We start from the raw sequence: 144,179 nt of genomic DNA on the forward strand, positions 1-144,179 counted from the left end.
TATCAAATTTCAATAATAATGATCTTTCAAACTTCTTATTTGCAATTTTTTTCCTTACATATTGTATTTTCTAAAGTTGTAATATCATGTAACTTTAGTTCATTCTAGATGGGTGGTTTCAATCTAGTGATGTAAGATTGAACTAAACGGCATATTGACAATCCAAGTACTCTTGTAGCTAGTGCTTTCTTTTGACGTGTAAAATCATCCACCTTCCTTTTTTGTTACAATGATGTGAGTTATGTAAAAAATATTCTTTTTTGATACCTTGGAATCATTTAAAGAATTCGTCTTTAAATTTATTTCAATTTATTGAATATCATAAATTTTCCCATCACATGTACTAGTTATATGCATCTCCCTCTAATTGCATGGATGCATATTTGATTTATTTCATCATCATTAGAAATCCCATAGATTTCAAATATTATTTTTCTTTGTTAAATGAGGCCACACCTTGTTTTTCATTCCCATCGAATTTTGACAATTCAAGCTTTGTTGTTGGTGAATATGCAAAGATTAGGTCATTGTATGGTGGGAATTCACTATAATCATCATGCAATGAGAAGGTATATTTGTTTGTGGGTTTGGTGTGTTAAGCAAGCTTGAAGTTATATTTATTTGTGAGATTGATAAAGATGGACTCAAAGGGTTTGAAGCATCTAAATAATTTTATTGTGGACTAGCTGTGTTTTGAAACTTGACAAGGTTTTATTATAAGATTCTCTTATTTAGTGAATCATACTTGTAATTTGGCATAATTTTCATCGACTAGGCTCCTTAGTTTTTCTTGATCTTCTTGTACGATATTGTGATTTCAACCAATCCATATGTTAATAACACATGCTTCTCTCTTAACTCCTAAAGCACATTATATTTTTCATCACTTCACTTTTGCTACTCTCGCATTTTGACCAACCTTATATTGATATTGCTCATAGACATTTTCTTAGTCATGAGGGGGGTTTATATATATATATATATATATATGGATATGGTTTTTGAAGAAGTTCAATAGAATAAAATTCAAACAAAGATAGATAAAAAAACCCCAATGCGACAATCAATATATATATATATATTAAAGTTGTTTTATTTTAAATATATCTTTAAAATATATATATTTATAAGCTAACTTATAAAAAGTGAATTCATATAGACAATCATACAATCATATACACACAATTTGTTGGGAAAACAATGCTAGTAGTAATTAGGGTTTGATTTCTTCTTCTTGCTAATTACTTGTGAATTATGCTGACTTCTTTTACTTCTTTATTATATTATGTTTCATCAAGCAATTACCAATTTATATGTATATGAAGATCACAAGAACAAGAGACACAAGATGTCGGCGGACAGCCAAGGAAAAACCCCTATGGTGTGTTAGGCGATCTTGAAGTTATATTTATTTGTGAGATTGATAAAGATGGACTCAAAGGGTTTGAAGCATCTAAAGAATTTTATTGTGGACTAGTTGTGTTTTGAAACTTGACAATGTTTTATTATAAGATGCTCTTATTTAGTGAATCATACTTGTAATTTAGCATAATTTTCATCGACTAGGCTCCTTAGTTTCTCTTGATCTTCTTGTACGATATTGTGATTTCAACCAATCCATATGTTAACAACGCATGCTTCTCTCTTAACTCCTAAAGCACATTATATTTTTCATCACTTCACTTTTGCTACTCTCGCATTTTGACCAACCTTGTATTGATATCGCTCATAGACATTTTCTTAGTCATGAGGGGGTTATATATATATATATATATATATATATGGTTTTTGAAGAAGTTCAATAAAATAAAATTTAAACAAAGATAGATAAAAAAACCCAATGCGACAATATATATATATATATATATATATTAAAGTTGGTTTATTTTAAATATACCTTTAAAAGTATATATTTATAAGCTAACTTATAAAAAGTGAATTCATATAGACAATCATATACACACAATTGCGGGCACCCACTTGATTTGTTGAGAAAACAATTCTAGTAGTAATTAGGGTTTGATTTCTTCTTCTTGCTAATTACTTGTGAATTATGTTGACTTCTTTTACTTCTTTATTATATTATGTTTCATCAAGAAATTACCAATTTATGTGTATATGAAGATCGCAAGAACAAGAGACACAAGATGTAGGTGGACAGCCAAGGAAAAACCCCTATGAGGGGAAAACCCAGTCAAAACTCTTCCTTCAATAGATTCAAAGACAAGATAAGATAGTCCAAAACTCTTTGACCTAGACACAGACTTCCCCCAATCACCAAGTCGGCCCTTCCTTCTTCTCCAAGTGATAGTCTTCTAGTAGCAACTTCGACCTAGAGTTTCAACCTTGCAGCAGCAGAATTTCGACCTCCACATCAGCAAAACTTTGACCTGCAGTAGAATTAAGAATTTTGACCCCAACAATAGCCCAGTACCTTCGCACATGTGAGAGAAAAATAGCCCAAAACTTCGATTTTGTCTTCCCTTGCAATCTTCTCCTTCTCTAGCAACTTCGCACTTTTTTTTCCTCTTTCTTGTGTATCGAACTTGTTGAGTGAGTGATGCAAATGGATCGAACTTCCTCTCTATATATAGCCTCTTTTGTGGGTCGAATTTCCCTAATGTAGGCTGACTTCATCGGGATAGGACCGACTTGGTGTGGAGGTGTCAAATGACCTATTTGACTCAAAAATAATTCTTTTTACACAATACAAAAGCCCAAGAAGGGTCTAATAAAATTGGCAATGACTCTATTATCTCAATATAAAACCTAGAAGCCTACAATAGAGCCTTTGACCTAAAAATGATGACCCAAGCATGAAACCCATGCTTTAATAAGTCATTTTTATTAATAAAATTTTCTTTTGATAAATAAATTACATTATACAATTATGAAGACTGAACCTAGTTACATTCTTCAACACTCCCTCTTAATTAGGGAGGTATTCATACATATATATACAAGTACATGGAAGATCTCAAAAACACATGAACTACGAAGAGTTTAGGCACACTCAGTGCCACAGACTAGATACCTGACCAGGGTTATCTATCTGGGTGGGACTAAGATGGACTAAAGTTTTCAGCCAGTCTAGGTACCATTAGGCTTACTAACTAACCATCAACCCAAGGATCTAGGTGTGTATCTAAGGTCAGAGCTCCAAGACCAACACCACCCTCCCTCTTCGGATCAGGACATCAAACACACATAGGCTAGCTAGATGTCCTCCCAAGCATCCGCCATTAGATGCTTCATCTCTCCTTATCAACCAAATCTGCAATGTCAACCAATCCAAGCATGCTTCTAAAATACTCAAACTTCTTATTCGGAAGAGACTTCGTCAGCACATCAGCTACATGTTCATCTGTCGAAATATATTGTAGCTTTACGACCCCATCTTGTACCAAACTCCTAATGTAGTGGTACTTGTTGTTGATATGCTTCGTCCTTGCATGGAATACAAGGTCTTCAGACATCTTGATGTTGCTTTGATTATCACAATTTATTATAGTAGGATCCAGAGGCTTTTTGAATAAATTTGTCAAGAGTTTTCTTAACCAAACAACTTCCTTTCCTACTTCACATGCAACAATGTATTCGGCTTCGGCACTACTTAACACAACAGGATCGTGTTTCCTACTCATCCATGAAATCATTGCAGACCCTAAGCTGAAACATCCACCGGTAGTACTTCCATTAGTCTCACTGCCACCCCAATCTAAACTAGTAAAACATGTCAACTTAACTTCCTTTCCATCATACTTTAGGCAGTGATGTATAGTGCCACAGAGATATCTAAGAATATGCTTAGCAACTATCCAATGGTCATGACGAGCCTCCAACTGAAATTGACTAATAGTATTTACAGCAAAACATATATCAGGTCTTGTATTTACCAGGTACATTAGAGAGCCCACCAACTTACGATAGTTAGTGGGATCGACAAGACTGGAGTCGGAGCTTCTCAACTTCTTGAGAGTAGTGACCATGGGAGTAGTCATAGACTTGGAATCCATCATACCGAATTTCTGTAAAATATTGATTATATATTTTCCTTGACCCAAATATATTTCTCCACGTTTCTTTGAAACTTCCAAACCCAAGTAATAATGCGTAAGTCCCAAATCTTTCATTTCGAATTCAGTTGCCAACATCTTCTTGCATTCTTGTATTATGTGCTCCACACCTGTAATAAACAAATCATCTACATAAAGTAGTATAATGATTGGTTCATTGTTCACTACCTTGATGTAGAGATTTGGATCTGCAGAACTTTTGACGAACCCAATTCTTAAGAGATATGCATCCATCCTTGCATGCCATGCCCTAGGAGCTTGCTTTAAACCATATAGAGCTTTCTTAAGTCTGCAAACATGTGGGCATTGTTATTTATTTCAAAGCCTTCTGGTTGTTCAATGTATACTTCTTCATCAATGGTCCCATTCAAAAATGTTGTTTTTACGTCCATTTGATGAATATTCCATCCCATTGTAGCAGCTAGTGAAACCAAAGATCTTATAGTAGTATATCTAGCAGTAGGTGCAAAGGTTTCTTCATAGTCTATACCTTCCTTTTGAGAGAAGCCCCTTGTAGCAAATCTAGCTTTGAATTTATCTATACTTCCATAAATAGCATGTTTGATTTTGTAAATCCATTTTGAAGTGACAACTAATTTGTCATTTGGCCTAGGAACGACTTCCCAGACTCCATTCTTCATGATGGATTGATATTCTTCTTGCACCGCCTTCTTCCATTCTTCTTGATTAGCAACTTCTTCAAATGTAGGCAGTTCAGCTTCTATTGTCATGTATGTTTCATATCTTGAATATCTTTTTGGTCTTTTGCTTTCTCTAAAAGTTCCTTTAGCAGCTCCATGTCCTTTGGCATCTTCAAGAGTAGCTTTTAACCAATTTTGCCTCTTCCTTGTTTCGGGTATGATCATAGGTTGAATTAGCTCACTTGGTCCTTCATCTTCTTCTTCTTGGTTTGGAGTTGTCTTATCATGATGTTCTTCTTCTTCAAATAGTGGTGTATCTTTGTCATTAGAATCAATTGGAATATCCTTGGATCTTTTGTAGGCATGATTCTCATTGAATATAACATCCCTGCTTACTTCAATTTGTCTTCCTTTCTTAATGTAGATTCTATATGCCTTTGAAGAAAGATTGTAGCTAATGAAGATCTGTTTACTGCTTGTATAATCTAGTTTCTTTTGCTTGTCCTTTGGAACATGGATGTATGCAGGACACCCAAAGATTCGAAGATGGTCCACACATGGCTTCTTCCCTATGAATGCTTCTTCAGGTGTCATATTCTCAAGGATTCTATGAAGACTTCTATTTTGTATATATACTATTGTCATAGCTGCTTCACCCCATAGAAACTTTGGAAGGTCTTGATCAAATATCATATGTCATATACATTCTTCAATTGTTCTATTTTTCCTTTCTACAACTCCAATTTGTTCGAGATTGTAGGGAATAATGAGCTCCCTCCTAATACCTGCTTATTTACAATATGCAACCAATTATTTTGAACTGTATTCCACACCATTGTCGAATCTCAAGGTCTTTATCTTTCTTTCGATTAAGGTCTCCACTTCAGATCTAAACTCCTTGAACTTTTCAAATACTTCATCATTTGTCTTGAGAAGCTAGAGCCATGTCTTTCTAGAGTGATCATCAATGAAAGTCACATAATAAATATGGCCTCCAAGTAATTTGTTAGATATAGGCCCACACACATTAGAATGAATGAGGTCTTCATCCTTTGTCTTGAGAAGCTAGAGCCATGTCTTTCTAGAGTGATCATCAATGAAGGTCACATAATAAAGATGGCCTCCAAGTAATTTGTTAGATATAGGCCCACACACATCGGAATGAATGAGGTCTAATATTTCTTTAGACCTTGTATCATTGCTTGTGAAAGGCTTCCTTGTATTCTTTCCCAAAGCACATCCCTTACATACTCCTTCATGATCTTCCTTGATGTTAGGGATGCCATTTACCATTTGATTGAGAGAGGGAATGATCTTATAGTGTATATGCCCATATCTTCTATGCCATAGTTCGATAGGATTGATTTCCATGTGAACTAGGGCTTGAGGAGATGGTGTTATAACTCTATATAGTCTTCCTTCACGAACTCTAATAACCTTCGCCTTTTCAATGCTTGAATCCTTTCCCCAAACCAAGACTTTACCATCTGCAAAGGCAACCATATCTCCTTTATCTTCTAAACAATAAATTGAAAGTAAATTCTTTTTCAAACCTATAACATAGAATATATTACTGAGGTGTAGCTTTGCTCCATTTTCCAGCTTCAAAGACGTAGATCCAAGGCCCTTAACTGCATAATTGTTGTTGTCTCCTAACTCCACTACATGAGATGATTGTTCCTCTGATAGAGTATAAAGTTGTCCGCTTTCTCTTGTCATATGTCTTGATGCTCCACTATCAATGATCCATGCATTGTCATCATCAAGAGTACCTGTAAGTACAGCCAAGAACCCTTTTCTTTTGACTTTCGTAGATAAGTTGTAGATGATCCTTTCAATCCAACTTCTTGCAATTCTTATGATATTGAACCCCATCTTCAAGTAACTTGTTGTAGAGGGAGTAGCCTTCTTTTTCAAGCCAACAAAGTGATCTCCAACCTCTTTCGACCGTCACTCTAATATCGTGTTGAGAAATCAATGCTAGTAGTAAGTAGGGTTTGATTTCTTCTTCTTGATAATTACTTGTGAACTATGTTGGCTTCTTTTACTTCTTTATTATATTATGTTTCATCACGAAATTACCAATTTATGTGTATATGAAGATCACAAGAACAAGAGACACAAGATGTAGGCGGACAACCAGGGAAAAACCCCCATGAGGGGAAAACCCAGTCAGAACTCTTCCTTCAGTAGATTCAAAGACAAGATGAGATAGTCCAAGACTCTTTGACATAGACACAGACTTCCCCCAGTCACCAAGTCAGCCCTTCCTTCTTCTCCAAGTGATAGTCTTCCAATAGTTGCTTCGACCTAGAGTTTTGACCTTACAGCAGCAGAATTTCGACCTCCCCAGCAGCAGAACTTCGACCCCAACAACAAAACTTCGACCTACAATATAATTCAGAATTTCAACCCCAGCAATAGCCCAGTAACTTCACACGTGTGAGAGAAAAATAGCCCAAAACTTCGATTTTGTCCTCCCTTGCAATTTTCTTCCTTCTCCAGCAACTTCGCACTTTGCCTCTCTTTCTTGTGTATCGAACTTGTTGAGTGAATGATGAAAATGGATTGAATTGTCTCTCTACATATAGCCTCTTCTGTGAGTCGAATTGCCCTAGTGTAGGCCGACTTCATCATGATAGGGCCACCTTGGTGTGGAGGTGTCAAATGACCTACTTGACTCAAAAATAATTCTTTTTACATGATACAAAAGCCCAAGAAGGGTCTAATAAAATTGACAATGACTCTATTGATTCAATATAAAACCTAGAAGCCTACAATGGATTCTTTGACCTAAAAAATGATGACCCAAGCATGAAACCCATGCTTTAATAAGTCATTTTTATTAATAATCAAATTTATTTTGATAAATAAATTACATTATATAATTAATGAAGACCGAACCTAGTTACATTCTCAACATGATTTAATATGACACCCACTCAATTTAATACACTAACATATGATTGCAAGGAAGCATATGTAGATGATAGAATAGGGCTAGCAGTGATGTGCACGGAGAAATAACATTGGTGGTGGTATATGGCGAGACATGCTAAAATTGTGTTGCTAGTATGTTTCCTCTATATGCCCTTGTCAATGTGCTTTTGTCGACATTGGTGTGTATGTCGAAACAGGGGTGGTGGTGGTATATTGCAGAAGCACATTAACAAGGGCATACAAAGGAAACATACTGGCAATGTCACAACACAATTTCAGCATGATTATGATTTGTTTTGCTGGTGGCTATGTCTTGTATGAAAGCAACATTTTCAAACTATGTGGATGTACAAACAAGTACAACGTGAGGTTGAGAGCTAGACTCTAATACTAGATTATGCACAATATATTTAAGTGCATATGATTATTACAGTGAGGAGGGGGAGCGGCTCAATATAGCCTAAGGTGGTTGTTCAAAGAGTCATGACCCTTCTTTAGTCATGACCCTTCTTTAGCCATGACCTTCTAATATTATTATTTATATATTTAGATTTATTATTTATTATTTATTTTATATATCTAAATTTACTCTATTATTGACCCTAACTCTATTAGAGACCCTACAACTCCATTTTTGGCCCGGTTAACTACAATTAAGGGAAAGTTGGTCTTCTATTGGTTGTGCATGCACTTGGAACCACACTTAGAGCACATGACTTCTCTCTATGAAAAGGTTATTTATTTGTATTCAAGTAAAGCAACAATCAACAAGTGAGTTCAAATTGGCTTTCTAGTCACTTAGTCTATTTGAATGTTAATTTATTCTCTTTTCTCTCTTTCTACTTGCAGTAATTACTGTAGCATTTTATCATAACTAGATCTTGTACTTGTGCTTAAAATCTAACGCTAGCCAACGACATTTTATGGGGGCAACATGTTCTTTCTAATCATCTTTGGAAGAGAAATAATATGAAAAAACTAAAACAATAACATAAACATTTTCATGTAACACATTATAATGGCGGTACAACTTATTCCTTTCCTCGATCAATGACACATTGTCATTCTCTTTGAGCTCTTCATGGTAAGTGAAGGAAGGCTTTGACGCACTTCTATTACTTAAAAGGTATGGATGGAAAAAAAAAAAAGAGAACCATATTGACGATGCGAGATGGTGTATAATGACTTTAATATGGAGTTGTCGCTGCAAACAAAAATATGCTCATGACAAGAGACCAAATGCTAATTCACATAAATAGTTTGGACATGACAACATCCAACAGATTTAGCATTAGAATACCTTCAGCTTGTTTGAAATTTCATATGATGCTCTTCGAAAGAATTTACTTTCTTATAACAGCAGAAAGGAAAACTATTGTTTGGACGTGTCCTAAGTTCAGCAAATCCTTGACGTGATTAAGGAGCTATAGAGAATTGTGTACTTGTGAAAGTTTTGAAGCTGCAGCAAGGCCACTCAATATGGCACCTTCAACATCTGGAGCAACACAAAAGTCACCACAAACAGCAAAACGCTTGTTATCTAACCACAGACATTTGTCATCTTTTGCACTGATCGTTGTGGGTAAGGCACTGCCCCTGCAATCAAAATATGAAATCAGAAAAGCCAGATTAATTTCTTTGAGCTTGATAAGCTTGTGGCTGAAATATTAAGTCAAACATCTCCTTATTATCCTCTATCTATGAAGCATCCTTAAATGTCTATTCATGATGACTAGGATAGACCAAAATTTATAGGTTGACATTTAAACCAGTTATCAAATAGAAGAGAATGGAGGTTGCAATCATGTAACCCAAAATCTCACCATCTATGAGCTTTCATAAAAAATGGAGAAGGCATATGTGGAACTGTTTTCTGGAATTCACTGAATAAGTCTCTTCTCACCATGTTCAATACATCATCTGAAGGCTTCTTTAAGCCTGTTTGACTTATGATATGGTTGGCATATTCAGCTGTAGAATGCAGAACCCAGCACTCACTGTCGAAAGTAACTTAAATTGTGTCAGTCAGCCAATCATAAGCACACAGTGTTAGCAAATACGGAGAGCTCCCAAAGTTTTAAGGAGCATATTCCACAAGACAATGTATGTAGTTAAACAGGAACCAACACCTAAATATTCTTTGATAATAAGATCTGTGGTACTGAAGGCATACATTTGACTGCCAATAAAATACCAATAATCACAGTTGTCCACACCTGCCATTATTGGAACGTCCTGGTTTTCTGCTATCACAGGATGCCCAGCTTAAGATCTTTGAGCCTCTTACATTATAGCCATTTACAGAAATCTGGAAAAAGGTCAAGTGCAATTAAGTTTATGAGTGCATTATATAGTATTAAATAAAACACCCAGCAACTAACAATATGAAATAAGTTACTGCAAGCATCTAGTTATCTGCTCAGAGGGCAGGGAATGAAACTACTTTCCATAATCAGCAAGTGCAATCTCACAAGACTCGAATCCTCACCATTGTAAGAGGTTGTGAAAAAGCCAGCATAAGAGCAAAACACGAACTCGCCAAAACTGTTTGCAGCTTTTGTACTAATTCTGGTAATTCAGCACTGTCTGGAAAGCCAACAAAACAAAGTCTCTTATCATGTTGTTTCCATCCATATTCTATAGATACCAGAGGAGTTTGCAAGTCAAAACCAATGTGACAACCCAAGGCTAGACTTTACTTTTTGTTAGGTACCTCAGACCTTAATGATTTGGACCTGGATAGTTACATGGCTCCATGACCTTTCGATGATATGATGCTTTACGCTATGTGATGATTATTAACTGTTTTATGAGTTATGTTCTTTATGTGATTTTTATACCAAGTGATGATTTTTATGTGCTTAATGAGTTATGATGTTTATGACACCTTAATATCAAGAGATGATTTCTCTGTGCCTAATGAATTATGACATTTATGATGTTTAATACCAAGTGATGTTTATCATCTAATTAATGGATTAGGAGATTATCATATGTGGATATACTGGTGGGAATAATCTGATGTAGTCAAAACAATGCATTAGAGGAAATTTCAGCCTAAAAGTGGCCTCCTATGGAAAAATAATAAAATAAGAGTTATGAATTTTGGAGGGAAAAGAAGAAAACTATCTTTTTAATTGTAATTTTGGCTTATCTCCTTATAAGTTTACTCAAATTTCAAGTGTAGACACTCATTGGATGCGAAATTAAATTCCACATCCAATGAGTACCCATTATGCATATTTTTTAGAAGAACCACATCGATAAAAATTCAACAAGCTTTTTTAATGTCTCTACAATTTTTATCGATGTGGGTCTTCTCAGAAGTATGCATTGTTACCACTCAAACTAGCAAGGGTCCCAAGAAGGGATCCTATAGAGCAACTGCTAGGTCAAGGGCAACAATGGAGCGATAGCCCACTGTCACCTCAACTAAGGCTCCGTGCTCTTTATGGACTTTCATAGATGAGAGGAGACCTGGTATAAGGGGAATTACAGTAATGAATATGTGGAAGGATAAAGGGTGATTCCCAAGGCCCATTCACAGGAGAGACTCAATGATATGGATTTCTTGCTTAAAAAGCAAGTTCAAAGGCTCTCTAGGAAAGCATAAGAGGGCTCTCGAGGCTAAAGTTTGGAAATATCTCTTGTAAAGATGATTCCTAGGTCTAGAAATCCTTATGGAGAATTCGTCTTTGTGTGATCTTTGTGCAATTAGAGTTGTAAGGTTGTGGGACCACATGGGACCAAGTGGACCCAGAATTAGGTCAAGGAATTGGAGTTGATCAACCGAGGGGCCTGACCTAATTATGAAAGGGAAGAGGATCAAAGGACAAATCTTCTTAGAATTGAATGCAATGATCCAAATGAGGACACTAGCCAAAGGAAACCTAGGGCAAGAAATGATCCTTGAGCTGGGGCTTGATATATCTCAAGATCCCATTGTAGAAATTTCTTAAAATTTGGAGGGCCTCTAGAAAAAATCCTAGCGCAATTATGGACAAGAGATCGAACTTTTTTTATGGCTACAATGAGAGAAAAATGATGCCCTAGGTGACCTATGGAGACTAGGCCTAGAAAGAGGAGAGGTGAGAGAAATATTCGTTAAAGGTGACCACCTATGGAAGGATTAGTGCTTTATCCTTTGGAAGAGATGGAATCACGGAGAATTTATTGTTTGGAAGAGGTTTACCCAATCAAGGAGGCCTTCAAGCAACTTCGCATGGCATTAGGAAATGAGAGCAGCTACTCGAGAACTTTATACTTTGATTAGTGATAATTGATGACTTATCAAGATGTATTTGACAATCTCTAGGAACATTCCCATTCATGCATGGCCCATTCAATGATGCAACGCTACAAAAGATCAAAATTTCCAGAATTTCACATAGAAAAGCAATATAATTTCATACTTGTATAGCGAAAATCCCAGCAACATTTCATGTGACAAAGTTAATAACAACAATAAGCATGAAAAGATTACTTACATGTACAAATGAGTATATCCAATCATCAAATTATGCCAATAATGAAGCTCCAAGACGAGAAATAGATCCAAACATCAAAATTCATCCATGTAATCCAAACTTGTCCTCCAAAAGAGAATGTGAAATTCTCAAGTAGCTACTAAATCCCAATCCAAGTGATGATGATGAAAATGAATCATCTCACTTCTATTTATACAATCACTAATGAGTTCAATTTTCTTAATTTGGCCTAATTGAGCCCCAAATAATAAAATAATGTGCAATAATAACATCCCTTGGTGACAAGCCCACCAAGATAGCTCAATAACATAATAATAAGCCTCTCAAGAGGGTCGAATGATCAATAAAGTGAGTCGTTGGGCCTTTGAGGAGGCCTAATGAAGTCCTGAGTGTGCCATGATGTGAGAATGGACCTCAAACATAGTGGACAAGGGGTTGGCCCCTTGTTTTCCAAGCAAATCCCTGTGGTGCCCCCAAGTGGGTGTGAAGGGCACAAGGACATCCTCATGGGTCTCCAAGTGGATCGAAAATGTCTGTAAATCATCCGTGGGGACTAAGATGATGACATAAGCCCTCATCTGGACCTCGGAACATCTGCCAAGTGTATGTTGCAAGTGTAGAGCCAACTGGGCATGGTGAACCAAGTGCATCATCCTCATCCAAAAAGGTGGAACACGAGCAATCAATGAGTGGTGTTGGGGAGCCATGAAGTACTCTCTACTATGGTGGAGGCCCATGGCTCTCAACGCTTACCCTATAAGTGCCAACGTGGCCCTCTGGAGGGCTAGGACCCCGTATAGGGAGATCAAGCCCCAAATGGAGACCCATCTGCAATCTTGCGTAAGATCCAATGCATCTTCTTGCCCTCCAATACAACAAATCATTAGCATAATCAAGTAAAAGAACTTACAAGTCATAGCATCAATGGGGCACTTCATGGTGGCATGCCCTTCCATAGCGGGCTTTTAGCATGTACAAGTGTCTCCAAGCTCAATAAGGGGGTTAATCAAGGACCCTTTTAGGTGGTTTCAACTTTTAAAGTGGGTGACATGTCCATGGTACATCCCTCAAGTGGTAGGTGGCAAATGATATAGTAATGGAACAGAGTGGAGATCAAGGGAATCATCCATACAACATGTCATGGTACAAGGGAAATTATAATAAGGGACGCCCACACTTGGCTATATGAGTGTAGGAGGGAGAAAATCGTGGTACATGAGTTACCCCGACCTTTGTTTTTCCACCCTTCTTCATATGCCTTTTGTCTTTGATTGATTTTTCTTCATAACTGCTCGAGGCTTCAAGGGATGAGAACATGTTGTGTAATATATAGCAGTGGATACCTCCTTAAGGTGAGGCAGCGCATCACCCACCAGGTGTTGGGACAATCATGGGTCGCTAAATGATGGAGGGGGCTTATCTAGGACCCATAGGAACCAAGGTGATGGTCATCGATAAGAGGTAGAGCTCCTGTTTGGCTTTTGCCCACGTGCTAAATTTGTATGTCTCGACCATCTTTTGCATTTTGTGGTACATTTCCTGTTGAGAGTGGCCAAATTATGCTTCTCTTTTCTTTTTAGCTGCATCAACCTCTGGGCATTATTCCAAGCTCGACCCAAGGTGTGGACAAGGGGAGGAGGAGGCTAACCCTATGTGGACCTACTGGACACATGTGGACCCGGATGGGAAAGGAGATGAATAGGGTTATAATGAGTGGAAGGAGGCTGATGTATATGGTGTCGGGAGGCTAGACACACAACCAAAATCAGAATTTCCCATCTAGTGCCAACCCTAAAGCTAATGGTCAGTAAAGGAAATACCACGGGACTAGGATACAAGGCTAACCACAAAATCGGGCAATGTACACAAGATTACATACCTAACCCATTCTTTCCGCCGAATCCCCCCACCAATCCATGCCCAAAAGTGCCCATGACAAGTAAGGAAGATTACTTGACTATACCAATGAAAATTCATACCTTCGAGGTCGAGAGGCCCACTGTCAAACATACAATCATAACAAGTGGGTGAGGGACCACATGGATGGCTCAAGTGGAAGAGATAATGGCACATTGAGCTATCTAGTGGCTGCAAGGGGCTGTTGGCTGCCAACTGAGGACCATCTAGGAGAAAAAAAATCTCCTATATACACTACCCACGGGTGATGGGTAACATGCATAATGGGTACTCATTCGATGTGGAATTTAATTTTGCATCCAACAAGTGTCTAAACTTGAAATTTGAGTAGACCTATAAAGAGATAAGCTAAAAATACAATTAAAAAAAGTATTTTTTCTTCTTTTCCCTCCAAAATATATACATGTACCTCTTTTTAAACTTAAAGGATTTTGATTGGTTTACATATTATGACATGAAAATTTCATGGGTACTTTTAGGCTGAAATTTCCACTAATGAAAGGAGAAATGCACCTTGGGAAAGGGATCATGTCTCAATGAGGATGGCTATACTATCCTAACCTACGCTAGAGCTAAGGAAAGCCTAGTGAAGGGGAAAGTTGTGAAAATGACCTCTGTTACTGCTAATCTATACTTAAAATGATAAAATCCCTAATTCACAAGGTGCAACTCAAGGGAAATTGTTAGGACGGTCACCACTATCACCTTAGTAGCATATTCTCTTCACTTTAGGCTAGCTCTCCTCTCACTCAAGAGGGGTCTCCCTAGTAGGATTATTAAGACCAAGCAATAAGACAGAAGGTGAAATTGAAAGCATCCTTAGTAAAATAAAGTTTTGGGGGTTGGGGGCTTTTGAAATCAATGATGCAAAGAAATAGAGATTAGTGCGAAATTCAACAAGGGCAACAAAATTAAGGTGAATCAAATGATTTATGAAGTCAAGAGAAACCCTTTTAAGACTTGGCTTATTTCTTTTAGATTAGAACCAAGAGGAAGAGTAATCCATCACCCAATCAAGATCAACAATGAATATCAACATCTACAAGAAGGGAACCTTAAAGAAAAACCTTCAATAACAAGATTAGCTATGATTTGACGAATTTACTTAATCATTCTGCTAGGGATCCACAAGAAGAACAAAGCATGGCATCAAATAATCTTCAAACCAACAAAAGAAGGAAAAAAATCTAAAACATCTTCCTTCCAAGTGGTAGTCGTACCCCTCAAATGGATTGATCATGAAGCCTTGTAGAAGGCTTGAGAATTTCACCATGAATCATTATGCACTGCATAATTACCAAGAATTAACAACAATCATCCAAAAAGAAAGAATCATTTTCACAATCATATGCTCCATAAAAGATATGTCAATTAAGCTCCGAAAATCCAACCATGAATGATAATGAGAAAGGGCATCTCTTTACTAAAAAGTGATGCTCACCTTCCTTTACAATAAAATAATTTTATCCCATGTGAGATCCTCAAATTTAGCCTATGGAGGAGTAAAACACAATTTCCTCCAACTAATTAGTCAAATTCCAAATAAAAAATAAGGTGGTCAAGTCACATGTACAATGATCAAGGTTAAACAACACCCAAAGAGAGGCACATCTCCTCCAAAGAAGGCACCATGTGGCGCTGAAGTGCAACATCTAGCCTCCAAGGGGTGATCTTCAAGGTGAACGTTCCCATATATCAAGAACAAACTCCTTCAAAAGGGGGCAACCCCTACAAAATCAGCTCCAATGACATGTGAAAGTGAGCCCTTTCTCATCAAATGTGCAAGCAAGCACTCTCAAGCCCCTTCCAAGTGGACACATGGCTTTTGAACGTAAAAGAGGCTCAACAAGTGACGAATATAACCCCCAAAGTGGACACCCTCGGCTAAATCAGCCATATGATGCCAAAAGTAAAGTCAACAAGGTGCAGTTAACCTCCCCATAACATGTCAAATCACCTTCTCAAGTCATCGGAGAGACAAGTAAGACCACATGTGCCAAAGTAAGACGCCCCCTCCCCCGCCGCATGTAGTCTCAAAGGTGGATGTCCCTCCAAAGTGAGTAAATAAGATAACTCCAAAATCTAAGACATGCAATGACATGAAAAGCCCTGGTACATGACCTGGTGGACCTTAAGAATTTGGGCTATTTTATTTTTTTTAATTCTTACTTTTACTTCAACGAATTTTATTTTTCGATTGAGATTCGTCGAATTTGGTTTGAATTCAGCGAACCCTATGACATAGCCCTCAAGATCAAGTGAGATTATCATCATAGGTTAAATACCCAGAAAAGTATCATAGTGGACCATTTAATGCAAAAGGCACATAAGTACTTCACACAAGCATTGTCTTCAAATCACTTTCTAGCAAATTATTTGTAAACAAGTTACCACACTTAGATATGGGAAAGTTGTCCAAAGGCCCTATTAGGTGCTCCTTCCCTAAGGGGAGGCACAATTCCTAGGCCGACCCACCAATCAATAGGTGCATGTGAAAAGTGGTCATGGAATGGGGCAACTCCATGGAATAATGCCACAGTCTTGGTACCAAATTATGGAGTTTCAACATGGTTAGTGAATAATGTGAAGGTGGAGTAATTGTAGGACCTGAATTACCCCTTTACTCATAATATTTTTACCACCCCTCTAGTGCTCCTTCTACTTTAATGGTTTTATGTTCTTTACATAGCATAGGTTGGGTTACAAGCTTCAATAGATGCATCAATTACCTATTATAGATGTAGTGCTTCATTGGTCATCAAGGTTGGGACATTCAAAGTTTCTTTTATTTGGATAGATCATGATATGCAAGAAACTGGGTGAGGCTACGCTTTTTTCTATGCACTACAATATTGTTGAGATACCTGAGATTGGATATGACTTGATGACGGGATTCTTGCGATGATTACATGATGCAGTTGGAATTTCTCAAGATACTTGAGATTGGATATGACTTGATGACAGGATTCTTGCAATGATTACATGATGCAGTTGGAATTTCTCCCTAGCTGAGAGGGAGTGTTAATTTGGCAGCTCAGTGACAAATTCCAACCATGGGACGAGATTCCTCTTTTCAAGAGGACCAATTTTGACTATTGAAGCGCTCAATTTGGACAAGAGAAAGTGTATTTTTGAATTAAAAGCCCACATGTGCATATTTGATCAGGTCATCCCTAAAGCAAATTGGACACCCTTGGAAAGCTATAAATACAAGTGACCTCAACCTCATTTAGACAATCATCTTTGATCATTCTTCTATTTCCTTTCTTGTTTTTGGCTCACACAGGTCTGAGGCAAGCCCACAGAGGAATGGGTTCACTCGAAGGTGAAATTGCAAGCTCTGAAGCTCACATCTTTGTTTTAGGGTTTGGGTCTCAGCCGCAAGCACGTCACGGAGAAATCATGACTACAGCCGCACACTGGCCGGCTCATCTGTGCAATTGAAGCCTTTCAGCCGCGCACACAACACGTCCTCCCTGCAGCTGGAAACTAGGGTTTGGTTTTATCAGTTGACCGCGGATTTCGCTTGTTGACCGTATAGTTCGGCAATTGACTGCAGAGAGTAACAGTTGATTGTAGGCTTTTGAAGCGGGTTTTGATTATTAGCATTGTTGGGTTCATCTCATGAATGTTGTTTAGCTAATATTGTTGGATAGGATTACGGTTGATGATATGGATTATTGTACTCCCTCTTTTGTTGAATCATTCAATGACAATCTAATAAGAAGAATTTGAAAGGGTTTCCCATAGTGGGTTTTTCCCTGGTCTCCGACCAATCCCCGTATCTCTATGTGTGAATGATTTTCTTCTATTTGTTCCTTTATGTTCTACTACATTGATGATGATATTACTCTTTCTATATAGTTGCATATGTTATTGAATAATGATGTAAATTTGAATAATGTTATGATGTTGTGAGGTGAAGTTAATATGGAAATAATGAAATGCAATTATCAAAGCAAAGTACAATATAGCCCTAAGAAAAATTAACATGGTATCAAAGCTGAGCTGAAGAAAAGTCATTGAAGGTCACCCCTATGAAGACACCATTGAAGGAAGCAAGAGAAGATTGTGGAGACCTAAAAGAATACTAGTGTTTGAAGGGAACCCTAGGCAATTTGTGCATTAGGGATTGATGGAAATTATAAGGTTAGGGTTTGGAAAAAACCCTGGATTATGACAAAGGTTTGAGACATGCACTCTAGAAACGCTAGCATGATCAGCATGAAGATGTTCAAGCACTTGTGACAGATTTGAAGTAGCCCTAGATGGGATAGTCTCTATTAGGCCTGATTATTGTTGAAGTTGATGAATAGAATGAAGGCATCAATGTTATGGTCAATGGACAGTCATGACTCTTGAAGGCTGAGGGAGATGATCACCTCTCATTGAAGATAAGTACTTTTAGATTTATGTTACCTCTTTGTCATTCTATTCCTGTTTAGGGTTATTGTTTTGATTATTACTTATACTTCCTACATGTATATTTGAGTATTTGAATACTTCTAACCTCCTGATGAGTTGTGATAAGTGAATCCTTCTTGAGGATCATGGCTAGTGCAGGAAGAGAATAACTAGCGCTAAAAAGGAAAAGAGGCACTTGATGAAAAGTTGACAAAGTACTACAATTGCCTATGTCAAATAAGAAGGTGCAAAGGTATTTGAATACTACAAGGTATGTATGATGCTTCATTTCAGCTGCAATATTGGATAGCAAGGTAAGCCCTAAGGTATGATGAGAATATCACCTTCACAAATGGCTCATGCATATGAAAGTTTGATTCATGGTACTTATGATGAGATGGTGCACTTAGTATTGGACAAGTATCTTACATCCTGTTGAGTTATGGTAAAGCTACTTAGAAACATTGATTTTTGATATATTGGTATACTTGATATTTGGCAAAGCATCTCACATCTTAGACATGATGGATTTCATAAGAAGGCTAGCTCATTATTTTTGACATATGGTAGCTTGATTCGATTATTAATGATTGTGATAAGCATGATAACCATAATGATAGAAGTGTAACAATAAGATTGATATCCAAGATCTTCTTGTCGACCTTGGTTAGCCTAGTAATTATGTCATATGGAAAAATTGGATGCCCTAACTTAATGGTTAATGATAAAGAAGTTATGTAGTGATTATAATCTTTGAAGTATGATACACTTGTCAGCTGCCCTAATCATATGACTCTAACCCTTGATGAAAATTTGATGTCATGTTCATATGAGATGATGAAGTAGCTGATACTGACATGTTATGACCATGATGAATATATGTGTTAGAACCTAATATAGCTTGATTTTATGATCTGACAATTCTACTGATGCATGACAGTATTATAGATAGGTTGATGACTTGAATAATAGTGGCTAAAGAGTTTGCTCATTGAGAGGGAGAAACTCTCCATAAGATCCCTACACCTATTATCATTTGCATTTTCTTTATTGTTGAAGTAATATTTTCAAACATGAATAGACTAATATCTGGTGTTGTTAGTCTACAACAAGTTCTGGTCTGAAAAGAGAGGGTTTCCCTTAGTCTAAGCTCCAACCACATGGAAGCAAGCTTATCAGTGCGGTTATAGGCCTCCAACTGCACAGAAGAAGGTCTATGGGTGCGATTGTGCCTGTAGGTCACAAAATTTGGAACCTCATGCAGTGCACCTGGAGTATGACAGTCCTACAGATATGGAGCAGACATTAGAAAGTTCTATGAGCAGGGAAGTTTGAACATTTGACCTGATATAGAGAATATGAATGTGTTGACTGAATGTGTGTTTTCAAGGGACCGGAATATGCACATTAGTATGATATTTAGATTTGCTCATTGAAGCTAGTACATGACAGATGATTTGCCTTAATGACAGTGCTATGTGAGCATAGTAACTTTCAGTGACTAATATTGGTATTCAACAATGATTTTGTATTGGCTTCGTTGTCTTTGGCACAATGGTTGAAGTATAAACAGTTTTGATTCAATATGAAGTAATTTCACAATGAATGGATGGAACTTGTATGGCTCATTCTTGGTATATGCATGACTTGTCCTTGATGTATCCATTCATATTTAGTGTTAGAAATGTTTCATGCTATGATCATAAGGATGGTTTGATAAAGTTAGATTGGATAATGCTTTGTAAATAAAAGGTTGTTGTAACTTGGTATTTGGATGTGAGCTCTACCTAACATTGGCAAAAACTTTTATGATTTTGATATTGGTTTTGGTTTGGCATCTAAGGCTTGACAAGATGGCTTAGTTTATTTGATCGCACAATATTTATTTGTGTAAGGTTGAGCATATCGGTTTGGTCAAGTGTTATGTTTGCAGAAAGCATTGTATGAAGCAAGCTCCCTGAACTTGGTATGTCCACATTGACAGTTATCTGGTGAAGTTGGGAAGATGTGCCAATCTAAACCTCTACTTCAAAAATGGTCCAAGGTATGACTTTAGTTTTGGTTTTATATGTTGATGATCTATTCTTGACAGGTAATGGGCCTCTGATGATCAAAGTAAGAGGAAGATCACCTCTGAAGTTCGAAATGAAGAATCATGGCATGATGAATTACATTCTAAAGTTGGGAAAAGAAAATCTATATTGTGAAGCTATTAAAAAAACATAAATGTGAATCCTTGGACACTTTGATTGAATTTCAAGAAGTTAAGGAGATATATATGTGTGTGTGTGTGTGTGTTCTAATATAATATTTAATTTGATGTCCTACACGACTAGGAGATTACTGCTATTGCGACATGATGATTAAGCTAATACCATATATGAGCATGATGATATGTTTCTGATCTACAAAGAGCAAAACTGATCGAGAACACTGATCCAACTCTTCCCCCCTGTTTGAGCTCCCAGGGTGAGGAATTGAGATGAAGGGCTCCTGGGGTTGAAGGATCTCTGGACAATTGATCTGATAATCACCCTATGAGTGACCTCAGTTAAAGATTTATTGAAAAAAGGTATTACAGAGTCATGTGCTGGTGTGTGTGTCTATGTTATTTAAGCAACGGATCAATCAAATTGCAAATACACAGACACTAAAATGGAAAGATAGTAGAGAAATACAGTAAGCAAATACAAGGACACAAGAAATTAATAAGGAGATCACCCTATTTGACCGAGTCAGTCATGAATCGGTCAACCCGGCCGGTTCCACAATAACTCGGCCGAGTCAATGAATGCAGCCTGTAACCCCAAAAAAATGCGATTTTTCATTTTTTTTTTAATTTTTAACTGTTAGCTGAGTGTTGGGGACTCCAAGGTGTTTTCTAAATTAGTTAAATGCTATTTGGGGTCCATTCCCCTCTCCTAGTATTGATATGCTATTCAAATTTCATGGTAATGTTAAATTCTTAAAGTAAAAGGATGAACATGATCCTTTTACTTAAATTTTTAACATTACCATGAAATCACTGAGGATGTTTGAGAGTGGTTCCGACCTCATTGGATTTCATATGGAGAAAGTAGAATTTTAGATTTCATTCAAAATCCAGCAGACTTATCAGTTTTTTAGGATTTCAGGATTGGAGGATTGCAATGTTTCCATTGAATTTTGTCATGTATTAGGGTATGGAACTCGTATTTAATCAAGAGCACCAATCCCTCTATGTACCTTGATGTTAGTGACATTGGTTGTTGAACTCCTCTGGGATTCGCTCCCAAACCAGGAGCTTCTAAAAATGTCGCTCCTGCTCCCGTTTTCGCTCTCGCTCCCCACTTTAGCTCCTGCTCCCAAGTAACACTGAGCCAGATGACATTGGCAACTTTAGCAGTAGCCAGTAGTACTGGTCACAGACTTTTGTTGTAGAGGCCGTTTATAGCCTCCTTGGTTATGTGTTTTTGTTTTGATCTCTATATCATCATCGTGTATGTATTGGACAGTGCACTGGGTGCCATTTTGATATAATTGATATATTCATGAGCCTACTTTGATCATATGTTGTCTTCTATCTATATTCTAATGTTGTGTGTTTGGAAACATGAATGAAAATCTTTAAAATTATGTATTTTTAGAAAAAATAAATATTTAATGTATTTTTTACAACGACCGAGTCATTGAAATCAAGTCAACCGAGTCGGAGTCGGAGTCGGAGTTGACCCTCGGCCGAGTCGGAGGCGAAGTCGGAGTTTTAAAACATTGGTTTTAAGCAAAGAATTACAATGCAGGAGCTAAATATAAGTCTCCTGAAACAGATTTGCTTGGCAGGGTGGTTCTTGGATTCCCCAAGCCACTGGAGTGCACAAACACTTCTACCTACCAGCTCTGTGACCTTCTGGTCTATAGTGGAAAGAGCCCAATGTGGTGCTCAGTCCAGACAGATCCTCTCTGGGATGGCTCGGATCTCTCAAGCCTCTGGTGCTCAACGTTGCCTTTGGTCAGCTCAGCCCTTTGTCCTCTTTCTGCTTTTGCTTCACTGTCTTCTTCTCTGTGTTCCGTCCTCTTCTCGGGATTCTAGTCTCTCTGTCTCTCGGGGTTCTCTGTCCCCCTCTGTCTTCTTCTCTGTCTGTGTCTTCTTTCTCTGTTCATGGCTTTTAGGCCATTCGTTCCCATGCTTGTTCGGTTCCTCTTCAGCCTCCGTCGAATTGCCTTCTGTAACGTGCCACAGGGAGTGGCCACATGTCCTCCTGTAACGTGCTAGCCTGCTTCGTCGGTTCAATTCTTCGGTTACATTTGTGGAATGAGTCTTCCTCCGTCGTGGCGATCAAACGGACTTCAAATCCTTCTAAGTCGCGTCTTAATCCTTTGTCGATTCCGCTTCCTCCATCGGGCACGATCTCAGTCGTCTGATCTGGATCCTCTAGATCCAACGTCGTTCACTCATTTCGCGCGGTTGACTTGCTCGACCGTTAGCATGCGATGAACGGTGGTTTTCTCTCTCCTCCGCTCGCCATGCATCGATTGCCGAGTGGGATCGCTCCGCTTTCATCCAAAACCGCTTACCGTTTGAGGGCGCCCCGATCAATACCGTCGGCTTCGGAGCGGGTCCCGCCTTTAGCTTTTATCCCTTTTCGCCTTTTTCCCTATGATTCTCTGGCTCCCCACGCGACCGAGTGCTCGGGGCTTCCCCATCTCGAGCATTTTTGCCCAGCGATGCGCATCAAAAATCCACCTCCGTTTCCTAATCCGGACCTCCCAGGGTCTAATTCAGCCTCTCGCGCAGTCTCCATGGGCCCCGTTCAGCGCACTTTGACCGAGGTCCTCGTCGTTCCACGTTGGCTGCCATTGCCACTAGTTCAAGGTGTTTTTTATCGTTGTTTTGGAATTTTTGATGTTTGTCTTGACCTGATACAGTCATGGTTCTTTTGACAGTTCTTCATGGTTCCAATTCGGATCACGGCCTTCCCACTGAAAAAGCGTTTGGACCACCAAAAGTTGGTTTTCAAGCATCGACTGAGTGAGGATATTGTTTTCTCACTTCCCCAATCTCAATCCACTTTGCACTGCTTGGTTTTGAACCTTTGAGCCCAACTCTGAGGTACTCCACATCTTCCCTGCGCGTCGTCCTCACCTTCCTGTCCAACACTGTGTCTTCCTACAATTCATTAAGATATTTAGGTAGCAGGTCATCTATAGAAGGCAATTGACTCTACTCTTCAGAGTCCTCAATCATTGAAAGTCCAAACACTATCAAGCAATCTGCATTACAACTGAGTAGATGTGCATGTAAGCTGGTAGATCAAGGTGAAAAGCATTTTCACCAACCTTCTCAAGTATCCTAAAGGGTCATACCTGATAGGCTTTAGCTTTTTACCTTCACCTTGCATTTTGTCCTTGCTGATATACAGCGAGACTTGGTCACCAACTTGAAAACTATGCTCCATCCGATGCTTATCATGCCTAGCCTTGTACTTGGCTTGGCTCTTTTCCAGCTGTTCCTATACTGTCTGGTGGATCTCCTAGATCTGTTCAATGAACCTAGTTGCCCTGTCCACATCACTGTGTCCATCAACCATGGTATCTTTACCAAAGACAAAATCCAAAGGAGACCTTGGTGTGAAACCAAAACAGGTCTCAAAAGGAGATCTCTGTGTAGAAGAATGTTTTGCTCTGTTGTAAGCATGCTGCACATAACACAAGTGTTCATCCCAAAGCTTAGGATGTTTGCTACAATATCCTCTCAGTAACTGGATCACTGTCCTGTTAACTACTTATGTCTGGCCATCTGTTTGTGGATGAAAAGTTGTGCTTTTCTTCAATTTGGTGTCCATCAGTTCCCACATAATCGACCAAAACTTCCCCACAAATCGAGTGTCTCAATCAGATACAATGGAAGTGGGTAATCCAAAATGAACCCATGCATGTTCAAAGAACAGTTTTGCAGTCTGTTCAGCCGTAATCTGTTTATTACAAGATATCAAAATACACATTTTGCTAAACCTATCCACAACAACATATAGATAATCATGACCTTTCCTAGATTTAGGCAGTCCTCCAACAAAATCCATGGAAACACTTTCCCAAGGGTGAGAAGGAACTGGCAATGGAGTGTACAAGCCTAGTTTTCTAATGTTGGGCTTGCTTTTAGCACACATAGCACACCCTCTTACATACCTAGAAACTGTATCATTCATTTTCGGCCAATAACAAAACCTTTGCAGCTGTGCAACTATTTTACTTACCCCAAAGTGACCTGATATCAGAGAAGTGTGTGCTTCCCTAATTATCTTTACTCTTTCAGTTTGTGGAATGCAGAGTTTCCCACAATGATATAAGAGTCGGTCCTTCATATGATAGTCCAATTCTTCTACTCTTTTGCCTTGACTCAAAGTTGCATATACATCTTTAAAGTCCATATCCTGAGCATATTGTTCAATGTAACTTTCATGTAGTACAGAATTATACTTAAGTATGGTAGATGCATTTATAATGGGTCTAGATAACATGTCTGCAACCTTGTTATGTATGCCATTTTTATATCTGATGACTAAATGAAACTGTTGTAGAAAACCCATCCATCTGTAATGTCTTGATTGCTGCAATTTAGTTTGGGAGTGCAAATATTGAAGTGGTTGATGATCAGTATGTATTACTGTCTCTTTGCCCATTAAGTAATGTTTCCATTTTTTCACACTCTGAACTAATGCATACAATTCTTTATCATATGTAGGATAGTTAACTACCGCAGGATTAAAAGGCTCAGAATGATACATATGTGTTTACCGTGTTGTGTCAACACTGTTCCCATGGCATAGTCACTGGCATCAGTTTGGATCTCAAATGGTCTTTGTAGATCTGGCAGCGCTAGTACAGGTGTTGTACTAATCTTTTCTTTCAAGGTGTCGAAGGCTTTCTGATGTTTGCCTCCCCACTGAAACACCTTATTCAACCCTGTTAAAGCATGTAAGGGAGCTACAATTGAGGAAAAGTTAGAAATGAACTTCCTCCAATATTGTGATGCTCCTAAGAAGCTTCTCACTTCTGTAGCAGACTTGGGTTTAGGCCACTTTACAATGACTGCCACTTTAGAGGGATCTATTTTCAATTCACCTCCCCCTACTATATGACCCAAGTAGTTTGGAGATGTTTTGCCAAATTCACATTTTGAGAGTTTAACATAAAGTTTTCCTCTTTTCAAAACATTTAGTGCCTGCTTAACACGCTTTAAATGTTCTTCCCACGTTTTACTAAAAATCAGAATGTCATTCAGGTACACAATAACAAAATCATCAAGAAAAGGTCTGAGTACATCATTCATTAATCTCATGAAAGTAGCAGGAGCATTGGTCAAGCCAAAAGGCATAATCAGCCATTCATACAATCTCTGCTTTGTTTTGAAAGCAGTCTTCCATGCATCTTGCTCTGCAACTCTGAACTGATGGTATCCACTGTGCAAATCCAGCTTGGTGAAATAAACAGCGTCCTTTAATTGATCTAAAAGATCATCTATGCGAGGAAGGGGATAACGATTTTTTATTGTTATCTTATTCAGTGCTCGGTAATCAATGTACATTCTCCACGAGCCATCTTTCTTTCTCACCAAAACGATTGGTGACCCACATGGTGATGTGTTAGGCCTGATGAACCCTTTCTTGAGCAACTCCTACACCTGCTTCTTGATTTTAACATTCTCTAAAGCAGACAACCTGTACATCCCAATGTTAGGCACTGGAACATCTTGCTGCAAAATAATATCATGTACTATTCCCTTTTTGGGTGGCAGACCTTTAGGTTCTTGAAATAAGACATCATACTCTAAAACAACCCTTTCTATATCAACTTGTTGTTCAGCATTACAACCCTCAAATACATTGGTTTTATCAAGTTTCTTTTCCTTCACAACCATTAGTAAGAATTGTTTGCATGAATTTATCATTCTTTTCATCTGCCCTGAGTTTATGAGAGAATAATTATTCTTGAGCTTATGAGCTCTTACAAAGTATTCGATTCCATCTTTAACAAGTAGATACTTGTTCTCAGCTCTATAGAAGATAGCCTTTCTATCATACAAGTAAGGACTTCCTAAAACAATTCCACATATATCCAAAGGAATTATGTCTAACTCAACCTCATCTACAAATGCTGACCCAAAGAAAACTTGAGTTTGCACTGTCTAGTCACTTGTAGTTGTGCTTTATCATTCAACCATCCTAACGGGTGTGGTTCCTTGTGAGGTGTAGTTGTTAATCCCAATTTCTTTACAATTGCTTCAGAAATTAGATTTACTTGTGAGCCACTATCAAACAAAGTATCAATCTTTTGATTTTTGGAAATAACTCGAATATGGAAAAGCTCATGTCTTTTTCTCTCATTTTCTTCATCAGTAACAGATTGAGCAGAATTACTAGTAGATGCTTCAGAATTCTTACCTTTTATACCTGTGGCTACAATAGTTGTTTCATCTCCTGAGTCTAACCCCAAATCTTTCTGAATAGCTACAGCAGTCTTCTTCTTCTTGCCCTCAGACTTCTTAGGTCTCAGCTCTGGATGCAGAATCCAACAATGCTCATCATCATGCCCATCCTTTTTACAGTGAGTGCATGAAGCTTTGCTTTTCTGTGCAGTGTTAGCCTTCCTTGCTTTCCACTTCTGCTTTCTTTTCTCCTTGTTCTTGCTTGCAGTGGGTTGGGATGGTCCCCCAACTTCTGGATTTCCATTCTTTCCTCTAGCTTTTAGATGAGTAGCTTGTACAGATACCTCATCTATACTAGTGGGATTAAACATGAGGATGGTATGCCTCATATAGCTGTGTAGACCACCAATGTACTTCTGTGGGGCCAGACCCTCAATTCATAGAAAGTTTCCTAGCTATAAAGTCTATGGTAGAAGAAATGTATAGGGACTTTAGAAAGCATAAGGTTGAAGATTCATCGGGTTCTAAACAAGATAAAGAAGAAGATGAGTCTCACTTCCATGACCACTCCAAAGGAAAAGGGAAAGAGGAAAGTTTTCTCACACCTCCTAATAGCCCTGTGCATAATAAGAAAGCATCTTTGATCAAGCTAGATGTTAAATTTGATTTGCCTATATATGATGGAGAGCTAAATGCTGAAAAGTTGGACAATTGGATTAGACAAATTGATGTGTATTGCAGGGTACAGAACATAGACTCAGACAAGAGTAAAATTCAGCTGGCAAGCCTATGCCTAGGAGGCACTGCCTTGGTTTGGTGGGAAGGCAGAACCCAAACACCTATCTCCAACCTTTTTAAATAAGATCAAGAATTCAAGTATGAAAAAGTGATATAATTCAACATGATCAAAGACACCATTGCTTCAATGCTAGCCCTTGTGATCCTAGATTACTCAAAGGAATTCCAAGTGTTTTCTTTCGCTTTGGAAAAAACAATGGCCAACGTCTTGTTGCAAAAGAATGAGTAAAACATGAAAGAAACAATTGCATTTATGAGCAAGGCACTTAGGAATTCAAAGTTAAAGCATACCACAATGGAGAAGAAAGCCTATTCTCGTGCAATCTTAAAACACTTTAGGCCTGATATGTGATATTCCAAGATCATTGCATATGTCCCTCATGCTTTCATGAAGGATATATTCACTCAATAGGATTGTTTGGGTATTTGTTGTAAGTGGATATCCAGAATCCAAGAGTACGATATGGAAATCAAGCCTACTAAGTTGGTGAAGGGCTAAGGTCTTGCTTGACTATCAACTAAGGGGAATAAGAAGACATTGAAAATCAATAAGAAACCCCTAAAATAGTATCTATAGTTCTATATGATCTAGAGAGACGTGAGTGGTATGTGAACATAATTTGTTACCTAAGAAATCTAATTTGTCTAAACCACCTTGTAGATTATAAGAGAAGGGCCCTAAGAATGAAAGAATCAAAATATTGTATGATCAAAGGTGGCACTGGTTTGAAGAATCCTAATGGCTTGATTCTGAAATGTGTGGATAATAAAGAGGCCCAAAAATTAATGGAAGCTTTACATATAGGATTTTGTGGTAGACATTATGTGGCCTGCACCCCAACTCATAAAATTTTAAGGGCGGGATATTATTAGCACCATATTTAAAGATGTCCATAAGTTTGTTAGATCTTTCTAGTAGTGCCAACTATTCACTGGAAAACAACATCTCACACCCTTACCTTTGGAAGCAATTGTAGAAGAGGCACACTTCCAACAATGGGGCATAGATTTCATTGGAGAATTCAAAGAAAACTCAAGCAACAAATTCGAGTGGACCCTCACAATGTTGACAATGTAGCAAGCAAGGTCTTCTGGCTTGTGCCTTAGCCAATGAACACCTTGAATTGTCCTCATGATTTAGACTTCAGTTAGAATGAGTTATTTTCATTTTACTGGAATAATCATCAAGTTAGCATGTGTAGAGTTGGAGCTTCAATTAAGTGGAGTTTTCATCAGTTTGACTATAGAACGACATGGCAATTAGAAGTTTAGTTAAAGCGAGTTAGTCTTTAGTCTTGATTGAAGGAAGGGCGAGTTAAGAACTCCAATGTTGATTGAAGAGAGAAAGAGTGTCACTCTCAGTTAACTTGTTAATAAGAACTCGAGTTCTAAATTTGAACTGGGTCTCCTTGTATGCTCGAATTGGGTCTATGAAGAGGAGGATGAAGACACAGGAAAATGCAATTGTTTTGTGCACAAAAGTCTGTGTGACAAGACAAAAGCTCACGAGTTTGTTAGAGAGACTTGTTTATGGAGAGCAAAGGAATTGTTTCCTAAGAAATAAGAGGAACAAATGCGCTAGGATTTAAAAGTTGGTAGTGCATAGAGAAAAGGAGTTGGGTTCTGAAATAGGGCTACCAAGTGCACAAGGAATGGGGATTTTCCCTATAAAATAGGAGTTTATTTGCGCTAGAGAACAGGGGCTCATGTGCACTAGGAAATAGGGACCTAGTGCGCAAGGATTAAGAAGCCTCTAGTGCACAAAGATCAAGAAGAAGAGAGTAGGTTTTGCAAAGCAAGTCAAGGAGACAGCATAGGAACAATTGTGTGCTAGAAGGGTCGAGATCAAGCAGAATCAAGGCCAACCAAGATCAATTGTATCAGCTGAGATTTGAGAGAGAAGAAGAACACTTTCTCAAAGATACATATTGCTTTATAATAGATCCAAGTTTTCAAGAACAATCAATAAATAGCCACATCAAGAAAGAAAGTTTTCCATGTTGGGTTTCCTAAGAAAAGTGTGTCAATTGTATGATGTGTTTTTATCTCTCTGTTTTTATTCTGCTGCTTCTAAGTTGTTAAGAAATTCTATATCTTGGTGAAAGTAAACTAGTTTTCAGTTTTCAAATATTCATCTAAGTAGTTGCAGAGATTCATGGAACTTTAAAATGGTATCAAAGCAGAGATCAATATAGAGATCAGCACCAAATTGACTAGTTAGTGGACAGCGTAGATCAAGCAAAGGGCTTGCGCTAGAGTTTGAAGAGTAGAGAAGAGCAGTTCTTTTAGTAGTAGTACGGCATTCCTAGGACTAAGGTCAAACCACAGTTTAGAGGGAACCACAAATTTCTTTGCATGGAAGGAGCAGATATCAGTGGTTTTGGAAGATAATGGGGTGCTAGAGTTTGTGAAGAAACAAATAATGCCACCTATAGATGCCCAACAGTTGGCCCTCTTGCCACACAATCTAGTAGGGGTCCTAGGAGGGTTACCTAATGGACAACTAATAAACCAAGTGACAATAATGGGACAAAGTCCCACTATCACGTCAGTTAGTGTCCCCTGCTCTTTACAATGTTTTACTAATAGGAGGAGTGTTGGTGTGGAGGAAATCACTTGTAATGATGGGATCAATGATCAGGTATAAAGTGATTCCCAAGGCCCATTCAAGGAGAGGCTCAATTAAAGGCTCAGTGCTTCAAGAAAAGCGAAACTCTCCAAGAAAGACCTATGAGGAAGACCTAGACCAAGGGTTGGAGATATTCAATAATGATGAGTATGCATAAGGTAAAGACTTCCAATATGAAATAGGACCTCTCTAGAAGTGTTACAAGATTATTTGTTACTTGAAAGAGGAATTTCACTTTACTATAGAGACCTAGAAAGAGGCATATGCAAGACCTAGGGTTTATGAATGATCGTGGGAGAAGTTCCTCCACTGTGCTCACTAGGTCAAGATGGGTAAGGAAGAGGGTCTAGGATGATCAATTCTTTTAAATTCTATGTGCAAGTGACCCTCAATAAGACCACCATCAACCCAAGACATTCAAGATGGGCTTTCAAAGATGCAACTAGGGCTTGAGTTTTTTTGCAAACCAACTACGAGAATTGTTCCAAACTTGGTGGATCACTAAAGGAGACACTAGCGTATATTCTTGTCCAATTGCTTTTGCAAGGCACCTCCTCTAATGTAATTCGCAGGCAGCCCTAGTTAGTTGTCTAGAAGAGGGGTCGAAAATTTTTGGAGAGAGAAAAAGAAAGGTGAGAAGAAGGTGACCACCAATTTTCCCTATATCAGTGCCTAATTCGTGGGGTTGTGGATTCTATGATGATTCGGAATTTGGCCAAAATCGTCTTCAATGAGTCCAAAAAGTGATGCCCTAGAAACCACTCTTCAACATTTACCCACCCAAGATCTATGGATTTTCATGTAAGAAAAACAAATTTCAATCCACTAGGAGCATTCATCTACTTGTTATGCAATGAGTAACATGTGCAATCAACAATCTAACCTTCTTTACAATGATTTTCAATAAATTAGGGCACAAAAGGACTAGCTAGTTGCAATAATTCCACACATTAGACATTATTTCAAGAAACATCTTCAATAAATAGCGCACTTACAAGATAACAAAAGATATATCCAATTATATATCAAGAAGCAGCTCCAATAAATTAGGGCACAAAAGGACTAGCTAGTTGCAATAATTCCACACATTAGACATTATTTCAAGAAAGATCTTCAATAAATAGCACTTACAAGATAACAAAAGATATATCCAATTATAGATCAAGAAGCAGCTCTTTTAGCATCCAAATATATCAAAATACATCAAGAAATCTCCAATAGACATAAGGAAAAGTGTGAAATTCTTCAAGAGAATAGATCCAAGTGTGATGATGATGGTTTCTCAAAATGGGAGATATCTCTATTTATATGATCCTCTAATAGTTCGAATTAGCCTAAGATGCCCCTAACATTATTTTAATGTGCAAAATAACATATCCTTGGTGACAATCCGAGCAAGTAGATCATAAAGTGAAGAATAAGCCATCCAAAATGAGTCGAAATGATGAAAACATGGTGTAGACTCTTCAAGATGCCATAATGAGAGTGAGGGCTCCATGAATGATAGACAAGGGGGTGGCCCCTTGATCTCCAAGTAAGACATGATGTGGTGCTCCAAAGTGGCTCTGGGGCAGAAGTAATGGTCCCATGGGTCTCCTAATGAAAAATAAGCTTGTAGAATACTCCAAATGAGGGCACGAAAGATGGTGCTTTCCCTCCCATGTCTCAAGGATAAGACAAAGCTCCTATGGGCCTCAGGTCAACTGCCAAACCCTGTATAGGCTACTAAGCCGACTGGGTGCATTGTTGGTCCAAGCGCATCATCTCGCATATAATGTGGGACAATGAACAAGCTGTTGATGGAGTTGAGGAAACCTATGGCATAAGATAATGCTTTGTCACCTGATGGAAACCCATGGCTTTCAATGTTTCCCCTATAAGTTTTAATATGATCCTCTGGTAGGATTGGGCACCAATTAAGTTGCCTAGCCGACGATGAAACCACTTTCCAATCCTGTATAAGATCCAATGTGTCTCTTCACCTTCAAGTAAAAAAATTCATTAGGTACCCCCTTTTAAGGTGAGGCAACTCATTGCCCACCAGGGGTTGGGACAATCATGGGTTCCTTAATGTGGAGGGGGCTCATCTAGAGCCCATAGGAACCAGGGTGATGCCCATGAATGAGGGGTAGATCTCATGTTTGGCTTTTTCTCACATGCTAAATTCGTATGTCCCGGCCATATTTTGCATTTTGTGGTACATTTCCTGTTGTAAGTGGCTAAATTATGCTTTTTCCTTTCTTTTTAGTTGCATCAACCTCCGGGCATTATTCTGGCACGACCCAAAGTGTGGACAAGGGGAGGGCTGGTTAACCCTATGTGGACCCATTGGCCACATGTGGACCCATATGGGAAAAATGATGAATGGGTTAAAATGAGCAGAGGGGAGTGATGTATATGGTGTCAGGAAGTGGGACCACACAACCAAAATCGAGATTTCCCATGTAGTGCCAGCCCTAAATCTAATGGCCAATAAAAGAGATCCCACGAGACTAGGATACAAGGCTAACTACCAAATTGGGCAGAGGAGACAAGAGTACAAACCTAACCCACTCTTTCCGTCGAATCCCCCACCAATCCATGCCCAAAAGTGTCCATGATAAGTAAACAAAATTACTCAACTAAACCAATGAAAAGCCATACCTTTGGGGTCAGGAGGCCCACCTTCAAGTATGCAATCATAACAGATGGGCGAGGGACCATAAGGTTGGCTCAAGTGGTGGAGAAAATGGCACATCGAGCTATCTAGTGGCTACAAGGGGTTGTTGGCTGTCAGCTGAGGACCATCTTGGAGAAAAAAAATTCTGTTAGGAATATCACCCACAAAGTGGTGGGTAACAGGCCTCATACATTAATTGACTAACTTCTAAGTATGCTAATGTAGGGAAGTTAGGTTAAGGCCCTAACGGTGCCCCTAGTCTAGGAAGATAAAACCTAACTCAACTTGCTACCAAGAATCTTGTGTCGAGGTATATTGTTGAGTATGTGTTATATTCTTTGCACGACTAGCCCCAAGATGATAGGGCAAACCCAAGGATTGGGGCCAAGCCCATAGATGGTGGGTGAACCAGCCCGTGGATTTGCACATGGCTTTTTGTGCATGGTTTTGGGCACGATGGTTTTTCCCATGGTATTTTCTAGATCCGGTCAAGAAAACTATGGTTATGTTATAATCCAAGGTTAATGGATTAGGGGTTTATGAATTCTTCAGCATGTATATAATGTATTGTAACATTGAAAGGAAGATAATGAAAATTCAATCTAGTTTTCTTGGTTTTGGGTTCCAGGAGAAAAATATCTGTGTATATTTTTTTGTTCTCGCCATTACATATTTTCTGTTTTTTTTTAAGAATTCTTTTGCAGGTAATTTCTATAGAGGGTTAAAACCTTCATTTGATATCAGAGCAGTTTTGGCTTCAAGGGGACACCTTTATGGCTGAGGAGTTTTGCTTGGGCCTTTGGTAGACCTTGTTACAATGGGAGATTTGCAGGATCAATTCTTGTGGTGAAAGAAGATGGTGAATAGTGGGAAGATAAAGATCGAGAAATTCAATAGATAGAGTTTTGAGTTGTGGAAGCTCAAGATGGAGGATCTATTGGTGGATAAAAATCAGTGGATTGTGGTGGATCCAGGTACTAAACTAATGGCAATGTCGACAGAAGATTGGACCAAGTTGGATTGGAAGCCAAAGAGCACAATATGGTTGTGTGTCTCAAATTCAGTATCACTGAATATTTCAAGAGAAACTATAGAAAAGGCTTTATGGGACAAGTTAGGGGCTTTGTATCAATCTAAATCCCTGGTGAACAAATTTCTCCTACGAAAAAAGTTGTATAACCTAAGGATGAGGGATGGAGACTCGGTGACAGAGCACCTGAATGCAATATTGTGGTAAGTCAGCTATTATCTATTGATATTAAAATTTCAGACGAAGATAAGTGCATCAGTTTGTTGTGTTCTCTACTAGACTTGTGAGATAATCTGGTTATTGCCATAGGTAGCAATACAACTACCTTGAAATTTGATGAAATTGTCTCAGCCTTATTGTCGGAGGAGATGAGACCGAAAAATATGGAGAGCCAGAATGGAGATGCCTTGTCTATAAGAGGACAATCCCACAACAAAAATAGAAATAAGTCTTCAAGTGCGAGATCAAAATCTAGAGGGAGATCTAATTCTCCAGGGAAATTTGTAAAGGTATGCTGGAAATGTGAAAAAGAAGGGCACTACAAAAAGGATTATAGATCTAAAACTCCAGGCAAAGGAAATGGACTTGATGATGCTCCTCCTTCTATAGAGGTGAAAACCACCTCAAATGAAGGTGGGGATGTGTACTTGGCTTCTTCTTCAAGTACAAACGTAGATCATGAGGCATGGTTGATTGACTCGGGTGCATCTTTCCACATGACTCCTCATAGGGAGTGGTTATGCGAATACGAGAAGTATGATGGTGGTGATGTCTTCCTAGGTGACGACAGGAAGACCAAAATCATAGGACGAGGAAAAGTCAAGCTAAAGCTAATAGGTGGAAGGATTAGAACACTTCTTGGTGTTTTGCACATTCCTGGATTGGTCATAAATCTAATATTTGTAAGAAAGATCGATGATGCAGGTGTAAAGACAGTGTTCGAGAAAGATACCTGCAAGATGGTTCGAGGAGCACTGGTATTGATGAGGGAAGTTTGGATCGAAACTATGTACAAGCTTCTGGGCAATATTATTATTGATGGATGCAACAGTTATATCATTCCTGAAAGCGAAGTAGAAAATCTTGTAGTCTCTGGTGAAAAGACTATGTTATGGCATCAAAGACTAGGACATATTGGAGAAAAGGGCCTTCATATACTACATGGTAATGGTATGGTAAAAGGTATGTCTAATTGCTCTCTAGATTTTGATTTTTGTGAACATTGTGTATATGGGAAGCAGAATCAGGTGAGTTTTCTCTCTAGTGCTAAGAGGTCAAAAGGAATATTAGAGCTTGTGCACAGTGATGTGTTTGGACCTGTGTCGGTTCTATCACTGGCTAAATTTGTGTACTATGTCTCGTTTATATATGACTTCTCGAGGAATACATGGATATATTTCCTCAGGAAGAAATAAAAAGTCTTTGATAAGTTTAAAGAATTGAAGGTTCTAGTGGAAAATCAGACAAAGAAGAAGATCAAGGTGTTGAGGATAGATAATGGTTGAGAGTTCTGCAAGAAGGAATTCAAAGAGTTCTATAAGATGTGTGGTATAGCAGGGCAGAAGACTACTCCATACACACGTCAACAAAATGGAGTTGCAGAAAGAATGAACAGGACGTTGATGGAAAAGGCAAGGAGCATGCTCAATGGTGTTGGATTAGGGCAAGAATTCTAGGCACAAGCAATGGATATTGCATGTTACCTATTTAATAGATCACCTTCATCAGCATTGGAGGATAAGACTCCACATGGGGTATGGACTGGTAAGTAACCCTCTCTCTCACATCTCAGGGTATTTGGCTGTGATAAATATGTAGATGTTCCAAAGGAGAAAAGAACTAAGTTGGATAGTAAATCTAAGATGTGCATCTTATTGGGTATAAATATGGTTTAAAACTAAGTCACCTGACACGGGGATTCGGGACACGTAGGATTCGGGATTCGTGGTGTCGGATTCGGGACACGCTGACCCCCGGAACAGGACACGTTAGGACACGTTATATTTATTTTATTAAATATATATATATATATATATATATATATATATATATATATATATATATATATATATATATATATATATATTAAAAATTAGTTATTAGCATATTTCTTACACAAATTTTAATTAATGATACAAATTTATTGATTTCAAACATAGATCTTCATCTATAGCTATTAGCATGCATAGTACATACAAAATTCAAATAAATGTCAGTGGTACTGGTCACATAAATGATAAATCTATTCAAAATTTAAATCATGATTCATAATTCATAACTGAAAGACAACTTACAACTACAAGATAGTAAGATAAACACACTGACAACTGTAGTTTTCTCATTAAGTCATCAAATCAAAATCTGTTACATAGGTAGTGTTGGTGCAATGCCAATGGCAAATAGAAATAGAAAATATAAAACAACTATAGGTATACAAGCCTCAAGGCATCAATCAGCATCAGAATCAGCATCACTGTCCCCATCATCATGGTCCCCACTGCTCTCCTCTGCATCCTCCTCCTCCCCTGTATCCATAGTCGCCTCTGCATCTACTGGTATGGAGGTTGACCCCTCTAAGTCATCAAAACTAATAGGGTCTAGCACTGGATCACCGAGATCCATGTTGGCCAATGCCAACTCAACAGTGGTGTCCAGACCCATATCATCAGGAAAGAAATCCCACATCTTTGTCTTTCCCCTCAACCACTCTTCCCTCTGCCTGTAAATAAGACGAAGGTTGGTGTGCACATACACCATTGTCTCTGCCCTGGACTGCTCAAGCCTGCTCTTCTTCACAGTATGCAAATTCCCATATGTGCTCCAATTCCTCTCGCAACAAGAGGATGAAGTCACCTGAGAGAGGAGCCTCATGGCTAACTGCTGAAGAGGAGGGCTTGTTGCCCCATGATTTGCCAACCAAGAGTAGGGCTTCTTAAGCCCCCTGTCCCTAATCACATCATAACCTCCAAATCGACCAGTGCCAGTGGAAAACTCTGCAAAGGCATCCTCCACCTCAGCAAGCAATGCACTATCCTGATAAATCCGCTTCAATGCCTCTTTCCTCCCCTGTGAGATTTCACCATCCATGTGAGGAGGGAATCTGCGGGAAGGTTTACCATTCAGCCACTCATGGCTGTAGTATTTGGGGTTCAATGAGTGAGACAAACAATGTAAAGGTGTACAATTCTTGTCCCATCTGCGGACAAGAATATCATGTATGGTATCGCAGAAGGCCTCTGGTGATGTCTCATACTGGGGGCACTCACTCTGTAGAATAATGCTCCTCACAGACTCAATCATGGAATCCCATCCCTCATAAACCTCTCCTAGGATGGGTTTGTCTGTATCTGCAACTCGAAGCAAAGAGATGATAGGGTCCATGATCCGAATAATTAGATCTACCCTCTCCCACCAAGCATCATCTAGTACTGTGTCCTTCACTCTTTTAGAGGTTGCCTGATCTGTCTTTCTCCAAAAAGACCAAAACTCAGAAATAACCATGGACCCAAGAGCAGTCTTGACCTCCCTCAACCTCTTCAACATCATGAATGAAGATGCAAACCGTGTATCAGCAATCTTCAACAATGAAAGATTGCTATACTCCTTGTAGATAGTGAGGGCATTTGTATGATTTTGCACAAAGTTACGGATATGTCTTGCATCCTCAATAATGCTTCCAATCCAAAGCACATCAGAAGCAATGGATTTCAGTGCTAAGTTCAATGAATGGACAATGCAAGGTGTCCAAAACACTTGTGGATATTTAGCTTCCACAATCATGCCAGCCGCCTTGCAAACAGGTGCATTATCTGTAATGATTTGCACACAAGAATCAACACCTACCTCTTCAACAACTCTAATAAATAACTCACCCATAAATTGTGCATCCTTGTATTCGCCAAGTGTATCCACTGCTTTCAGGAAAACTGGACCATTCAAGGAAGACACCATGAAGTTGATGATTGGGTGTCGTGCTGGATCTGTCCATCCATCAGAAACAATGCTAACCCCAGATGTTGGCCATGATGCCATAATAGGCTCGAGCATTTTTTGCACCTCTTTTTTTGCCTTCGTCAACAATGTGGTTCTCAGCGTCTCTGACCCAGGAGGCACATACCCTGCTGGAGCCCCTTGAGTTAGAGCTCGGCACATCTCAACAAATAAAGGTGAACGTGCAACATTAAATGATATGAAGTTTTGATAGAAGAAGAAGGCAATGGTGAGATCAAGCTCTTCCCGTCTCTCTTTTTGGAAATCCTGTCCATTGGACCAAGTGATCTTCTTTTTAATGCTTGTCCCCCAGTAGAAGTAGAACTCTCAAATGGAAATTTGGTGGTGGCTTTCCTCAAGAATGGAAGGGGGTCTTCATTCTTGCCCTTGGGTGCTTTTGATTTTGAAGCCAGTGCCACATGTTCCATACCAACATTGGCCTCCTTTTCCAATTCTTTTCTCTTTTGTGAAGTAATAACTTTACAAGATCCAATCCCACAACCAGGTATAGCCAACAAATGTGATTTCACACGGTAATATGTGCTTTTGAAAGAAATGTTACAAAAGTTGCATTTCCATTGCACATTGCCTCCTCCCTTTCCCTTGTTGTTTGGCCCATCCTCTCTTGTGACATATTTCCACAATGGATATTTTTCATTGTCTTTAAGTCCTCTTCCCTCAACATTACTTGCAGCGGACTCTGATGATATTGGGGGAGGAAGAGCATCTCTACCCATGACATTCTTGCCCTTCCTTGCTGCCTTTGATTGAGCCATGTTACCTCAACCTGTAAAAAAAATGAACAAACTGCTGTAAAAATTTAAATGAACAAACTGCTGTAAAAATGAACAAACTGCTGTATTACAAAACTATTTACCTAAATTTATATACATATATATAACTTGTTATATTTGAGTGGACTGGGATTTGACTGAGTTATGGGCATGCTTAGCTTAGTTCATTGATGACAGCCTACAACCACAGGTTATTTACTTATCTATATATGGACTAAATTACTAATACGTTCTTTTCCTAATGTGCAGACATAATACTCATCACTACCTACAATTTTTTGAAGCTGTAAGACATGCCATTAATGTAAACAACTTCAATATGTTCAGTTCATGGTTTTTCAAACAGTGCGGCAGTACCTTATGACTATACTTCTTCATGATTAGGAGTTGTGCAAGGCTTGACCTTGGAATCACTATTGTATTGAAATTTAAACTGTTTAAATTTGTTCATGGTGGGCACCGTTGTAGAAGTTTTTGATCCAAGGAGCAATTGTGGGCTTCTTTTATACAAGAAAAGGCCCGTGACAGTTCACCGATAATCGCGTAGGTTACACAAGTGCCACTTTTAAAGGACCAGTGGAACCAACTTGAAAAGCAGATACCCATTTGGTATACCATAATCAAGCATTAACAGTTATGTTTTTACCCAGACTGCACATGTGCTATTATTACCTAGCAGGCACCCCCGACCGAGCACAGGAATCTCGAAACAGTTATGTGGGAGGTGCATACAGTTGGAACAAAGACCGATCAGAGCTTTTCCTCATGTCTCAGCACGCAATGCTAGTGGCAACGCCACAGTGCTCATACAATCAGAATATGGTTTACAACCACACGCCGACACGGGTTTTTGATTTTTGGCATTTGCAAATCGTATCAACTGGAAGTCTGGATATGAATGAAGGGTCTAAATGTTGAACACGGATTTTTTATTTACAAAATGATTACAAATAGAAACTTATGCTATCTTTTCAACCGGTGATTTTAACGATGCCTGTGCGCCGTGCGGCTGTGCCTACTTACCTCAACCTGAAGTTTAACGATGCCTGACGTTGGGTGGACTGGACGTTGGGCGGTCCGCTCCTCGCAGCAACAAAGAATGAGTGAATGAGCTGAGACTCGCCCCTTTTTAACGTTGCAGCCTGCAGGTGTTCCGAACCCGTCAAAAACGAATCGCAAAACCAGGACTCGCTATTCGGAATCGAGACACGATTCATAAATTCGGGCACGTCACTGGACACGACGTGCCCTGCAATTCTGACACGAATCGGCATAGAATCGTGTCCGATTCGACCGATTCGCGATTCGTCTATGGTTTTGAACGAATCCGGTTTCCTAGGTTTAAAAGGTTACAAACTTTGGAACCCATAAACAAGAAAGGTTGTGTACAACCGAAATGTGGTATTCAGAGAAGTGAAGGATGTCATGAAACAGGAAGTCCTACCAAGGGAAAAGGAACCAGAGAAGATAGAGTTTCATCTGAAGAATGAATATTTACACTCCACAAAAGAACAAGAATCAAAAGAAGAAGAAGAACCACACACTCTGATTTTGAGGAGATCAAATTGGGAAAGAAGGTAACCAAAGAGGTATAGCCCATCTGATTTATGTTCAAACTTTGTTTTATCTGTTACTAATGATGATCCTAGAACTGTCAGGGAGGTAATGGATTCAAAGGATGGAAAACTTTGGAAGAGGGCCATGGTTGAAGAAATGACATCTTTGGACGAAAATGAGGCTCGGGATCTGGTAGAGTTGTTGGCTAGAAGAATATCCATTGGCAACAAATGGGTGTTTAAGAAGAAGATGAATGCAAAAGGCAAAGTGGAGGAATACAAAGCTCAGTTAGTAGCGAAAGGTTATTCTTAGGTGTCGGGAGTTGATTTTGGTGATATTTTTTCTCTTGTTGCCAAGTTAGCTTCTATTAAATTACTTTTATCTATTGCTACTACTTTTGATTTTGAGGTAGAACAGATGGATGTGGCGACGACATTCCTACATGGGGATTTGGAAGAAGAGATCTTCATGAAGCAATCGGAAGGCTTTGCAAGGAACGGTAAGAAAGAACTAGTGTGTAGGTTAAAGAAGTCTTTGTATGGGTTAAAGCAATCACCAAGGATGTGGTATCAAAATTTTGATACATATATACAAGGACTTGGCTTCACAAGGAGCAAAGCAGATCACTATGTGTATTATAAATTACTTGGTGATCATGTTATTTATTTGGTCTTGTATGTGGATGATATGTTGTTGATTGGAAATGACAGAAAAATTATCCAGGATGTGAAGACCCAATTGTCCTCTATGTTAGTTTTCGTAGCATCGGATGTGTTCTAGTCATAAAACTTGGTGGAGGGGCTAGAATACATGAGATCTCCATAACCCAAAAATTGTTTCTGGAAATTCCACCTAGAAATGACTTAATTAGATTGTTAACCTATTTTTTAATATTTCTTAAGTCTAAACTTAGGAAAATTGGTTAATTAATTAGAATTAATTAAGTCAAGGTAAAAATTATCTAGAAACGGATAGTGCAAGAAGGAGTTCCCGTGGAGATCCGCTCGGCTCTGGCGATTTGAAACTCCCGCGCGCGCCAGCCTTCGCCCCCCAGGCCCTACCTGGCTGGGCTCTGCTCCTCGCCCCCCTCCCGTGTCCCGTTCCTTCCACGGGCCCCTGCCTTCGGGGACCTCCCCCCCCCTCCGCTTTGCTGCTTCATAGACCTAGCGGCCTGCAATGGCAGGGCCCGCCCCTCCTCCCCCAGTCTCTGAGAACCAAGAAGAAATTTTCGCCTCTCTTTTTTCTGAACCTTCAGATGACAGACCTCGTCCTTCAGTAACAAAGTTTATAAAAAAACTGGATGAAATCCCAGAGGTCAATCTTCCTCCTGCCCTGCCAAGGAAATCTGCAATAGCACTGGCAGAAAGAGGTCTTGTAGGTCAGTTCACCGGCCTCTGGCCCTCCCCAAGATCAGTTCAAAAATGGGTCGAGCGCAACTGGAGTGCAATGATCCAAGGAAAGATCGCCATCAGATTCTGCGGACGTGGATATTACACATTTCTCTTTGAATCGAAAGAAGACAAGAACCTCATCTTCCGCAATGGACCTTATTTCATGGATACAAGAGGTCTCTATTTGAACAGATGGACCCCGGACTTCGACCCGGAAATGGATATCCCAAACGCGGTCCCAGTTTGGGTTCGACTCCCCCACCTGCCGCTACACTGCTGGGGGGACGAATCAGTAAAAGCAATAGGAAATGCAGTCGGAAAATACATTGACAGATCTGAACCAAGGGAGAACATGCATGCATGCGCAAGGATCTGCGTGGAAGTAGACCTAGGGAAAGGCCTGCCAGAAGCTATAAAGATAAAGGTGGACCAATGGATGCACATACAGCAGCTAGACTACGAGCAGCTCCCCTTCAAATGTAAGGTATGTCACGAGTATGGCCATTTTGCAAATAGATGCAGTAAGTTAAAAGCTAATGAAGTAGAGAATATTGAGGAAAATGCTGAGGGTTCATGGGAACATGTTAAAAGAAAAAAGCCCTCTCCCACACAGGGAAACATTCACAAACCCCCCCCCCGGAATCTAGCCTTCCCCCCCCGCCCCCCCCCTAACTCAGCTTTCCCCTCTTCCTCCAATCCTTTCGAATCTCTGTCTGCCGAAGAACCTTCTTCTCCTCCCCCCTCCCCTCGGGCAGCCTCTCCCCGCTCGAACCCTCCCCCTTCCCCCCCTCCCACCATCGAAAGAATTCTCACTAGAAACAAAGCAAAAGAAGCCAATCAGCCCACCGACCCCCCGAGGAAAGTTGGCCGAAAGACAAACAAGGAACTCAGAGATGAAACAGCTGCAAAGGAGATGGCAACGGGAACACAGCAACCTATGGACTCATACTTAGGCAAGCTAAAAGGGAGTGGAGAAAAGGTAAAGGAGAAGTCTGGATCCCACCCAACAAATGGTAAATAATGATCTTGGTCTCTTGGAATTGCAGGGGGATGGGCTCTTCCTTAAAGCTGAAAGCAATCAAGGATTTGTTAAAACAGGAACACCCAGACCTTCTCCTTATCCAGGAGACCAAAATCACTGAACAGGACTTTCATCATCAAATCCAGCACTTCAAAAATTTCACAGGTCTATCTATAGGCTCAGACGGAGCCTCAGGAGGGATAGGAACAATATGGAACAAGAATAACTGGGAAATCATCAACTCACATCTCTGCACTTGGTGGATAAGAACAGATATGAAAAACAAAGGCACCCAGGAAGTTTTTCACATCTACAACATATACGCTCCAAATCATTACAGGGATAAAGCCAGCTGCTGGAACACCATAGATGCAGATCTCCTTTCTATCCAAAACAGTAGAATAATTATTGGGGGCGACATGAATGTTATAAGAAATGTGCAAGAAAAATTTGGGGGAAATTTTCATGCAGACACCTCTCGTGACAAGCTAGAATCCATTATCCAGTCATACAATCTGCTCGACACTCCTCTGTCAAACGGCAAATACACATGGAGCAATAAAAGATCTGGCTCTCATAATATTAAGGAGAGACTGGACAGGTTTTTACTACAGGAAGGAATAGCAGAGAACTATCAGTCCATCAAGAGTTACTTAATCCACGCCTCAGCATCGGACCACAAGCCAGTGATCCTCAACTTGGTCAAAGACAGAAATCTGGGGCCACTCCCCTTCAAATACAACAAAATTTGGGATCTTCAAGAAGATTTTCGTGCCCTCATACAAAATCAGTGGGCTAAGGAAGTAATCGGATCGCCTCATTTTGTCTGGGAAACAAAACTAAAACACCTCCGTGTTGTCATCAAGCAGTGGGCAAAGGATGCGGCGATCGCTGAAAGAAAAAAAAAACAGACTTGATCACAAAGATGGAGCGGTGGCATAAAGATAAAGAGTCCATCCAATATTCAGATGAAGACTTAGAGCAGGAAAAAAATCTTTATAGGGAACTCTATCGACAAAATCGAGTAGAGGAGGAGGAACAAAGATTGAAATCTCGTTGTCTATGGCTGAAAGCCGGAGACAAGAATACTACATTTTTCCACAATAACATTAAACTCAGGAGAGCTGGCAATCAAATCGATAAAATAGAGGTCGATGGGAAAGAGATGAAGGACCAAGAAGAAATCAAAGATGCAGCCTACAAGCACTTCAAGGCCCTCCTCTCTTCAGCACCTCAGCAAATGGATAGCACAGACTTTCTCAGTACAATAGAGTGTAAATTATCAGAGGAACATAACCAAGAGCTGGACCAAGACATCACTGAAGAGGAAATTCGAGCAGCAACATTCAGCATGCAGCAAGATAAGGCTCCGGGTCTGGATGGATACACGGTTGCCTTCTACCGACAACACTGGGAAACAATCAAAAAAGATTTTGTCCGGATGATAAAGAATGTCTTCAGAAATCATAAGCTGGGAGAGAACACCAAGTCTTCACACATTGCCCTGATCCCCAAGGAAGCAAACCCCCTCTCGTTTGACAGGTTTCGCCCCATTTCTTTATGCAATGTCTCTTATAAGATTATAACAAAAATCCTTGCAAATAGACTCAAAAAATTCCTCCCCCTTTTAATATCTGAAAATCAAGGGGGTTTCGTTCCAAGCAGGCAAATAACAGATAATGTCATCCTAATACAAGAAGCCATCCACAGCAGTAACAACAGAGGGGAACGAGGAATGATAATCAAACTTGACATGGCTAATGCCTTCGACCGTGTGGACCACTCCTTCCTAACAGCAGCACTAAAAAAATTTGGGTTCTCAAGCAACTTCATCAGCATAATCAATGGGTGCATCTCCAACCCTTGGACTGCACCTTTGATTAATGGTCGACCCAGCAAATATTTCAGAAGCTCCAGAGGGCTGAGACAAGGTTGCCCCCTTTCTCCATTTCTTTACATTATCATGGCTGAGACCCTGAGTATCCATCTTGATCACCTTCGCAGCAACAAAGAGATCCCGGGAATCTGTATAGAAAGAGGGATAAAAGAGATAAATCATTCGCTCTTCGCGGATGACACTCTTTTAATTGGTGGAGCCTCCAGCCTAATGGCAAGGAGATTTAAAAGAGTTTTGGATGCTTTTCTTACAGCTTCTGGGGGTAAATTGAACAATAGAAAATGCAGGATATACACATGGAATGTCCCTCCCCAAATTCAACAAAGAATATCCCTGATTTTGGACATCCCAGCACAAAGGAATTGGAGCTCTTTCTCCTACTTAGGACTGCCTCTGGCTAAGGAATCTGTCAAGGCTGAAGTCTGGACAAAACACATAGAAAAGATGAGAGGCCTCCTTCAGGGCTGGGGAGCTTCTTGGCTCAACTTAGCCGGCAGAACAATTCTCATCAAGGCTGTCCTCTCAGCTCTTCCAATCTACCAGTATGCAGTCATCATGGCCCCGGTCAGCATTCATAAACACATGGAACTCATCATGAGAAGTTTCCTCTGGCAGGGAGGAAAGCAGGAGACCAAGAAATTCAGCCTTGTCAAGTGGGATCAGGTAACTCTCCCTTACGAAAAAGGGGGTCTCTCCATCAAACTTCCAAATCTCTCAAACCAAGCTCTGGGGCTCAAACTGATCTGGAAAATTCTCTCAGGCAAAGGATCGTGGTGGGTGGAGGCCATAAAACGAAAATATCTCAGAGGTTCGAATTCTAACATCCTCACTGAAGCAATTGTAGACAGGCCTTGCACACCGATGTGGAGACTTATCAAAAAATTTATGCCTCACTTCAAAGAAAATGTATCCAAACTCCCAGGAAATGGAAAGGACACCAAGATTTGGCTGGACTGCATCATGGGTTCAAAACCGAGAAACCTTCTACAAGGCCTTCGACCCCTGCAGAATTGGATGGAAGCACGAAAGTTAACATCCCTGTTCGACATCTCTTTATGGAACCACAATAGATGGCTCGACTGGAAGGATATTCAAACACCCCCCGTCCTCAAGGATCAATGGATCAACCTCAAGCTTTCTCTCTCTGGTTCTGCTCCAACAAATATGAGGACTGAAGATAGATATATCTGGGACTCCTGTGGAGGGAATTTCACAGTGAAAGAAGGATACAAAACTCTGCAAAACTTATCTCCCTCAGCAAATTGGAATCTTCACACAGCTGCTTGGAAGTCAGAGTGCCTCCCCAAAGTGAAATATTTCAATTGGACACTCCTCAAGGGGAAAATCCTTACAGCTGAGAACTTAAGGAAAAGAGGAATTCAGGGCCCTTCAATATGCTGCTTCTGTCGAGCAGAGGAGGAGTCCATCCAGCACACCTTCTTAATCTGCCCCTTAGCACATAGCTGTTGGAAACAGTTGATAAGTCCTATGGAAACTCGAGAAAGCCTTGATCAGATCTCCAACCTTCAGAAAAACTGGAGGAACAGCTACCCCTACACCAGGAAAGGTAAGCACAATCTCATCCGAGTGTGGAAATGCATCCCTGCCACCCTTTGCTGGCACCTCTGGCTAGCAAGAAACAACTATGTATTCAACAACAAAGAGCCCAACATGGCTAGTATTCTGGCAAAGACAATAGCCAGCATCTCTGAATCCATCAGTGCAAATTACATAGCTCCTCCAGATCAGACGAGCTGGCTTCAAGAAGAGAGAGACTGGTATAGCAAATTTAGTCTCAATCACAATCAAAATCAGCTTTCTCAGGCAACAATCAACAAGAAAAGGCCAAATTGGAAACTCAGAGGACCCAAGGAAGAGGTCCAACAGTGGATTTTAAATCAGAAGCGCCCTGTTCTTCTCTTTGATGGTGCTTCGAAGAACAACCCGGGGAAAGCCGGAGCAGGGGGCATCATTAAAGATCATAACGGGAAAAGCATTCTTAGCTATGAATGGGGTCTGGGGAACGCTTCCAACAATGCAGCTGAAGCATACAGCCTTCTCCTAGGGACCTCTCTTCTGCTTAGATTGGGAATCAGGAACGCACTAATACTGGGGGACTCGGCCATTATCATCGCCGCTATGGTCTCAGGCAAAGATTTTATTAAGGAAGGCCTCAACAACATCAAGTCCAGGATTCAAGACAACCTCAGACACCTGGGAGACCCAACTTTCTTACACATTCTAAGAGAAAACAACGCAGATGCAGATCACCTAGCAACTAAGGCTGTCAGCAGACAGCAAGGACAAGTTCGTGAGAATGAAAAGATCTATGACAAGGCAATCCCTTAGCAGATTAAGCCGCCAATCAGTCCATCTGTTCAGCGCCCTCAGAATCCGTCCTCTCCTCAGTCACTCCAGTAGTCAATCTCTCCTCGATCTCCACCACGCACTCTCTTCCATGCTTTCCTCACTCTGCTCCTTCGTTATCAGCGCAAAGCATCTCCATTTCACTCGTGCCCCTCTCCATCCGAATGCTGGTAAACGTCCCCTCCTTCCCCTCATCGACTGCAGCAGGGATTTTGTACAGGATACGCACTCAGATTTTCTCAATAAAAATAATCTGACCTCTCATCACGACCGGCCTCCCTCTCCTCTTTATATTCACCTCCCTTCTCCAGACCGTCTCAGCACTCCTCTGTTTATCCAGAATCAGTTGTGGATCGAAGTGGGTCTCGAAAGGAATAGAATCGTTCTCAGTAGCAGAAGCAAACAGAGCGCTTGTTTCACCAAGCGCCTGCTGCCTCACTCTCGGGTCCAGTCATTCAACATCAAGCGAGGCCGACATCAAAGCACCCACGCAGAGATAGCTCCTTCTTCAGCTCTCAGGTATAAACCGCATCACTCACAGTATCTCTGTTGCCTAACTCCTCTTTATTTAGAAATGGCAGAGCCCTCTGAGAACAGAAAGCAGAAAGAAGCTCAGAAGGGCCACGAAAAGCAGGAGACCCCGCTGGACCGCGTACTGGGAAATGATACCTGCACCCTCTGTAAAGAACACTGCTTTATGATTGCTCGGTTCGTTAAACACCACAAGGATCTCGAAGATGACTTTCACGCAGACAGCAGGTCCAAGAGGAAGAAACTTGAGAAACAGAAGGCAGAAATAGAGAAACTCAAGGAGAAATGCCAACACCTGGAGGAGGCCATTTCCTACATAAAGTCCATTGCGCAAAGCATGCAAGCAGAAGCATCTACCAAGGCCAGCAAAAAGGAGCCCCAGGTGGAAGACTCGGTTAATCAGTTCTGGTAAACAGTCATATGTCAAGCAAATTTTGTCTTCTTGCTGGCCTCTTCGTTCGGCAATACAGTCGTTACCTATTTCAACTCATTTTCACTAAGTTTAACTCTCAGAAGTCAAGGACTGCGAGCCTATTTTGGACTTCTTCCCTCCCTCTCTTTTCATCTTATGTAACAGCTCCTGCTTACAGCGGTTTTTTATAATATAAGAGTAGACGATCATGTTAAAAAAAAATTATCTAGAAACTCACAAGCCTCAACTCCGATATGATCCTAGCCCTTGATTAAGTTTTAATCTTGGTTGTTGGAGACCCAACAGAGGATTATAAGAAGTTGATGGGCACTTGGAGAATACACTTGAACACTTGTGGGGTTTGATTTCTTTGGCAGTTCGATTTCCAGAGAGCATCAACAGTTGTCGGAAATCCAAAGAAGGAAGCAGAGATAGTGAGAGGTAGGGACAATGAGTCCGAAGGAAAGCTTTTCCAAATCTGGAGAGTCAGCTACAGGAGGTTCAAGTTTCCTCAGTGAGGTTGCACAGAAGCAATGTAGAAGCTTCAGAGGCAGAGTTCGATTTGGCCAGATAAAGAGTCGATTCAGTTGTAGGAGGTCAGGAAGATTTCTAGAAGGTGCCAATGAGTCATTCTCAAAAGTTGGATTGGGAAGACGGCTTGATCCGTTGTAGTTGCAAGCAGAGCATTCTAGTGCTTGCACAAGGTTGACGCAAAGGCTGACACAGGGGTTTCGTGGAGCCCATTCAAAGCCAGTTTCGGCGCTAGATCAGTGTCGAGTGAGACAAAATTTGTCTCACTAATTTTTGTGGCCAGTTTATCCTGTAGTGGATTGTCAATTTGTGCATCCAGACTGTACTCATAATTTCACTGTTGCATAATAATAAAAACCCTCAGTTGTTGCACTGGTTTTCCTAATTTGGGTTTTTCCAAGGACATTTGTCCAAAAATAATTGTTAATTATTGTGTGTGTCCTAGTATTTTCTCAATTTCTAATGCTATTATTATTCTACAGTTTATTGGTGAAAATCACAATGTGAATTATTTGATATTTATCGTAGTAGATAAATTGTTAAATAATTTAACAATTAGGAAAATAATTCCCAGTTGTTGTGATAGATGAAATTTTCACATGGTATCAGAACATAAGTGATCAACGGTGAAGCTCAGAAGCGAAAAAGAGAATTTCGTTGTTCAGAGGGAGCAGCAGGCCAAAATTCTCAGAGGCTGCGCAGTACCTAGATTGGTAGTTCGAATTTTTGGGGCAGGAATTCAATTTTTCAGTGCAGGTTGACAAAAAAAACAGATTTGCCCAGGACAGTGATTCCAACATTCAGAGGGAGCAGTAGAAGCTCAAATTTTCGCTGAGCAAATTTCTAGTTGGATGTAGAGGGTTTTGCAGTAGCAGAATCAGCGTCAGGTGGAACAGAAATCACACACATAGAGGGAAAATTTCTCTCGGGGGATCTCGAGTTTTAGAGATCTAATTTTTCCGGTTGCAGTTTGGCAGTAGCTGTAAGCAGATTTCCTCACTCCATAAGGGAATGTGAATAGCAGATTCAGCAGTCAAGTAGAGTGAAAGAGGGAGATTTTCGTCCCAGTTTTTGAGTTTCGCAGACTTTGCAGCTTTTCAAATATGGTCGTATGAGATTGCTAGAAGAGGTTGTGCGAGTTAACCATAATGCAAATTTGGGCAACAGATTGATTTCGAGTTGCTAGAGACAGGTGCCAAAGGAAGTATGAGTTGTCTAGTGCGAGTTGCAAAGCGAAGAAGGGTCCCAGCCAGGGATTAGGCTCAAAAGGAGATAATGGGGCACCAGATCCAGGTGGAGGAGGAGTATGAGACTCCAGTGTGCCAAATGGGCAGGGTCCAGCGCAGTTGCAACAAGGAGATCAGTCAAATCAGTTCTAGATTGTTGCAGCGGGACCATCACCTTTGCTACAGGAGCCCACAGTATCATAGTAGCAGGTTCAGTGTTAGTAGACACAGCCAGTTATTCAGATGACAGCTTCAAATCTAGTTGTAGTCAGTACACGTGAGATAGTTGTAGATCTAGATGCAGTGACACGGGCAGTGTAAGTTGCAGTTGCAGTTCCATCCAGCAAATTCCCAGCGCAAAGCTACGCAATCCAGTTTCCAATACAGGAGGACAATGCGAGCTGCCAGGAGGGAGCAGAGATATTTCCCATATGGAGATTGAGACTCAGAAGGCGTCTGCTTCAGAGGGAGCAGCCCTACGGAAGCTAGTGCTTCAAGATCTGGGGAGACCAAACTCATTATTGCAGTAGTCGCAGCAACAGTGCAGAAGCATCAGCAGAGAAGTAACAACAACAATATAAGTAGATTAGATTTCGTTATGATGGAAACCATACCTCCAAGAGTGAGGTGGGGAGATTTGGAGTTGTAGTCCCAAAGATTGCAAAGGTAGGGAAGGATCCATTAATGAGTCCACCTCATGGATCATCACCTAGCTATAGGGGCCCACAGTATTCGGTAGCAGGATGGATCAGTGTCAGAGATGCAGTCAGATTCCAGAGTGATAGTTGTAGACTAGTAGCATTCAGGTGCTAGGGAGTGCAATGCAGAGCTAGCAACAGTGTAGAGTGGCACAGTGCAGAGTCAATAGCAGCGCAGATTCCTTGGTAGATAGTGCAGTGGCTAGTAGCAGTCAGATGCTCAAGAGACAGATGCATCATATTGAACCCAGTTGATTTAGTATTATGGATGCTTCTCAGTTGCAGTTGTTGCAGTTGCAGCAGCAACAAATGAGAGTGAGTTGCAATGCAAATGCATAGTTGGCAGCAGTGTCAGCAGTAGCATAGATGCAGCATCAGAGTTGTGCATTGGTTGGTGGGCAGCAGTAGCATAGATGCAGCATCAGAGTTGCGCAGTGGTTGGTGGACAGCAACAGCCAGACATCAGCAACGTGTTAGGAGATGGTACAAAGATAGGGTGTTGTGGCAAGGTATGTAGTGCTAGAACACGGTCCTCGCTAAGAGGGAGTGTTAGTTTTTGTAGCATCGGATGTGTTCTAGTCACGAAACTTGGTGGAGGGGCTAGAACACGTGAGATCTCCATAACCCATAAATCATTTCTGAAAATTCCACCTACAGATGACTTAATTAGATTATTAACCTATTTTTAGTATTTCCTAAGTCTAAACTTGGGAAAATTGGTTAATTAATCATAATTAATTAAGTCAAGGTGAGAATTCTCTAGAAACTCACACGGATCGACTCCAATATGATCCTAGCCCTTGATTTAAGTTTTAATCTTGGTCGTTGGAGACCCAGCAGAGGATTATAAGAAGAAGTCGATGGGCACTTGGAGAATACACTTGAACACTTGTGGGGTTTGGTTTCTTAGGCAATTCGACTTCCAGAGAGCAGTAGCAGTTGTCGCAAAAGCAGGAAGGAAGCAGAGACAATGAGGGGCAGGGACAGTGAGTCCAAATGTAATTTTTTACAAATCCGAAGAGTTTGCTACAGGAGGGTAGAGTTTCCTCAATGAGGTTGCACAGAGGCAGCGCAGAAGCTTCAAAGGCAGAGTTCGATTTGGCCAAACTAAGTGTCGATTCAGTCGCTGGAGGCCGAGAAGATTTCCGGAAGGTGCCAACGAGTCATTCTCAGAGGTTGGTTTGGGCAGACGACTTGATCAGTTGCAGTTCCAGGCATGGCGTTCTAGTGTCTGCGCAGGTTTGACGCAGAGGCTGAAGCGGGGGTTTTGTGTAGCCCATTCAGAGCCAAATTCGGAGCTGGATCAATGTTGGGTGAGACAAAATTTGTCTCACTAATTTTTGTGGCCAGTTTCTCCTGTAGTGGATTGCCAGTTTGTGCATCTAGATTGCACTCAGAATTTCACTATTGCATAATAATAAAAACCCTCAGTGGTTGCACCGGTTTTTCCAAGTTGGGTTTTTTTGGGGACATTCATCCAAAAATAACTGTGTTAATTATTGTGTGCGTGTGCTAGTATTTTCTCAGTTTCCAGCGCTATTTTTCTTTCGCAATTATTGGTGAAAATCATAGTGTGAATCATTTGATATTTGCCATAGCAGATAAATTGTTAAATAAATTAACAATTAGGAAATTAAATTCTAGTTGTTGTGATAGATGAAATTTTCACACTCTAAATTTGACATGAAGGATCTTGGTGCTACAAAATTCATTATGGGCATGGAAATTAAACAAGATCGGGCAAAGAGGAAGCTCTGGCTAAACCATAAGAAGTATGTTGAGAAAACACTGCAAAGGTTTAATATGCAGGATAGTAAACCAATGAAGGTTCGTATTCAAGTAGGTGTAAAATTATCTATACGAAAATGTCCCAAGACATAGGAAGAGGAAGAGGACATGTCTTGTTCCATATGCGAGTCAGTTGGTAGTTTGATGTATGCAATGGTCTGTATGAGACGAGACATTGCACATGCAGTGGGAGTATTGAGCAAGTTTATGTCAAAACCAGGGAAGGAGCATTGTACAACAGTAAAGCGGGTTTTCAGATATCTGCGTGGCACTGGTGATTATGGTTTGTGCTACCAAGTAAGTGTTAAAATTGTGCAGTGTCAGGACAAATTTCCCCTAAAGGAAACCCTAAGCCCCATATGAAGCCCATCTCGCCAAAAGGAAGAATTATAAAAACAAATTAATTGGGCAAATATTTATAAGAGGGTTTGAAGATATAAAAATAATAAATATGGGCGCAATTTAAAATTTGAAATATGAGAAATTCCCTTCAAATTAAGAATTCAGTCTAAATTGAGGGTCCTCATTTAGCACCAAAAGCACTTTATCGTCTTATATATATATGAGACATTATAATTCATGATTTGATATATAACAAACTTGATTTTATATCTGAAACTAAAATATACGATTCTCTTTTCTTTTATGGTTCTAAGGCGCGCACTTTGAAATGACTTGATTTCTGTATTGCATTAATTACTCTCACTATAGCATGTTCACTTCTATGTGGAACTGTATGGCTCGTGGTATGCATGATACATCTCTATGTTCGTTCATATTAAAGTTCTCACGATTTGAATTTGGCATCACAGTATTACAATGACATTGCTTATGTTACCTCATATCTGGGCTCATAGTTTGACTTTGATCTGTACAGCAACCAATGGTTTATTCCATACATATCTTTGCGATTATATTGATGTGTTTTTGTGGTTACAATGATATATTTCTGTTGTTCCAAATTCACATATCTATGGTGATGTTGGCACTGCTTTTCTTCCTAGTGAGTCACATCTCTTCACCGTGAGTCATATCTCCTTTCTATGCGTCGTATTTCTCAATTGAGGGTTGTATATCTTTACTGTAAGTTATACCTCTTCGCTGCTGATTGTATTTCATTGTCAAGATTCGTGCCTCATTACTGTGGGGCATATCACTTCACTATGAGTCGTATCTCACCACGATGGGTTTTATATTATTACTGTGGTATTGTGTTGGCTTGCAAAATCAATATCGATGCATATTTGATGGTGAATTAAATTCTCTTTATTACGAGTCGCATTTCTCCAATTTGGGTCTTGAATACAACAGTAACAATACAGTGACAGAAGAATTCTAATTTCTCCTAACTAGTTAGGGTTTTTGCTAACATACCCTAATCAGTGTCTTTGCTCTTATATTAAGGTAGTGAGACTTCTGAAGACAGTCTTGTGATACAGTGATGATAGCTTTGCTTATGATACACTTATGACATTGGTATTGCTTATAATGACAGTCTTACTCATGATACAATGATCTATATGTATGGTTGTAACAGTCTTGTGTGAATTGTGAAAGCAACCCTTGATATGTTGGTAGACTGGATGTGTAACTAGAATCTTCATGAAAAAATCTTTATTGAAAGTATGACACCAGTAATAGCCACAACATGACCTAGAAAGTATCTTTAGATAACAATATGTTACTCTTCATGGCAAAGACCTTTGGTATATCAGTGACTTAGTATGCAAGATACAGTGATCTGCTCTTATGGGAAATGATGACAGTGCTCTCACTCCGTGAAGGATGATAACAGTGAACAGTATGATGCCAGTAATGTGATACTACCTCTCTCTCTCTCGAGCTTATTTCACTAAGTTCACAAACGAAGTTGTGAACTGTTTTGGGTTGACCATGAGAGGTCAAATATAATTGATGAATCTTGTTATGGATGTACTTTGTATCTCAGTTGATCAATTGATGAAATCTAATAGCAAAATAAGAAGAATTTTGGCTTTCCCCTTGTGGGGTTTTGCCCGGTCTCTGACCAATCTTGGTGTCTCTTTGTGTGCATGTTTTTCTTCTGATGTTCCTTCTTTTTTGTTCTACTGCATTACTAATGAAGTTGTGCTTTCTACATATTTGCACATATTGTAATAATGTTATAATGTTGTGGGGTAAATTTAATGTGTAAATGATGTAATGCAATTATCAAAGCAAAGAACAATCTAGCCCTTAAGAAAATTAACATGGTTTTAGAGATAGGCTGGAAGAAAAATCATCACCTAAAAGAATGGCAGAGACCTAAAAAGAAGGCTAGGGTTTGAAAGAAACCCTAGACTACCTTGGTCTACTAAGAGGAGCTAGGGTTTGGTAATCATAATAAGGTTAGTGTGTGGAAGAAACCCCCTAAAGTATGCTTGGAAGAAAGGATGTGGAGATGATAAAGGATTGGAAACCCTAACCTGAATTAAATCTGTCTATTGGATATTGTTTGGTTAGTTCTGTTGAATAGTCTCTTGAAGATTCAGTGTAACCCTAAATGGGCTAGTCTCAGTTGGATCTAGCAGCTAATGGAGGTTGAAAATATTGAAGGCAACATTGACATATGGATGATGGACAGTAATGATTCTTGAAGGTTGGTTTAAGAGGGAGTTGATCACCTCTCGATAAAGATAAGTGCTTCCTAAACCTTTTTTATCTCTTTATGACATTGCTCTTTAAATTATTGATTAACCTTCCTGCATGTTTGAGTATTCATTTTTTAACTTCATGATGTAGATATGATAAGTAGATCCTTCTTGAGGATCATCTTGTTAGGAAAGTTAGTCCAGGAAGAGATAAGCTAGTACCGCAAGAAGCTAGCAGATGGAAGAAATTGGTGCAAGGAAGGAAGCTAGAGCAATATGCAAGCTTAACATTTGTTGAGGACAAATCATATATTGCTAAAGGTATCTAAATGTTACAAGGTATGTATATTATATTGTTTTAGTGTTATGATTTAGCTTCAATGTTGGATGGCAAATTAAGCCTTGAGGTATGACAAGAATATCACCCTCATAAATGACTTGATTTATGCTTGCCTGACGCATACATATGTAAGTAATTTTGATTCCTAGTACATGTGATATACTAGTAACAATTAATACGATCTCTCTGATTTTTGGCAAGCATCTGACCTGTCATGTGACCTTGTTGGATATCACAATTTTGTCTAAGATAAAGCAAGGCTAGAAACATTGACTTTGATATACCATAACTTGATATTGTTGTCCATGCTTGTAATGAATAGGGTAACCTTGATAACAGTAGTATGGTTGCACTATTGACTATCCTCTTAACAACATAGTGAATTTGACAATGTAACATGTGGATGCCCTAACTTAATGGTGTTAGTACTCTGACGAAAAATGTTTTCGATGTTGTGATTATCCTTGAAGTATGAAGATATACTTGTTAGTTGCCCAAATTATATGACACTAACCCTTGATGAATGATTGATGACATGGTCATATGAGATAGTGAAACAACTGATGGTGACTTGTCATGACTATGACGTATATATAAGAACCTAATATAGTTTGTCTACGTGATCTAATAGTTCTATTGATACATGACATAAGAGATACAGGTAGAAGAGGGTTCCCATTCAGAGGGCGAACCCCTTGATGAGATCCTAGTGTTATCACTCAGGTTGTTCCCTTTGACTCCTAAGGGAATACGGCCGAGGTAACCACAAACCAATCTTTGGACTGCAGGCCCTAGCCTACCTGCAGTCAGAGAGGGCTCTCTCTTTATGATTTAGCTTTGTTTAAGGGATGATTTTAGGCTAGATATGATGCACATGGGTTTTGTTTGAGTTTGGTGGGATGGTTGATCTATTCAAGCAGAGTTGGCACGCAAAGTGTAAGAAGTTCAAACCATTGGGCATGGAGTCCATGAATGTGAACTGAAGGGTGTGTTTTCTTTGGCAGAAGAGGGGAATATGGAGCAGGATAGCTACACATGGCACAATGATTAATGCTAGAACAAGGATGAAATGGAGGTCAGGGGATAAGAGGCAATTAAGGATCTCTCATCCAGCCAAAGAGGGAAAGTGGATGAAGGCTAAATAGGAGCAATGAAGAGTTTCCTATACAGCATTCATATGTGAAGGAAATAGCTTAAACATGATCAATTAAGTATGCATATTCATCACTAATTCGGAGGAAAACATAGAAAAGTTACAAGAATTGAGCACAGAGGGCATGAAAACCATTTCTGAACTATTCCTTCTTCCTGCAACTTAGATTATTATATATAGATGATACAGATACATATAAACTGGTAAATAGAGGGAGGAAAGACTTATTGGACCATGAGCGAGCACGAAAATTCCATATCAAGCTCTTCAGCCATTAAAAGCACAACCAGCCATTTCAGATGCAAACATTCCAGCAATCTTTGATTACAGAGGTTCTTAAACTTACAGGGCGAATCCGGAAAGAGGAAATCAACCAACCAACCCTTTTCATAATACAGAGGGAGGTCTTTATAGAGAAAATATCTACAACAGCAGATCTGAGACAGATCTAAAGAAATAAATGCTTCTAACCTAACATCAGTTAAAAATAAATGAAAAAATGTTTATCTAACAGCTGCGCTGGGGCAGCAGCCTCAAGAATGGATAAATATTGGTCCTTTGCTACAATGCGCTGGCAATTTTGCCATAACTGCGCCTTGGGACTTGCAGCACTGCTCCTATGTGTCTTTGTACATTGTCTCTGCAAAATCTGGGCCTTAAATCTCCTATCTGCTCCCTTTAGGCGGTTCTGCTGCTCTTGGGTGGCTTTAATATGCATTAATTTCGATCTGGTGAGCCTTAATGGCTTTAAATTCCATCACTGATACTCTTTGACTTAAATGGATCCTCTTTAATGCTCCTTTGTTGTGGCTTTACTGCTGCATTGATATTCTTTGAATTCTCGACCGAACTGATACTCTTTCACTGAATCGGGACTCTTTTGCCCCACTGATACTCTTTGCCGCTACTCTGATACTCTTTAATTGCAAAATCGCCCTTGTCTGCCCCTTTATGGCGAAATTTGACTGTTGTTGTGTTTTCCGTGGCCTTCTGTGCGCTTTGGAGGTGTTTCGGTGCTGGCCAATCAAAATATCAACCAAAATGGAGAAATGCTGCAAAAATGGCGGAGATCTGCAAAAAGATAATTGTGCTTGGGCCGTGCTCGTTGTCCGGAGCAAATCTGGGCTGGAGCGATCAAAAATGGCCTAAGAATGCATGATTTCCCTTATCGGGAGCGCGTACAGGCATATATATGAAAATATGAAAAAATGTCGCCTTTTCCTTTTACACAAAAAGACCAATTTCTATGCAAAAATCGCGAAAATTTGGAGCGGGAGCGACACTGTAGCAAAGATTAAATCCTGGCCGTTAGATCTAGCGCGGGCAGATCCAATGACTGGCGCTAAATCGATGATCGGCAGATCGGTTGTCCCAAAACACAAAACCTCCGAAATGCCGCGGACCCGAAATGCTTATAGGCTCCTTCTTTATTGAAATCGGGTCCGACCCATCGGCGAAACCCAATCGGCGGATTTTAACAAAATGGATAAGTGGACCCGATCTCTCTTCAAAACTGCACTTTATAATATTTCGGCTCCGGCCAGTCGGAGCCATATGGGAGTGATGCGATTAAACATGGGCCGTTGATCTGGGGGCCCTGAATGGGCGGCTGCGATTAAGTCGGCATTTCGGCAATCGGCGGGGCAGAGGGTTTATACATATGCGATCGCCGAAATGATGTGGGCCGTTGATCTGGGCGGGGCGATGGACGGCTGTGATCAACTCGGCATTTCGCGTCGGCGGGGAGCATGGGGCGCGGCTTTATTATTGTTGCGATCGTCGAAAATGGGGGGGTTGCGACTTAATATGGGCCGTCGGATCTGAGGCTTGATTGGACGGCAGCGATAAGGCATGCAATATGGCTTGCGATATGCCTTCGGGTGCGACAGCGATATCGCGTCGGGGGGGGGGGGGGGTCAATGCGATCGGAGGATGATTTTTGAAGTCGGAAGGGGGTTAATGCAATCGGCAAAGGCTTTTTGCAATCGGAGATGGGTTTTAGTGCAGCGGAGGAAGGTTTTTAAGCCTTAGGGAGGGTCCTTAATGCATCGAAAGGGGTCCGATAGCATTTAAAGGGGGTTTTTATGAAGCAATAAAGGGGTTTTATGCATAGGAATGAGTCCTAAATGCATTGGAAGATGGTTAAAGAGGAAAAACTGAGGGTTCTTACTAAGTTTCAGGCAAACTTAGTAATTCCCAAGGGAATATTTATGGTTATATTTCAACCAGAGGGAGGGGATATGTATATAAAGGGATTTATAACATATTTTAATATGGGAAGGGGGAAAACATAGGGATTTACATAATAGAATTAGAAGTTAATATGAAACTGGTGAAGAAAGCGCTAAGTATGGAGATCTTAGGCTATAAAGGGGAAATAGAACTTTGTAGAGGAAATATGAACACTCCTTAAGTAAAGCAGGTCTTTACTAAGGCAAATGATATGAAATATGATGAAGTTAAGAGGTATCAAGCAGATCTTGACCTCTTTTGGGAATTAGTGAGTGATTTGGGGAAGAAGAAGAAGGGGAAGTTAGACATGCCTCGCTTGAGCTGCTGCAAGGGAAAATTGCCTTGCACTTGTGATCTGAAGTAAAATAACACTTTGAAATACAAAATTGATCACACTTATTGATTCTGCAACCTCAAAACTGCCTACCCAGCCTACTTACCTAACATTTTCACTTCTTTTTGTTTGGGTGCACTTGAACTAGCAAACCCAGCTTTTCTTCTTTTCTTTTAACTATTTTCCTATCTAAATCTAGCCTTATATCTTCCAAGGGCTCAGATTAAGCAGTTGAGCACCCTTGCTTCTCTACCTATCTAAAATTTGCCAAGATTAAACAGTTTGGACGGATGTTTATTCTCTATATTCTAAAACATGAAATTTAAACCTAGGGAAGCCAAGATTAAGTTGTTTGGCCTTCCCTTAACTGAGAAATCTTTCAAAAATGGAACTTTTGCAGCATGGAAAAGATGAACATTTTTGGCACTTCCACTGTCAATCATGAAAAATGACAACCTATTGCAATAGGAGGCTAACACCTAGCACCTAATATTTATTTGTGATGGATGACTAGAAGTACCGCAATTGCAGGATGAAACAATTAACATCTGATATTACTTTTTAATTATAGAGCTAACATATTTTGTTGTCGGAAATGATTAATCCCATGAAGCATCAAGATCCACCTCTCATATGGAAGTGCTTTTATAGCATTCTAGATTGCATTAATGGATTATTGTTATTGGATCCTTGTATGCACTCTGAGTTAGATAGAGTCTAGCCATATATAGTTGGAACAAAAGCATCTTCATGGATTAAGAGAATGTTGTTGTATAAGATAAGCTTAAGCTTGTGACTGTTGCCTCCTTGCATAAGAGGGAGAAAAGTTGAATAATGTATTCCTTTCTTTATAATGTTATACATTTGCTCTAACATTTGATGTCCTATATGAATAGGAAAATAGAGAACTACTGCTCTTGGTAATGTATGAGGCAATGTGATTAAACTCTTCAATAAGTTGTTTGAGCTCGTACCAAATACGAGCACTTTGATATGTTTTTGATCCTCAGAGAGAAACATGAATTGATGATATGACCCTTTCGAACTAGGGTTTGGGCTTATCAAGAACACCGAGCACTACTCTTCCCCCTTGGTTGAGCTCCCAAGGTGTGGAATGGAGTTGCCATTAGGGGAATTTTGAGGTCTAAAATGGGCCTCCTAAGAAAAATGTACAACCAAAATAAACTTTATAAGAAACAATAAGATTCAAGATGATGATGTCAACCATGGGAGATGATTCACAATTTTTGGAGTAAAAAGTAAAAAGTTTAAAAAAGAATAAAACTACTTTTACAACTCGTATTTTCAACTCATCTCCCTAAGGTTTTACTCAAATTTCGAGTGGGAGTACTTGTTGGATGCAAAATTTGATTCCTTATCCAAGGAGTACCCATGTTGCATACTTTTGATGGACCCTACTACATGAAAATGAAAAATACATGAAAAAATGTGATTGCAATCACTTTTTTCATGTATTTCTCATTTTCATGTAGCAGGGTTCATCGAAAGTATGAAACATGGGTACTCCTTGGATGAGGAATCAAATTTCGCATCCAATGAGTGTTGTTGCTCGAAATTTGAGTAAACCCATAGGGAGAAAAGTTGAAAATACGAGTTCAAAAATAGTTTTTTCTTTTTTTCCTCTAAAATTTGATGATGTAATCTAATCTTATTTTATTATTTCCATTAGTATTTTATAATTTCCTTAGGAGGCCCATTTTAGACATCAAAATTCCCTTAATGTGGGCTCCTAGGGATGAGAGACCTCTAACCAATAGGATGTGTAGCGATCTGGATCTCCCCTAGTCAGAGTATACCCCACTTAGCATCCTGCCCACTTTATCAGATAACCTCCCCATCTGGCCAATGGGATGAGGGACTTGGAATAGAGTGTGATCCCTACCCCTTGCAGTAGGTGGATCTCACCCAAGTTGGTGGATGCAAGTGTTCTACCATTTGACTCTCAAAGGTCAAGATGGGAAAATCAGGGACAATAGGGTAGAGTGTGATCCTTACCTCAGGTAAGTTGATCTCACCTATTGTCAGGGACTTTGGGATAGAGTGTGATACTTACGCATTGCAGTAGGCTTGATCTCGCCCATTATCTTTGGATACAGGGTGGAAGCATAGGTCTCCCCTTGGTGATTCTTCTTCTTTGGGTTCAAAAGTGTTCAACAAGACATTTAGATCAGCAGAGACAATAAGATAGGCATGATCCTTACCTCTCTCGATAAGTGGCATCCCTCCTATTGTCTGTAGTTTCTGGGTGGTAGCATTGGCTCCCCGATGATGAGGTTCCCGAATTGTAGCATTGGCTCCCCGCTAGCAGATATTTCAGGTTGAGCTAGGCTCCCTGATGTGGTTACAGGTTGAGCAAGGCTCCCTAATGTTGTTCTGAATTGAGCTAAGTTCTCCAATGTTTTTGAGGGTTGAGTTGGGCTCCCCTATGACGTCAGATCATTCTTCTTCAGATTTGAGATTGTTCAACAGCTGGAGATGAACCAAAATGAGCCGGGACGAAATTTGACATGATGACGATGATGATTCTACTTTAGAGGACCGTATTGATTATTGAATATAGGGTGGAAGCTGGATGCTCCCCTATGATGATTTTTCTTCTTCTTTAGACCGATATTGTTGAGTCGACGATCAAAGGAAACTGAGACAAGATATGATGAGAAGGGTGTTTTTATAGCTGAGATGGAGGTCATATGATTTGACTTGGAGATTAGTAGGGTTTGAGGATTGATCTCCCCTATCTTTGATTGTGCATTATTCTTCTTCTATGGGACATGATGAAATTTCTGAGTTGAGACTTATGATGTAGATGGAAATTTCTCCCTAACTGAGAGGGAGTGTTAAAATTGGGCAACGGTGGAACAAATTTCCCCTAAGGGAAACCCTAAGCCCCATATGAGGCCCATCTCGCCAAAGGAAGAATTATAAAAACAAATTAATTGGGCAAATATTTATAAGAGAGTTTGAAGATATAAAATTAAATAATTTGGGCGCAATTCAAAATTTGAAATATGAGGAATTCCCTCCAAATTAAGAAGTTGGTCTAAATTGAGGGTCCTCATTCGGCACCAAAAGCACTTTATCATCTTTATATATATGAGACACTATAATTCATGATTCGATATATAAAGTTGATTTTATATCTGAAACTAAAATATATGATTCGCTTATGTTTTATGGTTTTTAGGCTCACACTTCGAAATGGCTCGATTTCTGTATTGCGTTCATTACTCTCACTGTAGCATGTAAGCTTACTTCTTTGTGGAACCGTATGGCTCGTGGTATGCATGATACATCTCTATGTTGGTTCGTATTAAAGCTCTCATGGTTCGAATTTGGCGTCACATGCAGTACAGTGACATTGCTCATGTTACATCATATATGGGCTCGTAGTTTGACTCTGATCTATACAACGACTAGTGGTTTATTCCATACATATCTCTATGATTATACTAATGTGTCTCTGTGGTTACAATGATATATTTATGTTTTTCTAATTTCATATATTTGTGGTGATGTTGGCATCGCATTTCTTCCCAGTGAGTCGCATCTCTTCACCGTGAGTCATATTTCCTTTCTGTGCATCGTATTTCTTAATTGAGGGTCGTATATCTTTACTGTAAGTTATACTTCTTTGCTACTAATTGTATTTCATTTTCAAGTTTCCTACCTCATTGTTGTGGGGCATATCACTTCACTATGAGCCGTATCTCACCATGGTGGGTTGTATATTATCACTGTGGTATTGTGTTGGCTTGCAAAATCAATATCGATGCATATTTGATGGTGAATTAAATTCTCTTTATTGTGAGTCGCATTTCTCCAATTTGAGTCTTGAATACAACAATAAAGTTTTCATATATCTTGGCATAAGGTTGTTTGTCTCAATATAGTGACAGAAGAATTATAATTTCTCCTAACCAGTTAGGGTTTTTGCTAACATATCCTAATCAATGTCTTTGCTCTTATATTAAGGTAGTGAGATTTGTAAAGACAGTCTTGTGATACAATGATGACAACTTTGCTTATGATATACTGATGACAGTATTGCTTAGAATGACAATCTTACTCATGATACAATGATCTATATGTATGGTTGTAACAGTCTTGTGTGAACTGTGAAAGTAACCCTTGATATGTCGGTAGACTGGATGTGTAACTGGAATCTTCATAACAGGAACTTTAATGAAAGTATGACAGTAGTAATAGCCACAGCATGACTTGGACCATATCTTTAGATAACGGTATGTGACTCTTCATGGCAAAGACCTTTGGTATATCACTAACTTAGTATGCAAGATATAGTGACCTGCTCTTATGGGAAATGATAGCATTGCTCTCATTCCATGAAGGATGATAACAGTGAACAGTATGATGTCAGTAATGTGATACCATCTCTCCCTCTCTCTAGCTTATTTCGCTGAGTTCACAAACGAAGTTGTGAACTGTTTTGGGTTGACGATGGGAGATTAGATATAGTTGATGAATCTTGTTATGGATGTACTTTGTATCTCAATTGATCAATTGATGAAATCTAATAGAAGAAGAAGAAGAATTTCGAGTGTTCCCCCTTGTGGGGTTTTTCCCTGGTCTCCGACCAATCCTAGTGTCTCTTTGTGTGCATGCTTTTCTTCTGATGTTCTTTTTTGATTTGTTGCATTACTAATGAAGTTGTTTTTTCTACATAATTGCACATATTGTAATAATTTTATAATATTATGGGGTAAATTTAATGTGTAAATGATGTAATGCAATTATCAAAGCAAAGAACAATGTAGCCCTTAAGAAAATTAACAGGAAGACCAGGATTGGACAGACTGTTGGGCATATGTGGCATTGTTGATGCAAACTGCGTTGGAGATCTAGATCAGAAAAGATCTACAAGTGGGTATGTGTTTAACCTATTTGGAGGAGCAATTAGTTGGATGAGCAAGATACGGTGTGTAATGGCACTTTCAAGTACAGAGGTTGAGTACATGGCAGTCACTCATGCAAGCAAGGAAGCAATTTGGTTGCAAAAATTGTGTTCAAGTATGGGGTTGGTACAACGAGCTATAAGGATAGATTGCAATAGCCAGAGTGCAATTTTCTTGGCAAAGAAGCTTACTTATCATTCAAAGACAAAACATATTGATATGTGATATCACTTTGTGAGGGATAAGGTTGAAGAAAAAAAAGGTGTTGCTAGTAAAAATGGACACATTGAAGAATGTTGCAGATGCATTGACAAAGTCTGTGAGCATTGAGAAGTTTTCTTGGTGTAGAGAAACAATGGACATTGCAGCCCTAGACCTATGACTGTGTACACCTGCAGCCCCCTGTGTGCAAAGAAAACAAGTGGGAGAACGTTGAGTATGTGTTATATTCTTTGCACGAATAGCCCCAGGATGGTTGGGCAGACCCAAGAATGGGGAGCAAGCCCATGGATGGTGGGCGGACCTACCCATCGTTTTGCACATGGTTTTGGGCATAATGGTTTTGCCCATGGCATTTTGTAGATCTGGTCAAGGTCACTATGGTTATGTTCTAATCCACGATTAATGGATGGGGGGGTTTATGAATACTTCGGCATGTATATAACGTATTGTAACATTCAAAGGAAGATAATGAAAAATCAATCTGGTTTTCCTGGTTATGGGTTCCAAGAGAAAAATCTTTACGTATATTTTTCTATTCATGCCATTGTATATTTTCTGTTTTTTTTAAGAATTTGTTTGTAGGTAATTTCTGTACAAGGTTAAAACCTTCATATATAATAAGAACATTGCCTAGAAATACACGCCTTGCTAGAACTAGGACACCTCTAATGCATGTCCTTTTGTTCAATATTAGAAATTGTGCTAACAATTGAAAAATACTTTCTAAATATAACAAAAGCAAACATTTTCTAAATAGGAACTACACTATACTTAGAGATACACTGCATTCTCTAATTCTAGAAAAGAAAATTAATATAGAAGACAATTTCTAATGAAATAAAAGCTAATTTGGAGTTCTCTAAGGTTGGCTCATGCATGCATGCATATGCCCTCTACCTCTTCATAATTGTTGTGCACCACACAAGTCACACTAATGTTGCACCATCATCCCAATGCCCTTTCTATTGTGCATAGGAACCGAGACAAAAGAACAAGGTTGTACAAATATGACATCACTGTTGTTGCGCCCTGATTCACACTATCATCACTACTAAAGGGAGCTATACTAAAGATGTTGCAAATGAATATGATGCTACAAGGGATCACTTTAAAGCAATACATAAAGCTAACACGTTTTTTAAGCATTACTCTAATTTGATTCTACAAATTTCTAGGACTACTTGAATGTGTTACATTTTGCTTGCAAATAGGTTACCACATCACACCACCTCCAAATATGTTGGTTGTTTTAGGATTTTAAATAAATTCTTGAACTTTACCACACAATCATGGGTAATATCTAGCAATATTTTATGTGATTGTTGCATTACCTAGAAAATTATAAGTGAGTGAGGAATTATGGCACTTTTATTTCTTTTGTAGCTTCGAGGAGTTTTGAATCCCAATGTCTTAGCAAGCTTCATTTAATTTCATGGGTGCTCAAACATCACACAAAGGATAACATCTATTACTATTTAGCCTAATAGGTTCTTTTTTGCATAAACCATTTGCTACTTAAGGAATTCTAAGAGATTTTCACATGTTTTTTATACATGTGAAAATGGGAGATGGCCTACAATGAACTTGCACATTGGAAATGTCTTACTCAATGACTACTTGACCTCAGTTGGGTGCTTGCTTGGCATTATTCCCCACAGCAATGGAGCTCTCTTGACAACTTGGGTGATGTTGTTCACGATGGCCACATGGAGATGTTTGCTTGCTTGGAGAACATCATACTTAGGAGGACGGGTGTTATGCATCTTACAAGAGGGCATCAAGCCCTAGAGGCTTGGAGTTGGCTTGAGGATGCCTAGGTTGCGACGACAGTGTTCATATGATTGGAGTGGACCTGATGGAGCACATAGCTTAGGAGGACTATTGGAGTCGTTGGAGGTTTGTGGAAGGAGCATTGAACACACCTTGTGTAGCATCCTTGCTTGTGGACAACATCACCTTGGAGCTTGGCATGTGTACCCTTGGTGTGTAGCATTCAATGTGTATGAGCCTACATGTGATTACTAGACATTTCCTATAAGGGAATTGGTGCACGTATGTATTGTTAGCCTCTCTTACCTCTCATATATATATATATATATATATATATATAGAGAGAGAGAGAGAGAGAGTCCTTCATTCATTCATTATTCTTATTCATCTTGTGTTAGTGATGTAACTAGAGAAGCACACCCTTCATTCTCTCTCTCTTCATTTGTACTTAATCTCTCTCTTTTTCTTGGAGTCACTAGAGTTTTTGAGCTCTTGAAGTACCTTGAAGAGTAGGGTTAGGGTTTCACGCCTTGGAGATTTTAGATTCCAAACTCTCAATTGCACTAATTGAAGAAGTGGAAACATCTTACCTTGGAGGACTTGCTTGAGTGATTCATGCTTGTTGGAGCTCCTTCATTGAGCTAGGGTTTTTCTTGGTTTTCCCTGGCTAGGGTTTTGAAGAGCTAGTGGATTCTACAAGCCTTATGATAAAGCTATGATATGTACATGAACTTCATCTTAGGCATAGTAATGAAGCTTTCAATTATCAAATACTAGTGTAAATTGCAGATTTGATTTTTAGGCATCTATATTCTTCATGGTTTGTAATTTCCAACTATATATGTCTTGATTTGGCATAAGTAAAAGGTGATTATGTAAAATGAATTAACATTGTGATCGAAGAATATAAGGATTGTTTCACTATTGTAGTTACTGATGTAAATAAGGGATTTCAGATCCGGTTTATACATGATAAGATTGCCCTAGAGGGTTGAAATTTATCATAACATGTTGGTATTTTCATCTTGGATTGCTTAGATGATTGGAGTTGTTAAGAGTTGAAATATTGTCTATTGTTGTTGAAGTTTTATTTGTATTTCATAACATCCCTAGAGCTAAAAACCAATGTTACAAACATCGTGCCAGCTAAAATGTGACCAAGGGTCCAGAAACAAAAACATCAGCAACATCAGGGAAAACATCAAAAAATTTCAACAAAATTTAAAAATATAAATAAAAATTCATTTTTTTCAAATTTTAAACATCTAAAGCAACAACAACATCAAATAAATGCATTACCACCTAAGAAACCAAATTCATCCTCCCCCCTCATGTCCCGAATCCCAGGTGTCAAACACAACTGTCGAGGGACATGTGTTTGATTCATGGCTCAAGCGTGTCCAAACATGTGGGATTCACTTGGCCAGCGAATCGGATTCGCCCAACTAGAATGTCCCGATTTGGGGACACATGTTGCCTCTAGAAAAGTGTGTCGCGGGTCTTTTTAAGCCCGATTTGGGTCAATTTCTCCTCATTCTTGTGTCTCTCTCTTGTTGTGGGTGTGTGGGAGCGAGTAGCAAAGGGTTTAGGAGCATTTTGGAGGTGATTCAAGCAACCGGTAAGTGCATTTTGCTTCCATTTTCTTTCCATTTTTGCTACAGCAATTTGCCTGTCCATTTTGTTTACATGCTAGTGAATTTTATTTATTTTTTTATTTTTTTTTTATAGCATTCTTAGCTCAATCAAGGGTAGTAGGGAAGGGGCAAAAGAAGGGGAAGAGTGTCCCCATTGGTGATGCCCCTTCTGTTCCAGTTTCATCAGGGTTTGCAAGTATTCCCTCTGTTGGAAGTGGGGTTGCAAGAGCACCTTCAAATGTTGAGGGCAAAATAGATTTAGAAAAGACAACATGCTCAAGAAAGTAAATATCCCTTGTGGAAGTATGTCGCAAGAGATCAAGGGCCAGGCAACAAGTTAAATGGAGGAGGCAATGTTTATTGGACATGCATCTATTGCAACAATCAATTCAAGAGCACTTATTTCTGTGCCAAAGCTCATTTGTTGGGCTTACTAGGTTGTGGAATTGGAGCATGTGAAAATGTGTTTGTAGATAAGAGGAAAGAAATGGAAAAAGAGGCCAATGTTGGTGTGGCAAGGGCGGTTGCATCATCTAAAAGAATAGGAATGAGGATCCCCTTCCATTCTTGAGGAAAAGCAGCACCAAATTTCCATTTGAGAGTTTTGGTGGGGGTGTAGGTCAAGCAGCAAAAGGAAAGGAAGTGGCATTCAAAAAGAGAGACGGGAAGAGCTTGATATCACCATTGCCTTCTTTTTCTATTTGAACTTCATATCATTTAATGTTGCACGATCACCTTTATTTACTGAGATGTGTCGAGCTCTAACTCAAGGGGCTCCATCAAGGTATGTGTCTCCTGGGTTAGAGAAGCTTTTTACCACATGGTTGATTAAGGCAAAGAAACAGATGGACAAAATGCTTGAGCCTGTTAAATCAGTATGGCCAACATCTAGGGTTAGTATTATTTCTGATGGATGGACAGATCCAACACACCACCCACTCATCAACTTCATGGTGTCTTCCTTCAATGGACCAGTTTGCTTAAAATCAGTGGATGCACTAGCAAAATACAAGGATGCAAAATATATGGGTGAGATGTTCATTAAAGTTAATGAAGATGTAGGTGTTGATTCTTGTGTGCAAACATTACAGACAATGCACCTGTTTGCAGGGTTGTTGCCATGATTGTGGAAGCTAAATATCCACAAGTATTTTGGACACCTTGCATTGTCCATTCCTTGAATTTAGCACCTAAAACTATTGCTTCTGATGTACCTTGGATTGGAAGTGTTATTGAGGATGCACGACTTATCTGCAACTTTGTACAAAATCATACTAATGCCCTCACAATCTACAAGGATTGCAGCCATCTATCATTGTTGAAGATTGTTGATACACGGTTTGCCTCTTCATTCATCGTGATGAAGAGGTTGAGGGAGGTCAAGACCTCTCTTGGGGCTATGGTTATTTTAGAGTTTTGGTCTTTTTGGAGAAAGACGGATTAAGTAACCTCAAAAAGAGTCAAGAACACAGTGTTAGATGATGCTTGGTGGGAGAGGGTAGATCTCACTATTAAGATCATGGACCCTATCATTGCTTTGCTGCAATTTGTAGGTACATACCAACCCATCCTAAGAGAGGTTTATGAAGGATGGGATTTCATGATTGAGTCCATGCGGACCATTATTTTACAGAGTGAGTCCCTTGAGTATGAGACATCATTGGAGGCCTTCTTCACCGCCATACAGGATATTCTTGTCAGCAGGTGGGACAAGAATTGCACACCTTTGCATTGTTTGGCTCATTGAATCCAAAATACTACAGCCATGAGTGGTTGAATGGTGGACCTTCCCCCAGATTCCCTCATCACATGGATGGTGAAATTTCACAAGGGAGGAAGGATGCATTGAGGGGTATATTTCAAGATGGAGCATCCCTTGATGAGGTGGAGGATGCCTTTGCAGAGTTTTCCACTAGCACTGGGCGATTTGCAGGCTATGATGTGATTAGAGACAAGGGGATAAGAATCCCTATTGTTGGTGGGCAACTCATGGGACAACATGCCCTCCTCTACAGCAGTTAGCCATGAGGCTCCTCTCTTAGGTTACTTATCCTCTTGTTGCGAAAGGAATTGGAGCACATATAGGAATTTGTATAGTGTGAAGAAGAGCAAGCTTGAGTAGTCCAGGGCATAAACAATGGTGTATGTGCACACCAACCTTCATCTTATTTACAGGCAGAGAGATGAGTGGTTGAAGGGAAAGACAAAGATGTGGGATGTGTTTTTTGATGATATGGGTTTGGACAACAGTGTTGAGATGGCATTGGCCAACTTGGACCTTAATGAGACAGTGCTAGAGCCTATCACTTTTGATGATGGTGATACTCTTGAGGGGTCATCCTCCACACCAACAGATGCAGAGATTACATTGGATATAGAGGAGGAGGATGCAGAGGAGAGCAGTGGTGACCATGATAGTGATGTTGATTTTGATGATGATGATTGATGAGCTACCTACTACCTTGTAGTTGTTTTGTATTTGCTATTTCTATTTGCCATTGGCATTGCTAGTCAAGAGTCCTCAGGACTCAGTACCTATGTAACACATTTTGATTTTGATGACTTAATGAGAAAACTACAGTTTCTTGTCTTTCTCCTATTGGATCATTGATGAATATGTCACGATTGTATTTGTAATATGTATGCATAATGTTACAACTTACAAATTTACAATGTAGAATCTAGATCTATGTCTGAATTTGTATCATGAATGAGAATTTGTGTAATTTGAAATCATTGAAATCTGTGTGTGTGTGTGTGTATAATGTGTCCTATGTGATCTGTTCTGGGGGTTTACGTGCCCCGTGTCGAACACTCGAATTTGCGTGTCCTGCATGTCCCTGTGTCAAGTGACTTAGATTGCTACATAAATCATCATGCTTGGCTCAAGACAAACTAGTCTCCTCCTCCTTTGCTCTCCTTTGTCCTAGGTCTTTTTGCAAAATGACCCAAAAAGCTCCATTTAAAACATGGTTTTTTCGCAGATTGGCACTTTTTTGGTATGGTGCAATTTGAAAAGTGTGTGATGTTATCACCAAGGAAAAACGATAGCCAAAGGGTTTGATGCAGAAAAATGCACAATGTTGGCAATAACATTGCATATTTTGCAACACTGGAAAAAAACAAATAGTTAAGATTCAAGAAACATATAAAAAAGAAGTGAAATTTTTGCTTTTCATTAAAACTCCTTACTGCAGAAATTTCCTCAAGAAGGAAGTCATAATGGAATAACAAATGAAAGGGACTCACTAAACAAGGTTTTAGTAGAAAGTCTGATCCCAAGCAAAATAAGCAGATGGTGTGGAACTTCCAAGCAATTTAAGCAGACAGTGTGAATCTCCATGCTACAGTGAGAAGAAAGTATAGAGTAGTGTGTAAGCCTCGAGCTTCACTAGCTCAAAATCAAAGTAACCCTCTAAATCAGGAATCACATTTGTGAAGCATGGTTTCACTTCTGTTTGAGACGACCAGCTCAAATGAAAAAGGTCAGTAATAAAACAAAATCAAAGTAACCTTCTAAATCAGCAATCACATTTGTGAAGTCTAAATCAGCAATCATATTTGTGAAGTCTAAATCAGCAATCACGTTTGTGAAGCATAGTTTCCCCTCTGTTTGAAATTACCAGCTCAAAATCAAAAGATTGATGATAATAAACCAAAATCCTAATAGCCCTCAAAATCAACGATCACATTGTGAAGCACAGTTTCCCCTATGTTTGAAAGATTAACTAGAACATAGCCCCTCATTTGCAGGATACAGCCTTTCAAACTTGCAAGCACTTAGGCTTTAAAGTTTGCAGCTCTTATATAATGTATCCTTGTGGTCATGCATAATTCAATCTTTATTTTTCGGGATAAAATATTCGAGACATTTATTTCCCTGCTAAATTCCCCTTTTCAAGAACGGTCAAGCCTGCAAAAGTCACCCTTGCTCCAGCTGAAGGAGTACGGGTACAGACAAACAAAACTCCCTGAATGGCAGAAAGATGATTGAAAATTTGCAACTGCCCAAGACACAGCGGGAACTAAGTATGGAGATGGTGAGGATGTGGATGCCTGCTAAGCATGGTATTACATTTGAGACCTGAGCCTGGCCAGCTCAATATCAAAAGTGGTAAAAGTTAAAACAAAAAGGAACCAAAACCCCAGAGAAGATTAAAAGAAGAAAAAGCCTTACCCAAAGGGGGTGGAAGACCAGTTTGAGCTGTGAATCTTGAAGAAGCCAGATTTTTGTCTGATGCAACCACTGCATCATAGTGTCCTATGCTTTCCCCTTGTAATCCCCTCAAATCCCAAATACCACCTTCCCTGCTCCACTCCACTTTTGCAACTGTCACTCCAAATTTAGCTTCCACCCCTGCTCAAAATACCCATCAAAATCTTTTAAAACTGGGCGTTCTCCGCAAGAATAAAACCACGCAAAACACCCCAACAGGTCTCGAGAGAATACAATGCACGCTTAATAATTAACAGAGCATAATACCAGGCCGACTGCAAATAGCTTTGCATATGGAGTTCATTCCTGGAACACCCACATATCTCTTTGCTGAATCTTCCTGCTAAAACAGGCAGGAAATTACTAGTACAGTGCTCAAATCCGTTAATTTTATGGAAAACTATGAAAGGGAATATCTAATACGAACCAATTGCGAGATGAATTGTCCAGAGGCTGCATCAAAAGTACCGAATGGTCCTTTCCACTCGGCAACCAGGCCGGCATCTTCCCACTTATGAACCAAATCACGGACGCCCGGGTCCTTCACCGTGAAGCAGGGAGCCCCGTGATCGAAACACAGCTCCTTCCCATCTTCAGTTCGTTCTCTGACAAAAGAAAGAAGCCGTAATCATCCTATCTGATACTACAATTTGTTCATTACTCGACTGCGATTACATGAAGTCTATAATTACATTACAACATTTATATTAAGGGAAGCCTTAACAAGTTTGGAGCTACCAAGAATGGAACTTGGGACGTGTAGAAGGCGATTTGAACAACTCTTGGCCGTTAGAGAATAAATCCGATAATAATAAATGAAATTCGCGAGAATCAGTTAGAGCTTATGCATTACCGGCGTTGAGACATGCGACCTCCGGGGCCTCGGGCAGACTCGAACACTGTTACTGCAATTCCTTTCTCAGCTAATGAAGATGCGCAGACAGCACCTGATACTGTTGTTCACAGAAGAAAGCATAACTCTTGTAAACGTGTAAGTTTTTAAGTGATAAAAGCATTTATTTGTGTGTGAGCTCTACCTCCAGCTCCGATCACTGCGATCCTCATTCTGTGTAGACTGGTAATTGGCGGTGTAGCGCTCGATTCAATCTCCTGTAGAAACGATATGTCCGTTAACGCTTACAGAGCAGAGGATGTTCATATTATTTTGGTCGCAACACTAGGCGGGTAATGTGCCACGTTCGTTCAAACCGAGCTGTGTTATAATAATAATAATCATCTAACGACAGCTTTCTCGAGGCTATGACAGCTTCAATAATATAACGCGCCCTTTAAATCTTAATGGGCAGCAGAGAAACAGGACACCCCCTTTTTGACAGGTTCGTCCCGTAAACCTGCATGGTTATCAAAATAATTCTTAATTTTAAAATAAAGAGGAAGTTAAAAAATAATAAACCATTTAAAATTTTGATTTTGTTTATTATTATTCATATAAAATATTTTCAAATTATTAAATTAATAAAAATTCTAAAATAACCACACCTATAAACATATATATATTATTTTAAATAATATTTATGTTTAAAAATAATATTTATGTTGAGTTTAAATAAGAATCTGTTATCAAATTATTTTTAATAATATTTATGATGAGTTTAAATAAGAATCTGTTATTAAATAATTTCTTTCTTTTTAAAATGTGTGTAATTTTCGAAGATAGAGAATAGAGAAATCCTCTGTTATATAAAATTTTACAAATTCTGTATGGAAATTAGTATATTTAAATTATTTTTATGAAAATTTTATGTAAATTGTTTTCATGCATTTTTAAAATATATATTTTTCAAATTAATAAATTCACTATTTTCATTATTAAAATTTGAATAATTGTAATAAAAGCACTGTGTTATTTAATTTTGAGGATATTTTATTTGATAATGAAAAAAAATTTAGTGAAAATCACATTAAAAGTGTTTTGTCCATCAAATTTCTATGGTTATTCATATTGTTTAAAAATTTTTGATGTGAATTGTGTAGAAGATTTTTCTTCTTGCGGACACTCCACTCATCATTAGGGACCATAAAGCAAGCAAATGGCAAACATGAGAGCAAGATCAGATCTATTAGTAATAAGAAATGGTAAGCGTGAGAGAAAAATCAGATCCATTAGTAATAAGAGGACAGACGTTGGAAAATATTGTCACAAAGACAAAATATTAAAATAAGAGAATGAACTATGAAGAGGTGAGAGAAAATTATAATTAAAGTAAAGAGTCAAAGTAAGATTTGATGAGATTAAAATACAAAAAATAAAAATAAAGTCCAAAAAAATAGAATAAAATATTAAATTTTTAATTTATAGAATTAATATTAATATTATTAAATGTTTTTTTTAAGTCAAAGCTTAACAATAATATATTAAATTGTTAAGTTATATTTATTTAGTTAGAACTAGTATAGCATTAATGTTAATATTATATAACAAGATTCATCTGGTGGCAATGTCACTAGAATTAGTATAGAATTAATGTTAATATTATATAACAAGATCCACGTGGCAATGTCACTAGAATTAGTATAGAATTAATGTTAATATTATATAACAAGATCCACGTGGCAATGTCACTAGAATTAGTATAGAATTAATGTTAATATTATATAACAAGATCCACGTGGCAATGTCACTAGAATTAGTATAGAATTAATGTTAATATTATATAACAAGATCCACATGCAATGTCACTCCCATTTGTTTTTGGACATTGGGGTCACGTGGCTTTTGTTTAATAAACCAACATAACAAAAAATAAGTACATGGATTTTGTGTTACAACATGACATAACTAACATTGAGGAAAAAGTGGATGGTAGAAATCATGTTTTTTGAATTAATAGATGTTGTTTATGGAGTTTTAGGTTATGTTTGAGAAAATATTGCAACATTTACAATGTGTTTAATTTTTTTTGTTGACAGATAATTGGAAGTTGAAGTATATAAAACATGAGTCAAGAGTAAATACAAGAAATATGAACTATATGCATTGTATTATCATGAATGAAAATAAAAGATTGTAATCTTTGCGCATTTATCTGTACCTAATATATGTTGCATATAATATTTTTTTGCAACAAAGTGTTTTAAATGGATTTATTGATTTTAAGGGGAGTTTAATTTAACATCTTTATCAGCTATCTTTTAGAAAATCATAGCTTCTAACGCGTTTGAACTTTGTATGCACCACCTCATGACTTTTAATAACTAAGCATATAGAAAACCATAAGCTCCATAAAACTAGCACCACTATGTTTTATCGTAAATATGATTGTAATGAAAAATAGATGGGTGTATATGTTATATACTTTGTGCCTATATTTACATGTTTGTTTCTTGTGTATATATATTAAGGTTAGATATTCCTTTGTTTATATATATATATATATATATATATATATATATATATATATTAAGAATGATCAGTGAATTATAAGTTACGTTAATTTTAAAAAAACATTTTTATTATAAATTTTAAGACACCATATTTTTATAATATCCTTAAAAAAAACACTGAAGAACTATCAAAAAATAGTTTACAATTAGGTGTGTAAGATTAGATCATCTCAAAGACCATAGATACGTCATATTTGGGAGACTCAACATAGTATTGGATGTTAGCTAAATTTCTTTTCTACGCTGCTAACTATTAGAATGACTATAATGACGTCGAACATAATTCTAGGAAATGTAATCCTTTCTGGAATTTGTTGGACACCACACTCATGATTGTTGTCAGGATGGGGCTTTGATGATTGTTATCTAGGGTCTTATCCTACTATCTTTTGCGACGGGAAGTACTTATGGTAATCATTAGGCTATTTTGTTGTCCAATATTTATATGGTTTATATTATTTATAGAATGTAATTATTCATATATAAATAATTTTTTGATGTTTTTTAAAAATTTATACTTTAATTGTGAAGGGAATGAAAACCTTATTCGTAAAGAAAAAAATTAGTCATTGTGCCAATTGATTCGAGTATTATGCAAGTAGGTAGATGAGTTATCGCACAGGCAGGCAAGCTTGCCTAATGGCCTAAGGGTAACCAGTGTCCGTCTTACTAAGTAGTATTAAATGATACATATCATGTATTCAAACAATCATGCAACATTGAACGCTTGTTAGCAAGACATATATTGTTATTCTAGTTTTAATGGGCAAATAATTTGGTGATGATCATCTAGATTTTATCTTTCTCATTTTACATTCAGTTAAAAGTTACTTTTTTATTATTATTATATATAATTTTTTATAATAATAAAGAGGTGAGGCGAAAAGTTGGTCTAGCTGGATGGCATTAGAAATGTATGGTGAGTAGTTGCCATCATCGAATGTAAAAATGATTTGTTACCAGTCATCCTTGTTATCTTTGTATAAAAAGTTATTTTGTTGATTTAACACACTCAAAATTACGACTAATTTCTAAATCTTATTTGATTCAAATTGGCCTGAATCCACAACTTTAGCTATTTTCTTAATATTTAAGAATCTCAGTGTGCATGAAAAAACAGGATGCTCATTTTTAAAAAATGTTATTGTTGATTATATTTTAGAATTACAGCATGCAGGCAAAAAAAAGAACAATGAAGAACCACTCAACAACAAGGGAGATATTAGTGGAATTATGATTAAGGTTTCGTGCACTAATCTCTTAGAACAAGGCTTTAGCAGAAAGCAATAGAGTTTTAAAAGAACAAGTGGCATTGTTACAGGAAGATCTCCTGATAGGGAAGACAGAATGGAAATGCATGAAAGTGGAGGTGCAAAACATAAAGAAATCTGTAGTGGAAAGTACAGAGGTGGTGAATGTGAAACCATCCGAAGATAAAGGGAGAATGATTGCCCAAATAAACAGCCATGAAGAGAACGCAAGAGAAGAAACGAAAGGTGATTCCACCAAAGTTTCCAAAACTTGGGCTCAAGTTATTAGCAATTCTGCTAATAAGGAAGGAGAAACAAATATTAAGGTTGACGACATGCAAGATAGTGAAGGCAAGGAAAGATAAAATAGGGCAGCAAACATAATTATTAAAGGGGTGAAAGAATATGGGAAAAATGAAAGTACTCTTGACCTTGCAAGGGACTTCTTGAAAGACAAGTTGCTACATATGGCAAGGGAAAATATGCCAAGCATGGAGGGTGGGTAAGCTTAATGAGGAGAGAGCCAGGCCCATAAAAGTCATTATGCCTAGCTTGGGTGATAAATACACCATTCTAAGCAAGAAACATATCTTGAGGGGCTCTCGTTTTTCCCTAGAAGAAGATTTAACTATAAAGCAACAGGAGGAAAGAAGGGAGGAAATTTTAAAGGTTAGGGCAGCAAGAGATGAAGGCAAGAGAGCTTGGATTTATAAAGGAAAAGTTGTGATAGCGCGATTTGGACCTCCTTCCAAAATAGAGCAGCAAGATGGTAATAAAGAAGAAGTAACAAACTCTTCAACAGGAAACCAGAAAGCAAGGTCAGTATGGGAAAGCAGGGACAAAGGCTCAAATGTGAGTCTTGAATGTCAAAATAAATAGTAATCAAGTCATACCCAAGTTTCCTTAAGATTAGTCTATTGGAACTGCAGAGGTTACCCATGGATACGAGGACCTGGGTTAGGGCCTATTGTGGAAGATAGAGACATAATTTGCCTCATAGAAACACATGAGCATGAAGGGTGCAAAACACCTCTGTTTGAAGGATATTGGAAGATGGCAGTGTGGAACAAGGCAGCAGAGAATGGAAAAGGGCACAGGGGTATCATGGTTTTAGTAAGGGAGAAAGAAGGTCATCTCATTCAAGTAGAAAAAGAAGACTCAAATAAGAAATTCATTTGGTTTAAAATATCAGAAAATGGAAACCACATCAAAATTGCAGCATGTTATTTTGCGCCGCAGGTTACAAAAATCTACAAAGGTAGAGGGCTTAATCACAAAGATTCATTTGCAGCCTTAAAAGCGGATATTGCAACATATTCACAGCTAGGTGAAGTCCTTATAGTGGGTGATGTCAATGCTAGGATTTCAAGTGAGCAAGCTAGCATTCCTTGTTGTAAAGATGATTGTGACCCTATTTGGCTTACAGAAGAAAGTAATCATCAGTGGGAAAGAATTTCAGAGGACAAGGGTTGTAATCTCTTTGTTGAACAATTGCTTACTCTATGTGGGGCCTTTTATTTAGTCAGTTGTAATGGCTTGACTAGATGGGCAAACTCCAGTAATTTCACTTGCAGTACTTACAATGGAGCAAGTATGGTAGATTATGTAATTTGCTCGCATGGTTTGTGTGAGAAAATGGAGGAAGTTTTGATTGGAGATCAGTTGTGGGAATTGAAATCAGGTCACAAGCCACTTTATCTATGTTTCTCTTGGATTGGAAAGAAATAGTTAGGGTCAAAAATTCAGCATGTCCAACAAAATCTCCCACAGGGCATAATTCTTTTGACCCTAGAAAATTGTAATACCTTCAAAATGACGCTAGAGAGGCTCTTCGAGAAGGAGAAAATTACAATTCACAACAGTCATAGTCATGAATTAACACATTTAATTCAATGTGCACTTGCAAAGTGCAAAAGAGCAAAAATTAAGAAGTCTGAAACAAATTGCTTTCCGGTTAATGCTTGGTTTGACGAGGAATGCAAAAAATCAAGGGAATGTGGAAAGAGTCAAACAAGGATAACATAAAGCTCAAAGCTTACAAGCAATTATTAAGCAAGAAAAAAGCTGATTTCATGGCTTTAAGGAGGGAAGAACTAATATTCCTTGGGAAAAATAATCCCAAATTATTTTGGAAGGAACTCCAACCAAAAAAGATGCAAATTGGAAATAATATTACAGCTTCTAAATGGTTTGACTATGCAAGACAACTCTATGAACAAATTCCCAAGGTTGATCCTCCTCCCTTGGTCAACACTGATACTGAACTCTTCACGATACAAGAGGTAGAGATGGGTATCAAGAAGTTGGGTGTTGGAAAAGCAAAAGACTTAGTTGAAATCCAAGCAGAATATCTAAAGTGGGGCTCAAAAATTCTTGCATCTCACATTACAAAAATCTTCAACAACATCATACAACAAGGGCTCCCCACAGATTGGAAAACTAGTTTGGCAATACCTCTTTTCAAGAGCGGTGACGTCAATAATCCCTCCAATTATAAGACCATCATGATAAACCCTTTGTTTGCAAAGCTATTTGGAAGCATGCTAGAAAACAAAATTAGCAAGTGGGCAGAAGAAAAAGATAAGCGTGCTAAAGGGCAAGCAGGTTTTAGACGTAAACATTCCACAGTTGATCATTGTATAACTTTAAGGCACATCATTGAAAAAATGTGGGAAAAAAGGAAGAAGTCTTATGTTGCTTTGTTGATTTCATAAAAGAGTTTGGCTCAGTTCCTAGGGATAAGCTTTGGCACAGAATGGAGGAACTTGGGGTTCCTAAACATTTGAGAGCAGTTGTGCATAGGCTGTATGAAGAGGTGAGAGTCAAAATTAGAACTTTAGCAGGCATTTCTAAATGTTTTAGAAGCGATATCGGGGTCAAGCACGGTTGCCCACTGTCTCCTACCCTTTTTGGTTTATATTTCGACAAGCTTGAAGAGTGGTTAAATTCACAAGGGGGTGATGGTATCTATTTGGGAAAGTTTGTTATGAGGCTTCTTTTGTATGCAGATGACCTTATTCTTATTGCTAAATCAACTCTTGGTTTGCAAGAGCACTTACTATCCCTTGAGCATGTTTGTACAACTATGGGGATGTAAGTTAATATCAGCAAAAAAAAAGTAGTGGTCTTCTCTAAGAAAAGAAAACATAACCAGCATAAGTTTTACTTTGAAGGCAACATTCTAGAAGAAGTTGCGGACTACAAATACCTCGGAATTGGCTTCAACAAAAATCTAAGCTGGAATGGTTGTGGAAAGAAAATAACTTTGGGGGGTTGGAAAGCATATTATGCTTTTCAAAATAGGTGTAGAAAGGCAGAGTTATGGGACTAGAATGCCACTCAAACTCTTTTTGGGCTTCTAGTGATTTCGGTAATTCTATATGGTTGTGAACTATGGGCCAACAATACATCCGACATGCAATGGAGACAAATTGAGAAAATTCAGAAGAATTTGATTACAAACCAATTTAAGATTAAAAGTGTAGTTCCTTACGATATCTTTCTAAGTGAAACAGGGACCGCTCCTATTGAAGTAATTGCTATGGTGCGAGTCATAAGGTATTTAAAAGAAATTGAGCAAATGGAAGAGGGTAGATGGCCTAAGGTTGTCTTTAATGATAGATTGTACAAGAGCAAAAAACTTGGATGCAACAAAACAAAAAATGGTTTAGTAAATGGGGTATTTTCTTGAACATGTGTCCCATAAACAACAAAGAGATAAAATCTTTTGTTATGGAAAAGTTCCACAAGCATATTTGGGACAAGGAGCTAGGAAGAAAGAAAAGTTACTATATTGAAGTGTTTAATCCCACTCATAATCATCAACCAAAGGCATACATAGAGGCCAATATATCTTGGAGAGCCAAAACTCTTATTGCTCAATTAAGGACTAATTCTCATCAACTACGTTGTGAAACAGGGCGTTGGAAGAGGCCAAAGGAAATGTGGGAGGAAAGAGTATGCATTTTTTGTTCTTCCGGAAAAGTGGAAACAGAGAAACATTTCATTTCAGAATGCGAGGCTTTCAAAGACAACAGGGAAAGTTATGCAGATACACTGGCAGCTAGCTCTTGGGATAATCTATTTAGCGAAGGGTTTGTCGAGAAGCTGAGAGCATTTATTTTTAAGCTTCACAAAAAAAGGGCCAAATACATCAAGCAGATGAAGAAGTAAGTTGTCCCATAGGCTATCTTTAGCCTCTTGGACGTTAAAAATAATTTCTTTCTTTCTATACAATAACAAAATAAACCAATCATAGTTATGGAATAGAAACACAAAAACATTCGGTAAATCCTTAGATTCGGTGAGCAGCCATTGGCCTTCTTCGTTTGTAGACTTATAATTTTAGTAAATAAATTATGCTGAGTAACTTAAATGTTTATATTTAAAAAAAAAAAATTGACCCATTACATGAGGTTGAAGAATCTTTAATGAGAATTACGAATGTGTGGAAATGTCAAAGGAGTCGTCTACAGAGGCGGAGGAATTGTCCGGACGGTCAAAAGTGGTTGGAATTTGGGCAAAAAAAATTCAAAAAATCTTGTAGAGGCAGTGTTTGAATCGTGTTTTTGATGGTGGAAATGGATTCAACACCATCAAAAATGTCTAAGACACCTAAAATTTTGAAGTTTAACAACTATAACTTGGATTTACAAAAAGCTTTGCCAGAATTTCTATAAATATGACCTGAATTTCCATAACTTTCTGGACAACTACTCCGGCAATGTCAAATTCCAACTCCACCGACCATCATGTACCTTGACTCAACATTCAATATCATTCAATAGGTCAGATAATGTTCCTGTTTTCTGAATAAGCAAACAATAAATGGATAAAATCACTTTTGGCGTTAAGAGAATTTTTATTCGCCATTAAATACGTTTTAAAATAAATAAAATAAACTCTACACAGAACGTTAAATCGCAGGCATGCTCACTATCATGTACCTTTACTCAACATTCAATACTATTCAATGTCATTTAGTAGGTCGGATAATGTTCCTTTGTTCTGGAAAAAAAAAAAAAAAAACAATGAACGGATAAGCGATGGATAGGCAGCAGGGGTTAAAATTGACGCCTGTATGCACGTTTTGACCTTTTTTAGCCGTCAAATACAGGCTCTTTCAAAATCTACACGTTATTATTAACTTGTTAATAATTTCTAAAACTGTCATAATTACGGGTATGTAATAAAATTACAAGTTTTAATTATATATATATATATATATATACACACACACACACACACACACACACACACACACACACACATATATATATATATATTTTAATAATTTGTATCTGTTTAAATTTTATATTAGGTTGACAGTATAAGTACCCACTATCAGCTTAGGTGAGTTGGATTGGACGTGCTGTATCATTCTATGCTTCCAGCACTTATGTGAATTTATGTAATTATAAATGCTACGGGACTACAAAGTCTAGTCCAAAGTCCATATCCATCTTGTCTGGCCAGCATATCTAGATTTCAATATCATTAAGGCACACAATTAAAACGGGGAGCTCACCAACGCATTAATTGACACAACATTGTCAACATTGGCAATTTAGCATTGGTTTGGTAAGGAATTTATTATGAAGTTCCAATATTTATGAGAATTATCATTGCATTAACTCTTTTTTCCAATCCGATGATGATATGACTTCCATTTCCTACAGATTTCGTCGCAATTTTACCATAATCTCGATTCTCAAATGGTGTGTGGTAGAAGTTGGAACTTGGAATATTATGCAGTGAATGCCCAATGCCCATCACAGAGCCTGGAGCTTTCTCATTTTTGTAGAGATACAGCCCGTAAAAGAAAAAAAATGGCGAGTCACAAATCTACAACTACTCAAGGTAAGCTCTTCTCTTGTACTTTCTTGCTGCTATTTTTTTAGTTCTGCTATGTTATCACAGTGCTTTATTTCAGTTTCAGCTATATTATTTTTAGTTTTGCATTATCTGATTAATATGATATAGCAGAGTGATGAATTTTTTTTTCTCTACAAGTAAAGTTTCTTTGAATTCAAGTTCTTTATATACATAAATTCCATAGGTCAAGAAGATCGACTACAAACGCCAAACTGGTTTTGAAAATAGAGTGACATGGACTTGTCAACCTTCTCTGGTTCTTATGTCAGCCAATCCACTCAATTAAAAACACCGGACATTTCTGACCCATTGAAAAACGAAGTAGGTTGTCATAATAAAATCAACATCCTAATTTTTCAAGTTTGTATTACACCCCAAATGTAAGTCAAGATTTTGGTAGGTTTTGATGTTTGAGTCATACCTGGTCCCCAACTTTAGATCAAGTTATCGATTGTTGGTTTCATGCAAGTGTAGTTGACCTAGTTGCACATGAAATACAGGAGCTAAAGATGTCACGTAAATAGGGCTTTTTTCTTCTAATTGACAAAATGGACGGTCAACTATCCATGCCAGTGATCCACAACATTCAAAGAACATATATAGGTCATTTTTATTTTGTGAAAAACACTGATTATGTCTTAGCCTTCTTTCGACTCTTCAAGTTTTTGTGTCATAGCCTCAATATGTTATTCCATACAAACATCTTCTTCCGTACCCTAGTTGTCACGATTTCAAGTTAGTCTTCGAGTTTTTATAGTTCATTCACAGACAAAGACTCCAAAACCTCTCTCGTCATATGTCTGATAAGCCTATATAGCCCCACATGCTCAATGTCATCCTTGACAACACAACCACCCATAAATGAATTAATTTGATCAGGCTCAATTTACTTCGTGAGCCATTCATATATTTCTCAATCCTCTTTATCTCTATCTTACATATGTAGTGAGGAATAGTCAAATGGATATCTATGGAATAGTCAAACATATAAACATATGTAGAGATTAGATATATATGGAATAGTCAAAGTTTATAGATGGAATTGGATGCAAGAATCTGTGACAACCTGGAGGGCGTTACAATCAATTATCGAACACAAAGCATCATGTACATGCCTCGGACCCTGGACTGAATAAGATTTACAGCTAGTTGCAATTACAATTTCCATGGCTGCCAATGCCCAATTTCAATTTAAATGGAAAACAATAAAATAATTATGGATCAGCATGATTTTTAAGGTTTACATGGCTATGTTAACAAAGATCTCTCTTTTGACCACTTCGAGATTCTCATGACTCCAGGGATCATATATGAACCTTCCATTTTAAACAGTTAGTTATGATACCCATTGCCAAACATAGACTTCTTCTATTTGAAGGAAGAGAACATTCCAATGATTTGTCAATTCAATAATAAATGAATATCCATAAAAACGCTTGCCCAGTCAAGGACGTTTCTACCTTTGGATCCTGCAAGTTACTATATATCAGCAAAACAATTCTAACTAGAAAGAGAAAATTTATTGTTATGGATGCACACTGGCCTATCCCAGGTTGTGGTTAACTCCCTACTTTGCATGTGAATGTTGTTCATGGTAGTTCATGCCTCTAATTCCTACGCTTTCAAACTTCTCAACTGATTTCTAATGTTTTGAATAAGAGTTTTTCTCGTTTTACTATTTTTAAAGGGCAAGAAGTTGATTAATTTGATAATAAAAAATTAAATAAATCAATAGTTTAAAGTTGGGATATATTTAGTAAGATTGGAGCTTCTCTATTTATCAACCAGTCTAGATTTATCTTTAACTCTAGACCCAGTTGGTGGGTGAATATAATTTGAAAATATAACATAAAACTGGTAAAAATAAATATTAAACGTCATGCGACCGACAGTTTAAAAATAAAACAGTAAAAAAAAATACAGTGATGGGTAGGGGTACTCGTCAAATTGAAGCCCTGGTAGGCAGGATGGTGGGTTAATAGGCAGGTCAAACGAACCATGTACAAGTAGCACGCCAAAAAATAGGTCAAACAGGTAACTCAATGAATGAATCAACCATGGATAGGTAGGCCAACAAGTTAAAAAATAGAACCACTCATCTTACCGCTCCTCGTACTCTGTCCGCCAACATTTCATATTTAAAACAATAAATGCACCCACGTGACTAATGTATTGCCTCAGGGCCCGTAGGCCTAGTGGGAGCGACGGTATTATGTAATCTAAAAAAATTAGTACGAACTCATTAACTCTAAAGTGAAGATCGAGGTTGGATTATAGAACAAAGGTATATTAAGTAGTACAGAGAAAATAATATGCCCAACACTGTCACTATATGTCACTAACAGTGACATAAGAAAGAAAGAAATTATTTTAACGTCCACGAGGCTAAAGATAACCTATGGGATAGATTGCTTCTTCATTTGCCTGATGTATTCGGCCCTTTTTCTGTGAAGCTTCAAAATAAATGCTCCAAGCTTCTCGACAAACCCCTCGCTAAATAGATTATCCCAAGAACTAGCTGCCAGCATATCTGCATAACTTTCCCTATTGTCTTTGAAGACCTCACATTCTAAAATGAAATGTTTTTATGTTTCCACTTTTCCGGAAGAACAAAAAATGCATACTCTTTCCTCCCACACTTCTTTTGGCCTTTTCCAGTGCCCTATTTCACAACGAAGTTGATGAGAATTAGTCCTTAACTGAGCAATAAGAATTTTGGCTCTCCAAGAGATATTGGCCTCTATGTATGCTTTTGGTTGATGACTATGAGTGGGATTAAACACTTCAATATAGTAATTTTTCTTTCTTCCTAGCTCCTTATCCCAAGTACGCTTGTGGAACTTTTCCATAACAAAAGCTTTTATCTCTTTGTTGTTTATGGGACACGCGTTCAAGCAAATACCCCATTTACTAAACCATTTGTTACTTTGTTGCATCCAATTGTTTTTGCTCTTGCATAATCTATCATTAAAGACAACCTTAGGCCATCTACCCTCTTCCATTTGCTCAATCTTTTTTAAATACCTTATGATTCGCACCATAGAAATTGCTTCAATAAGAGCAGTCCTCATTTCACTTAACAAGATATCATAAGGAACTGCACTTTTAATCTTAAATTTGTTTGTAATCAAATGCTTCTGAATTTTCTCAATTTGTCTCCACTTCATGTCGGATGTACTGTTGGCCCATAGTTCACAAACATAGAGAATCACTGGAATCATTGGAAGCCCAAAAAGAGTTTGATAGGTTTTCCAGTCCCATAACTCTGCCTCTCTACACCTATTTTGAAAAGCATAAAATGCTTTCCAGCCCCCCAAATTTCTTTTCTTTCTACAACAATTCCGGCTTAGATTTTTGTTGAAATCAATTCCGAGGTATTTGTAATCCGCAACTTCTTCCAGAATGTTGCCTTCAAAGTAGAACTTATGCTAGTTATGTTTTATTTTCTTAGAGAAGACCATTATTTTCATTTTGCTGATATTGACTTGCATCCCCAAACTCCTACAAAAATGCTCAAGGGATAGTAAGTGATCTTGCAAACCAAGGGCCAATTTAGCAATCCGAATAAGGTCATATGCATACAAAAGAAGCCTTATAACAAACTTCCCCAAATAGATACCATCACCCCCTTGCGAATTTAACCACTCCTCAAGCTTGTCGATATATAAACCAAAAAGGGTAGGATATAGTGGGCAACCTTGCTTGACCCCGATATTGCTTCTAAAACTTTCAAAAATGCCTGCTGAGGTTCTAATTTTGACTTTCACCTCTTCATACAACCTATGCACAGTTGCTCTCAAATTTTTAGGAACCCCAGGTTCCTCCATTCTGTGCCAAGCTTATCCCTAGGAACCGAGTCAAATGCTTTTCTGAAATCAACAAAGCAACAAAAGACTTCTTCCTTTTCTCCCAAACTTTTTCAATGATGTGCCTTAAAGTTATACAATGATCAATTGTGGAATGTTTAGGTCTAAAACCTGCTTGCCCTTTAGCACATGTATCTCTTTCTTCTGCCCACTTGCTAATTTTTTTTTTAGCATCCTTCCAAATAGCTTTGCAAACAAAGGGTTTATCATGATGGTCGTATAATTGGAGGGATTATTGACGTCACCACTCTTGAAAAGAGGTATTGCTAGACTAGTTGTCCAATCTGGGGGGAGCCCTTGTTGTATGATGTCGTTAAAGATTTCTGTAATGTGAGGTGCAAGAATCTTTGAGCCCCACTTTAGATATTCTTCTTGGAGTTCAGCTAAGTCTTTTTCCTTTCCAACACCCAACTTCTTGATACCCATCTCTACCTCTTGTATTGTGAAGAGTTCAATATCAGTGTTGACCAAGGGGGGAGGGTCAACCTTGGGAACCTGCTCATAGAGTTGTCTTACATAGTCAAACCATTTAAAAGTTGTAATATTATTTCCAATTTGTATCTTTTTCGATGGGAGCTCCTTCCAGAATAATTTGGGATTATTTTTCCCAAGGAAAATTAGTTCTTCCCTCCTTGAAACCATGAAATCGGCCTTTTTCTTACTTATTAAATGCTTGTAAGCTTTCAGCTTTATGTTATCCTTGTTTGATTCTTTCCACATTCTCCTTGCCTTTTTGCATTCCTCATCAAACTAAGCATTAACCGAAAAGCAATTTGTTTCAGACTTCTTAATTTTTGCTCTTTTGCACTTTGCAAGTGTGCATTGAATTAAATGTGTTACTTCATGACTATGAAGGCTATGAATTGTAATTTTATCCTTCTCGAAGAGCCTCTCTAGTGTCATTTTGAAGGTATTACAATTTTCTGGGGTCAAAAGAATTTTGCCCTGTGGGAGATTTTGTTGGACATGCTAAATTTTTTACTCTAATTGTTTCTTTCCAATCCAAGAGAAACATAAATAAATTGGCTTGTGATCTAATTTCAAGTCCCATAGCTGATCTCTAATCAAAACTTCCTCCATTTTCTCACACAAACCATGCGAGCAAATTACATAATCTACCACCCTTGCTCCATTGTAAGTGTTACAAGTGAAATTACCGGACTTTGCCCATCTAGTCAAGCCATTACAAATTACTAAATCAAAGGCCCCACATAGAGTAAGCAATTATTCACCAAAGAGATTGCATCCCTTGTCCTCTAAAATTCTTTCCCATTGATGATTACTTTCTTCTGTAAGCCAAATAGGGTCACAATCATCTTTACAACAAAGAATGCTAGCTTGCTCACTTGCAGTCCTAGCATTGAAATCAACCACTATAAGGACTTCACCTAGCTGTGAATATGTTGAAATATCCACTTTTAAGGCTGCAAATGGATATTTATGGTCAAACCCTCTACCTTTGTAGATTTTTGAAACCTGCAGCACAAAATAGCATGCTACAATTTTGATGTGGTTTCCATTTTCTAATATTTTAAACCAAATGAATTGCTTATTTGAGTCTTCTTTTTCTAACTGAATGAGACGACCTTCTTTCTTCCTTATTAAAGCCATGATACCCCCATGCCCTTTTCAATTCCCTGTTGCCTTGTTCCACACTACCATCTTCCAATATCCTTCAAACAGAGGTGTCTTGCACCCTTCATGCTCATGTGTTTCTATGAGGCAAATTATGTTTCTATCTCCCACAATAGGCCCTAACCCAGGTCCTCGTCTCCATGGGTAACCTCTGCAGTTCCAACAAACTAATATTAAGGAAACCTGGGTATGACTTGATTGCCATTTGTTTTGACATGCAATACTCACATTTGAGTCTTTGTCCCTACTTTCCCATACTAACCTTGCTTTATGATTTCTTGTTGAAGAGTTTGTTGCCTCTTCTTTATTACCATCTTGCTGCTCTATTTTGGAAGGAGGTCCAAATCGCACTATCACAACTTTGCCTTTATAAATCCATGCTCTCTTTCCTTCATCTCTTGCTGCCCTAACCTTTAAAATTTACTCCTTTCTTTCTTCCTGTTGTTTTACAATTAAATCTTCTTCTAAGAAAAAATGAGAACCCCTCAAGAGATGTTTCTTGCTTAGAATGATATATCTATCACGCAAGCTAGGCATAATGACATTTATGGGCCTGGCTCTCTCCCTGTTAAACTTACCCACCCTCCATGCTTAGCATATTTTTCCTTGCCATAGCAACTTGTCTTTCACGAAGTCTCTTGCAAGGTCAAGAGTACATTCATTTTGCCCATAGTCTTTCACCCCTTTAATAATTATGTTTGCTGCCCTATTTTGTCTTTCCTTGCCTTCACTATCTTGCATGTTGTCAACCTGAATATTTGTTTCTCCTTCCTTATTAGCAGAATTGCTAATAACTTGAGCCCAAGTTTTGGAAACTTTGGTGGAATCTCTTTTCGTTTCTTCTCTTACTCTCTCTTCATGGTTGTTTATTTGGGCAATCATTTTCCCTTTATCCTGGGATGATTTCACATTCACCACCTATGTACTTTCCACTACCTATTTCTTTATGTTTTACACCTCCACCTTCATGCATTGCCATTCTGTCTTCCCTATTAGGAGAGCTTCTTGTAGCAATGTCACTTGTTCTTTTAAAACTTTATTTCTTTCTGCTAAAGCCTTGTTCTTAGTTGTTATTATATGAATTTTATGATCTCTTTCCTGCCCTTTAGCTTCTAAAACCTCCAACCTTTGTTTTGCATTTAACAATTCTTTCACATAAAGATCAAATGACCAGGTGAGAGGTCTGTATGTGGGACTATATAAGGCATAATCATCAATGACTTTTCCTCTGGACTTCCTATTGCCATGTGCTTGTAGAGGAGACTTGTTTGAGTGCTTTTTGCAAAGGGCTTGAGTACTTTTCCTTTTAGACTATTTCTTCCTTGCTTTCTCCCATTTTAGATGGGCTATTATTCGCTATAAAATTCGCCGATATTGTTTGGAATTGACCCAAACCCACTTCCCAACTTTGGCGGATGAGGCAATTTTCACTTGTCCTAAATCATTTGTCTCCACATGTTCTGAAATTTCTTGTTCCTTTGTCATGTTTGAATGCATTTGTCGTCCAACCTGTTTCAAGAAATATGTACGTCTATAAAATGCCAAGATTACTTCGCATTTCTCCTTGTTGTTCAAGTTATCACTGTTGCTTGCTCATTGCTCGATACTTCTGCTGCATAAAAGCTCCCTACTCTCACACTACTCATTGTTCACTGTTCACTACTCGCTGCTCTCACTGTTCACTGTTCACTACTTGTTGTTAATTAAAAATGATTTACAGGTCAAAAGCAATTCCAATCCATTCCATGATCATTGCGAGAGCATTAATCGCTAGCCAGTGAGAAATTCCTTTTATTTTAAGATCCACCCGGTATGCTTGAGGGTTCGAAGCTGCCACCGCGGATTGAATTATTGCTTCCTCCGAAAGCCCCTAAATTCCGCCAAAATTAAAAATCAAGTGTTTCATGGCTGCCAAGGAAGGTTGGAGATTTGTGTTATTAGGATAGCGACCTTTGCTTTCCATCGCTTGACCACATACTCTCGTATTTTTCACAGCTCTACTTCGCTAATGATCCAGTTGGAGTCGCATGTATGTTATGCAAGGTATGATCACCGACATCGGCCCCTTTTCACCTAGAAGGGATTGTTTCTATTTGACTAAAATTCCATCAATCAATTCCATGGTAAAATTGATGCACAAGAGCCTGCAAAAGATTTAACAAAATGACGTGACTATTGTTATAGAGTTAACATTAATATTATGAGATCGTTAATAATTTAGAGTTTTTTATATTATATAAATACAATTTGTGTTATTATTATTAAATTGTTCAAAATATTATTATTATTATTATTATTAAAAAAGCTTTAAAAATAATATATTTAATTGGTAATTTATAATATTATATTTAATTGATCAAATATTATAATATTATTTTTAATTGATTATATATATATATATATATATATATTAATTGATTATATATATATATATATTATTTAAAAAGGTTCTAAGATGGGAAAGGTTATTTTTTGGGGAATAAATAATTATTTTATTAGGGTTTAATGTTAGGGTATTTGAATATATAGTATTGTGTGTAATTATATATATATAATTTGTTTATTTTTGAAAAATTAAGGGGTTGGATTAAGAAGAAGGGAGATGGATTATAGGCTTCCAGGAGTGGCTAAGCTTATATCCATCTTATAGCTTAATCTTATAGTTAATGTTTTATTTTACAAACCACATCACCACTTCAATCTCCACAAAGTTGCAATCTTTTTATCCTCTAATTGAGGTCTAGGGAGTTGGGCGCTATATTGTCCCACCATTTTGTAATCAATGCCTAGGTAGCTAGGATTTGCACCGCTTCAACCTCCACAATGCGACAATCCTACATGAAAAATTGTATCACTGCCTTAACCTCCACAATGCTACAATCTTGCAATCTTGTGATCGAGGATTATGGCATTGGTCGCTACATCACCTCAACCTCCATAATGCCACAATCTTATAATGAGGCTTGGTTGAAGGGAGAAAGCATTAGGTAATCAACAGTGTCATAGGGATCTTTCTTAATCAACATTAGTTGAAAGGGAGGACAATCAACATCCAACCACCCTTGTTCCAGATCAAGTACATTACTGCACTAATCTAATTTGCCCCCCTAGATTATCTTTCTTGAAAACATGGCTCTTCCTTCAGCAATAGGAAAAGGGAAAGGAGAAGTTACTTTAGCATAGTGAAAGTAAGGTCCTCGCCTTACTAAAGAATAAATTTCTAGCCCAACGAAAAGCATATGAACTTTTCTCACTCTGTAGTCAAAGTGCATTCAAGTGCACTACAATTTCCCTAAAGATTGATGGAAGCAACAAAATCGATTAGCTCTAGTTCCACTGCTACTATGGTTATTAAATTGTTAGGTAAAATACAAGGTCTGGTGCATCTTGTTTCTCTTTCTAATATGGCACGTGGACTTCTTCTTTTACCTTTAGAAATAGCTTTTTTCCTAAAACTAGTGGCATTCAACCCAACACCTTCTTTTCTCAATTAACCCTAGGTATGCCCATAATTGACCAAATCTTCAAGGTTATGTTATTATCCACCCATAAAATACAACTAAAGTTGTTGGGTTGTTATCTACCCACCAAATCCAATTGAACTGGTTGGGAAACTACTTGTTATGTTGAGGGATATTGTTGAGGGAGGTTGGCCATAAAGGAGACGATCAACTAGAGAAAGGCATAATAGAGAGGTCGAGGGAGGCATACCGACAGGGAGGGCAAGTGGGATACTTCTTTCTAGAAACAAGGCTGCTACAAGACTGGCTTGTTGGCTATTAGATTAGAAACCCACATTGGCTTGCCTTTTTTCTCTTTTCAATAGTAATCATGGTGGTGGAAACTCACGATGGCTTTACTCATTGAACCTTTGACATATCACGTGCATTCATGACATACTAAACAATACCCTTAATTTGACTACATATTGGAAAATAGCTCTAAAAATCACAGTATTTAATCCCCTACCAATATGAACCCAACACACCTTCACAATTAAAAAAAAAAAACTACTTTCAATAGATATTATAGGTAACCATTTTTTCATTAACATTTTTAAACCCCTTTATATTTTTTCTTTAACTTCAAGTTCCATTTTTTATACCTGCCAGTATAAAAACCCTTTACCCCCTATTACATTCTCAATATATTATGTCAAATTTCCCTCAAAATATATCCCCCAAAATGAACGCATGTGGTATGGTATTGCTCCCCCATTGAAGCCTCCATGTGGCAACTAGACCATTGTTCAAAAACCTTTCAATGGAGCATATTTTCTTTCCATTATTCCCTTTTTCCCATTCTTTCTCCATCTTGTTGACTTGACTTATTCGTTAACTTTAAATGATAGAGACAAACTAACCCAACTCATTATCTTACAAGAGCTCTAAGTTTGAATATCTAGACTTAGTTTCCACTATTATTTCATTCCCCACCCAATTTGGTTATGTAATTTGATCAAGTAATACTCTTATTGTAGTCATTCTACACAAGTTGGATGTGCTTCTGACCTAAGACAAAGCAAGTAAACATCAAGGACCTTCATATGGTTACCGCTATGTCTTAATTGCTTCTTTGGCTTGGGCCATAAGCATAATATGCTCCATCTTGCTACGAAAATTGATTAATAAGCAACCAACTATGTCTTACCTTGGGTTATAAGTTTCATGAGGGAGTTGTAAAGATTGAGTGTGACTATAAACCACAAAGTTTACTGCCATGTCAACCCACCATCTTGCCAGAGTGGCTTTCATGGTCACATTCAGGGCTTCGACATAATAAACAAATCCAACCTTCACTCTCATTCATGTCAAGAAGAAGTTCTCTCAAACAGTGGACTACCCCACTAAACAAGAAAGGAGTATAAGCTTTATGTCTAGTGACATAGGGCGCAACATTTGAAGCAATACCAAGACCCTAATTGAATATAGAATGAAGTCACCATGTTAAGAAAGGTTTTTGTCATATGCTCTCACTCGACAATGAATAATGCCCTTGTCACTAAGAATGGGTTAATAACTTGTTCAAATGTAACTGCTACATGCAATATCATCTACTTCTTAATTGCATCTAAAAACACTGCAAGAAAGACTACCCACACAAGTCTATACATACAAGGTTCATCTAGTTCTCAACTTGAACCTTAAAGCCCTTAGAAAGTAGAGCACACACCAAAGTTGAGTTCCCAACTAAATCCCACAGCACCCATAAAGTGGAGTACAAGTTGAAGTCAATCCTTTGAAGATTTGTTCAGTTCCCCACTAGTTTGGGAGCACATGCAAAGCAAAGCATGTCCATAATTAACTATTGTAGAGGTTCGTCCACTCCCAGCTTACTTCGAGAGTCCTTGCAAAGCAGAACACATGCCAAAATCAATATGTTTAAAGGTTTGTCGAGTCCCCAGATGATTTCATGAGCCCGAATAAAGTTGATGCATCCACTAAACTCCTCCACATGGTTAATTGGAGGTATGAGCAGCAATGAGGAAAAACACTTTCATGAAAAGCAAATGGCATGTAGTCTAATAACTATTTTACTTAGTTGTATTTTTCTTATGCTACATTGATGTATGCTTTGACAATAATAAAACACATAGAGCAAAGTTACAAGTGCTAAAAAAATATTAACCACTATTGTAAATAAAGTAGGTTATAGAGAACACTATCCTATATGGTTAATGCAAAAGCATCTTACATTATCGAAATATATGTATTTAATTTTTCCCAGATTTAAGAACAATCTAGAAAACACTAAATTTTATAAAATTCTTAAAAAATTAATTATATTTATTTAGAATATAGTAAAATCTTAAATTTGAAAACATTCTTCTCATCTCCTTCCAAATATTTATCAAGGAATTATTTACGAAAAATCTAATTTTCCTTCCCAAAAATAAATAGGAATGTAATGCGTTTGTTTTAAGGAAAATCCATAACTTCATTATTAAATAAAAGTTATTTGTGTTTTTATGCCCGACGGGGATTTGAATTTTGCTTTGTAAGGTTGGGAGAAAATTTAATAGCGGGGTTGCAGTGTGATGTGTGTTGCTGGGTGCAGTTAGTGCTGTGAATCAAAACAATTTTGCAGCTTGGAAGCATGGAAGATCAGCGGCGTGAAGGTTTTCTGAAGCTGCAAATTATAGTCACGATGAGAGCCACGCCGTCATGGTTCGAAAGAAGTAGATTACAAGTTCGATTGGGCCACATTATCATGGTTTTGAACTGGATATTAAGGTGAAAAATATGCTGCAAATTTTCACAGGAAAGAGTGCTTATCGTAGAGCGACGAGGAAGTTTAACATGCGCTCTGCTCAGTGGAAATTTGGCAATGTTGACTCAAGATATTTGATGGCAAATCCAGCACCCCGAGTCTTAACGGGGATTGAACACAGGCCAGAGTGGACCGTAGCGCGAAAATCTGCAGCGCGTGGACCTGTAGCGTCAAACCTGCAGTGTGTAAGATATGTGGAACCAACAACGTTTGGAATAGCGTGGAGACCAGCGTTAACGCGTTGCTGAGAACGAGGCAAGCGTTAATGTGTCGCTAAACTGTGCGAGCTGCAGAATACCACCAAGCTTTTTTTCCTTTTTTAATAGAAAAAAAAAAACATCTTCCATTAATTTAAACGAAAGAGAATACTACAAAGCTTTTTCTCTTTTGTGCTTGGTAGAATACTACCAAGCTTAACATTGGAGGTGAGTATGTCATCGTTGGAGCTTACGTAGAACTCAGTCGTGTTGCGTGGCCCCAAGAGCGGTGAGGTTGTCAATCACTTTGAAAAGGAACCAAGTGTTTCTGTTGAAAAAAAGTGTTAACTCTAGAATCCTTACGTCTTATGCTTTAAGCAATCTCAGATTACATAGCAAAACCATTGGGATAAGATGTTTGCTGGTTTGCCACTGAAGTTTCTCTTTCTCTAAATGGAAGAATGTCAGTTTTACAATTTTTTGAGAAGGGTCACCCATTTTACAATCTTTGAGTTATATTTAAAAGGATATTTTGAAATTTAAAAATAAATTATTGAGATTTAAATGTTTGTAAGATCATTGCATAAAAGATGTCACAAGTCGAAAGAGTAAGAGTAGAGGGAATAAGCCAAGGAAGATCTGGTGCCAACCAAATATTACTCTAAGAAAGTATACGAACAAGATTAGATGCAATGGAGATGATAAAAAGAAGAGGAGTTCACATCAATGACATCAATGATCAAGAAGAGAAGAAAAAGCCAATATTGAAGAAGAAACTCAAGTAGAAAGAATAATATTAGATGCAATGGAGATGATAGAAAGAAGAGGAGTTGACATTAATGACATCGATGATCAAGAAGAGAAGAAAAAGCCAATATTGAAGAAGAAACTTAAGTAGAAAGAATAATTAAGATACTTGCAGGATTGAACTCCAAACCAAAATTGGAAGTGTCTATATATGAATACAACTTAAATGTTGAATAATTGATCTATTGGATCAACACCATGGATAAATATTTGACTACAATATTGTAGTCGAGGTGAAGGTGGTGAAATTTGCAGTGATCAGATTAAAGGGACATACCTCACTATGGTGGGATAACTTGCAAGCAGAGAGAAGGAACGAAGGCAAGATGCATATTACCAACTGGGATAGGATGGTGGCGAAATTAAAAGGTAAATTTACACCCTCGAGATTATCAACTAAATCTCTATACAAATGCAAAATCTCATGCAAAAATCAATGTCTGTGAAAGAGTATACAAAATAATTTTATAAGTATAAGAGTTGCTCATGTAGAAGAAGACATTGAAAAGGTACCTAGATATATTAATGGTTTAAGATATGAAATCCAAAATGAGCTAAGTATTTTGCCTCTAAGAAATGTTGAAGAAGCATACCAGGTAGCTCTCAAGGTGGAAGAGAAGCTAGCAAGGAAAGAAAGCCAAAGAGAAAATGAGTGAAGTACGATGACAAGCAGAGGACAAACAAGCAGTCAAAGAAGATTTCTAACCCACACAAAAGAAGGAAGCAATTCATATTAGCTAGAACAATCATTAAGTGGAGCATAATTCAAAGGGAGAAGACCATATTAAAGAGGTAGAGGAATATATTTTGTTGTTAGATGTTACACATGTAACACAATCAACCACAAATCAAATGAATGTCTAGAGAACACTTCCACAAATATAGGAAGTGTACACATTACACAAATAGATACAAAAAGTATGAAGTCATTTGTGTGTGTGAACGCACAAGAAGTTGGAGAATCTCTGATAATGAAGGGATTCATGTTGAAACTTGCCAAGGAGATTAAGGAGCCTTCGCAAAGAAAAACATCATCAAGAACCACTTGTAATTCAAAAGGTAAATGTTGTAAAGTTTTTATTGACAGTGGAAGTACTAACAATTTAGTGTCTACAAAGATGGTGGAGAAGTTGAACCTAAAGATAACAACGCATCCTACTCCATACAAAGTTCCATGGTTGTAGAAAGGACATATGATATTAGTAAACAAACAATGTGAACTAGAGTTCTAGATTAGATACTACAAAGATAAAGCATGTGACGACATTCCCATAGATGTATGTCATGTTTTGTTCGGCAAACCTCAACAATATGATAGAAAAGAAATGCATGATGGAAGGAGCAACCTATATACTTTCGAAAAGGATGGTGAGAAACGTGCATTGCTACCATTAAAGGATGAAGGTGTAGTAGCAAAGATTAGTCAAGTGTGTGAAAATTCCTTGAATGCAATTAACTCGAGATTTATCTTCTAACTATTAGCAGTTTATTTGTCTTTTTTCACAATTTCATTCTTCACAATAAGAATGTTGTGGAAATATAAAAAATGGAACTGAGAGATATATTCACACACACAAAAATTGACATCGTTGTTTTTGGACAATTGTCTTTGGAAAAATCTCAAAGGGAAAGCCAGTGCAATGGATGAGGGTTTTATTATTGTGCACCAATTTGAGAGAAATATTACAACCAATTTCCAAATTAGCAAACCTCTAGAAATTTACTGGAAAAATATGTTGGAGACACCATAGTCTCCCTCTGCAACTAATCTGGGCCTCTCTTGGCAACTCACACTCTCCAAGGCTATTCGCACTGCCTCTAGGAAATACGCATTGTTGCTCAGGATAAATCCATACAACCTTGGAACTGTCTCCAAGTGAGACATCTAGCCTCCCTCTGCCTCTGAAATTAAATCGCTTTGCCTCTGGGACATTATTTTGGATACTAGAAATTGAAAGGTGGCTTCCTTTGGCAACTTACTCTAGGAATCTAGCTAACTTGCACTATTGTATTCGACCTCCTCTATAGATAATTTTACCTCCTCTTTCCTGTCTCCTAGACACTAGATATCCGAGGAAATATCCTCGAAAATCTTTGCTCCCAAATATTTGTTGCACCCTCTCTGTGATGCTATCCCTAACTTTAAATGTGCCCTTTTTTAATACCTGCAACTGGGTAAGTTGAACTTCTTGCCCCTCTCTTGTCAAAATTGTAAATTGTTTATCTCTTCAAGCCCTTCGATCTGCTCTTATAATCTCTCATTGGAGTCTCAACAACCACGATAAGCTCTTAACCGATGGTTGAGATCAATTTGACTTCATTAATAGAAGCCTCTAGAGCAAAATCGATCTACTTTAATTAATTAACTTTAATTTACCACTTTTCCTAAGTTAGACTTGTGAAATATTTTAATGATGGAAAATTAATTTAATTAAGGTGTTTTTGAGTCTTATCTCGTGAAATCTTTTCTGGGTTTTGGAGATCTCATGTTCCATAGCCTCTTAGACACAATCTTGAGACTAGAACACATATATGTTGGTACCATAAACTAAAAATCCCTCTTAGCAAGGAAGGTGTTCTCCACTGTGCCCATATGTTCTCTCAAGTAAATGAACTTTTCCCTCCCTAGGGCCTTTGTGAGTATATTAGCTACTTGCTAGTATGTGGGAACAAGTTGTAGCTAAATTGATCCACGTTGCTAGTTTCTGACATCCATGATACCTCCTTCCTTCACATCTTCAAGCTAATATGATTCCATGTCACTGGAAATCACTATGAAGAAAACACATCGGGTGTTATTGTCCACCAAGCTATTATGCATACTCCGATCTCACATTGTTGATGTCTATGGTTGGACTGCGCTTTGCCTACTACAACTAGGCAATTCACATTACCTCCCTCCTATATCCGTGTTGTTGTTATCACTACACTTGTGTGTACTTATCTAAAATCCTAAAGATCAAGATTCCATAGTGTTTCTCCCTATGAAGCTAGAATACCTCTGAGTCTCAAACTCATAGATCTATTGTGTCACTGCAACTAGCTCTACTACTGTTTCTTGAGCCTCTGACTGTGCCTTGCTCATACTACAACTGTCTCACAAGTATCAAATTGCACCTTGCTGCCACTTCGATCCTCTTGCTACTCTACTACTTTAGGATCTTGTAGCAAAGGTATTGATCCATGTAAAGAAAGCTTAGCAATTGGGTCTAATCTACTAATCAAGTCCTCTTGACTACGATCTAGATCTCCTTGTTGCTCCTTCCATTGACCCTGCTCAATCTGGAATACTAGAGTATCATACTCATCCTCCATCTTAGGATAATGTTGCAAACATCGCAAACTCATCCTCCAATCTAGCATACAAGTCATCAATCTTTGCCGAAGATAGTGTTTGCTTCCCCTGCTTGTCCTTCTTCCTCTTTGAACACTGGATGACATTGTGACCAAGCTCACAACATCAAAAGCACTTAACCTTTGACAGTTTCTTCTTCTTCTTCTCTCTGTTTGAACCTTGCCTCTGACTAGGACCTTTCTTCGATTTTCCCTTCCTCCTTCTCCACCTTCGGTCCTTGCCACTGCTACTGGTAGCGCCACCTTGCCTCAATTCCTCCTAAGTGAAGTCACTCCATAGGCACTCCCAACTAGGAAGTCTGTCTCACCCATAAATTACTTGGATGAATGTACGACACTCACTCGTGAACCTATTAAGTTTTGTGTGTGCCAACTCACTTTCTAATCGTTTTTCTTCAACAACTGCAAGTTAATATTTGACAACCTGAATCCTGGAGAGATAGGATGTAATGTTCTCACCCTTCTTCATTTTGGTTGTCCTCACCTTCTCCTTGAGAATCAATTTTCAATTCTCAGACGGATCCTGGTACAACTTCACAATGACATCCCACATTTCCTTTGTTGTGTTCTTGTCTGCAATATGCAGGATAATGTGATCCCCGACCATTCTCTTCACTTTAGCCATGTTCTTCCTGAAATCATGTAACTAGATAGGATTTGTTGATTCAACAATAATTATTATCACAAACTCCTTCAGACCATGCTCATCCAATAGGAATTGCATCCTAGCCTTCTAGATGCCAAAGTTGGAGGCTCTATCCAACATGTCCTAATAGTTGAGTCATGTTGTGGACATCTCCTCTGAAAACTATGAAACTAAAATAAACTGGAGAATTGTACCTCAGTCCTCCAACTATCAAATTGATCTGCAAAAATGACTCGGCTTCCTAATGACTAGGAAATCTGGCTATTCAATCTTCTTGCTTTAAACATCAGACCTTACAAATATCCCTATGCCCAAAAGAGTGAAATTGAACTTATGGTTGCAGAAATGCTATAGGCTGGTATAATTCAAATTTTTTTCTTTGCTCTAGTAGTGTTGGTGCACAATAAGGATGGATCATGGTGTATGTGTCAGGATTATAGGGAGATCAACAAGATCACTATGAAAGATAAGTTTCCCATTCTTGTCATTGATGAATTGTTTTATGAATTACATGGAGCAATTTACTTCACCAAGTTGGATCTTCATTCAAGGTATCATAAAATTAGAATGAAGACTGAAGACATTCTAAAAACAACATTCAGAACTCATGAGGGTCATTATGAATTTTTGGTCATGCCTTTTGGCCTTACTAATGCACCTTCCACATTTCAAGATTTGATGAATTCCATTTTCAAACCCTTCCTTATAAAATTTGTGTTAGTATTTTTTGATGATATACCAATCTACAACATGTTTTGGAAGGATCATGTTCAACATGTTGATAGGGTGCTCAAACTATTGGAGGAGAAACAATTATATGAAAAAACCTCCAAATGTCTCTTCGGAGTACAAGAGGTGGAATATTTGAGTCATATTGTATCTCATGAGGGTGTTAAGGTAGACCCTAACATAATTAAATCCATTAAGGAATTGAAAATCCCCACAACCATAAAGCATCTTTGAGGATTTATTGGATTGACAAGGTATTATCGCAAGTTTGTTAAGAATTATGGGAGAATAACAACACCTCTAACAACATTATTGAAGAAAGATGCATTTTTTTGGACTCCATAAGCAATTAAGGCCTTTGAACATCTTAATGAGGCAACGTGCCAAGCACGGAGCTTAGCTACACTAGACTTTACAAAAACCTTTATTATGGAAAGTTCTGCCTCAGGAAATGAAATTGGTGTTGTTTAAATGCAAGAAGGAAGACCCATTACTTTTGAAAGTCATCCAATCAAAGGAAAGTATTTACACAACCCTATTTATGAGAAGGAAATGTTGGCAATACTACATGCACTAAAGCAATGGGGACCTTACCTAATGGGAAGACACTTTAAGGTAAAAACAAATCATGATAGTCTTAAATACTTTTTGGAGCAAAGATTATCTTCAGAAAAGTAGCAAAAATGGGTCACAAAGATGTTGGGTTATGACTTTGAAATAATCTACAAAAAAGGGAAGCAAAATGTTGTCACAGTTGCACTTTCAAGAAAGGATGAGGATGTGGAAGCATTGCTTTGTCCCATTTCTATTATCCAACTTGACTGGATAACCGAAGCAAGGGATGAATGGAAGAATGGTGAAGAGGTGTGTGCACTCATTCAAAAGTTGCAGCGAGATCCAATACATTTGATACATTTAGCTTGAAAAATGATTCATTATGGTACAAAGATCGCTTACATATTTGTAAGAATTCCCAACTCAAGTAAAAGATTATATTGGAATTGCACACCTCCCCCTTGGTAGGGAACTCAGGACTTTTAAAAACTTACCACAGGGTCAAGAAGGAATTTTTTTGGGATGACCTTAAATCTGATATTCATAATTTTGTGGCAGAATGTTTGGTTTGCCAACAAAATAAAGTTGAGACAATTAAGACCCTAGGTTTATTACAACATTTAGCCATTCCAAGTCAGCGTTGGGGGGAGGTCTCAATGGATTTTATCACAGGTTTACCCAAGTCTGAACGAAAGAGTGACATCATGGTGGTAATTGATAGACTTACCAAGTATGCACACTTTTGTGCATTATGTCATCCTTTTAAAACCTATACAATTTCTACTACATTTATGGAAACAATTCAAAAGCTACATGGAAACCCAAATATTATTTTAAGTGACAGAGATCCCATTTTCACTGGAATTTTCTTCTCTTGGTACTCAATTAGCTCATAGCTCATTTTATCATCCTCAATCTGATGGGAAAACTGAGATAGTGAATAAATGTTTGGAAGGATATCTTCCTTACTTTGTATTTGATAAACAAACACAATCGGTCAAGTGGTTACCTCTAGCTGAATGGTGGTATAACACTTCCTTCCATACTGGAGCAAAAATGACCCCATTTACGGCACTTTATGGATATCATCCACCATCCATCACATAATATTTAAGAGAAAATTCTAAGGTTCAAGCAGTGGAAGATCAAATTGAGCATCAACAACAAGTTCTCCAACTCTTAAAGGATAACCTCACTCTAGCACAGAATTGAATGAAACAACAAGCAAATCAACATCGCAGTGAAAGAAGTTTTGATGTAGGTGACTGGGTATTTTTATGGCTACAACCATACAAACAAATGTCCCTCAAGAAAGATAACAAGGATAATAAATTATCACCCAAGTACTATGGTCCTTACAAGGTGTTGCAAAATATTGATACTATGGCATACAAATTGGAGTTGCCTACATCTTCCCGAGTACACCTCGTTTTCCATGTTTCATGCTTAGAGAAGGTTATCGGTGACAAGCTCCTAGTTCAAACAATGTTGCCATAACTTTTCGAAGAAGGAAAAATCATATTTGAGCCTGAAGCAGTCACAAAAACAATAACTCGACATCGACAGAATCAATTAATTTCAGAGTATCTCATTAAGTGTAAGAACTTACCCGTTGAAGATTCCACATATGAGGATGATAATTTTATACAGAAGCATCCAAAACTACTCAAGCATTGAGGACAACACTTTTTTGAAGGGGATGGGAATGTTATGTCCCTATAATACTAGTTTATTCCCCTTATTGTTATTGTTAGTGTAGCTCCATATTGTTATTATTGTGCCCATGTATCTATGGAAAATATGTGATAGGTTAACCTGATAATGCAATATAAATCAAAGCAGAATACTATAACCTACTTCTACTATCAATTTGCGGAAGCTTAAAGATCGAGCTAAACAATATAACCAGAAGAAGAAGAATCAATGGCACAATACACATGAAAATACTTTGGGGAAAGCCTCATCTCAAAACCCCACACTATTGTATTATCATACATGGTCGAAATACATAGGAATTATACAAAGCCTTAGCTCTCACAGCTAGCCAGCTCTCAGTACAATACTCACAGATGCTCACACTCAATCTTGGCTTCTCTCCAGCCTTCCTTTCTGCCCTCCAAGCTCCTATTTCCTTGCATTGTTCCTTGAGGATGATTAGCCTATTACCAAGTGGAAAACCTCCTTCAAAACTGTGCAATCCTCAAGGATGAATCCTCGATTGCATGCATGAGTTTTCTCCATGAGAAAACACATTCAACTGATAGTACATTGTCCTTGAACATTAATCTCAACTGGTTCTTTCTCATAATAGACATGCATGAGTTTCTGATGAGGGAATCTTCAGTTAACTGGAGTAGCACTAGTTGAGTGCATTAATGCATCAACTGACTGTTAACTCACTATTAGTTCCTCAAACAGTTTGGAACTAATTTAACTGGACTTAACTCAGTAAACTGAGTTAACTAATTACAATTCAAATATAACTCAATCTTATCTCTTTAATTTAAGGGATAACTCTTGCATGACTTCAGAAAGACTTCTAACTTGAATTTCTTCAACTAATTAATTTAAAATTAATTAATTAATTATCTCCAAGTAGCTGTTAAGACTAAATTCGATTTTAATTCACAATTTAATTCAAGGAAAAATTAAATTGGAATATTCTTGTTGCCATATTTCAACACTCCCTCTCAACAATAAAGGGATTATCTGCCACCCCAATCTTGTCTCTATGGAACTCGAATTTACACTTTGACAATGCCTTTGTCAAAATGTCGGCATCTTGCTCCTCTATCGAAATATACTGCAACAACATGAATCTCCTCGCCTGTGAAAAGCCATTGGCAACAAATCTTGCCTTATGCTTCTCCACACTACCATCAGCAGCTTGCTTTACCTTGTAAAGCCAACGGGAACTCACAACTAACTTGTTCTTTGGTCTCGAAACCACGTCCCAAACACTGTACGAACTATGGAGTCATACTCCTCCACCATAGCATCAACCCAAATCGTATGTTGCACTACTTCCTCAAAGAAAGATGGCTTGGTCTCAACACATTCCCCAGTACGGGCCATGTATCCAGTGTACCTCTCAGGTGACCTCCTCTATCTGCGCTGAGAAGATGGTGCTCCCACATTCTCTCTCACATCCTCCAATAATCTGTCAACTTCTCTTGTGCGCCTCTGTCCATCTCTGGAGACTCTGCTTGAGTGGATGTCTCCACTCCTGGAACCTCTGCATGCGGCTGCTCCGCATCAGTTTGAGGCTCCTCCTCCTTAGGAACCAACAGTTCCTTCACAACCTATAGTTGGATCTCCCTCTCAAGGAAAGCTTGCATGGCCTTCTGCTCATCAAACTTGAGATCTCTGCGAACCACTGTCCTCTGACTGGTAGGCAAGTACACCCGATAGTTGTGAGGTGTATCAGTGTACCCCACAAATATCCCCAACTCTGCTGTCGGCTCAAGCTTCTTCAGTGCATCCTTTGTCACATTGCAATATACCAATGAACCAAAGATCCTAAAGTGACCCACATCTAGTCTCTTACCGGAGAAAGCTTCCTCCGGTGTCTTCATCCCCAAGTATGGGATGCGGGCTTCTATTCTACAAATAGACCGTTGTGTTGCATGCCTCAGCCCACAAGTGAAGTGGTAGGCCTTGGTCATGCAGCATTACCCGTGCGGCCCCTACAATAGTTTTTTTCTTCCTCTCGGCCACCCCATTTTGTTGTGGGTTATGAGGTGCCGTCAACTCTCGTTTAATTCCTTCCACTGCACAGAAGTCCTTAAACTCTTGAGAGACATATTCTCCATCGTTGTCACTTCTCAAGGCCTTGATCTTCTTCCCTGACTCTTTCTCGACCAAAGCTTTGAACTCACAAAACTTTGTGAAAGTTTGGTCCTTCTTCTACATGAAATAAATCTAGCATTTACGATAATAGTCATCAATGAAAATCACATAATACCTTTGCTTCATTGTGGATGCCATCGAGAATGGTCCACACAAATTAGTATGAACTCGCTCTAAGATAGCCTCTACTCGACTGTCTCGATCATGAAAGGAAGACTTGGTGTACTTTCCCAAGGTACAACCTTTGCATGTGTCAACTTGCTCAAGTTTACCTTTGGGAAGTCTTGTAGATATCTGCTGCATTATCTTCAAAGCCCCATGATGCAAATGGCCTAACCGCCTGGGCCACAACTCGCCAATGTCTTGGCTTTGCACCATTTCTTCTTTCGTACTCAATGCTGCACAATCATCTACCTCTAGCTTATAGAGATTCTTCACATGAATCCCTATCCTCTTGGTCTGACCCGTGTCTATGTTTCTTAGGAACACCTTTCCTTTACTGAAGACAATATCGTAGCCTTTGTCCTTGTTTTGGAGAATTTAGCATCTACGGATAAATACTAATTCACTAGACAAGTAGCTGTGCCTAGAACAACAGTTTAAAGTGTTTTAGACTTTTCCTATAAGCAATAGATAAGAAGAGAGGATAGAAGGCCTACCTATAGTTCCGCTTTCCTCTCGTCTCCCTTGTATCGATTCCATCGCTCCTTCCCGTACTTAATCTGCTTGAAAAGTACCCTGTCAACACAACAGAAGACGAAAACCGATCAAAGCATGCAATCCATTGAATATAAATGAAAGAAATAAGAAGCAATTCATACATATAAGCATTATGAAAAAACACAACATATGGAAAAAGGTTCAAACACTTTATTAGATAGAAGAAGGAACTACAACCATCAGTGTCTGATTCAAAGTCATTCCTCCAGCTTGGATCCCATCCACATCACATCAAAAGCAAGACAATCTTGTGGCATCACATCATTTGCTCCAAATTGAAGTCTCATGGCAGAATTATCTCCTTACAATTCAACATAATCCAGCCCCTGATCACTTAAATGAGTGTTCAATTTATAGGAAGACATTAATGGTGACATGGAATGGCCTTCCATACTTAGAATTAGTTCCATGGAGGAAGGGATGAGAGGAAAGGATGCTCCTTAACTCATTCCTCATCCATTTTCGAGCTCATAGGAGTTGATAAGACAGGGAAACTTCTAGATGACTCCAAAAGATAAGAATATTCCCCAAACCCTATGTGAATTTCGCTCATTCTCGCCCAGCGTAGGTGAAAGGAAGCCTAAGTGCTCTGCAGAGCACCCTAGCAGTGGACTCAACTACTCTGCAGCACACCTTCATAAGGGCTTACCTGCGCTGGTCCCTCTAGAGGCAATTTCTGGATGTCTTCAAGTCATGAAACTGTCTAGGAAGGAGGAATTCAAAGGGTTGACTTGTTTAGGGCATGAAACAACTGAATTTAGGGTTTGATGAGCCCTAAAACACTGATTTGAATGTTGGGATTTGATGTGCCCAAATGGATCTGTAACAGTTTCCCCCTAAAGCATGAAGTCAAAAAAATGCCAATGTCGAATGAAATGCTTTACGATGTGATGAGGAGGTATCGAAGTGGAAGGTGACTTGTATCAATTACAATAAGTATATCATAATATTTGATTTTACATGAATTGCTGAGGGAAGGCATACCCATGCTCAGCTTATAAACTTTCATTACATGTACATAAATAGTCGTCTACAGATATAGACCCATGATTAGAATGACTATCAATGTAAAGCCATTGTACATATGATTTAGTACCCATGATATCTCAGCTTGGATGGATGAAACTAGATCCAGGGTCTTCAATTTCATTCAATCGTTCGCTCAAGTACGAGTCTAACCATGTGAATATGTGATCTGAAGTCGAACATGGGAAGACACCATCTGATTACCAGCCGATGATGTAAGTTGTTAACAGATGTGAGAGAAATCACCGATAATGATAATGATCCTCAAGGTACTGCAGTACATTCTGCATGGTGTGAATGGATGATTTGATGTCGAACACCATACAAAGTCTTTTGGTTGAAGGCCATTGATGTATGCATATCGCCGAAAGCGAGAAACTTGTCATTGATGCATGCAAGCCTCAAGGTACTGAATGGGTGTTTCTAAGTCAACTTCTTGGATAACGAGTTGATGTCGACAAGAAGCGACTCGTCGTAGGAGGGCCTTGATGTATCCCACATCAATGACACGAAACAAGTGTAGTGATTTTAGAGATGGAATTTTATTGATGACACAAGGTTCAGGAATGGCGGTCATGAAAATTAAGGTTATGGTATTGCAAAAGATGGATTTTGACTTAATGACTTCTCTTGAACATGTAGGTGACACTAAAGTGAATTGGTATCATTGACCCAAAACAAAGTGATGGATGGTATGATAACCATCAAGCTAATAACCCAACCCAGATAGTCACGGTGATGGAGTGAAAGTGTCATGTTCAAGAGCGACCTGCTACCATAAAGTGGTTTTCCCTTTTTCCCATTTTCCCCAATCATTGCTGACCAATACATCTTTATTTTTATTAAGCTTAAGGAGGATAACAAATGCTTGTTGTATAATTTCACCCTTTGGGCAAATCCATCATTATTTGATGTTTTAACGAGTCTAGCGAAGGTGAAACTCGGTCTTGTCTAAATGGACAAGTTTGTCGCTATTTGATGTTTTTAATGAGTTTAACGACAAATATAACTCGGTCCTTTTCATGTTTAGAGATTTTGAAAAGGGACAAAAAGAAAACTGCGCAAGTTCTTTTTCGTAAATTAATCTCTCAAGTTCGAAAAAGCGTAAAATAATACAAGAGAGATATCATTTCCAATCCGTTAACAAGCTGGAAAGGACAAGTGCTCGGCAATCTTTTCATGTTTAGAGACTCTGAAAAGAGCTTAAAGAGGACTCCAAGGGGGTTCCTTTATCGTATTTAAGAAAGCTCGAAAAAGAGATAAAAGTGTGCTTTGTGGTCAAAAGTACAACTTATAATTAAGCACGTTGAATTTTGCAAATCAATTGTAAAACCTGCTCAAAACATCACCAAATGGATTAAAAATATCTATTTCATAGGCAAAAATAGGCAAATACTAATGTTTAGTCGATTAATTAACATGAAATAAACATAAAACAAGTTTTTACCATATCATTTTTACCATTTGGAACTTACCATCCAGTTTTGTGCTCTAAGCTTAGTTTTTACCTCAAACTTCACTAGCTGATTGCGAAAGATTCTGTGGACCATTTCTCAAGCCGTCCAGACCAGGTAGGAACTAAACCTCTCTACTTTCTTTTCAATCCATTCTTTTGTCATTTCATGCAAATTTTAGGGTTTTTTGGGGCCCCTGGGGTTTCATTTTTTTTCCCTGGGATCAACGCAGGCTTTCACATTGAAAACTGCACTGAAGAGCACCCAGATAGAAGGCTAGGTGCTCTGTAGCGCATTGTCTCTGTGCCTGGGCTACGCTGGGCGCATTTCCCAAGTTTGTTTTAGCTGTTAGCTCCAAAATTTGTCTTGTTTTTTGCATGGAAAGGATCCTAATTTAGCTTATGATTGTGTTTCAGGCTTTCATCAGATCAGAATGTTGATTACATGGTAAGAAAGAGAGCATGAAGAACAAGACATGGTTTCCCTAAATAACCCGGGTACAGTTGAGGCCCTCAGGAATTGCGGGTTACTCAAATACTTTAAGTTGTCTAGAATGAGGCAACAAATAGAACTATTGCAGTTCCTTGTTCGTGCATGGGATCCAACAGATCAAACATTTCACATTAGGGACAAGATGGTCCCTATTACTATTGAGGATATTTACTTTCTTACCGGACTGTTGAGGCGAGGTGCCCCCATCTCACTTTCTGGATTTGCCCGTGGAGGTGAATCGGTGAGAGATTACATCAGACAGTTTTGTCGGCCAGGTACACAGCCTAGCAAGGACAGGAAAATAAATATCCAGGATGTAAGTGATTTGCCTTTAAGAATGATCCTCTTCACGATCGCAAAATTGGCTGGCAGTGTGACACTATATCTGGTGAACAGATCTTATATGCAATATGCACTGGAGTGTCTAGAGCTAAAAAATTTCAATTGGAGCGAGGTTGTACTTTCACTGCTAAAAGAACAACTGACTAAGGTAAAATGCAGTAAGATGAAGAATTTCTGCTATGGTTCGATCTTGATTGCTTTTGCCTTAGAGAAAATCCCATTGATGCAACCACGACATGTATCACTGGGTGTGGCTGGTCCTAGAGATCAACGTATGCAGAGGTGGGTTGAATTGATGGCTCGACATGTTGGTCAGCCAACAATTATTTTCTCCCCTGCATTTTTCAGTTGGCTTGAGCAACAACATGTCGTTATAGAGAAGCATCCATACTCAGGGATGGATTATCGTGGAGATCCAGATTTGATTATACCAGTTGGAGCACAATGGGGTGCTATGGGTAAGTTGTTTGACCAATGTGTTTTTTGTTTTTTCAATTTCTACATGTTTTTGTGCTTTTTAATGTTTCCAAGACTAAACTAAAATTACTCTTATGCATACAAATGTGGGTGTTGTTCGACCTGTGGTACGCCAACAGGTTGTAGGTGGGCCAGTGCAGAGAAACATCAAGAGAGCAGTTCTCCAGGACTTGGATTTGGCCGAGACCTTAGCAGAGTTGCAGGATCATATAGAGGGATTAACCCTTAGCATTCTGGATATCCGGATTGAGGAGTTACCTATGAGGCTACAGCGCCACACTATTGGTGTTCCTAACCATTGGGCTAGGTTTTTGCGCATGATAGCATAGGCTGTGACCTGTTACCATGAGCACCACTAGATCTACTTAGGATATTTTGTATGCATTTTTGAGTTTTTGGGTCAGATGACCAAATGTGTCTTGGGCACAAATTTTGTAAAGACTTTTAAACACCTATCTATTTTACTTCCATAGTTTTTATGGTTATATGCAATCCTATTCAACTGATGATGTGAATTGAAAACATTACTTTTACATATGTCACAAATGTCTATTTAACACATAATTCGCTAGAGAGCCAGTTAATGTGTTAAGATTTCTGGAAATATGTTGATATTGAATGTGTTCAAAACGTCTTTCCAAAATACGAACTCTAAGGAACATACGAAAAATTGTTGGATTTCAGACAGTATAAATGTTTGTTAGTTGTAGTAAAACGAGTTGTGAGTCTAGCCTAAAGATGATTCGGCGAATTCCAAGTGAAATGGCATCAGAGAGTAGTTCAATCAACATGATATACTCAACGATATTGTTTGTCGATCGACCGATACAAATCCTTTGAAAACTCACTAACTTGCCACTTTGGAGCGAAAATGGCCCATGTTGCAGAAGACAAATTATATGTACTATGATTAGCACCATCAGTGTAACCAACAAAAGGTTCCTAAGACTCTGACATCTGCAACAAATGCAAAGCGGATTACTAACCAAATAAAAATCTCTAAAAAACACACACACACACATGCAATGAAAGCATATATACAGTGACTTTTACTACACTTAATCAAGCATAGTAACGTTTGAGGTACAGCCTGTTTCGGGACTATGACAATGGAATCCCATCATAATCTACTAACTGATAGGCTCCTTTTGTCAAAACATGCTTGAAAACATAAGGACCCATCCACATTGGTTCGAATTTCCCTGCTCCAAGTTTATCAGCTTCCTGATCGTAAAGCAAGACCTGGTCTCCTTCTGAGAAGATACAAGTCTTGACATTCCTATCATATTGCGCCTTAATACGTTTCTTATGCGCTTCGTTAGCCAATGCGGCATCATGATGGGTTTCATCCAGATGGATTAATTCCAAGAAACACGCTTCTTCTTCAGAAGTGTCGGGTAACAGGTCAATCGCGAGTTTGAGCGATGAAATTTCACATTGTATCGGTAAGATTTCTTCCAAACCATACACCAACTGAAAGGGTGTAAATCCAATTGCATTTCTCACTGAAGTTCGATATGCCCACAAGGTAGAGTACAGGATTAAGTGCCAGTTTCTTTTATGAACCCTTATCATTCTTTGCAACATCCGCTTCAGGACCTTGTTGATGGCCTCAACTTGTCCATTCGCTTGCGGGTAATACGGGGTAGAACTATCATGTGACAGTCCTAACTTAGCAGTCAACTCAGCCATCATGTGATTGCGAAAATGTGACCCATGATCTGTAACTATGGCTTGTGGTACACCAAACTGGACAACCACATGGTTAAGAAAGAAAAGAGCAGCCGTTTCACCACTGTTGTTCAATGTTGGCATCACCTCGGCCCATTTAGTGAAATAGTCAATGGAAACTATAATATACCCATGCCCCCCAGCTGAGGTGGGGCTACATGTCATAAAGTCAATTCCCCATTTGGTGAATGGGCCAACAAAAACAACTGGATGCAATGGTGCAGGTGGTAATATGGTTTTTCAGTGATATATCTGGCATGCATGACAACTTCTGACAGCAATAATACAATCTTTAAATATAGTTGGCCAGAAGTAACTAGCACGAAGAATTCTTTTTGTGGTTGCATATCTAGATAAGTGTCCACCACAAGCACCTGAATGGCAATCATTCAATGCTTTCTCAACCTCCTCATGCGTGAGGCATCTTCGTAAAACCGTATCGATACCACGACAGTAAAGTGTGTCGCCAATGATCATATAATCTTTGGCATGGTAATGAATACGTCGTTTTTGTGACCGAGAGGTACCTTTCCGGAAAAGTTTGGTTTTGGAGATAAATTAGTATATCTCCATACCAGGTGTCAGATGACGAATTTAGAAATAGAGATTCATCCAAAATTGATGGTTCGGATGTTGAATCGATGGAGGTCGAGAGAAGGTCACATAGTAACTCAGCGAAAACTAGAGTTTTCTTTGATTAAGACTTGATGAATTCTAAATCAAACTCCCACAGAATAACTATCCATTTTGAATATTTGCCCCCCAGCAATTGACGTGACAAAATGTATGTCATAGGGTTGTAATATGAAATGATAGTTGTTTTTCGTAATAGGATTTTTTGGCGAAATCTTTGAACAACTGCCAAAGCTATTTTTTCGATATAAGAGTACTTACTTTCTGTATCGTTGAGATTACGACTCAAGTAATAAATAGGATGTTCAATCCCATTTTCTTCCTGGACTAAAACCATGCCAATGGTTGTATCTGCAGTGGCGAGATACAAGTAATAGTCATTTTGGTAATTTGGAGAATACATTAATGAAGCTCTAATCAGGGTATCTTTAAGAGCGTCAAAGGAAGCTTGCGCAACCTGATCCCAATGAAAGGGTATCTCCTTTTTCAAAAGACGTGTAAAACCTTTAGCCATTTCAGCGTAATTAGGAATGAACCTCCTCAGAAAGTTGGCTTTCCCTTGAAGTCTTTGTAACTGTAAAAGATTTGAAGGTGGAGGCAAATCTAGAATTGCCTGAACCTTTAATGAATCCAGTCGAATCCCTTCTTGAGACACTACGAATCCAAGCAAATGACTAGAACCAACACAAAACACACATTTTGTGTGGATTGAGTCGAATCTTGTAGTGTTAGCACTGTAAAAATATTTCTCTCAAGTGTTGCGGGTGATCAATCCGCTTTCGTGAATGAGCAGGTAAATCGTCAAGGTAAGGTTGAGAAATGTGCTTGATGTCATGGAAGGCATAATTCATTGCCCTCTGAAATGTGGCCCCAACATTCTTCAAACTGAATGGGAGTTTCTTATAGGAGAATGTGACCCATAGACAAATAAAAGTTGTTTTCGATTGGTCATGTGGGCGTATATTGATTTGATTGTAGCTGGAAAATCCATCCATAAATGAGAATATTTTGCATCTGGCACATTCATCAATAATCTGGTTAATAAAAGGAGTAGGATAATTGTCCTTTGGACATGCCTGATTTACATCCCACACACTTGTATTATTCCTTGTTTCTTCATGACAGGAACAATGTTGGAAACCTAGTCAGTAAGAGGAACAGGGTAAATGACACCAACCCTCAAATTTTTTTCAACTTCTGCTTTAATTGCAACAACTTTCTTTGGATGAATAGGTCGAAGCCACTGTTGAATTGGCTTGACATCAGGGTACATTTTAATTTCGTGTTCAACAATACTAGAGTCAATGCCTAGCATCTCCTCGTAAGACCATGCAAAATATCTCTAAATTCACGAAAAATAGCATGGTAATCATCAAGTTCCAATGGAGAACAATATTTTCTGACATGGATGTTCTCTACAACATTAGGCTTGGTCGAAATATTAATAGAAATAGTTTCTTCAATATTTGACAGGTTTCACTCAGATTCGATTGTGTCTATGAAAACTGAGTTCGATAGGAAATCTACGACTGATGGGTGGTTTAGTTCATTTAAATAATCTTCAATGTCATATGGAAGACGAGAATGATGATGATAATCCTCCCATGGTTTGTCTCCTATCATCATTGATTTGATGATTTCTTCATCCGTAGAATGTATATGTGAAAAAAGATTCGAAGAGGTACCATATTCTAACGACCTATCTACCCATACAATTGTTGAGTGCAGATTTGGATTTGCCACACAAGCCCAAAAGATTGATTGCTATGATGATTCAATGGGGATTAATGGCATCACCTCAATATTACTATCAATTTCAACTTTGTTGGTAATCCTCCTTAAATCAGATGAGGTGGAGGAAATCATGTTGCAAGTCTCTACTCTTGCCACTTTCGCCAAATCAGATGGTGATGGTAGGGTAAAAGTACCCATTAGGGAAGGATCTTTAAAAAGGCTTACTCCAACACTTTGAAGTGACAGTGGGGGTCCGTGTACCAACGGAATGCTTCCCGTAGCCTGTGAACTATTGGCAAAGAAGGCTAGCTGATCAATGACTGTGATTCCAACCTTAAAAGGGAATGAAATAGTATGAAATTACGTGGAAACCACAATAGCAATAGCATATACCCAAGGCCTTCCCAGTAAAATGTTGTAATCGAGGGGTCTGTCAACTACCTCCAATTCAACAGTAATTGTTTCCCCCCCTAGTTCGATTTGCAGGTTACTCAAAATCCCACATGGAGTATATGTTCTTCCATAAAAAACTTTCAACGTGGTTGGTGATCGTGACAATGACGTGAACCAAATTTTTTCTAGCAGCTCATGGACATAACGCAAGTAGATGCCCCCTCATCAATAATAGTTCGGTGAACATTCTTATTGAGAGCTTTTACTTGAATTAGGAAAGATAACTGCGCCGGTAACTGTGGTGTATATCCCGCATGGTTAAAAACCACAAGATTTGAATCCATAGGATCTATTCTGCCTATTGCTGATAGTAAAGCCTGCTTCTGGGAGGGACAGTTTTGCAACACCTCGAGTGTCGACATAGCAGAAGGTGATTGAGAAAGATCTTCCACTATGTTATAATTTTGAGTTGCTCGAGCCCGAGGGTTGAATGTCGATTTGTGCACAACTCCCTTTGGTGGTTTTATTGTCAATTCAGGTTCAATGTGTGGAACATTTTCAAATGAAGTCGAAGTCGAAGGATTAGGTTGATTAGTGGCCTAATTATTCAACGATGACGACAGATTTCCAGAATCTTTGTTTCTCGTTGACACCAAAACTTCATTTTGTGGCTTTGTGATGGATAACATGAGTACTTGGGATGTGGAAGCATGGTCTGTCACAACCAAATGTGTCTCCAGGGTTGGAAATGGATCAGTCAACACTGCCGATGTATTTGAAGTCTTTAAAAGTTTAGAGACCTCAGAGCAGTGTGGACAATCTCTTGTAAAATGCTCATCATTATAGATCAGACATGGATAATGAGGTTTCCTTGTCGAAGTAGAGGAATCAGAAGATTTCTCTAGAGGGGAATTTTCTTGTTTCTTTTTGTTTTTCCTCTTTTTCTTGCTCCCTGGTTGCTTTGGATTTTTGCCTTTTTCATATGACACGACATTAATCTCAGAGGCAAGAGTATTTTCTGATGCATTGGTAGTTTGATTGGAAATAGCAAGAGTTTGACTAGATGGTCTTCCTGCTGTTTGCGTGCTTGAAGAACTGATCACACCATCGTCGACATGAGAGTCCTTACTCGATTGTGGAGGAGGGGGAACAGTGAAAGCTGGTCGAGGTGCATTGGGTATTTTATCATAAAGCGTGCCAGATTATGTGTAAATCAAATCCAAGTATTGGGCACGAGCAATAACTTGATCTTCTGTGACAACTCCACATTTTGCCACATCTTTGTTGATTGATGGCGACAAGGATTTTATGAACCACTCAGCTAAAAGCTGATCGAGAACATATTTATTAACCATTCGAAGACGACGCCACCACTCATGAATATGATCTGATATATGGAAAGCTGGTTAGGAGTTCCGTTCCAGTCTCGTATCTGATGGGTAACTGGAAGTGGGTCAAAAATGTAGTGGCTAAAGTGGTGAAATTATTGAAAGAAGCTCTTGGTAATTCAATGTACCATTTAGCAGCTGGACCAATAAGTGTTCTTTGGAAAAGATGAAGTCTGACTGAATCATTATTTAAGGAGTTTGATAAACACCACAAATGAAAGGTCATGACATGATTTGATGGGTCTTCTCCAGGATTTCCGTTAAATTTCGGAATGTCAGATGGTAACTTATGCATAATTATCGGCCACCAAGGTGCATATAAGATTGGATCATTAGTGAGTCGATTTAAATCTAGTAATTCTAAAGTTGTTACAAATGGCAACTGTCGATTCAAGTCAGGTTGAGCATACCCAAGATATGATGGAATTGCCTGAGGAATAGGTCTTTGCATACCGACATAGTGCATCTGCATTTGGTAACCTTGGTATGGTTGTTGAATAAAACCAGCATAAGGTGGTTGTTGATAACTAGGTTGAATGTGTGGTTGTCCATAACCTGCAAAGCCTTGTTGACCAGGACCTTGGTAAGCTTGAGATTGACCAAAACCAGGTTGAGCTTGTGGAACAAGTCCAAACTGGGGTTGGAATTGCTGGAATTGGGGTTGTTGAAATTGAGGCTACCACGGTTGTTGAATCAACTGTTGTTGTTGTTGGTGCAACTGTTGTTTATTTAACGGTTTTTGATGTCCAACAATGAAAGGTTAGCCAGGTTGTGAATAAACTATACCAGTGTAAGACTGGGCCAGTCCAGATAAGGGTATACTAAGTTGAGGTTGTTGTTGAACTCTAGAAACGTGTGGTTGTTGTACAACAACCTGAGGAATTTGAACTTCTTGACCTAAAACTTGTGGCTGCAAGGTATAAGGATCAGTTTGTACCAGTTGAGATACAATAGTTTGAACTTGTGACTGTGGTACAGTAGTAACAACAGGTGTAATAGGAATAGCTGACACAATTTGCATTGGTTGTGTTGGATACACAAGCCTTGGTTGAACTGACATTGTTGGTTGTCATTGACAAACTCTAATTCCAGATTGACCTGAATACTACAGGATATTACCATATGGTAGTCCTACAGAATAAGGAGGATACGATGAATAAGCATATTTCTCTCCATATGGTGGCAATCCAATATTTAATGGATACATAGGTCTTTGTTGACCAGATTGCCCAGCTTGATACTGATATGCAGGATCAAACTATTGAGTTCCCGTTAGAGAAGAACCACGTAAAATTCTGGTTGAGGACATGGGTGAGGACCATGGTGTAGAAGCAACCCCTAAGTGGGTTCCATAAAATGATTGGTACCCAACCTGGACGGACGATTCACCATACTGGTGCAACTCAGGGGTGGTAGAAAACATCGAGGAGGTTACAACAAAATATTCTACTGCAGCTGCATCAGATGATACAGTCTGAGATGTTGACGGTTGTTTAGCCAAAGTTAACTGACCCAAAATTTGTCCTAAAGAATCAAAGGGTACTTGAAAAGAAGCAGGATCAAATGGAGCAGAAAAATCAGGAGTATGGGGGTAAAGATAAAGCCCAGTTCCAAAGTGAAACGAGGTTCCAGGTGTGGAATCTTCTTCCAATTCTTCCTCTATAGCAATTAAACTTGGTGGAAGAACTTCACCGTCATATCTGTAAAGGATTTCTGGTGTTGATAAAGTTGAAGTTTCAATAGTTACTGATGTCTGAGGGGTAACTGGGTGATTGTCTTTCGGTAAAGTAAAAACTTCTGAATGTTCAAATTCAATGTCCAGATGTTCGGGTAAGTGAACAACAGTTTCAGAAAGAGGTCCCTAAACAACTTCAGGTTCAGATGTAACTTCTATTTGAACTGGGATAGATTCTGGATTAACTTCTAGTTGAACTAATTCAAGTTCAGAAGTACTTTCTTGTTGAGAAACTTCAAGTTGAGGATCAACTTGTTGTTGAACAACCTTGTTTACTGTTTCCCTAGGATCAGTGCTAATGTCCTCAGGTAATTGTGAAACTTCTTCTTCAGAAACAAATGGGCCAGAAATAGTTGGAGTAACTTGAGTCTCAGTACTTATCGAAATAGATTATTCAGGTAATTCAAATGAAGAACTAGGAGTTCTTGATGTTCTAGACTCAGTTAAGCGAGACCGCTTTGCCCGAATTGGTGTCGCTTCGGGAGGAAAAGGCGGTTTGCTCGCTATTCTCTGTGAATGATGGGGTATGGGTTGATGTTCCTCCACGATTGCTGATTAATTTTATTATCAAAAAATAAATAAACAAAAAAGGGGTATACTAGGCAAAAGTTTTACCAAGCAACTGTGAACTGCAGAATACCTCCTGGCGAACCAAGAAGTACGGGCAGGAAATCTCCTCGAATACTGTGCTTAGGGTATCACAGTTTACAAGGCGACCAACTTGGTTACTTAAGGATGGATAGAAACCTAGAGTTGTCCTCCCATATATACCCGAAGGTACGTGGAGGCCCAGTCCGTATAAGCGTTGTCTAATGCAAAACCGCATAGTGAGAGCATTCCCATATACTTTACATACTGTAACACCGCCCTATATACTTGAAGGTACATGGACGAGCTATGATATACTCATGTACGTGGAATGAGGTATCACACTCGGGATGTATTGCAGACAAATTAGTGTCAGCTGCTTTGTTTTACGACGCCGGAACACGTCTCTAACCTTGAACCACTAAATGTTCTCGTTAATGACAATGCTCCATTAGGTAAATTGATGTTTATTTTAAGTTGATATTGCTTAGGAATTTGCCTTTCAAGTTCACCATGTGATGTATTCTGAAATTCCTAGGAATGCAACTATCATGATAAGCATTCTTTCCATTCAATTTAACGATGAAAATCCTAGCTACTTAGGGATAGAGCAATCAGATTTCTTTTGATCAAAGAGCAAAGATGTTAGACCCCTATACTACTAGTGTAAGCCCTTATTGTTATTAGTACAACCCACTTATTATATTGATGTACCCATGTAGTGCCCATATTGTTACTATTGTGCCCCATAGAAGCCCACTATTGTTATTATTGTGCCCTTACATTATTATTGTTATGTCGGCTCTGATTATGTTATGACCCCTTAGACTCCTATATATAGAAAGGAGGTCTTTTCATTTGTATCATCCAAGAATTGTTCATTTATGTAATGTAAAGGAGGTTTCCCCCTCGAAGAGGCTGAATTCTAAGGCGTTGATCTATCGTTTCTTGAGCTGGTTTCATAACATTTGGTATCAGAGCTTTGGATTCTAGGGTTTCGTTGCTCCAAATAGGTCATCGTGGCATTTTCACTATACATTTTTTTCTGAGATGTTTCAGAAGCTAAAAACAAAACCGATTTGAGAATAAATTTCATTGAATCTCGGGTCCGAATTTCAGAGCTTTTCGCTCTATATTTGCAGAGATATGATCTGAGGAAGTTGGTCTTTTTGCAGACTCCTAAATTACATTCCAAACAGGTGACCTGGGGAAAATTGTCATAACTTTCTCTTTGAGCATCGGATTGAAATTTTGTAAGAAGGTACAGAAAGAGGATGGACTGTAGTTTCTTGGACATATTTTTGAGAGCCAAAGGTCGAAACAGTGACACGTGCAACTTCATACAAGTTTTCTCTTCTGGAAAGGTCTATAATCAGGTCATCTTGGGTGATTGTGCATAACACTTTCTTGGAGAATCCAATTTGGATCAGATTAGTGGCATTGGAAAGAGGACACAGAGGGCTACTACAGATCGCAATTTCAGAACTTAAAGATATGAAAGTATAGAGTTACAGTCGTTTCAAGATCAAGCTCCTAAAATCAAGAAAAAGCAAGATGAGGAAGTTTGATGGCAAGGATCCGGTAAATTGGATACTTCATATGGAGCAATATTTTGATCTACATGGTGTACCACTGTTACAAAAGGTATGTATTGCATCTTCATATTTAGAACCGGATCAATTTTTATGGTATGAAGGACTTTGTTCTCGTAAACAACTTGTTACGTGGTCAATTTTCACGGAGGAAATGATAGCACATTATGAGGATACAAAGAGCAACACCTTCTTTAGAGCAACACCACAACAATTGGAAAGAGTAAAAGGGCTTTGTGACATAGTGGAAAGCAAAACTATGGAAACCAGGAAGCATACCCCTCACAACTATAAAGATGGAAGTGTTGTTTCTCCTAGCCTTCCACAACCTACAAGGGTTACACCACAACAATTGGAAGAAAAAAGAGAAAAAGGGCTTTGTTACAATTGTGATAGCAAATGCACTAAAGGTCATAAGTGTGCTGAGAAGAAATTATTTTACATAGAATATGAAGAGAAGGAAGAAAATGATCAAGAAACATCAAAAGAAGAAGATATACGCCAGGACCCCACCCCAGAGAAAGAAGAAATGAATCAAACCATATCGTGTAAATCATTGGCAAGAATTACCACTCCTCAAACTCTCAAGATAGAAGGACATATCAAGAAGAAAAAGGTGCAAGAAGTGAAAGATCACAGCAAGAAAGAAGAAATGAATCCAACCATATCTTGTAATTCATTGGTCGAAATTACCACTCCTCAAACTATCAAGATAGAAGCACATATCAAGAAGAAAAATGTTCAAGAAGTGAAAGATCACATCGAGCATCAAGAAATGAATCTGACCATATCTTGTAAAGGATTGGAAGAAATTACCACTCCTCAAACTCTAGAGATAGAAAGACATATCAAGAAGAAAAAGGTTCAAACAGTGAAAGATCACATCGAGCATCAACAAGAAGTGCTCCAAATTTCAAAGGATAACGCCACTTCGGTGCAAAATCAAACGAAACAACAAGTATATCAACATCGTAGTGAAAAATGTTTTGATGTAGGTGATTGGGTATTTTTACTACTACTTCTCAAGCAAGCTATTTATGAGAAGGAAATGTTGCCAATACTACATGCACTTAAAAAATGGCGACCTTACCGAATGGGAAGACTCTTCAAGGATGAGGATGTGGAAGCATTGTTTTGTGCTATTTCTATTATCCAACCAGATTGGATAAACGAAGCAAGGGATGAATGGAAGAAGGACAAAGAAGTATGGCCACTTATTCAAAAGTTGCAAAAGATCCCAATTCAAACAATATTGCCAGAAATTGAAGAGGAAGGAAAAATCATATTGGAACCTGGAGAAGTCACAGAAACAAGAACCCAATAGCTACGAAATCGATCAATTTCAGAGTATCTCATCAAGTGGAAGAACTTTCCCACTGAAGATTCCACATGGGAGGACAAGAATTTTATACAAAAGCATCAAGAACTACTCAAGCGTTGAGGACAACGCTTTTTGAAGGAGAGGGGCATGTTAGGCCCCTATACTACTAGTGTAACCCCTTATTGTTATTAGTACAACCCACTTATTATATTGATGTACCCATGTAGTGCCCATATTGTTACTATTGTGCCCCATAGAAGCCCGCTATTTTTATTATTGTGCCCTTACATTATTATTGTTATGTCGGCTCTGATTATGTTATGACCCCTTAGACTCCTATATATAGAAAGGAGGTCTTTTCATTTGTATCATCCAAGAATTGTTCATTTATGTAATGTAAAGGAGGTTTCCCCCTCAAAGAGGCTGAATTCTAAGATGTTGATCTATCTTTTCTTGAGTTGGTTTCATAACAAAAGAGCACAATCTAAATGAAATTTCCCTACACTATTCCTATCAACACACACAAACTTTTTCAATGCAACATGCATGTATTTCTTTTCGATTCCCTTAATGTGAATATGAACAAAAAGGAAATATGCACATATAATCAATCAATCTTTCATATGAACGAATACTGTTAGGACAGTTCAAATTCGAAGGAAGAGAAGACTTTATGACACTTTCTTTCGAATGAAGATTAATCAATTATATCCTAACTTTGACTATTGATCAATAATGACAAAGAAAACATGAAGAAACATTAATCAATCTTATCAAAGTTGGGCTAGAACAGGAGATAAACTCTCTTTTTCTGAGACATAGCATTCATTGATCAATCAACAAACAATCAAACAGAGAAAATTTGGAAAAAAACTCTTTCCAAATGTGGGAAATTGATCCTAGAAGGATCAACACAACCCATAATGGGAGACAGTGCACTTCATAGCACTATCCCTAAGCCAGGGATGCTCTGCAGCACACTATGTCCCTCACAAGCCTGTGTTGGTGACAGTAAGCCATTTCAAGAGGAAATTTGACACAGTTTTGACCAATTTTTCAATGTAAACAGTTGAATTACAATCGATGAACACAAATAAAGTCTACAAGGGTGTCTTAGGAGGTGGATAAGCTACTAGGAAAGATGATTCTTCCCCAGCGGATTCGCCAATTTGTTTTGGAGAATTTAGCATCTACAGATAAATACTAATTCACTAGACAAGTAGTTGTGCCTAGAACAACAGTTTAATGTGTTTTATACTTTTCCTATAAGAAATAGATAAGAAGAGAGGGTAGAAGGCCTACCTGTAGTTCCGCTTTCCTCTCATCTCCCTTGTATCGATTCCATCACTCCTTCTCATACTTAATCTTCTTGAAAAGTACACTGTCAACACAATAGAAGACGAAAACCGATCAAAGAATACGATCCATTGAATATAAATGAAAGGAATCAGAAGCAATTCATACATATAAGCATTATGAAAGAACACAACATATGGAAAAAGGTTCAAACATTTTATTAGATAGAAGAAGGAATTACAACCATCAGTGTCTGATTCAAAGTCACTCCTCCATCTTGGATCCCATCCACATCACATCAAAAGCAAGACAAGCTTGTGGCATCACATCATTTGCTCCAAAGTCAAGTCTCATGGCAGCATTATCTCCTTACAATTCAACATAACCCAGCCCCTGATCACTTAGATGAGTGATCAATTTATAGGAAGATGAAGGAGGTTTTTTCATTAATGGTGACATTGAATGGCCTTCCATACTTAGAATTAGTTCCATGGAGGAAGGGATGAGAGGATAGGATGCTCCTTAACTCATTCCTCATCCATTTTCAAGCTCATAGGAGTTGATAAGACAGGGAAACTTCTAGATGACTCCAAAAGATAAGAATATTCCCCAAACCCTATGTGAATTTCGCTCATTCTTGCCCAGTGCAGGTGAAAGGAAGCCTAAGTGTTTTGCAGAGCACCCTGGCAGTGGACTCAACTGCTTTGCAGTTCACCTTCATAAGGGTTTACCTGCGCTGGTCCCTCTAGAGGCAATTTTTGGATATCTTCAAGTCATGAAACTGTCTAGGAAGGAAGCATTCAAAGGGTTGACTTGTTTAGGGCATGAAACAATTGAATTTAGGGTTTGATGAGCCCTAAAACATTGATCTAAATGTTGGGATTTAATGTGCCGAAATGGATCTATAATAGTCCTCCAACATCGCGACCGATACCAAGTTCTTCTTCAGTCCAGGCACATACATCAAGTTCTTCTTCCATGGTCACATGCATGTCCGTCTTCCACCTGCGATCATGTCGTTGTTCCAAACTGTAGTTGCTTCCCCTCTCCGACACGCTTCCCTCATCTCCCGTCGATCTCCGTTGACCCCTTCGTCCAGCCTTCACTTCCCCTCTTCGTCCCGAATCCCTCAGTTCCCCTCACCCATTCCCTTGATCTAGTTTCCTCTCGCGATAGCCCAACAGAGGTTGTTCCCTCCCACCTACGTTCTATTCCCTCCAGTGATGGTTTCACCCCTGTGTCCCCGTCATCCTCTTTTGTTCCCTCCCACCTATATGTTCCATGGTCTATTCCCTCTAGCGTTGGTTTGATCCCTGAGTCCCCGTCATCCCCTTCCATTCTGAGTCTGCCATCCCCCTCCATTCTTAGTCAGTTATCCCTCCCTTGATCTGATATTCACCCTATGAGTGCCATCAGTTAAAGATTTATTAAACTAAAGGTATCACAGATTCATGTGCTGGTGTGTGTGTTCTGTGTTATTGAAACAACAGATCGATCAGATTTCCAATACACAGAAAATAAAATGGAAAGACAATAGAGAAATACAATAAGCAACAAAAAGACACAAACAATTTTAATAAGGATTTCACCCTAGTCTCGAAGGCTACGTCTCCGGTCCAGCTTCAGTGGTGGCCTTGTTTTATTGTGTCTTTCAGCAGAGAAATTACAATACAGGGACTCAATATGAGTTCTCCTGAAGCAGATTTTGCTTGGCAGGGTGGTTCTTGGATTCCCCAAGCCACTCAGAGTACACAGACTCTTCTTCTTCCTACCAGCTCTGTGACCCTTGGTCTACAATGGAAAGAGCCAAATGTGATGCTCAGTCCGGACAGATTCCTCTATGGGAAGGCTTGAATCTTCAAGCTCTCTGGTGCTCGACGCTGCCTGTGGTCAGCTCGGCCCTCTGTCTCTTCTGCTTGGCTTTACTGTTCTCTGTGTTTAGTCCTCCTCTCAAGGGTCATTGTTCACTGTCTCTCTTGGTCGCTTGGACTCTTCTCAATTTTGATTCCAAATCAATTTTAATTGGTTCGACTGTCTCTCTTCATGGCTTTAGCCATTTGATCCCTATGCATGTTCGGTTCCTCTTCCGCCTGTGTCGATTCACCTTCTGCAGCTGCTTTGGGAGTTCCCTGCGTTCGGCGTCATCATGAATGCTCAAGGAGTGGCCACTTGTCATCCTCTAAATGGTGCCAGCATGCTTCATCAGTTCGTTTCTTCAGTTACGCCGTGGATGCATTGTTCCTCCATCGTGGGGGTCAAACGGATTCCAAATCCCTTTAGAACGCGGCTTAATTCCCCGATGATTCCGCTTCTTTCCATCGGGCGTAATCTCAGCTGTCTGATCTGGGCCCTCCTGATTCGACGCCATACGCACGTTTCGCACGGTTGACTTGCTCGACCGATAGTGCGCGATCAACGACGGTTTTCTCTCACCTCCACCTACCATGCGTCGATCGGTGTATGGAATCGCTCCGCTCCTATCCAAAACCTCTTACTGTTCAAGGGCGCCCTGATCAAAACCACTGATTTCCAGAGTGCGGGTCCCGCCTTTGTAATTTAGCGCTTTTACCTTTTTCCCACCTGCGGTCCTCCGGTTCCCCCATGCGACTGGGTGCTCGGGCTCTCCCATTTTGGCCCTATTCGCTTAGCGATGGGCGATTAAAAACTTCGCCCTTTTCCCATTCCGGGGCTCCCAGGGGCTATTTTGGCAACCTGCGCGGTCTCCATGTGTCTCGATCAACGCGCTTTGACCGAGGTCCTCGTTGTTCCACGTCGGCTGCCATGGCCACTAGTTCAGGGTGTTTTTGATACTGTTTTGGATTTCATTAGAGATTTGTTCGACCTGATTCAGTCATGGTTCTTAACAATAATAGCAAGAACTATTGTAATAATAATAATAATAGGAACAATATAAATTATTTTGAATCTAATACTTTAGTTAATAATAATAAAATTACTATATTATCCGATAAGAATAATAAAGAAGGAACTCCTAAATATATTAATGATAATAAAGATGGTAAAAATATCATTAAATTTAGTGGTATTATTGACAATAATAATAATTCTAACAATGGTTCCAATAATATTACTAACCATCATAATAATAAAGTAGTTAATTTATCAAGTTTTTCTTTTCCTCCTTAGGTCTTAAATCTTTTGGAAAGGGGATTGAATTTTTCCCTTGCTCCTAAAAAGATTCTGGTGGCTGATATTATGTGTGACATCAAATTTGGGATAAAGGGCTCACTGGATAATATTAAAGATACCATTAGACAAGACTGCGTTTTTATTCTTAGAAAAGCAAGGCCCCCTAAGAATAACATCAGCAAAGGAGAGTTTGAAGCCCTAAAATCCTTGAATAGGAACCCTGATATTGTTGTTATGAAAGTTGACAAAGGGGGGGCTGTTGTTATCCTTGACAAGGATGATTATCGCAAGAAGATGATGGACCATCTGATCAACAGTGGTAGCTATAGAAAGCTTGACAAGAATCCCTTGAAAAAGATTTCTAAGGCTGTCGCTCTTGCTATTAAATCTAGCAGCATGGTTGTCTCCTTTAGCCATAAGTTGATTGAAAGTAGCCCTATCACTCCTAGGATTTATGGGCTACCCAAAATCCATAAAGAGGGAGTCCCCCTTCGCCCCATTGTCAACACCATTGGTGGGCCAACCTACCTTCTAGCTAAGTTTTTAGCCATGAAGCTAAAACCCCTTGTGGGGTGGACAGAGTCCTTTGTCAAAGACTCCTCTTCTTTTGTTAATGAGTTAAAAGATATGAAATTTGAACCTGGTGATAATCTTGTAAGTTTTGATGTGGTTTCCCTGTACACTTGCATCCCCATTAAAGAAGCCCTTGATGTCATCTTTCGCCTGACAGATCCCGACACGACTAAGTTAGTTGAGATCTACCTCACTTCCACTTTTTTCTATTGTGAAGGTGTGTTCTATGAACAAACTTGTGGGGTTGCCATGGGTTCCCCCCTGTCCCCTATCGTTGCTAACTTGTTCATGGAAGAGTTTGAATCCAAAGCTTTATCCTCAACTTTATTTAAACCCAAGCTCTGGAAAAGATTTGTTGATGACACCTGCACCATTTGGCACCACGGACCTGAGAAATTAGATCTCTTTTTCCAGCATCTCAATAATCAGTCTAACTCCATCCAGTTTACAATGGAGCGTGAGGTTAATGGTTGCCTGCCTTTTCTCGATGTCCTCATTTCTAGGAAAGATGATGGTTCTTTCTCCCATGAGGTTTATCGAAAGAAGACTCACACTGAGCAGTATCTTCATGCCATTTCCCATCATTTTCTTGCTCAGAAGATATGTGTTCTCAGCACGTTAGCCACTCATGCTTTGAGAATTTCGAATGAAGACCATTTTGGTAAAGAAAAGTCCCATCTCCTTAATGTTTTTGTCCAGAATGGCTATAGTAGGCAACAGGGTGTCAAAGCCTTCCTCAAAGCAAGCAAAGGTCCCAAGGTCAAGAAGGAACTCTCCGACCGCAGTTCAAGAGTCCACCTCCCCTTCATCTGAGGGACGACTGACAAGATTGTGAGAATCCTGAAGAAGCATAATATTCCCTCGACCTTTAGGCCCCTCAACACCATTAGGAGTTCTCTTAAGTTTGTTAAAGACCAAGTGAACCCTATGGATATGAAAGGTGTTTATATCATCCCTTGTTCCTGTGGTACCTCATACATAGGTGAAACCGGTCGTTCTATAAACCAAAGGATTAAGGAACACGCTGCTGATATTAAACACGGGAGGACCAAATCCTCAGCTTTAGCCGAACATGCTGAGAAGACCAAGCATCATATATGCATTGAGGAGGCTAGGGTTATCGCTAAGATTCCTCATTTTCATCATCATAAGTTTAGGGAAGCCATTGAAATTGAAAAGTATTCGAGTAATATTAATAGGGATGACGACTGGAAAATTAGTAGTTGTTGGATTCCCGCCCTCTCCTCGTAATTCTCTCCGTCCCTTTTTTTTTTGTAAACAATATGTATTACCATTATGATATAATTAACTTGCATTATAAATATTTTTGTAAATATTATAGATTCATTAATCTTGATTATACATATAAAATAAAATAAAAAGAATGAATTTTACCCTAATCAAATTGTCGTTAAGCTGATTAACTTAATATATAAATACTAGTAATTCTTATATTGATATATATATTTTTAATAATTTAATATTAATATTATTTATTAATATTGATATGTGTTTTATTGTTTTTTATATATATTATATATTTAATCTTTATTATCAAGTTTTAATCTTTTGTTATATATATATATATATAGATATATATATATATATAGATATATATATATATATAGATATATTTTGATATTATATAATTAATCCTTACTATAGTTTTAATATTTAGTTATTTTGATGTATATATTGATAAATTAATAAAGAATTGAATATTATTAATCCTAATAAGATATAGCTGTTAACTAGTTTAATATTAAAATTAAATATTTAAATATTTATTAATTTAATTATTATTAAACCTGTCCCCTCTCCCTCCCAGAGTCAAACATAGTTGTTTTCTTCTAATTGTTAGGTTGACTTGTCTTCCTATTTAACCCTCTTGATAAATTAATAAAGAATTGAATATTATTAATCCTAATAAGATATAGTTGTTAACTAGTTTAATATTAAAATTAAATATTTATATATTTATTAATTTAATATTATTAAACCTGTCCCCTCTCCCTCCCAGAGTCAAACATAGTTGTTTTCTTCTAATTGTTAGGTTGACTTGTCTTCCTATTTAACCCTCTTCCTGGATCTGTTTCTTCATTGTGTCCTAAAGATGAACCACACTTGGTTCGAAACGCATCGACCCAAATCTTCAATGTGACTTATTCCGAAAAACTCTTTATACATTATGATATGGATCACAGAAGCTTGAATTCGAACATCACATCTGTCAAGGTGAGAGGAGCTCAATGATCCCTCTAAAAAGCAACCGTGCCCACTCCTGAAACACTATACCTTCCATTGTCACCCATCTCTATGCGCATCTTGAGGTCTTTCTCCTCCAAGGCACTAAATAATTTTTTATCATCGGTCATTTCGAATGAGGCTCCACTGTCAAGATACTAGACACAATCCATCATCGATGACACCATGCATGCGATGAGGGTAAAGTCCATTTTGAACTGAGAGGCTAATGCCTCACCTTCCGATCCTTCCGAGGATCCCTTCTTGGACTTATTCGATGGGCAATTAGTCGCATAATGTCCCATCTTGTGACAATTAAAGCATCTTACTTTAGACATGTCACCCTTCTTCCCTCCATGAGAAGAATTCGATTTGAAATGGGAAGCCTTCCCCTTCCCTTTCCTTGCCTTACATGCTAAGGCCAGATTTTCTTCATCATCATTCTTGGATGAAGAACCATCTCGTGTGCTCCTCCTGATCTCCTCCTGCATAAGATCTGACCACAATCGTTCCCAATCCGACAGTTTCTCCCTTCCATTCACAAAGTACTAGTAGCTATTCCAACTCTTTGGAAGGCCAAGGAGAGCGAGGCTCACCATATGATCATCGACAATAGTTATTCCCACACTTCCAAGCTCATCTCAACAGGTGGTGAGCTTGTTTAGATATGTGGAAATAGTATCGCCCTTCTCCATCTTGATTCTTCGAAGCTTATCCCTGAGCGCCAATTTCCTCTGGTCGCTAGTGTTCTGGTAGAGGTCCTTTAATGTCTTCCACATTGAAAATGGAGTATCCTTCCCAAGGAGACTCGAGACAATATGGTCTCGAACTCCCTCAAGGATGATCTGTCTCGCCTTCGCCACACACTTCTTCCACTCAACCAACTCTTGTGCATTAGTTGAAGCTGGCTTTGGGATTTCTTGATCAATGAATTCCTTCAAGCCATTGTCTTCTAATACAACCTCCGTTCTATCTTTCCATGCTATGTAATTCGAGCTACCTTCCAAGGAATACTTGAGTCTCAAGCCATAGAACGCCATTGGCCAACCTTGAAGTATGATATGAATTCGATTTGCACCTACAACCCTGAACTTCAAACTTCGAATTCTCTTCTTAGTATACTGTTCACAGCTTTGATACCATGTAGAAAATCTATGATAGATTAACCCGATAATGCAATATAAATCAAAGCAGAATACTATAACCTACTTCTACTATCAATTTGCGGAAGCTTAAAGATCGAGCTAAAAAATATAACCAGAAGAAGAAGAATCAATGGCATAATACACATGAAAATACTTTGGGGAAAGCCTCAGCTCAAAACCCCAGATTGTTGTATTATCATACATGGTGGAAATACATAGGAATTATACAAAGCCTTAGCTCTCACAGCTAGCCAGCTCTCAGTACAATCCTCACAGATGATCATAGGAAATCTTGGCTTCTCTCCAGCCTTCCTCTCTGCCCTCCAAGCTCCTATTTCCTTGTGTTTTCCTTGTGGATGATTAGCTAATTACCAAGTGGAAAACCTCCTTCAAAACTGCGCAATCCTCAAGGATGAATCCTTGACTGCATGCATGAGTTTTCTCCATGAGAAAACACATGCAACTGATAGTACACTGTCCTCAACTAGGTATTTCTTAGAATAGACATGCATGAGTTTCTGATGAGGGAATCTTCAGTTAACTGGAGTAGCACTAGTTGAGTGCATTAATGCATCAACTCATTGTTAACTCACTATTAGTTCCTCAAACAGTTTGGAACTAATTTAACTGGACTTAACTCAGCAAACTGAGTTAACTAATTACAACTCAAATATAACTCAATCTTATCTCTTTAATTTAAGGGATAACTCTTGCATGACTTCAGAAAGACTTCTAACTTGAATTTCTCCAACTAATTAGTTTAAACTAAATTAATTAATTATTTCCAAGTAGCTGTTAAGACTAAATTCGATTTTAATTCACAATTTTATTCAAGGACACATTAAATTGGAATATTCTTGTTGCCATATTTCAATAATATCCCCCATGTTGTTATTGTTGTGCCCTTACATTATTATTGTTATGTAGGCTCTGATTATATTGGACCCTTAGACTCCTATATATACCAATGAGATTTTATCATTTGTATCATCCAAAAATTGTTCATTTATGTAATGTAAGGGAGGCTTCCCCCTCGAAGAGGCTAATTTTTAAGTCATTGATATATATTTTCTTCTATTTTGTGAGTTGGTTGTATAACAACAAGTTAAACATGAAGCAATCCGCTCATAGTCAAGGGTTTAAATGTGACTCCAACCCTCCACATTGATTTGAATAACTTTTTACAAACATTTTCTACATCCATTTCCACACAAATTCTAAAACAAGTAAAGACGTTCCTTTTAGGCTACGCTCGATCTATATATAGTGACCTAGCTTGTGTCCTATGGATTTGAGAGAAGCTTCATCCTCGACAAATATGGGGAGATGTGGAAACACCACACATATGACGAAAACTATTAGGAATTCCATGTTTGTGTTGAAATCCAAATTCCAATGGGTGAGAAACAAACAAATAGTGACCCCTGTCGCAATAATAACTAAAGGTGTGGCTTCAAACAACATCATAGTGCTACGAGATCCATATCTAGACTTCTTCAGGGCCAGGAAAAAGACAAGTGAGCTTTGCAATAAAATATTCCTCATGAAACCGTTGAAAATGCAACAAGAAAAATCATGATTTAATGTTCCCTTGAATTCAATTAGGAATAAAATTGTAATTCCACATCACATGGCAACTTGTATTAGTTAACTAAGTTACTTTGGTTTAGTTAGCTCAGTTAATTTGAGTTGAGGATCTAACTTGAGTCATGTAGAGTGTATCCTACATTATAGGAGCCATGGTTGAGTTTATTTTGAGATGTAATTAGCTAATTCAGTTTAACTGAGTTAAAGTCAGTTAAACTAGTTCCAATTGTTGGAGGAACTAGTGGTAGGTCTAGTAGTGTGGTCTGCATGTAGTGATCAACCAGTTAACCGATGATTCACTCATAAATAACTCAGGCATGTTAGATCTGAGAGTTACCTAGTTGAGATTGGAGTTCAGGGACAATGTAATAGCAGTTATATAATCATCCAAATTGTACAAGTGGTGCATGCAGTCAGAGGAAGGCCTCTGAGGACTGCACAATTCCAATTGAGGAATTTCCCTAATTCATAGGGGCTAATTCCTAAGGAAACAACACAAGGAAATAGGGACTTGGGAAAGCGAGAATTGGTTAAGTATTGGCGTGGGCTTGTCTAGGAAGTTGTGAGATAGATAGATATAGTGCAGAGGTTGCTCGAGCTTGAGAAAAGCAGTGTAATCTTCTCATATTTTCTGATTAATGCAATATATAGATAGCAGGGGTTTTTAGTTGTGGCCTTCCCCAGGAAATCATTGCATAATGTGTTGATTGAATTCTTTCTCTTGTATGCTTCATGATTTAGTGATCATTTTGATTGTTTTTGCTGATGAGTAGAGTAGATTCAAGTCTATTGTTTAGTAAATTACAACTAGAAGTTTGAAGTATCATACTTCAAATCCAGTAGGGTGTCATTCTACGGATTGAGACTCAGATATGCCCTTGAGGGTAGTTCAAACTATATTACCTGGAAGGACAAGATGGAGGTAAGACAACGAGCTTAAGGAATTCATAGACAAAGATATTCCTAAGCCTCCAACAACTGGTGCTCAAGATATGGAAGAGTGGAGAAAATGTGTTGCAAAAGCGAGAAGGATTGTCCTATAAGGATTTCAAGATCATATTGTCTCGAACCTCCATGGTAAGGAGACTCCATATGAAATGTGGAAGGTATTGATAGGCTTGTTTCAAAACAATAGTGACCATAGGAAGCTGGCATTGAAGGACAAGCTCAGAAAAATCAAGATGGAGAAGGGCAACACAATACCAAAGTACTTGACCAATTTCACCCAATGTCGGATCAGCTTGGAAGTGTTGGTGTTCCAATGTCGGATCAGCTTGGAAGTGTTGGTGTTCCAAATTAGATTCTAGTCAAGGCAGCAAGAATAAGAACTTGTCGAAGATTAAATGTTTTCATTGTCACAAGTTGGGACACTATGCCACGAAGTGTTTGCACAAGAAGGCCGACAAGAAGCCCTCAGGAGGAGTGGTTGATGAAGCTCTTGATTCAAAAGTTGGATTTCACTCTCATCACTTGCATGGTGACACTAGTGATGGGTAGTGTGTAGTATCTAGATAGTGAAGCCTCATTCCATATGATCGGAAACAAAGAATTCTTTTGTGGCTTAGAGGAGAAGGACCTCCAGATGCACATTGAAATGGGAGACGGTGGTAGGTATAATGCAATTGGCGTCAGTACTATTACTTTTCAGAGTGATTCTGGTTCTCCTCTCACATTAAAAGATGTCATGTATGTTCCGGGTCTAAGAATAATTTGGTTTCAGTTTCTATGTTAGAGGATCGTGACTACGATGTGATATTTAGCAAAGAAAAGATTTTATTTCGTCACATAGCCTCAGGACAAGTGAAGTTGATTAGGGTTCGGGTGAAGAACCTATACAAATTGGATTTAGAAGATTGTGTTGCTTTGAGAACAAAAGCAAAGAAGGTGCAGAGTCAAGACATCGATGAGTTGTGGCATAGAAGCTTGGGTCACTTTCACCACAGAGCTTTGAAGATCATGCAACATATTTCTACAGGACTTCCAAGTGTGCATTATAGCAGAGAGATACATGCAAAGGGTGCACATTGGGGAAGTACATCGAATCCACCTTTCATGATAAGGACAGTTGAGTGTAAGCGATCCTTGAAAGAGTTCACGCGGATGTGTGTGGATTGTTCTCGACAGTCTCCATGGCCAAGAACAAGTATTATGTAATATTTGTAGATGATTTATCCTTTAAGTGATGGATTTTCTTCACGTAGAAGAAAGATCATACATTCGCTAAATTTTGTGAATTCAAAGCACTTGTTGAGAAAGACACTAGTAGGAAAGTTAAGGTTCTCATAAGGATAACAGTGGAGAATATGTGTCGACTGAATTCAAAAAAAATTGTGCATCGGAAGGCATTCGACGAGACTTAATAACACCCCATAACCCATAGCGGAATGGGATGGCTAAAAGGAATAACATAAGTATTGTGGGAGTTGCACAAGCAACGTTACATGATCGTGGCCTATCGTTGCACTTGTGGGTTGAAGAATGAAACAAAACTGTATATGTACATAACAGAAGTCCTCATCGGATTCTCGAGATGAATACACTAGAAGAAGATTTTTCAAGTAAGAAACCAGTTGTGGCATACTTCAGGATATTTGGTTCATCGATTTATTGTCATGTTACCAAGGATGAAAGGAAAAATCTAGAACCAACAACTGGGTTGGGCATATTTGTGGGGTACAATGATACACCTCACAACTATCGGGTGTACCTTCCATCTCACAGGATGACAGTGGTTTGTAGAGATGTGAAGTTTGATGAAGAGAATGTCATGAGATGTTCCCTTGAGAGGGAGATTTATTTGCATCGATAAGAGGAGTCTTTAGCTCCAAAGGAAGAACCTCAAGATGATGTGGAGCAACCACATGCAAAGGAGTAGAGAGTGGAAGCACCCACTCATGCAGATACTACTAGAGATGGAAGGAAGCACGCGAGAGAGGTTGACAGATTAATGCATGATGCTAGAGAGAATGTGGGAGCACCCACATCACAACGTAGGCAAAGGAAGTCACCAAATCAGTACATTGGCTACATGGCTCTGATGAGGGAGAGTGTAGAGATTGAGCCATCCATATTCGAGGAATCAGTGCAGCAACCAATATGGGTTGATGCCATGGTAGAGGAGTATGACTCCATTATCAGAAATAATGTTTGGGAAGTGGTCCCAAGACCAGCAGACAAGTCATTGGTGAGTTACAGATGGATTTACCAGGTAAGGTAGGAATCAGATGGGAGTGTGTAGAAACACGAGGCCATATTTGTCACCAAAGGGTTATCTCAGGTGGATGGAATTGATTACGAGGAGACCTTTTCTCCAGTAGCGAGGTACTCTTCAATAAGACCTATTCTAGCACTTTCAGTGTAGATGGGATGGAAGATACATCAGATGGATGTGAAAACAACATTCCTCAACGACGTGATTGAGGAAGAGGTGTACATTGAGAAGCTACAAATATTTGAGACCTTCAATAGAGAGTTTTGTGTGTGCAGACTCAAGCAAGTGTTGTATGGATTGAAATAAGCACCATGTGCTTGGTACACTAAGATTGACAGTTATTTCATCAGGATGGGCTTCACCAAAAGTTAAGTAGATGCAAACCTTTAGCATATTGTGGTTGAAGGTAAATTGTTGATTATAGTATTATATGTCAATGATTTAATTATAACAGGTGATGAGAAGATGGTAAAATATTGAAAGGGGATCTTGCAAGAGGATTTGAGATGAAGAACCTGGGGCTCATGCATTATTTCCTTGGTATGGAAGTATGACAAAGAGATGAGGAATTTTTTGTCTCTCAGGTCAAGTATTGTTAAGTTTAGGTATGTTCTATGCTAGAGCAATTTATTTAAATTTTCACAGTTAGCAATCACATCAGCATTATGATAAACTGCAGATAGAACATAAATATAAAACGCATAAGACAAGCCAAGGCAAGAGGACACAAGATATGGCGCGAGCCAGGGACAAACCCCACAATGTGTGGGGAAACCCTTTGATCAAATCTTCTTTTATCTTCAAAGTTCAGCAGAGAAAGAGAGAGAGAGTACATTTACAATAGAAGTCAACACTTTGACTTGTCTAGATCTGAGCATATATCATCTCCTATAACGATGAGATCAGTTGAAGACATTCTGCTTCAACTGATCCTCCAAGGTGACTCCTTCACCTATCATCGTGCTGCATCTGGTTCTCTTGCTGCACCACTGCATACTACACCATGCTGCACTAATCATGATTATCATCATGTTTCCCATGTCCATGATCTTATTAATTATCTTGCTGCCTTTTATGTTGCATCCTCTATCATCGTGCAACCCTATGACTAAGCTGCTCTCATCTACTCTTAGCATCATCTTGCTGCCCATGCCCATCATGATCAGAGACATATCATTCTTATCATTCTCATCATGTTGATACTGTAACCATCATTGCTCATGATCCATGTCATTGTGAGTGCATGACTGCAGCTATAGGAATTTACAACGGCCCCATACCTTGATTGTTGTTATGACTGCATATGGATATCTCTGTGCATAACATGAACAACGTATATATATATATATGACATATGAACAACGTGTAATAACATGAGCAACATTGAACATCGTATATATGAACTATGTGTAAGGGTATCTTCATAACTGCGTATGGACCCTACGTGTTATGAATTTATGACAACATATGACTGAGACCATATGACTGATATAGTATCTCTATAAATAAATGCCAAGACTTATCTATTGACAGCGTATGGAGTAATTGCTGTAACGAATGCATTGATGTACATGATCTAGGGCTGTTGGGAAGCTGAGTGTTCCACACTGTAATGTCGAGACATGTGAAGATTACAGTGATGCTATTCCATCTGTAGACCTGATCTGTTGCCTTACTGTAATGCGAGGTCATCCGAGAGCCAGTCTTCCTATAGTGCGAGGTCAGACCTGATCTGTTGCTTCATTACGCTGGCTTCATAGCTGCGTATACGTGCATTGATACGCTGCGTCCTTTGCCCTGTGTATAGGGCATCACGTTGACTCTATAAATCAACAACGTAACCATGAACCCATGACTGTGGCTACATACATTGATTACGGCTTCATGTATTGACCCGATACATCGATTGCGACTTCATGATCCATATCCACGCTGAAGTGCGAGTATGGAGCCCTGCGTATATATATATATATATTTAACAGTATATAGCTATCTCCTGTCCATCGTGATGTCTGCCTGAACAACATATATTTGTTTCCACAACCAGCGTATATATGTCTGCTTGAACAGTGTCTGACCAGCGTGTAAATGTCTACCTGAACAGCGTATGACCAGCGTGTAAATGTTTTCCCTTACTGTGGCTAGGTGACTCCATTACAGGACTGCGTTCAGATATGTTAGGGCGTCTTGAACAACGTGTAGGCTAGGGCATCATATTTGGGCCAGCGTGTGTTTCTCTTAGTGTCTCACTCTTTCTCCAAAAACCCAAGACGTGGAGAGGAGGAGATCACTCAAGAATACCTGTTCAAATGACATCAAACACTCATCTATTTATAGTAAAATGAGGATGATGAATAGACACGTCGGTTGGGCTTCTAGAGCCTACATAAGAGCTGGTCGGCTTGACTATAATTACATAAACAAAATAAATTCATATCTCCATAAATACTTATCGGAATCGGATGATCTTTGGATCAATCCTACACCTCTCGACGAGAAGGATCCAATAAAAATATCAGCTGCCAGAAATAAGCCAACCCACATGGAGTTTGGCCCTAGTTTCCAATTTAACAAGTATGCGAACGAGATATTGAAGAAGTTCCACATGGAGAGTATCAAACCCATGGAGACTCCTCTAGCAAGGAATTGGAAGAAGGAAGATGCTACTTCAGGTGAAGTAGTGGAGACTACTATCTATAGGCAACTTGTGGGTTTACTTATGTATTTGGTGAACATATGACCAAACATATGTTTTGCAGTTAACCATCTTAGTCAAACAATGATTAAGCCAATCAAACTCTTTTGGAAGGTAGCTAAACATGTGTTGAGATACCTCAGAGGCACCACTCAGTTTGGTCTTTGGTACATACAAATAGAGGGAGTGAAGCTTCAGGGCTTCACAGTTGAAGATTGGGCAGGAACTCCATAAGATAAGAAGAGAACACCAGGGGGAATCTTTAGTATTGGGTTAGCAACAATTTATTGGTACAACAAGAAGCAGAGATCAGTTGCACTCAGTTCGGTAGAAGCAGAGTACATGGTTGCTAGTCAAGCAATTTGTGAGGCTCTGGATGAGGAAGATCATTTTTGGGTTATTTGGTCAACAGGTGGATCCTATATTTATTTACTGTGACAATCGTAGTTGTATCAAACTCTCTAAGAATCCAATTTTTCATGATCGTTCCAAGCATATCGACATTTGGTATCACCATCTACGAGATTTTGTGCAAAGGAGAATCATGTTGTTGGAGTACATTCCTACAGAGGAATAGGATGCAGATATTTTTACAAAGGCATTTTCAAGATGCAAATTTGATTTTCGTAGAGGTAGGATTCGGGTAGCAAAAAATCCCTTTCTTGTTGAGAGCGAGTGTTGAAAATGTAACCAAAAAAATCCTGATTTAATTTTCCCTTGAATTAAATTAAGAATAAAATTGTAATTCCACATCACATGGTAACTTGTATTAGTTAACTAAGTCAATTTGACTTATTTGGCTTAGTTAATTCGAGTTGAGGGTCGAATTTGAGTCATGTAGAGTGTCTCCTGTTAGCACTCCAGGAAACTCTCCTAGGTTGTAACTCGGAGATGCCTGGTAACATATAAATCTTCAATATCGGTCTCTGAACTATTGGAATGGATTGGGGTTTGGATCAAGTCAGATGACTGTTTCAACTCTGTTTCACTCAAGACATGCATGAACACCCTCATCTTGACAAGGCTTTTGACCACTAAACCTCAATCGTTTATAGATTCAATGAATATATGGAGAATCCTGATTGTACCAGCAGATACATACATAAACACATACGAATGGCTAGCTACAGAAAGTAAATGAAGCTTGAAAATCTAATTTATCAACGCAGAGATAAGATGACAATTATCTGGCATTAGATACAGAAGAAAACATGAATAACCTATTCAAGTGCAAGCTTAGAACAGATGAGAAAATGGAAATTGAACATGTAACAACAAAAGAAGCTTGTATTGCTGGAATGAAGATGAGACGCTAGGAGGAAAATAGTATCCACAGTCTCCAAAAGTTGAACCCTTTATCCTTCGAACTTTCAACCATTTATAGGATTTTTACAATGCTCTCGAACCTTTTGAGGCTCGAGATGTCTTAATCTATCCCCTCTGTCTTCTTAACTACTTGATGCCATAACTAGACAAACATGAGCTCAGAGGTCTCTTTTTCTAACAACACAGTAACCAAATTCTGGTAATTTTGTCGCACTGTCAGGTGGCTCGCTTGTGCCAACGACGTTCCATGACCATTTCTGTTGGTTCGGCTGCATCATGCTGTTGTTTTTTCCCCTTTCGGCCATATATTCCGTTATTTCAATTCAATTGTCTAACTGTCAAAAAACACTGACAGAGCCAACAAATTTCCTCCCCGGGTGATTGGTGGGAAGTGGGATACGGGGCCGCTGGATCAATATGATCAATGGACAGGATCATATCACAGAGATAGAGGAATTGATATCGCATTAGCGGATTTGAAAGCGAAAGGTGGTATTTCGGGTGAGATCACAAGAGGTAAGTGGTAATTCGGATTGGCACCCGATTCCACTCATCAAGTGACACGTAGCAGCGAGGAGGAGAGAGGAAACCGCTTTTCAGGCGGTTAATCCTCGTGCACGTTGCTCACCCAAAATTGTTGTGAACCGTCAGATATGATGGAGGAAGATCGACGGTTGAGGATCATCGTGCAAGTTGATTTGATCGGCTAAGTGACAACCGTCAGATCGAGTTCAGATCAATGGTTAAGATTTGATCATTAATCTTAGAGGTGAAGGGTTGGCGGACAGTGCGATGGAATTGTGATATGCCAATGGGCGATATAAGCGATGCGCGATAGCCATTGGATCGATGAATGAAATGGAGGGTGGAAATTGATCTGATCAAAGGTCGGAGAATGGAGAGTGCAACGGAAAAGAGATTAACCGAGGGTGGACCCGCCGATATTTATGAGCACAGGTGTATAATTTTTGAAGTCCGGCTTATGGCCAAAGTGGAGCAAGAGGAGACGTGGACCATCCGAGCTAAAACAAGGGACATTTCCATAAAAATAGCAGCGCTGCACCTCAGGGCTAGCACTGGCTCCTTCTGGGGATGAAAGCCTCGTTGTGAGCTTTCAAGAACTGTAGATTACTGCCTCTCCAACAACAACAAAAACAAACTTATCTCCTAGTGTTCCATTGGGTATGGAGTTTATTTGCATAAAAAACAAAAACTAAAAAAACCTATTACAATATTAAGGTCTTATAGCCTCATATGAAGTAAAGTTTAAAAAACTGCCCATTGGCTGGGCCATCAAAAACACCTTCCCCCTCCAAATTGTGCAAAATGAGCGTATTGTTCATCTGAACTTGAGAAATGAAAAACGGTCCCGCCCATAAGGCATCAAATTTACCATGGTTGCCCTTCTTTTCCTTCAATGCATCCCATTTGAGAACCTAGTCACCAACCTGAAAACTGTCCATTTTTTTCTTTCTATCATGATCTTCTTCTGATGAATTCTTGACTTCTCAACCAGTTGTTCTCTGATCTGCTGTAATTCAACCAAGTTACTCATTCTCCTCGCCATGTCGTTCTCTTCATCCTGTTCTTCTTGCAAGAATTTTGCCACAGGGAGAATCATCTGGATAGGAAAAACAACATCAACACCATAAACCAGCTTAAATGGAGAATTTCCTATGGACTTCTTGTTGGTAACTCTGTCAGCCCATATTGCAAACTTCAACTTGGAATCCCAGTTCTTTTTGTTGTCCTCTAACAATTTTTTGATTATCCTTACAAGACTCCGGTTAGATGATTCTGCCAGGCCATTGCCTTGAGGATAATATGAGGTAGAATGCACCAATTGAATGCCCATGGATTCACACATTTCCACCAATTCTTTTGCCCTGAAAGTTGCTGCATTATCAGTGACTAGTTTGGTTGGGCAACCAAATCTAGTGAAAATATTCTCATTCAAGAACTTTATGATAACCTGATGATTAACATTTTTAGTGGGTATAGCCTTAATCCACTTGGTGAAATAATCAGTGGCTACCAAGATCCATTTGTGATGGCCACTGGAATGTGGATTGATCTCACCTATGAAGTCCAAGCCCCATTGCTGGAAGGGACCATTGGCATGTATTGGCTTCAAGGGCAGAGATTTTAGCTATTGTCTTCCTGCAAACCTCTAACATTTGTGACAAGACTTCACGAAAGAAAACACATCAGAAAACATAGTAGGCCAATAATACCCAGCTCTCAAGATCTTGTGGGCTGTGGTTTTCCAATAATGATGCCCTCCACAGATGCTAGAATGCAACTGGTGCGTGACTTCCACAGATTGTCCTTTGTCTAGACATCTCAAGAGGATCCTTGATGGGTCTTTCCAATAAAGCAGATTTTTATTAATGCAATATTTGGCTGATCTGAGCTTAATGGCCTGGGTTTGACTTGAGCTAAGCCCTGGAGGGACTTCTAGCTTCTGCAAAAAATGAACTACATTGGAATACCATTCACAGGTGGCTAGATTTTTAGCCAAAGACTAATTCTGCTCTTGCTCTTCTGCTGCTTCCTTTGTCCACTCACCACCTGAATTTGAACTCATGCAATTGATGTCTAACAAACTGCAATTTTCCTCAGCCAGAAGCTTAGCCAAGCCCTAGCCTTTGACAATCTTGGTGGGCTTCACCTCTATGTTGAACTCTATGAATTTCGCAATCCATTTAGCTCTCTTTCCATCAATATCTGGCTGAGTTAGGACATCTTTTAATGAGGCTAAAGGTACATACGCAAGCACTTTGGAATGCAGAATATAAATTCTGAATGCCTTTAAAGATTTTATGAGAGAATAAGCTTATTTTTCAATAAGGTCACACCTTAGTTCAACATCCCTCAGATTTTTGCTGAAAAAGGCCACCGGGTGCTCTACACCTTCATCATTTATTTGCAATAGAACTGCTGCAAGTGTATCATAAGAGGAAAAAGAGAAGATATAAAACTCCCTGGTATAATCTGGGCTTATTAGAGTGGGAGCCTCCATGATAGCTTGTTTGATGGCTTCAAAAGAGTTTCTTGCACCATCTGTCCATTTTATTTCTGATCCTTTCTTCAGCATGGAAGTGATGTGCTTCACTAGCTCTGCAAAGTTTGGAATAAACCTCCTGACAAAGTTAATCTTAGCCATGAAAGATTGAATGTCCCTTTTTGACCTTGGGATGGACAATGTCTGGATTTCTTGAACTCTTGCTGGATCGATCTTCACACCTTCAGCAGAAACAATATGTACCAGAAGTTTGCCTTCTTCTAGAGAAAACTATGACTTCTTTGGGTTCACAGAAATTCCAAACCGTCTGCACTTTAGAAACACCTTCTTCAAATTCTAGAAATGGTCCTTGTGACTGTTGGAAAAGACTGTTATGTCAACAAGGTAAATAAGGACAAACTTGTCCTTCTCTCCCACAAAGGCTATGTCCATGGCCCTCTGAAAACTAGCCCCAGCATTCATCAGTCCAAAAGGCATTTTGGAGTACATGAAAGTGCCCCAAGGAGTAGTGAAGTTGGTCTTTTCCTGATCTTCTGGATGTACAACAATCTGATTGTAACCTAAAAATCCATCTAAGAAAGACATAACTCTAGCCCCTGAAACTTTTTGCAGCAAGTGTTCCATCTTAGGCAGGGGGTAGTTGTCTTTTTTAGAGCATTTGTTAAGATTCCTAAAGTCAACACAAAGCTTGATTTCTCCATTCTTCTTGCTTACTACCACAAGGTTAGCTATCCACTTTGAATACCTTAGGGGAACTATGATCTTGACATCCAACAGCTTCTTGATTTCCTTTTCAATAAAAGGCAATAAGAGAGGGCTGATAGGTCTTAATTTCTGCTTAAAAGGGATAGTGTTCTTCTCCAGTGGAATCTTATGCTGGATGATGTTGGTGTCATAGGTCTTAAGGTCACTATACTCCCAAGCAAAAATATCAACAAATTGTTTGATCAGGGTGCAATACTCAGAACTTTGGGCAAAAGACAAGTGAGTGGACAGATTTATGTACTTTGGATGGGTTGGAATCCCTACATTATGTCTATGAACTGCAGACTCATTTTCTTTTTTGGCAGGCTTATAAGGTACATCATTATGATCAAACAGCTTCTCTAGGGGCACCAATCCTTTGGGTATATGGTTACTAGGCAGCTGAACAATGCTATCCTGACCAATCTCGTCCTTTAGGTTGGACTAGTTGCATTCTTCAATGGTTTCGTTTTCTTGGTCAATGTGCATTTCAGAAAATTCATCAATGACTTGTAAAAACCTATTAATTTCATCATCATCTTCAAAAACTTTCCAGTATTTGACATTGTCAGGCAGAGATGGTCTATATTTCACCTGAACTTCATAAGTCAATTTATGATGCAAAGGAGGAATAAACGTGCTAGCAGACACAACAAGGGAATCAACAAGCTGGTTCTTCATTCTAGGGATGTAAGAAATGCTGAAACTATTGAAACAACCCATGAGCTTCCATACCTTATCTCTGTATCCTTTCAGCCTTGGATGCTTTGCTTGGAAGGTTTTGTTCACATGCTGAATGATAAGGTCTGCATCTCCAAACACCTTCAGGCCTTTGATGCCCATTTCTTTAGCAGCATTTAAGCCCAATATCAAGGCTTCATACTCTGTTATGTTATTTGTGACCTGAAAAGTTGACTTGAAACATAAATGAATGTATTCTTCTATGGGGAACACAAGGACTACACCTGCCCCTGTAGCTTCCTTAGAGCAAGCTCCATCAAAGAACATGTCCCAAATTTGTGGGCCTTCTTCCTCTGTGATCTGGAAAATCGGTTTCTTAAGCTACATGGAGGCCAATTGGGATTCTTCAATCTGAAGAATACAGGCTCCAAAATTAGTGTCGACAGCATAGATGGGATGATTAGTGGGATTACTTTCATCACTGATGATATAAGCCAACTAAGCTTCTCTGTATCATCTCCTACTTTCACCTCCAAAAACTGGGATAGTAGCATAGGACAGATCATTTTGCAATGTTCCACCTAATCTCTTGATCCAACCTTTGGAAAGAAACATGCCAAACTTGGGGGGTACATCTGCTACCACAATATCCATCATCATGCTCTTCATGGGCAGCTGAGACAAGGCGATGGCTAGGTCTTTTATTAATCCCAAACATTTCACTTTTCTAGAGTCAAAATAAAACAGGTCATGATAAGGCTTGGTAATGTCAAGACCCAACTCATCCATGATAGCCTTGGGAATTAGACTATGGCTGGCTCCTGTGTCCAGAAGGCAGTTGTGAAGGACATTGTCATGGATAGTCAAAGAGACATAGAATGATGGGGAGTTGTCATCACAATTTTCAATCATTGGGTTGAGACCAACAACTGGTTTGTCGTCTTGCATATTTACATAGTCAATGGAGGCTTGGATGGCTTTAGGTTCAAGGGCCTCGAGGATAGATCTCTTGAAGGACTCATTCTTCACTAGTTCAATTGGAGGTATATGTATGCTTAGCTTTTGAATTTCCGATTCAAAACTGAAAGGAGAAGGAGACTTGTCAAGGCCTCTTACTTCGTGAGATGGAGCTTTGAGGATGATGGGATCAACTGCCGGTCATTTCTACTTATTAGCTTGCTGTATTTCAGGGACAACAGCTCTCTGAACAAGAGTTTCCTTGGCATTATTCATCTTCGACCTCATATTATATCTGTGTTGATCATTAGTTTGCAGAACATCTCCACCATCGCACTCTTGGCTGATCTGGTCATTGAATAATGACTTTTCATAGGCAGCTAAGGTCAAAAAGGAGGCATTGCCTTTGTCTTCCAGACAATGGATCTCATCATCTTCTTCAAACTGCTCTTCTTCCATGACTACATTCTGGAAAGGGGTCTTCACCCTTTGGTCTTCATTGGGATCTTTTCTTCTTTGCAGAATCTGCAACTGCTCATTAGCTCTTCTATATGGATTTGGATTTCTAGGAGCAAAGGTATTAGGAACTCTTCCTTTCCCAGGGTGCTGCTCAACCTTTAATTTGGAGATTTCAGAGGCTAATGAATCTATCATCTTGGTCATTTTATTTATCTTTGGATTTGAGGAGGATGAAGATCCACCCCTCTGTCTCCTTCTATCAACATTCCCCTTGAGCTTCTCTGCAACCATGATGTTTGATTCTACTTCCAAGGCTGCATCCTGCATATTAGCCAAGGTAGCACATCATCTCTCCCTCAACAGTAGAAAGAAGTCAAAATCAAAGGCACTGGCATAGGTGAGTTTAGCAAGGGTAGTGGTGGGTTTTACTTCAGTTGGTATCTTGTTGTACATGCGGTTAAACCTCTTATTAAAATCAGACAACAACTGACCATTTTAAGTTCCCAAACTCGGTGTGGTAGTAGAGTAGATCCTTCTAAGTTCCCAATCCTTTAGGAATGCATCATCTAAAGCCTCAATATATGTTATAGACCTTGGGGTCAGTTCTTTGAACCATTTTCTAGCCTCTCCATCTAGACTTTGGACAAAGACTCTCATCCATACATCATCTTCACTAATGTCCAGGTTATTAGCATAACTATAGAATGATTCAAGATGTTCCTCAGCTGTAACACCTCCAGTCCCAGTGAACTTAGGCATATACTTCTCATATTCTCCAGTAGGCATGGCATTCAAAGGAGTGGGCAGTACTAGAGGTCCATACCTAGCAGCTATGATTCTTTCCATTTTGGTAGGTGCTACTATAGTTGTGGTGGCTATAAGGGTACTGGAAGTCTAAATGACAGAGGGTTGAGGAGTGACTGATAAGACTAAAGGAGTATTATGGATTGGAGGAGAGGCTTCCTTTGGGCTTACAACGAAAGGAGAACCTAAAGAATAAGGAGCTCTATGAATCTCTGAGATTTTTTATTCACTGCTAGTATTAGATGCTATACTCTCAACATGTATTTGTTCTATTACAGGATTTTCTTGAAGAGATATAGAATATTGTTTAGAGCTACCTGAACCTGATGCTCCTTTCCGCAACGCCTTTCTTTCTTTGATGATTTTTTTAGGGTCAGGTACTGGGTCAGCTCGTGGCTCTTGTGGATTTCTTTGAGTATGCCTCACAAACTGATCCAGAACTATGGAGTGGAGTCGCCAAGAGGTTCGTCCTTCAGTAGAGTCGCCAGATAGATGACTACAACCCAAATAGTGCCTAGACTTTGTCTATCATCAAAGCTGGATCTGTGTCGTCCCCTAAGGAAGCTGAGCTTCAATCTCCTCTCCCC

General features: G+C 38.7%; 1 protein-coding gene and 1 pseudogene across 2 annotated transcripts; both read right to left on the bottom strand.

The window, feature by feature from the left end:
- Positions 1–8,627: 8,627 nt before the first annotated feature.
- On the bottom strand, positions 8,628–72,888 carry LOC149226653 (FAD/NAD(P)-binding oxidoreductase family protein). 2 transcript variants are annotated; one of them, XM_089377543.1, is made up of 9 exons: positions 72,670–72,888; positions 72,486–72,585; positions 72,060–72,237; positions 71,900–71,975; positions 71,594–71,773; positions 10,146–10,243; positions 9,874–9,965; positions 9,481–9,654; positions 8,628–9,253 (listed from the first exon to the last, which is right to left on the bottom strand). In XM_089377543.1, exons 1-9 carry the CDS (start codon positions 72,695–72,697, stop codon positions 9,082–9,084), a joined length of 1,098 nt encoding a protein of 365 aa, XP_089233669.1. In that variant the 5' UTR covers positions 72,698–72,888; the 3' UTR covers positions 8,628–9,081. The 2 variants fall into 2 exon arrangements, with proteins under 2 accessions (XP_089233669.1, XP_089233670.1); XM_089377544.1 differs by having other exon boundaries at positions 71,900–71,972; positions 72,670–72,886.
- A 9,621-nt stretch (positions 72,889–82,509) lies between these two features.
- LOC149226654 (uncharacterized) lies at positions 82,510–83,148 on the bottom strand (annotated as a pseudogene).
- Between the last annotated feature and the right edge of the window lie 61,031 nt (positions 83,149–144,179).

The sequence above is a fragment of the Pinus tabuliformis genome, chromosome J (assembly GCF_031772625.1).
Source record: "Pinus tabuliformis cultivar Carrire ecotype Pingquan chromosome J, CPIR1, whole genome shotgun sequence".
Taxonomy (NCBI): Eukaryota; Viridiplantae; Streptophyta; class Pinopsida; order Pinales; family Pinaceae; genus Pinus; species Pinus tabuliformis.

Excerpts from the sequence above, each read along its gene's own strand:
- LOC149226653 (XM_089377543.1), bottom strand. The coding sequence starts at position 72,697 with ATGAGGATCGCAGTGATCGGAGCTGGAG. Across the intron at positions 72,586-72,669 it reads CGCAGTGATCGGAGCTGGAG|TATCAGGTGCTGTCTGCGCA; the intron begins GTAGAGCTCACA and ends TGTGAACAACAG. Across the intron at positions 72,238-72,485 it reads GGTCGCATGTCTCAACGCCG|AGAACGAACTGAAGATGGGA; the intron begins GTAATGCATAAG and ends TTCTTTTGTCAG.